At 43.5% G+C, this 143,528-nt stretch overlaps 1 protein-coding gene across 8 annotated transcripts; it reads left to right on the forward strand.

The window, feature by feature from the left end:
* The first annotated feature begins 11,179 nt into the window (after nucleotides 1–11,179).
* PRR5 (proline rich 5) lies at nucleotides 11,180–105,996 on the forward strand. 8 transcript variants are annotated; one of them, XM_054834498.1, is made up of 11 exons: nucleotides 11,180–11,334; nucleotides 11,842–11,939; nucleotides 34,626–34,763; nucleotides 49,486–49,757; nucleotides 60,387–60,467; nucleotides 67,056–67,104; nucleotides 67,777–67,834; nucleotides 71,931–72,022; nucleotides 77,001–77,141; nucleotides 101,706–101,844; nucleotides 104,635–105,996. In XM_054834498.1, the coding sequence occupies exons 4-11, from the start codon at nucleotides 49,627–49,629 to the stop codon at nucleotides 105,183–105,185; spliced, it is 1,242 nt and encodes a 413-aa protein (XP_054690473.1). In that variant the 5' UTR covers nucleotides 11,180–11,334; nucleotides 11,842–11,939; nucleotides 34,626–34,763; nucleotides 49,486–49,626; the 3' UTR covers nucleotides 105,186–105,996. The 8 variants fall into 8 exon arrangements, with proteins under 8 accessions (XP_054690473.1, XP_054690456.1, XP_054690486.1 ...); XM_054834481.1 differs by having other exon boundaries at nucleotides 11,842–11,920; XM_054834511.1 differs by having other exon boundaries at nucleotides 11,842–11,920; nucleotides 49,644–49,757.
* The last annotated feature ends 37,532 nt before the right edge of the window (nucleotides 105,997–143,528 follow it).

Below are 143,528 nucleotides of genomic sequence, written 5' to 3' on the forward strand. Positions count from 1 at the left end.
TCCTTTGATAGCTTCAATCAGATCTGACAAGGAGTCTGTTCCCGACAGATATTTGTTGGGGCTTCTTGGCTAAAGCATCTTCCCAATCTTTTGACAAATTCAGTGTCTCAACACTGTGAATCTTACACCCACCACCCCAAAAATACTGTCAGAGCAAGTGGCTTTCTTTAGAAATGTCCTCTTTCCAAGTTTTGCATGCTGAAAGTTCCTCTTCAGATTTACAGAAGTCTAGCTTGTGGGAGGATCTGATGACGTCTTCTCTTTTTATCTTTATCTGCAGCATATCAGTTGTTCCTGCCCTGCAGACTTGACGGCTGATCCTTCACCACACACAACCCTCTAGCCTACCTGTGTGTACTAACGAGGCTCGAAAGCGAGTTTCTCTGTGCCAGTCCTGTGAGCAAGACCTTGCGCCGGGGTGCCTGTGTCACTACCACAAGCAAAGGCTGGGAAGTCGTGTCACAGTTCAGAGAGTAACAAATATTAATTGCCATCTGCTGACTAACAGTGATGGCTGCCCGTGACAGACAGCTCTCACTTTGCAGATTATCTCCCTGTAAGAACTAAAGTAGCTGGGTGAAGAGGTCTCTGGAAGGAGAAGGGATGCTCCTTCCCTTAGGGAGCAATTGAATCTGCCCAGGGAAGAGAGACATCTGGATTACGGGGTGGATCAGAGGAAGCAGCAGCAAGGCTTTAGCAAGGCAGCAATTTGCAGCACAGCGAGGAAGCGAGAGACCGCTGAGAGAAGCAGCGAGCATGCTTTAAGCTCTGTGCTGATGTAAGAGAAAACTACTTAAAGAGCCGAGGGGACTCTGCAGATAGTTGCAACCCACTAAAAAACTCCAAAATACAGCTTAAGAGCAATGGCCTGCCTTTCTAGGATACAATGGGCAGGGGGAGATTTGTTTATAAGCCTTTTCAACTAGTCTTTTGTCTAACCTACTGTCTTACCTAGTCACTTGGCTTCTTCTGATCTAAAAAGTCAACAAGTCAGGTTTTTGGTCTAAGACTTTTTTTTTTTTTTTTTTAATTTGAACACCTAGGTTGTCTTTGAGGAGCTCCATGTGAAAGAAAAGGTCTTGACAGATTCGTATCAAAGCTTGGGCTAGTCTGGGATGCCACTGCACAGTCTGGCGGTTTTCATAAGATGAGTTAGCAATCTGACCTCATTTGAATTGAATCATCATAGTAGTAAATGACACTTTGTTCTCATGTTACCAGACTTAACAGAAAATCCTGAGACTGAATCATCAGATCACCATGACGATAAGGTACTTTTCCATCCTCTGTGCCTGGTCGCTGCAGATATGCTCTGAGGTGCGTGGTTGAGCTGGGTGGAAGGACTTTGTCTTTGCAGAGCAGCGGGCAGTTCAGTTATCTTCATCATTAGGCTATTGTACATCTCTGACACTGAGAAACAGCTTCCCCTAAATACATTTTCAAGTTTTGCAATGTTTTGGGAGTAGGCTATGCTTTCCTCTGTCCCGGGGACGAGAGGGCACTGGCAGGGGCCTGGACTGGTGGTCAGATGAAGTGTGTGATGGAAAGAATAACACATCCTTGTGTGGCTTCTTTTCCTGCCCGTCTCTGTTCAGCTGGCACCCCTTGGGGCAGGAACTGTCTTGCACTGTGATTGTATGATGCACATTGATGGTCTTGCTCTGGGTTGAGGCTGCTGAAAGATGCTCTGAAGGGGAGAGAGGAGCATTTCTTTTATTTGACCCTGGCAGATCAGGCGTACTGCTGTTGTGCTGCCCCGGGGAGGCCAGGCAGACGCATTAGCCGTGTTTCCTCTCACAGGTGCCTACCACTAAATCAAATCCCATGAGGCAGGAGTGCGTGTTGAACCTCTCCAAAGGCTGGTTCGGTAGCTCTGTTCTCACTTGCGTTCTCCACAGCTCCACATGGACTGAACCTGCCCTGAGCCCAGGCCAGAGGCACATCCTCCACTGCTTCTTCAGGAGCCAGCAGAGCTGCAAGACTTGCTTCTGGTGCTCCAGACCCTCCATCTCCCTCTCTGGGTTTAGACTTATCACTGGCTTTAAGCTTTCCAAAGGCAGAGGAAAACTTCTTGGGTAGGAGGAGGAAGCAGCTCTTTTTTGCCAAGTATTCACAAACATGCTGGTGTATATTAAGTCCATACTGTCCATGTGAGAAAGAAGCACAGTAAAAGGAAAATAGGTATGTCCCGCAGAAAAAAACCCAAAAACCATCAGTGTGCAGCTGAACTTGAAAAAGTTATACAGTATCACTCTGAAATACTTTGGTGGGTTTGTAGCTGGTCTAACCAGTCTTTTACATCATGGAATCTTCCCCTACACATTGTTCAATAAACAAAGGTACTTATTAAAGCAGAAACTGTAGCACATGGCATAGATAACATCTCTAGTGCAGGGGGGGGAAAAAAGCTCTAACCGCTCTTTGGAACACACTTTCTTTTGTGTGGATGGCAGGTAATGTTCCTTCAGTGGCAGGGATGATATATTCCTGAGGAGTAGACAGAGGTTTTCCGCTGTCGGAGCAGTTAGGAGCCAGCAAACACCCTAATGCTGCTTTCTCCCTCCTCATTCATGCATGACTGTTGCTCTTGGTATGTTTTTCTACCTTGTTTTTCTGCATCTTCCATGCAGTGGGCTTCCAGCTGCTGCTGAGGGGCAGCCTTTTAAATCAGTGCCTCTCTTTTTTTTTTTTTGGTGGGCTCCTGAGTGTTTCTGATTTTAAGGGGTCCACCCAAAGCTACAAACAAAACAAAGCCATCCTGCTGGCAAGTGGGCTTGCGTTTGGCACGTAGGAGGCTGTAGAGTCACTTGGAAGGCTTTACAATTGCACACCTAAAAGGAGATTGAAACCCCCAGTTTAGATAAAAGCAGAAAGGATTATTATACTTGTACCCGTATATGTTTTGGCTGCCTGATAACGGCCGTATCAGAGCAAAGGCATTCTCCAAAGGACTTGAATTACATAAGCAGTGTTTACCAATATGGGAAGATGAACAACCTATGCAAATAGCTGGAAGAAAGGCTTGCGTGCCACCAGAATGGTAATTTTTTTCTTTTAAATTTCCTTGAACTGTCTCTCTTCAAGGTATCAACAAGAAAAACTGCTGAATTATTGTACCTTGCTCCATGATCAAGGATATTTCTCTTCCACATAGCTAGTCTTTGGAAATATAACAATGTTTTGATCAGGGAGCTGAGTTGCTCATGATAGAAAAGCTGTTCTTTAAGCAGGAACACTACATACCTATGTATGTACCTATCTACATGGATATGCCACTTGACCTTTTGAAAACATAAAACTTGCAGACTTTGGATCTTGACTGAGTAGTAAACTACCTACTGACATTTTGTACACCTCCCAAAGTCTTCAGCCATTCCCAAGAAGAGATAATGCTCAAGAATAGTTGGCATTTTCTCAGCTAACCTCTGTTTCTCCTCTCCCCCAAAGCGAGCTGTATGAAGGTGTCTGTAATGATGTCCTGCTACCTTATGTAGCCAGTAGAGGCCAGCAGTTTAAACTCAAGAGACTCCTGACCCACAAATCATAAGATTTGGGTTAATTTGTATCTGCTGTTGGAGAAAGATCAGCTATGGGTGCTGCTGCAAACAAGTGTTAGCCAAAGTATAAAAGAAATGGAGTGGATCTAAACAGTCCTGGGCAGCCAGTCATTATGCAAGCAATGTATCTGGATACATCAAGCGAGATCTAATATTTTTTTTTTATTTGGCAACAGCAGTGGCTGTGCACAGACAAATAGGATATGTTGTTGGAATCTGACAGAAAATTCAGATCTTTTTATGGTAATGGTAACATTTTTGAAAGAACAGTTGCAACAGTTGGTATAAGGGAGCAAATGTGTAGGAATTATAACTTTATTGCTTTTAATAGAATCATAGAATGGTTTGGGTTGGAAGGGACCTCAGAGATAATCTAGTTCCAACCCCCCTGCTGTGGGCAGGGACACCCTCCACTAGACCAGGTTGCCCATCTAGCATCAGATTTGTAATGTTGTTTATGAAGTCATTTTGGTATATGGATTTTAAAGAAGATATTATTACTCCCTACAGCATTACCAGTGTGCTGCTATTAATATTTAAAATCTGTTACATAGCACTACTGTGAGTTTGATCTTCAGGGTAATTAAAAACAGTACTTAAAAAAGAAAACAGACTCTTTTAAGAGCCTCAGCAGTGTAATAAGCAAATTGTTTAAAAAATATCAGAAAATACAAAGTGAAAATATTAAAATGAAAATATTTTTGTAAGAACTCGAAATCATTGTAAATAATATATGTGGGTTTGTCAGCCAAATATTTTTCCTTAAAGTCTCTGTGTCATTTTACACTTGCTTCTGAGTGTCTCATTGTTCTGGGAAATTTAATCATGACAATTATGTACCATCTCCTCTTTGCTAAGTGCCGAGGGTCTTTGTCAAACTTTCAATGATATTATATGGTGTGAGAATCACTTTTGCAATTGGGGAAAGGCAGCCAGCAGTGGTACAGAGTGTGGCAACCACTTACTAGCAAGGGAGATGCGCTGCATGGCATCACAGCCATGGAAGGAATAGTTGAATCAGATCCAGTGGTGAAATAAACAGTGATCCAAACTTATTTGCCACCTAAAATCTTAGAAAGGATGGTCAGAGAAGTCCTGTAACCTTGTTCCCTAGACCAAAGCGAGTTACTGATTCAGAAGGGCAAGAGTGTGACATCAAGAAACCACCTGGATCACTCCCTGCAGTACCTACAGCAGAGTGGTGCAGAAACAGTTTTTACTTCCTGCAACAGCTTTCAAGATTCAAAATATTAGCTTTTTTTTTTTCTGGTTAGAGCTGCCTGCTTTGAGGCAGTCATCGGGTACTCCACGTGGCTGGGAGAGTCCCCGTACCTGCCGACCGGTGAGAGGCAGGGGCAGTCCAGACCTACGTGGAGAGCGAGGGAGGCTTGAGAAATGGAGGGACAGAGGGGACAGCAGTGTCTGCAGCCCTGTTACACAGTAAGAGGGAGTCAGCACCTCCACAGCCCTTGCCAACAGGGGTGCAAATAGGGTGAGAGGGCAGCAACAGCCTTTTTTGATAGATTCCTTTTGCTGGCAGATGTTGTGTGCTAGGGGTGGAGGCACTCCCACGATCACGTCATTGCCCTCTGGTTCCCCGATGTCCAACAGGAAGGTCCCTGGGCAAGAGCCTGTTTCTTTGCCCAGTTCACACCACATTGAAGAGTTCCAAAGAGACGACAGAGACAGATCCTCCCTAGAGCAGCCAAAGCCACAGTCACAGTTTTGCTCCTACAGGAGCTGTGGGAGACCCGCAGGCAAATTCAGCGTTTGAATCAAAACAGGAACCTGGGTCCCTAGCATCCTGGACAAGTGTTTTCAGTCCTCAGGTGCATTGTGTATTCTCAGGGCAGCCTCACTGATTTGGATCAAAAGTTTGAATTTGATACTCTCTTCCTAATGAAAGCTTCCTTTGAAAATTACCCCATCCTGGTTAGTTTATGAGATGAAATGAAAACAGGAGGAAGGATAGTCTGTCTTTCTCCCCTGGGTGGTTGATAAGTCTCTCATCTCTGAGATGGTGGGTTCAGGACTGTGGGCTCCTGCCAGACTTCACCTGAGTGTGTTTAAGCAATACTAAGTGCAAAAAGAGCAGAGATCCCAGCTGGCATCTCTGCAGAGTACTGCAGTATTGCTACCAGTAATTGCGCTCAGGGCTGACATTGCACTGAATTGCATCATCAAAGATGCTGGTTTTTGAAAAGTCAACTGCAAAGTTCCTTTTCTTTCTCTGCTGTCAAGTTGAAACCTCTGGTTTATTTCATATATGCTCGAGTGTTGGCCAAAACAACTCCAAACTAAAAAATGCTTCTGTTTGTGTATGCTGAATGCTTGGTGTCAGCCATCTTCATGTAAAGAGTCACTGCTGTACTTACATTTAACTTACCAGAACACTTGGGGATGCCTTGAGGTTGGAAAGTTCCTGGACCACCAAAAAGTGATATGAGATGGGATACGGGATGCCATGTATCAGTGGTATATCTCTGATATGCTACATGTCTTCAGCAACTCATACCTGCTTTTACATCTATTTCGGTGTTTTACTTATTGCAGCTATTTTGTAAAATAGCTATCAGTGTCTCAACTGGATGCTTTGAGAGAGCTAATTAATTAATGTTAGTGAAGCATTTGGTGTTCTTGGATAAAAGACACTACAGAAAAATTATTATTCCTTATGTTGTAAATCAGATTCTACTTCATTCCTAAATACTTGCTTTATCTAAGGCTGATAGCAAAAACCAGCAAGCTCATAAAATAAAAGTAAGATACAGTTGCCTGGGGGTAAACTGAGAAGATCTTTCCTTTTCAGATGAAAAAGACATCTACAGCAAACAATTTCACTAGCCAAGAAGCAATAAAGAAAAGGTTTCTCATGCTAAGTTAAATAAGTGGTAATTACTTTGCAGCTAGAGAAGGGGTGTGGGAAGAAGGCTGAGCCAAGCATGCTACTTCTGAGCCACTTAAGCTATGAAGGAAGCCAAAGTTCTATGGTGCCATTAAGAATCAGAAGCTAGAGGTCTTTATCCCAGCTGTCTCATAGCTGAGAAAGTTATTTAATCATCTACTCGTGCCTTGGTTGCCTAGGTAGGTTTCCTTTTCCACTGTCTGCAACCGTACCTTGTCACTGCAAGCCCTATTTAAAATTTTGTGATCATGGTTCATCTTCGCTTCCCTGGAGCTTCCCATCCTCAGCTCCTCTGACAGCAATCCCTTGTGTAATTTGAGGAGATGCAACAGCAGTGACATGTAAAACAAGTGCACGCACAAACCCCGTAACTGTGTGCAATAAAGTTAATCCAGCCTTATACTAATTTTAACCAGCTGGTGAAAACTGAGCTTTCTTTGTGCTCTTCATTGTTTAGAAAAATGACTGGCTGGCGAGGTATTCTTGCAGATGGAGGGAAATTTCTGCTTTCAGTAATATCTGCGGAATGAAGTTGCTTTGAGTGGGCATGCTATGGCTTAACTGAGGACGCTCTCTGGCAGACATACTCTTTGAAAGCGTGAGCTGGGTAGTTTTCCATAGCCTTTACTCAGTATCAGGACATCAACCTTTTTCCATTAACTCATCCTTTCTGCAGCTCTGTGGTTTCCTGTGCTTGTTCTAGTGCAAATTTCCTTCCATCCACAACTTTGTTCTGCAGCTTTTACTTCAGGAGGCAAGAGGTTTGCCCTTGGTGTGATAATTGTGAACTGCTGAGGGCACAAAAAAAAAAAAAAGTGCTAACAGCTAACACCCTACATTTCTAAAAGCCATACATATTCTTTCTGCTGCCGTAGCTGAGACATCTAAAAACCGTGCTGCATCAGTGTACTAGGCACCGGGAAACGCTGGCTTAAAATTAACTTTACCAATCTCCTGTTTCTTTGGCAGCCTGAAAATATGAGCACAAGAGTCTCCAACAACATGTGGATGACTGTTTCTTGCAGAGTTGTCTCGGAGTTTGTCAGCTCGGCCCAGCACAGCTTATGCAGATGCTTTCGGTACTCATTTCAGCCTTTGCTGCTGCTGCTCCAGCTGCCCTGGTGATTGATGTTGCTGGTGGTGGCCTTGCTCCTTGCAAATATTCCAGGTGATTTTTGCCATCTAATCAAGTCTCTTTGGTGACATCATCCATGGGAATGAGAGGAGCTCATAAACCTGGTGATCTAACTCAAGAGTTGCTGCTGTCTCTATCCACACCTCAGGCTATTTGCGTGTGATGCTGCTGCTCCCTTTGGTCACCTGGTGCAGGAAAGTGAAGCGAGATGGAAGTTAGGTGAGGGTCCCGTCAGTAGGATAGCCCCCCAAGACCTGGCCCCTCCTGTGAGGCATAATTACCTTGCTGCTTAGCACAGCCCCTCTGCTAGGCAAGCTCCCTCAGGTGGAGAAACCTCCTTCTCCAGCCATACAAACTTCTGCTTCCCTCGACAGCCGACCAAGAGTGTACCTGCATGCGCAAGGCAGCAGCTCAGGCTTTTGCGGTATGAGGGTGGCCTGCCAGCTCTTGCACGCAGCCTGCTAGCAAAGCCATCTTTGTGAGGAGGTGAAGAGCAGTGAGGGGAACCTCCTGCACCACCACCCCAGCTGGCTGGCTCCATGTACCTCCTTTTTTGCTGGAAGCACGTTTTTGGACGGGAATCTAAAACTGGCTCTGGGAAGGGAGGAACTGAATGGGGCAGGGCGCCTGTTGATTTGGCTTCTGCCGCCTTCCTGGGCGTGCTTTGGTTGATCGTTTCCAGTTTTGTGCAGGTATGGAAGAGGGCTTGCTTCTTCTCTGGCTGTGTCCTTTAAGACAGGGAAAAAAATATCGATTGGTTCCTATGTCCAGATAATTTTACACCAGGCTGTTTTGCTGCCCTGGGCACCTGGGCTGACTACAGTTACAATACTCCTACTCTGCTTTTGGATGCACTCATATCGGTATTGACCTGACAGGGAGCAATAAAATCAGTTGACACTTTCTCTGAACTGTTGCTGTCTCCATGGTAGAGCTGTTACCAGTGTACCTATCCTGTACTAAACTCTGCCCATCATTTCTTGTACTTACACTAGTAAAAAGCGTAAGTATACAGATTAAACCTTAGCAGGAAGATGTTGCTAGTTAGTGATGTATTTTGGTTTTTTGGGTTTGGGTTTTTTTTTGAATCAACTGGATGTATTTGGCTGTTAGCAAAGGATTTGAGTGTATTCTGACTGATGTTATTCCATTTGGCACCGAGATTAATTGGAGTCCTTTGGTATTTTTTTCCTGTTGTGAAAACTAAGCATAACTAAATATTTCTCACACCAAGATACGATATCGGGGTGGTATTTCACCTACCCGGACTAATCACAAATTAATACTGCAAAATGGGGCTCTGCTCCCATAAGAGGTTCCTAACAGAAGGGGTTTTTGTGGCCATGCTAGTTTTGATGGAAGTCAACTGGGCTGTGGAGGGGTGCAGAGAGGTTCCTCATTTGGCTGTAGCTGTGATCCTGGTAGTCGTCATTAAAATCAATTCTAAGTACCAATTCTCTCATTTTTATGGTTGCTGTGGAGTATGTGGTTTTTAAAGCAAAGCTTTAGGAAAACTTCCAGAGAGAATGTAACGTGTATGTTTTTTCTTTGTTAAATAAACAAATGAATGTATTTGAGGCTTCTGATGACATTCAGATACCAGCTCCTACCAAAAAAAGCATCATTTAATAGTGATTCTGTAACGCTTACAGATCAAAGACCCAGCTCAGGTTCCTTTGCATGTTAATTAATTGTGTTTTAATAATTCAGTTTAGATTTTCTAAAATGGACAGAACTTAAAAGAAAACAGACAGTGATGAAAATGCCTCTTCCAAGGGCTTTAAGTTGTCCTTGAGACCTACTGTTTGAAAAAATGCCAGATCTGGAGAAGAAACTGCTCCCTGATCCTCAGATTAACTCTTCTTTGCATTCTAGGACAAGGGCAATCAGAGACATTCCTTTCATTCCTCCACCGCAGGTTTAGAAGGGCAAAGTTGTCTTCCCCAGATTTCTGGGTCAGTTAAGCTGATGAGAAATCATGGCTTGCTTCTATGCAGGAGTATAGTTTTAGAGGTTACATGACTCTCAGACTACTTAGTCATGAACTTGATTGTTTCCCCATTTAATCGCGAAAGCCACCGTGAATTCTGCAGGTATAAATACCCAACGATACCTCATGCACTGCTGCTGTTGTCTTTGCGGTCAGAAAATAGGCAATGGTGTACTTTAAAAGCAATTAATAAAGTGTAACGATTTGCCCTGAACACTGCAAAGGACTCCTTGGTATGATCCTTACTTCTCCTCTGTTGGATTCCTTCATCTGGCGTTACCATTCAAAGCAATTACAGTCTGAGCACAAACTGGATCAAATCAATATAGCAAGTCACTGATGTCCAGCTTCCATTGAAATGGGAAGAAAGTGAAGCATGAGCAGCCCCTTCTGAGATCAGAAGACCACGTATTTTGAAGCCTGTGGTACTGTTGTGGCACTTACACCCAAACACAGCCAACATTTGAGTCCGCTTCTTGGCACTGCCATTCCCTCAGGCGGGACAGCTGAAGCAGATAGGAAACCAAAGCAATGCGCCTGCCAGATACTCCAAACAAGCTACAATTTGATGTGGCTGAAACTCGTGGTGGAATTGATTTGTATAAAACTTCCTTTGGTTTAAATCCCTGCAGGGTATGCTTTAAATCCCATAACTCAGATCAAAACTACCAACTACAGACCAGGCGAAACCACAAGTTTTGATTGATACACAGCCATAAAGCAAACTTCAGCCAGCCGGCGTTATGCTGTCCTCGCACAGAATTTCACGCTCCAGTGAAACCCTGGCCCGGGACCTCTGCGCACACGAGTCCTTGTGCCGATGGACGCCTGGCACAAGGCGTGATGCTTCCCAGTGGGCTTCCGGCTCCTCCGGCACTGAAGTGCCTGCAGCAGCATCGGCTCTCCACCAGAAATGACACCTTTGCTCGACACCTGTGGACAAACTCATTTGTCCTCCTGCCTCTACCAAATTCCTGCCTCAATCTCCACCCTTCTCGTAAGAATTAAATGTTCGATTTGCTGCCTGTGTACTATTCCCTTTCCTTCCCCCTCAGCAGCCGCAATCCAGGGGCTCGCTGGAGCAGAGAGGGGGCTCAGCAGCCAGGCTTCGCCCCGGCGGTTTTTCCGCGAAACAGCTCGGGAGGCTGCAGGAACAACCTCGGCGCTGAGCTGCCCCAAACCGGCCACCGCTCAGCTATCACCCGCCAAGCCCCGCTCCCCGGCGGCGGGGACCGGAGGGACCCTGCCCAGCAGCGGGCGGAGAGGGAAAGGGCTGCCGATAAATACACTGGCCCCCCGCCGGGGTGCGGCTTGGCGAGAGTCTGGGGGGGCCGAGCCCGCCCCGGCGCCCAGGGACACCCCCGGCCCCCGCAGAAGGAGCCCGGTTCGGCCACCCACCCCCGGGCGGTGCCGGGGACAGGGACGGAGGGGCGGAGCCGCAGCGGGGAGGAAGGCTCGGGGCTGGGGTGGGGCTTGGTGCATGTGGGGATTTTGAGGGTTTGCTTTCGCCTTGGCTCCCTCCCGGCGGCGAGGCGAGCGCCGCCCTCCCCCCGGCTCCCTCCGCCCCGCTCCGCCCCCGCCCTGCCGGCGCGGCTCCCGCGGCCGCGCATTGTGCATCGCGCCGCTGACCCGGGCGGTAGCATCGGTACCGGCTCCTCTCTGCTGCGGAGCCGCCGGACCCCCCTCCGCCCTCCCGGGCTGGGCCTACGGCTCCCGCCCCCGGTGGCGCCGGCCGGGGTCGCGCACGGTGAGTGGGAGGCGGCGGGGCCGGCACCTGCGGGCGGCGGGGCCGCGCACCCTTGGCGGCGCGGTTTGGGGGGACCGGGCGCTGCCGGGTCTGTGCCTAGCGTGGGGCTCGCCCCGGAAAATTGGGGAGGGGAAAGCGGTCTGTCCGGGTCTTTCCCAGCGGACACGGTGCCTGCGGGGGGGCGGGGGGCGCGTCGTGTCCCCTGGCAGCTGGGGGCTTGGCGAGCGGCTCCGGGGACCCAGTTGGCCCCCAGGAGCCGTGCGGCCGCGGGCAGGCGGGGTCTGTGGTGAGCTAGGTCAGCCTGCAGCGGAACGGTCTCCGTGGTCTGAGGGGGGCTCCCGGCTTTGTTCCTGTGAAGTGCGATAAAATACAGCCCTGCTAGCCCTTTAGATGATTTTTTGCCAATTCCAGACCTGGGGCTCGCAGTTTTTGCACACTACGTGAATGTTAAATTAGTGTTAGTGCAGACACTCATCTCTTTTTTTTTTTTTTTTTTTTTTTTTTCAGTCTGAAATAGCTCAGGTAACTGGAGTTGCCTCTAAATGTGATTCCTGTGGGTTGACTGCTGTAAGCCTTATTCACGCAAGTAAGATCTATATGCATGAGTAAGATTATTTAATATTTTTTTTAGAATGATTTTGCATGTTTCCACCCTGAAGTGTATAATCTCTGATAGCTTTTGCAGAAGATGGGCTTATGCGTTTCAATTTGTGTGTGTGTGCGCGCAGTTGCTGTTAATTTTGGCAGCTCCTAAGTGATCCTTGGTAAAGGTCCGGTGTCTTCATTTTCTTCAGGAATACATTAAGTTGGATGTATGCCAGTGGTTTGGTACTGTAGAAGCAACAAGAGAGACAGCCTTAGAAAAAGGATCGAGGAAATGATTTAGCTTTTCTAATGTTCATCGTTTCCAGCCAGTGTACTTTTAAGCATTTCATTTTAAATTACAGGAAACAATCAGTTTTTGCGTTTACCAGCATATTGATGAGTAATGGAAAGATTGGTCTTAAACTAAATTTTGATGCTTCATTTAAAAGAAATGCTTTTCATTTCTTCTGTCTCAAACATGTATTCACCTTTAGGAAAGAGAGGAATAGCAGGTGATGACTGTGTAGCTTTCTTGCAATTTGAATAAAAGAAATAGTTCAGCATAGACTGGCTATAGGAATAGTGGACACACCTGGCATCTAGCGTGCAGTTGGATGTGGAGCTGTGGTGCTGCCTAGCAAAACTCTTCTTTGTTCCTAACTTCTCCTGTAGCCAAAGAATAGCTTATCTCAAACTTAGTTCTGGGAGTCGGATGAATACTGCATGTAACTCTAGTTTCTCTACGGTAGTCTATTAATACGTGACTTACTGTGAAACAGGTATTGACAGGGATTTCGTATTTATAATATACACCGTTGACTGAATGACTTAATGCTGCATCTTTCTTTTTCTCATTAATAATCTAATTAGGGGAAGACTCTGGAAGGAATATGGAATTAAGACACGTTCCCAGTGGATATGCAGTAAAAAAGACACTGCGAGGCAGATGGCGTAAGAGCAATTTCCAAAAGTAGTCATCACCCAAGCTAGAGCCAGATTTTGAACACTCCTAGGCTTGCGTTTAGGCTCCAGAGTAAACTTCTAGATTCTCAGTTCGTTCTTGTTAGTTCTCAAACTTCTGTATCCAAAGTTCTTTGGGGAAAATGTATCACTGTAAGCCGAGCTCCAAGTGTTTCAACACTTAAGAAAATCAAGCCCTGAGCACTTAAAAAAAATCTGATCTTTGGGTTACAGTCATACTTCCCTTCATTTCCATTCTAGAGATGTTTCCATTTAATTTTTATGGCAGATAGAATTATAGTTGTAAAATGTAGCCACAATAAAGCAAGCCAGTAAAATTAGTTCAATTTTTTTTTCTTATGTAGAAGCTAGCAGGATTAATGAGCAGCTCCATAAATACACATGATAAAATGCAAGATTGGTACTAGAACTGTACGTGGTACTTAATCTTTGAACAAAAATAATAGGTAATGGCTAAAAATAGTATTTCCCGTCTCAACAATAGAGTTAAATATTGTAATGGATATTAACTGCAACAAGGTAGATTGGTCTGGAGCTGGAGGCTCTGACCATTCTTACCGGCTGACTTTCTGGCCTACTTCTTTGTTTTCCTTTGAAGTATCACTCTTGCATGGGTGTGTGATAATAAACCACAAATGCAAACCAAAAAGCTGTTCTTTAAATAGAAAGTTTGAGCTTTTTTATTTTTTTTTGCTGCACTGTAATTTCTGGAACGTATTCTGATCCCGTGTAGCTCAGTGCAAACTGCTGAGCTTCATTCAGGTTGCGTCTAGATTTACACAAGTGGTTGGTCCCACGTATGGGCGAGAGCATCCTTGCGCCAGAAAGAAAGCGCTTAGGTCTGGTTCTGATCGTTTAACAGTGTTTGAAGTGGTCAACATCACTGCCTTCGTATTAAGGTCAATGAAAAATTTGCCTCTGCAAAAGCACCGGCCGCAGCCTCTCAAGGAACTGTCGAATTATGAGAGCTGGTAATTATCTGCCTACATCTGTGGCCCGGGACTCACTGACACTGAGCACAAAGAAGAGAGGAAAATGACGAATTCTCATCCAGAAGCATGTCCTGTCGGTGGCATTTGCTTTTCCCCTGCTTGCTTAGGATAAGGCTGGTGAGTTTGGTGTGGGGAGAAAACAGTGATTAATTAGCTACTGTGTATCTAGCCCTTGGAAAATGAGAAATACTGTGTGGAGATGATTCAAATTAAGTACTGTTATTCCCTGTTATTAAAGAAATTACTTGCTTGCTCTACGTCTCGAGTTGGAGTCGTAGGCGATTTTAAAGCATTGTTTAAACTGTGGGTTAGGTCTGTTGATGCAGAAAGGCCAGGGAAAATCTTTCAATAGGAAAAATAATAGGTAAAGAATTTTGTTTAAGCCTTTTTCTTAGTAGCTACAAAATCTGTCTATGGCAGGGAGGAAAAGGGAGTTGAATGGAGCCGAGCGAGGAGCTGTGGTGTGAGGTAAAATTCCGATATTGTTCTCTCATACCACCCCGCAAATACATTTGCATTTAAAATTTCCAGGCAAGCCAAACTGTAGGACTGGTGCAGAATGCTAAACAAAACCTGACAGCTAACTTGGAAAATGCCACATGACGATGCTGGGCATTCCCTCGCTCAGACAGTTGAGTTGAAGATTGTTTCTTGTAATGATTATGGATCCGAAACAAAGACAAGTGCAGGAAAAAAAATGGGACATCAGTTTTATTCCGAGCTATTTTCACTTGAACAATGTTTACTTTCTGTCACATTAGCCTGTGACTGCTGGAAGGTTCAGAGGAACTGTAAACCCCAAATCCCTTCCTGGCCATCAGTTGGCCACAATATACGCCTTTGTGTCGCTCAGGCTGAAATTCATTCTGCTTGGGATGCTGAAGAGCATCCAGGGCGCAGTTGTGATCTGAAAGGTACTGGGTATCACCAGGGAGGTACCCTTTATGCCACTTCTGTGAGCACACAAAGCAGCAGCTCTTTTGGGGAACTTGGTGATGCATCTCCTGTACAAGAATAAAATGTATTTATGCTCAGCGGTGGTGTGATGTAGAAGCCAGGAGGATGACAACCAAGGAAAGAACATGAAAGGCGTCAGAAGAGCTCAGTGCGTTTTATCTTTTCACGTGTAAAACCTGGGTGTCTGCAGTTATTGGCAATGAACTCTCCCTCTGCAGACAGACTGACGGTGCAGAACAATCCGAGGAGACTTGAGGGATGGAAACGGGAAAATAAAATGAATGGTAGGTTAACGTGTGTATTGGGTGTGAAAGAGCACACGCAAAGTCACGGGGCTGGAACAAATCAAGGGCCTGTGGTCAGGCATGGCCGCTGCAGTGAAGCGGTGATACAAGGTAGCTCAGTTTTCCGTGATATCCCGGTTATGAACGGAAGAATAGCAGGCTTTACGTGTGCAGTGTGGGTGCATCTGGCTCCCTGGCTTAAAAATAGGACACCTGCCCTTTGAAAGTTTGAGAGGAAAGGGAAGGAGCTGATTAGCAGAGCAAAGGGACTGATTTCTGAGGGATGATTAAAAATGCTTAATATAGATTATCTAAGAAGCAAAGATACCAACAGTTTTAGGTGTGAGTACTCAAGAGATAATCACTTAGCCTTTGCAAGAGAGTGCAACTGAATGTGCTGCAAAAGAGACGGTAACTTGAACATCGAGAAGAGCTTCTTGATGGAATGAAGCTAAATAATCTTCCATGTCAAATGCTGGTAGAGTTGTTGGTTGGGGTTTTGTAAAGTTCAGAGCGCCCTGGAAAATGTTCTGCAGGGCTGGCAGCTCACAGGGTTGCATCTCCCCTGGCTGAACTGTGCCTGGGGATTAGGGTGGAGGTTTTAGAAACAAGGCTCTTCAGTTAGCAGGCCAGCTCCTCTGCTGGGAGTTGACTTCTGAGCTCCCCTGTGTGGTCTGCTGGAAGGGATGGAGCTAGCTTGGATTAGGTGCTGATAGGGAGGGAGATGGACTGGGTGAATTAATAGATCTTATTCCATCTTTAGCTCATAGGAGCCTGTGATCCAGGAAATATATGAATCCTTATCTTGCTGGCAGCTGAAATGCATGCCGTTACTCTGTAGAACAAGTGCTATAGTGTCTCATACGCCTTTCTGGTCATGCAGTGAGGGAGGATGGGAGGAGAGATGTGATGAAAGACACTTTCCTGTGGTGAGCGCAGCAGGCCAGGCTAGGTACATTGCTCGGTTTACATTGACTCTGCTGTTTTGTGTCCTTGGACCCATGTTGAATTCTCCTCTTGAGGAAAAGCTAGAAAGCAACGGACTTGAGGTGTTTTCCTGCTTTAAGTTCCAGCTGTTACTGGGGGGGGGAGATATTTTTGGACAGTAGTTACATCTTCCTTTGCTGAGTCCTATTATAGACACATTTTGTACTTGCTGAAATGTGAAGAGCAACTTGAAAGGGGTGTGCAGCTCTGCTGAAGTTGTAGGTGATGCACAAGCAGATTAGAAGGGCCAAGGTACTTGATTCAAAACACACGGCAGTCAGGGGAGAGACTGCTGCTTTGGGTCAGCTCCAGCAGTTCTTCAGTCCAAGATCTTACGTTTGCTTATGTTTGGATTTAATCAATTTCTTTGGGCTCAAGGTATTTTTTAGAATGTGGTTCCAAGAATATAAAGAGGTTGCAATTTTGAACTTAATTAGTTTTATGGTGTTGCTGTACTAATGATAGTGCCCTGTTCCTCTCTGCAGATATGAGATGGGTCAGCTTGTTAAAAGTCTGATTAAAAAGACCACTGAATAGTGTGTTGTATGATAGTATGATAATGCACCTCTCCTGGGTGATTTGATGTTTTAACATATAATCTTTCCTCCATTGGATTTCTTGCTGTATCCAGAATAAACCAGAGTTTATATAAATTAGACATGTTCTTCCTGCAGAACAGGTGGAGTTATAAGTGCTCCAAGATGGTATGTTGTTGCTAGATAGGGAGGAATATTTTTATTCTGATTCATAGTAACTGCTTTAAAAATTTGAGACAGTTTGGCTGTCTTCGGCATGAATGGTTTATTGGAGAGCCGGCAGGGAAAACATTGTCAAACATTTACAGCACTGGCTGAAGGATGACTCTCCTTTAATTAAGTGTAACTTGAGTCCCAAAATTTCTTCATCTGGTGACTTGGTACCAGGTTTTTATTTCCTGCATTGTCCATTTGAAGCGGAAAGTCAGAAGAAACTAAACTATGACGTTTAGTAGTCTTGATTGCAAAGGAAATTGGAAAGCTGAGAGAGGTTAAACAGTCTTCCAGAAAGTGCATTAACCCAGCTTGGATGTGCTCATCCACCCCTCCATAAGCCAGTACTGCTGGTTTTCTTTTCACCACTATATTAATTTTTCTTTCTGTAAAATACTCTTTCAGGGCTCTCTCCAGGAAGAATGGAGGGGCACTTCTCTTCCTTTGATTAACTATTTGTATCTCGATCCAGAGAAATACCTGTAAACTGATTGAATTGGTGATTTTCATTGATTCCACTGAATAAATTAATTTCACATCCAATTGTCCCTGTAAGAGGAACACCTACTGCTGTCTGCATTAGTTTATAGGTGTGACTTGGATTTATAGTATCAGTTACGTCTTCACGTACGGGCACTAATGATTACATTCAGAGAGTCTTGATTCACTGCTGTCTGCTCCACTGGTGGTTACTATGACTTTCTAGTCATGGTTTTGCTTGTTTGTTTTGCCATGTTTTGTGGTGGGGTTTTTTGTTTTGGTGGGTTTTGTGCGGCTTTTTTTTTTTAAATTTTTAAAATTTTTGCTCTGGAGGACTAGGCGAGGACCACTGTCAGCAGGTTGTTAGACTAAACAGATGATTGGGTTGGCATAACAAAACCTCTACTCCTAAATAAAGCATCGTTTCTGGTATAAATTATCCTGTAGTGTATCCTATCAGTGAGGTCTGAATCAGTGCAATTCAAAGTGCCAGGAAAAAGACATTCCTGTGGTAATTCTGGCATCCCTGAAGATAGAAAGTATTGGAAATTTTGAGAGAGAGCTTGTTCTCATAAAATATCCAAGCCAGTTTTGTATAACTGAGAAGCAGCTTGGAAAGTTCAGATAAGAAGTCGATGTTGTCCAAAACTTGAGATTTGTTTGCATGGATCAAATTTGACATTACAGCGTGCTTACCAAATTAATTCTATAGTGTATAGTTCCAGCATGAGTTGATTTTCCATTTTATTCTGCATGACTTTTATTCATTTATCATTATTAAACAATTTCCTGGGAATACTTGGGCTTAAGTATGTGTTTGTATGACTACCAGAATTGTCTGTGATTATACAGACAGGACAGAAAACTCTAATGGAGGTTAGAAGATAAATTTTTCCCATCTACATCACTGTATATACCTTGTTACAGTCATCAAGGGTTTCTCAAAGTTTACTAGAAGATTTAATTTGAAGAATGGTCCCACCCAGGAACAAGATGCAAGATTTATCCTTAGCATACTCATGTACAGTAAATTCCTCTTTCTTTTACTGTTTTGAAGGTCAAGTTTTTAGCAATGATAATACACTCCTGGCATCCATCCCTTTTTACTTTTTTGCTGGGAAGAGAGTAACCAAAAGAATATTTATTAGCTGATTTAAATAAACTTCATTTCCCTTTCATGCGGTTTTTACCAATGTTTAATGAATTGCAGAGCTATTATCTCCCCCTGAATACATCGGGGTCTTTCTTGAATTCCCATGAGGGTTTCTTGATCACTCACACTGTAATCCTGGCCCTCATAATTATTTTGTAGCATACGGAAAGTCCTGTAGATGCTAATTCTGGTGGCCTTAATCATGCTTATTTAACAAATAGTTCCAGTCCCCCATTTATCTGCCTTAGTATCTATTGTTTGTTGGTGATTTCATGGTGGGTTTTTTCCTGCCTTTAAACCCTTGGGTTGAGGAACTAAGACCACCCTGTGCTAGGCAGAATACAAGCACAAAACAAAGTGCAGTCCTTGCCCTGTGCATTAGCACTTTCTTTTTATGACTGAGGGAGATTCCTCTTCACTGATCTGTACTCAGATCTCTCCAGACTCTCAGTTGCCACTTTAGCAGCATTTAGATATCCTAGAAAGTAAATCTCCAGCTTAGGGAAAACAGTGCAAAACTGAGCACCACTCTTGGAAAAACAAACCTTGTACTTGTTGGAATCTCTAAAGAATTTAAGTTTATAAAACCTACCTTTCATCCATGTGCTTAGGCAAAAATGTGATGCTCTTCCCTCTCTTTGCCTTGCTTTTCCTCTCATTCAAGCAAATGGGCTGATGGATGCTTAGGCGAAATGTGCCCCTTCTATTGTCTGTCTTGTTTGCTTGCCTTCTTTCAACGGCTTCTCTATTCAGTGTTAAACAACAGGAGAAGAAAACCATTACTAAAAATGAAGGTATTCTATTACCACATTATCCTGTGAAGAAGGATGTTCTGCCTCTCCCACAAATGGTCCAACTAGAGACGTTCCTTGCAGGTCCTAAAATCTGTGATGGCAAGAAGAAGCTTAAAAGCACATTGAAATTACAAATCATTGCATTGCTGAGATGCGGAGCACTCTGTACTCTTTGAAGACTACAGCCTGGAGTGTGATTTTTCTTTTTTTTTTTTTTTTTTGTAGGCAGCAGAGCTTCAGAGGCAGAGCCTGGGGATGTCAGAGGGCAGTTAACGGAACTAGGCTCTTTTCCAAGCATTCCTTTGTTTTCCTTTGGTTTTCCATACAGTACAGCTTATATGTACACAGACATACATAGATACACATGCAGACGCACGACGTTTAACAGACTGAGTGTGAAGGCTGACCCCCTGCTCTTAACACAGAAGCCACTGCTCTGCACGTTTTGCAATGTGTCGTCCCTAGTGCCCTGTGTAACCTTGTAGAGGCGTTACGTGGAATGTGACTCCTGGAAAGATTTGCCGGGTGGCTAGATGTGGTGGAAAAAGTGTATGGGGTTTGCCATTCTTCTGATCCAGGAGAAGGTATGTCCAGGCAGACTCCGGACGGCTTCTGTGCAGTGATCCATCACCAGCAGGTGTTTGGAAGGATGGACGCGGCTTTACACTGCTAAGATATGCCCTTTAAGGCTCCTTGCTTCATGCTCTTATAGGGAACGTGAGGAATGCAGCTGACACATCTGTTGGGATTCCTGCTCTTTCAACCTGAGCTTTCCAAAGCCTGGTGAGATAGATCTCGCAGAGTCCTGCAGAGCTCAGAATGGCTTTTTATCCACAAGTCCTACTGAGCAATATTTACATAATATGGGGCAGGATCCCATGTGGTTTGATCTTTGGGTATGACCCAACTCTTTACCACTGTAATGATCCCATATAAAGTCTAGAGGCGTGTTGTGGTTTGGGATGGCCACAGTGATTAGGAGAACTCCTCCTGGAAGGGCATGGGGAGCTTAGGCAACCGTTGCTACTGTTTTGGCTGGCCCCAGCACTTCTGTGCATACATTCAGAGATCCCAGATATAAGCAAATAAAAGCCATTTGCTTAGATTACACACACACACACTGCCTTTTTGTTCTTTTTCAAACTCCTGCATCTGCTGCGTTGCAGTCTCCTGCCTGCCCCTACAAATGAGACAGTAATTGAACAGATTTATTAAACTGATAGGTTAAAGAAAAGGAAATAACAGTGGACTTAGTGACATTTGAAGACAGTTCTGACCTCTGAGGAACACAGCATGGTGTGTTGGAATAAAGCTGAAAGACAGTGGTGCCCTTGGTCAGGGTATCCAAAGTCATGGGGAATTGAAGAAAGATTCACTTTGCTTATGTTTCAAAAACCCTGTTGTTTTGCTGACTCCACAGCAAAGCCCCTATCTCGAAAACAAAGTACAAAACCTTCAGCGTGCTAGTAATGCAGGTCCCTCTTAGACCAGCACTCAGTTTAGTTCTTAATTTATTACATTTTTTGCTTACTGAGAGGAAGTCAAATGGATTGTGACACTTTGGGTGGTGGCAGGAGGTGTCTGGGAATGGATAATCCGATGCTGTTGTAAGCAAATCTCGGTGCTTGTGGCTTTCTTTGTAGCTGCTGAACGGGGTGTGATGGGCCAAGGCTTATGCTGTCATGATACGGAGTTGGGCAAATTCTGGGAGAGCACTCGAATATAAAAATCTAAGTGCAGGGTTTATGTGAACAAGCGTGGAGAAGTCAAGTAATGCCCATGCATTTAAAGTAGCTAATTGTAGTAGGTATTGATTCATTTTGCATTGAGTTTTTAGGTGTGACTCCAGTCCATAAGCAGCACCACATGCCCTTCTCCTTGGGGCTTTTCCATGTAAACAGGACTATGTCATGCTGTAGCTGATGCCTCCAGCACTGACAGCCAAGTCTTGTGTGCTGTCCTATTTCCCATCCCTCCTTCTTCCCCACCCTGTTTGATTACTTTTCAGTTTCCTCTATTTAAGAACTGTAAATTACTACAGTAAACCTGTTACTCTCTGGGGTTATGTTTATCTGTTGCTGATTTTACTGAACGGAGCTGTGCAACAATCTAAAAGATAAGACCATGTGAATTAGGATACTAGGTCTCGTTGAGGGCTTTCAGTTTCTATTAAGTGGAGGAGCACATATTGCAAACTTGAAGAAATAGAAGGGAAAAATTTACCGCAGCCTCTATGCATGGAGTAACTTCAGGGGAGGATGCAGATTTGCCAGCCCTGCTGTACCTCAGTAAAAGCAAGTGAAATGCAGTGCAGGTCCCTGGTACATAAGTGGAAGATGGACGTCTGGCACAGCACTGTTTGATGCAGCTATGACCTTGTGCCTTATCCCAGCAAGGTTGTGCGGTGGGGGACAGTGGCAGCAGGGAATGAGGACAGAAGTGAAATGACCTTCCAGTTTTCTCTCCTCCCTCCCAGGAAAACCTGGGCCACGTGAAGTCACCCTGAAGCTAAAGCAGTTTAAAAACTCACCGAGTCAAGCCACCACCCTTGCCGGAGAGCAGTAATGTGGTCTTCATTTCAGTTAATTCTGGTTCAGCCACCAAAACCCCTTTGTATTTGGCCCTTGGGGCAATATTCCGGGTGTTCATTTTAAAGAGCCAGTCTAGCTAACTCCTCCTTGGGGGAAGAGCCTTCCTCTTACAGGGGATACCAAGCCCAGAGAGTCCTTTGGTTCCACAGAGGACATTTATATTCAAATAGAAACAAGCAGAGCTTTTTCCTGAATTGAAAATCCCCATCTTCGGTGCGTTCGCTGGCTGACTGCTGCAGCGTTCTATTTGCTGTGCTCTCTGCTGTCGTGTTTCATTGTATGTTTTCTGTTAACACAAAGGCATCTGTGTTAATCTCTCATTTTCCAGGCGATTCAGCATTCTCTTCCAGCCTCTGGCCACCTCCTTTTTCTCACCTTTTTCCCAAGGTGGAAGTCAAATTTGGTAAAAGTATGTATAAGGGGGGATTGACCCAAGTTTTCAAGACATTAAAATTACTGCGAAAGGAAACCAAATGGGCTTGTGCCTTTCTTTATTGTTGTTTGATTTTTTTTTTTTTTTTTTTAATAATAGTCAGATCCAGCGCAGCCTGTAAGTCTCCGGGACCATTGTAAGTCAGGCAAGGCAAAACAGGCTCTTGCATTTCTTTCTTTAGCAAAACCCGTAGCCTTCTGGCCAAATCCCACAACCTTAGAAAGGCAACAGAGTATTTCAGCTCTTGAAGGCCTGCCTGCAGACTGCTCCATCATGGAAGAAAATGCACTTGGGGAGCTGTGGCGAAGGGAGCATTCCCTTGTCTTTGGTTTTGGTTTTCACTTTTTAGGGTTATTTTTGTTCATGTATTTTTTTTTTTCACTATCAGATCAGAAACTAACTTTTTAGAGTATTTTTCTTCTCCTGCCTTTTAATTAATAGATGAGAGCTACTAAACATCATCCCTCAAATATTTTGGCAAAACCAAGACATTCCTGGTGTAAATAAGGTAAACGGAAGGAAAAAACCTAGGATTTTGTAGCAGTCATATAATATTGATAATAGGCTTTCAACTTCTTCTGAGGCTTCAGAACTAATTTTGAGAAAGGAAAGTAATTTTTTTAATTACCTTTAAATAGAGCACTGAGGAGTAAAAAAAAAGCTGTGTTGACTCTGCATGGGGAATGGAGCAGCAGTGACCCAGACCATCTTTCCTTGGGGACTGCTCGGTGAGGTCTTCGGTATTCAGAGTCATATACCAACTCCATGTGAAACAAATGGAGTCCAACAGTCTTTTGTGGCATCTTGTAAAAGCCTTTTTCTCCCTCATCGTTTGAAAATGAGGGAGAAATAGGGAGGAATTTTTTGAGTCGTCTGGCTTGCTGCTATGAGATTATGTGGAAACGCTTTCGCTACTCTTTAGTTATCCATGAATGATTGTGCCTAGAACATATCCTGAGAGAACATATGCTTCTGGTTTTGCTTATGCTTAATTATGTTTTTTGTGCTGTCTTCCCACAGCATCTACTTCAGTCAGATTTTGGTCTGTAAGCCTATGACTGAGGCTTGGTTGGTTTGAGAATAATGCAAAAACCCCCAACAAATAATAATTCAAAATCCTTAAATACAACTATTTTTATGCTATTTTGTAGATGGATCCTGCTTGATAAAGCTTGGAGGAAAAATTGTCTGACTTCTAGCTAATTTTTATTGAGGTGTGATTGCTCTTGAAGCTCAGAGAGAGTTTTCCCTGAATAAAAAGTCTTAGAAACAGTGCTTAGGCTTGTGCAGTCTCCCAAGCAGCTTCCGAGTTTGGTTCTTGGGGGTTTCCCCCTCTTGGTTCTCTTTGTGTCTGAACCCTTGGCAGCTTTCCAGCATTGTTCTCCGACCTGCTGTGAAGAAGTGGAGGAGCGGTGCTCTCTCACTGCTAATTCAGCAGAGATCGAGCGATAGCGTTTGGTAAAGGTTAAAGATGCCGGCTGAGGATAGGCTCAGAGTCACCCACCCGGCCACGTGCCTCAGCTTGCGGTTCCTCCCCATTGTACGTGCCTGTTTCTTGCTTGGTGAAGGTAAGAGCTACGAAAGCTGGCCATTGCTCTTCAGGATCTCTCTTCTGATTTGCCTTTTTTTTTTTTAAACATATTTTTTTCTCTTTTGTTTCATAAATGGAATAACTGATGCTTCAGTGTAAATACTGTGGCCCTGGCAAAAGCCTCTCCTCTCTTTCTTCCTCATAAGTGCTATGCACATGCTTGTATCTCTGTATAATGCAGAACAGTGGCAAACAAGACTTAAGGTAAATTCACCATCAAAACAATGACCAGCCAGTATTGTCCACCAGCTCAGATTTGACAAGCTCCACACCATGCCTTGATACCCGCATTCTTTCTTCTCTTTGGTTATCACCTAACTTTCGCTATTAGAATGCAGAGTTTTCATAAGATTTCTCAAAGTTTGTTTTCACATGTGGCAAGATTTTCTGTTTGGGTTGTGCTGTTGGATCTGAAATCTAAATCATGTTGCCCTTCAACTACTTGTGATACTGGATCTCCAGTGTTTCCCTTGTTTTTCTGTGTAAGCTTAAATTCTCCAACTATATCATCTTTTGTTGAAGAAGCAGTTTTGGTCAAGTTTTAAGTGACGACTCCTGCTTACATGGGGTTGTCACCTGCTTACAAAAGGGTTGTGGAAATAGCATCAAAAAAGTTTGTAGGTTTGCGTTCTCCTTGCACCAGCAGAAGGTTTTTTTTTCTGAGGTTTTTGCTGAATGACTCGGTAAGGCACAGCAAAGATGCTGCACTGCCACCTACTTTGCAAACTGCTGTTTCCAGTTAAAATGTGGAGAGGTCCCTGTCGCCCCAGTTGCTTGCTACTGCCCCTACCCCTCTGCCAGCAGTTAGTCTTGCATGTGCTTGCTTTGCAGAATAGACTACGTGAGTGCTCCCTAACCCGCTTTAGGCAAAATCAGGAGGCTCAGGTTAAACTTCAAATGGGAGATGTTTAAATGAGGATGGCTGTCTTAGTGCTGGTGTGGCTGCTCCTCCTTCTGCCCCAGGAGGGGTGGCTGGACCTGGGGACTGCTTTAACCCTGCTCTTTGCATCCGCAAAAGGATCTGTTTGCACAGTGTGACAGTATCTAAGCCGAAGCTTAGACTGGTTTAAATAAATCCATTTAAGACTAGTGCAGCAATTGTGACTTGGCAGAACTGGAACATTCCTCTGAGCCTGGTTAATGTGTTAGTTTGCAAAATGTTCATCTTTAAATTGCCCAGTATTGTTTTTCTAGCAGCTGTTTTCCTCTCCTCTACCTGGTGGGAGGCTAGCATTTGGGGCTTTTGTTTATGAGTGGGTATTTTGTCCATGTGTCTTGATAAATGCTCCCAAAGCTCACAGAGTGCCGTGCAGGTAGCAGGCTGCATGTGATCTGTCAGCTGGCAATAGCTCATCTGTTCACATGTAAAAAATCTCAACAGTTATGGAAATTTTGGTAGGAACGAAGACATGACAAAGTTTCTCAGGACAACCTGGCAAATTAAAATGGGGAAGAGAAAGACTCCACCACCTAGACTGAAAAGGATCTTATTTTAAAAGGCTTAAAGTTGTGTAGAACTTAAGCCAAGTTGGGAACCAGTTAGGTAGTCCAGGATAACTCATTGCTTATACCAAGTGGAGGAGGATGGCAAAGAAGTTTTAGGTTTTTCTTTTTATTGATGAATCAGGGTTCCTTTTTTTCTTCTTCTTTTTGTAGTAAGGATGTTTCTTTTCAGTTCAGATGATACCAGTTTAGCCCTCAAGATGGTGTTGAGGCTTTCATGTTTGTACGCTTACAGCAGTGGCAGGTTGGGACAAAGCAGTGCCGTGACGGTTGGCTATGTGACATTGTATTCTGGCTGTAGAATGACTGAAGGGAGACTCTTAGTGATATTGTTGCATGATTTGATCATGATTGTACTTAAGCAACTTATTATTATTGTATTAGACTTTACATAATTACATGGAAACAGGCACTTAAAATGCATATATATACACACGTATATATGTATACACATTCTAAGTTAATAACAAATAAGAGAATTGCTTGGAGTGAGAAGAGACCTAGATCCAGCACCAGTGAGGAGGCTACACCCTCCTTCAGTCCTCTGATAAATCCCCAGTGCCAACTGGCATGGTCTTAAGTCTTAATGGACAAGTATGTATTAGATTTTTCTCTGATTAAGCCACCAGCCCTCCTGCAGGAATGCTTCCAAACCACGCTCTCCTCAGCCGATCGGCTGGGCTTTCTTCCTTAATTTCCTTGCAGCTGGTGAGCCAAACCAGCTTTGCACCTGCCTGCCATTCATCCGCTGGCTTTGCCCCGTGCCAGACCAGCTGTGCAGCAGCAGTTGCCATCTGTCTGGGGTGAGGACAGATTGCTAGTACAGAGACTCAGGAAGTAATTAAAAGGCGAATTTAATCTTGCTCTTCAAGCACGTTTAGGTCCAAGTAGCTCTCCCTCCCCCTGCTGAAAGAATTGGGGTGGGGGGAGAGGAAAGAAAATTGTAGGAGGGAAATACAGGGAGGAAAGAATTGAGATGCGTCCTCACCATCTGTCCACCGCGACTTGCGCAGCTGCTCTGCCATTGACAGGTTGCCGTCCCTCCACCCAGCGCAGACAGCCAAATGGTGTGCATCATGAACAGAAACCACTGAAGATTAATGCTAGTAAATAGCCTGGTCAGAATAAACTGTACCTGGAGACAGAGCCTCTAGCTGCTCAAAAACCTTAAGTATCCTCCTTCCTTCTTCTCTTGTTTCTCCCTTCTCTCCACCCAAGATTTTCCCAGAATTTGGGAGCCAAATACAATTTCAGTACGCATGCTTTTTCTGGATCAAATCCCATACCTCTGAACGCAGCATGATCAATTTTGGTACATTAAAGGGTTATTTAGAAGCAAAGGGCAATGGCTAGTTAGAGCTACAGTGGGACTAACTACTTCTGTGCTTAAAATTAGTTAAGGATGTGCTTAAATACTACATTAGCTCAGGGCCTTCATCTGCTACCTGGGGCTGCACAGTTTCCAGCAGTCCCAGCTCCAGGGGCATGCAGAAGATGCCTTCCTTTCATTTGTGAGGAATATGTATTTTGCATCTATTGCTGCGGAAACATGGCAAACAGGCGAACACAGACTTGAAAGTAACAAATACTAGAAACTAAACAAAAATACCAAGGTCATAGTGTGCTTTTGTGCATGGCTTTAGATATCTTTCTTGAAATCTTAGTTGGGCGCTCAGGAGGTGTCTGAGGGGTTCCCCCAGAGCAAGGTATGTGTGGAAGTCCACCTCTCCTCTTTGGGAGGGGGTCTCATAACAACTTGGGTCCTGATCCAGTATCTGTTGACATCAATAGAAAAATAGAAAGTACTCAATATAAAAAATTCCAAGCAGAACACTATTTTTTATTTACCTCTCCTGGTATTACTAATGATCATTGAGATTTTCTAGAGATTAGTTGCTGGCAAGTGTCCCTTCCTGAGCCTGAAGGACTGTTCAGGCAGTTGTTAATCCCTAAGAATAGCTCTGAACTTCAGTCATTACTGAAAAATTGGGTCTTGTTTAGAGACTCAATGTGTCTCTCCTAACTGTTTAGAGAGGTGATGATGGGGTGACATTAAAGCCTCCCTAATGTTTGCGCTGTAGGACTTTAAATTATTGATGGCAGGAGCACAAAATGATAGCTGAGTTGAATCCAGGTGCTTTTTGTGATAGTCCTGTAACTGCTGCTACTTCTATTTACCTCTTCTTTTTTGAAGTCTGTTTCCCACAAAACCCTTCCCTATGTGCTGCCTCCAGTACATGGAGTCCTGACATTGCTGCACAGTTTATCTAGCCTCTGGCTGATTTCAGTGACTGAGGATTGATGGAGCCGTGAAATTGCCAGTTTCTGTCTAAGTCCAAGACCAACGTTCACATCTCCCCAAACTTTGGCAACTGAGAGATTAGAGACCCTGTCTGTCTTCTCCCAACAGTAGTTTATCCTCTGCTATCTAGTCATATCATCCTTACTAGAGATGAGTCAAAAACTTGCTTTATATCCTTTTCTCCTTTTATTCTGAAGGGGTTCAGGCAGCTGTACCTGCTTTGAGAATGGCAGCAGATGCAGGCTGTGGAGCTGTATTCTTGTGTTATTGGGTTTCCTTGGGAAGCTTTTGACTAAGCAGCTGCCGTCTCATGTAGTCAGAAGCTGAGTCTGAGAGTGTAGTGGAAACGTCAGATGAAATATAAGAAGTCGCTGCCTCCAGCTATTTGCTACCTTTCTTCGAAATCTGCAAGGCTGGTAGAGCAGAAAGTATCTCGGTATTGCATCTGGCAGCTTCACCAGGACCTCACCTTCCTTGGCAGTGGAGCTGGCACCACTGGATTTTGCAGAGAGTGTATCACATCTCTGCCAACTTTGTTTTAGTAGAGCAGGGGAAGAGGCAGAAGCAGTGGTAGTGTTGTCATTTCTTAAATTTCTCTTTACTGACTTGGAAAACTTCTGTAATGAGTTTAGGATGAACTGCCTATTTATTCTTTTCTTTCTTTCTTTCTTTTTTCTTTCCCCTTCCCCTCACATTATTAAATGCAACTGGCAATTACTTCTGCTTTCAGGATGCATGACTGTAGAGTACTACCCATACAAGGATAGGGCTCTCTTTTTTTTTTGTCTTCATCCACCCCGCAGTCATGTAGTGATCCTGGAAATGGAGAATTACAATGTTTCACATGCCTTTACCCCAATCCATGCCACCCAACCAAAGCTTTCTTTTGCAGTCAGGGCCTTGTGAGCATCGCCTGTAAAACTCTGCTACAGGTCCTGCACACGTCTCTAATCTGGTGCCAATGCTGGCGTTGTTAGGCTTGGTTATCCCTGCTGTGGCCATCAGCAACACCAGCTCTGCTCTAAATATAGAGAAATGTGAGTTTGAGTGGAGATGTCCATGTTGATGTTGGTGAGCCTTAGAGCACGTCCAGCAAAGTCTACAGATTGGTGAAAAGAGACAAATAAAGTTGTCAAGGGGGTTTGTGGGTCGTGACCTTGTAATTCCTTTTAGCCATGCAGACTTTAAATTCTTGCTGCATTGGAAGTCACGTCTGGCCCCGCTCTGCTGGCAGATGCTTCTCCCTCCCCTGTTGCTTCTTCCAAAGCTCGATTATCGCTGGCTGTGCCAGGAGCGATGGATCGGCTGAGAAGGGTGTGATTTGCTTCTCTAAGCTGGTTATGAGTCTCAGTTGCCCAGGATCCATCAGTCTCTTAATCCTTCCATAGAGGGTTGCTGCTGTTCTTAATAGGAAGCTGCTGTTCATGGCGGATGTTTTTCACATAGGCTTCAGAAGCAGCTGCCTTAAATGTGGTCTGGCGCCTCTGCAGACAGAGGCTGAGCACTGGGCTTGGTGAGGGGCCGGGGTGAGGATGGCTGTGGGCAGCACCTCCCTGTTGTGCAGGAATTGCTTATAAATAGGAAGACAAATTGAAATGTTCCCTTTTTGGTTTTCCACCTCCCGCAGTTTTTGGGAATGAGGAAGAAGGCCAATAAGAAATGTTGGTGTTTTAGTCAAAAGCAAAGGCAGCTGAAGGGGAATGCTTTTTTTTTTTTTGGTAGATGTTGCTGCAGAGATAGCGCCAGGATGCTGTGCAAAAAATCCTGCCTAGATTTGCTCAGTTTTCAGATATGGGGGTAGGGCAGTTGACAGTCCCTGTCCGTGAGATTGCCAAAAGTGACTGAGCCAGCAAAGGAGACCCAGCCGGTGCTCAAGTGAAATTCTTCCAAAATGCCTTCATTTACACTCACTGCATCCTTTCCCAGTAAAACCCTTCAAATGCTGCTTCAAAAATTGTGTTTGAGTGCTTTAATGGAAGCAAAGGAGAGACCTTTCCCTTTCGTCCTGATAAAGCGCATAGAAAGTTCAAAGGGAACTTTTAGTGTTTAGTTATGCTGCGTTCACCCTGAGTTACCTGAAGCTTTAATGTTTTATTGAAATTGCTGGGGAATGTTGACTTTCATGTGAGACCTGTAAATGGGCAGCCTATAAAACCAAGGCACTAATATATCAAATATGAATTTAGCTTAAAATGATGCACATGATGAATAGGATTTTCCAGTCTTTTTCTCCTGAGATTGTTGAAGATTTTTTTGTAATTTTCATTGAAGCAGAGCCAGAGCAACGCAGGAAGATTTAAAAATCTCAGTCTATAAAGACATTTATGAATTCAAATCACTGCCATCAGGAATTTTTTTGACTTTTGTTAAGTGGTAGTCACCCCTTGAAAAATGCGTTACTGTTTTACCTCCACAATTAAATTAACAGCCTGCTTGCAGCGTGAAAACTCTGGCAGTGATGCAGTTGCATTTGCAAGCTTTGCTTGTGAGCTGTTTTCACTTACCTGAATACAAATTAAACTTGAGGTGCTGCGAAATGCAGTTCACGAGGTGCCCTCTATGAACTGGAGCGTCACCACCTACATCCGTGCAAGCACACTTGCGGTAATCTGTGCACCGCTTGTCTGTGACATCAGTCAGTCCTTACATTTAAAACTTGGTCTGTGGGAAATGAACGAGACAGGTTTTAAATATGAATTATTGGAGTTTCGAGTGTTGAGCAAGTCATAATCTAAGATAAGAGGGATCTTTTGGTGCTTTTAGACTCAGTTAATCCTGCTATTAGTCCCTTAAAGTTTCATTCTTGGTTTCGGTATGTGTGCTAGCTTTTTCTTTGTCTCCATGGAGTAAAATTTGACACATTTTAGTTCACGGCTTTCTATGACTTTTCCATCCTACTTCTAAGGGTAACATCAAGGATTTTCAGTAGAAATTATTGCCTTTAGGTTTCCATCTTCGTAAGTTTATGTCCTCAGAGAGATAAAAGCAGATTAAGTGTCGCTGTTGCAGCAGAAAAGAAACTCCAGCAATACACGCAACAGAAACAGACTGTCAGCAAAAAAAAATTCAGCTAGGAGAAGTCAGCATTAAAAATAATCTTATTATTTGTGTGAGGTACAATGTTGCCCCAGGGAAAGTCAGCGGGGGGTTTCCTATCCATTTCTGTAGCCAAAATTCACCAGAATTCATCCTTTAGTTATAATTTGAATTTATAGTATGGGTTTTAATTCCATTGAAGTGAAATATATTTTAAAGGATAAAGATCAGGGAAATAAAGCCCAGAAGACTGTCTCTTTCTCTCTGGGGGGCATGGGGGGAAAATAATATTTTATACCTGCAAGTCTTTCACAAGTCTGAAAGAAGAGTGAATGAAGGTGCTCGGGAAGCGAGGTATAGCATAAGCTGAACCCCATGATTTTGCTTGTTGGGACCAGTTGCAGACTAGCTCGTTAAATGGCCAGAGAGGGGAAGGCCAAGAGCATAAAAGGCCACTTGCTTCATAGACTGAAATAAGGCTTAGCCAGCCCACAGGAAAATCTACGCACATCTAACTTGAGGAATAAAGCCAAGAGTACAGATGGTAGATTTTATATCAATGTCTTTTCACTTCATTCTTCCCATGCACTTTTTTCCACACTTCTAGTTGATTAGCTGAGCTTGCAAAACTCTGAAAGTAGTGAGCAAGCCTTTGCAATTTCCAGCCATCAATATGCTTCCTGGTCTTTGCAGCCCCAAATTAAAATCTTCCAGTAGAAGAAGGTCCATAATGTTGCTGCTGTGGGTATTCACCCGACAGCCTTTGACGTCAGCCTGCCAGGCTGATTGTAGTTTAATTGCAATCACCATTTCCAGCCAACGTGTTGATTCTTGGCTTGTGCCTTTGTAGACTGCAGTCACTGAAATGATAGAGCTTATTTGCCGGCCACTCACGGCTGAACTGAAAGATATACGCAGTAATACCCGAAATTAGAGTCCGCGTGACTGATTTCTCTGGCCGTAGCTGGCTGAGCAGTAGGTGTAAGTGGGCACCTGTGTTGGCTCTACTGAAATACTGATTTACAGCAGCTCTCGTTGTCTGTCCTGAGGAAGAACTGACAGTCCCTTCACTGAGCGAGTTCATGCTGTGTGAAAAATTAATTTCACCCACACTCACAAATAAGTTGATTTTAAAGCACTGTCATTTAGAAAAGGAGGGGCAGTTCTAATTATGTTTTATAATGTACCTGTGATGCGTGATTGTGTATTTTACCCTATTTTTTTGAATACTCACTAGTATTTGAGCAGCTAGCCTCTCTGCCAGAAGTAGCATTTTGAATTTGAGCAAATTCCAAAATATCTGTTCCTTCAAGCAGCATCACCAGCCATGCTATACCTTTTCCTCCTCTGCCTCGAGCACAGAATATAGCTGGAAATTACATTGCCCTGTGGCTCAGAGCAGTTTGAGCTGAATCTGGGTTTGTGGCAGCTTTGGGATCCAAAAACCGCTGGAGTCGTGCTTCTTTCCATGCTGGTCAGGAGGTCTCTAAAACTACAACATGATGGTTATGTCTGCAAAAGTATTTTGGGCTGTTCACTGTGGTTCCCCTCGGAGACTTGTATTGCTGCTTTCCCTATAGTGAGGTGGAGGGATGGGTAAGTCTTGTTTCTGAGAAAACTGTAAAGCAGTTCTGAAATTCTGCCTCTGGGAAATGCCTGGTTTAAGGCATGGTATCAATACTTGGTATCAAAAGGCTATATGAATTCTTGATTTGCTTTACCTGCCAAAATAACATACTGATTGCTCAGCTGGTATGGGGAACATGCTTAATTAGTCGCTCGCAACTTCTGTACAACAGCATCACGGTTCGGTGTTTTTCAGGCATTCTCTTTTTTTCTTTCCCCTGAAACTATAAATAGTTTAACATATACAGGATATCAGATGAAAGCAAGATAAATGTAATTCACAAGTTTTCAAAAAAAAAAATTTATACTTCAGGCATGCATTGATGGAATAGCTGAGCTTTGATCATCAAAGTTAGGTCAATTTAAATAAAAAAGACAGTGGAGTTTTATTCTGAAATAACCCCCTCAAATCCTGAAGAATAGCACTATGATGTTGGTTTATTATCCTGGCTAATCAAATTATCACAGGTTGTAGGCAAAATGGAGGATTTTTTTTAATCTGCTATCACGAGAATGTCAAGCAGCATCTCCAAGGAAAACACTATCTTCATACCATAACTATCTAATCTTTTGAGAACCCAATAGCTGCTATTACACTTTCTGCTATCCCACTTTCTAAAATCAGTGGGATTTCTCATATACTTCAAATTAGAAGATTAAGAATCTTCTTCAATTTGCCTTTTAAGCAGGGAGGGAGAAAAAAAGCCAAAATTCATGACAAGGCCTATTATTTTAGATACGTACTTTGATAGTATCCGCTTCCAGCTGAGATCAGTTGGTCATAGCTTTTGGAAGACCTTAACGGCCTGACCACTCTAGCAGTTTTGGCAGACGCTCCTAGTATAAACCCAGCTGTATCAAGAAAGCTCTACTCTGATAGAGTTTGTTTTGCTTAGAGTGGTTTTTCATATACTATTACAACATCTAGCTGTGTGCACAGGAGTTTTTGTTGGTATAGCATGTTCATATCCAGTGTACTATCCTCATATCTTGGTTTTTTTGCTGTACGTCCCTCACTTCAAATTTGTTTATCTGTCATCTCCCAGATGCACATGTGTCGTTGAAAAGGTTACTTTCCCTACCTTGCCCCCAGGTACTAAAAATGTCAGTTCCTGGCTCTGTAGCCTACAGGCTGCAGATAATTTCTCCCAATGCATTGCAGTCAAAATGCATCGACTTCGCGTAACACTTATTTAAACTAACACCTCTGATTTTGACTAAAATAAGTGGTAACAGAATGCAGCTTGCACCCGTAGAGCAGACAAAAGATGGGAGTGTAAGGGGATTACTTAGTTCTCTCAAATGCAGGAAAGATTAACCTTAACATATGTATTTTTAAACACATGCAGTTATTTACATCCTTGCAAAGTGTGTATGAAATGCTGCAAAACAAAAGCAAGGGCGGTTTGTACTCAGGATAAACTAAGCCAGAAAGGACATCTATATATTCCTAGTTAAATTTAGCAGTGTGTTAGAGCTGGTACTAATGACTATGCAAAGTGCAAGGCATGAAGAGCCGTACTTGGAATATGGATGCAGATGTGCGTGAATACCTCTGTGTGTGTGTATGTATGTATGTCTGTTTGTGTATAGAAGTATTTAAAAAAAATCCTAATAGTGTTTTATATTTATTACCAGTGATTTAAAAAAAAAAATATTTAAATTATGACGATGTTCTTATTTTAAATGACTTAATTATAAATTCTGTGTTGCACAAAGATAGCCAGTCTGGCATTGTTTATTGTGTTAATAGTCATCTTGGAGAGGCACTTCAAGACCAGCTCAGGACAGGTGGTGATATTATGACCATCATTTGAAGCCCTAAAGAAAGCATTTCCAGAATTTCTAAATTATGCATTTAAGACTTTTCTGGGCCTTATAGGACAGCGGCTCTCCAAAGGCGATTGCCACAGCTCACACAGTATATTTGAAACCTTTTTCTGTCACCTCTTTAGTGCTAGAACACAGAACTACTTGTGTTCTGTGTGCTCATGGAAACTCTCTTATCCTCTTTAGTGATAGGTGTAGCTCTTGGCGTTGGTATCAATGAATCACTGTACCTGAAGAAAACAAAACAGAAAAGGGAAAAATGCAAGAAGAAATGTTTATTTCTATCAGTGATGAGACAGAACAGCACTTGTTTCACTTCTGTGTGTGTCATATATGAGCTTAGTAGTAGGCTCTTGAGAAACAATTCCTAGAATAGCAATATGTGCAATACTACTTTTTGTTCATCTTTTGTTGCAGAGCTGCCTTTTTTGCAAGGGGCTGACTTTTTTCAACCAAATTGTATCGCCTGCCAAGAATTTTCATGTGACTCTCGGAAACCTGCTGCAGAGTCTTCCCTATTTGCTATTCAGTCCTGTTTTCTTCTCCCTTTAGCAGGTAAGCGCATGTTTCTGCAATACTATTTGCAAGTGGAAAATGTTTCCAATTTCAGACACCTGGAGAGTTCGTTTTGTTGGACTCACTAGGGTTAACATCTCTCTTCCAAAATTTCCCACAGAACCAACTGTATTTTCTGCCATAGAAAAATATCTGACTAGCAATGCAGCACTTTGGGATTTTTAACATCAGCTCGTGTCAGTCTTCATCCCTCTAACTTCAGTGCAGCTTAAAAAATGGTATCCATGGTCTTTCAGCTGTGAATCTATTTACAGCTGAATCAGGGTTGTGAGCAAGCAATATAGAAAATTGCTTGAATTTTTGCTGAGAGAAGCCTCTGAATAACTTTGTCCTTGGAGGGGGGGGGGGGGAAAGCCCTGAAAGTAGAGAGCCAGAGTGGGTGATGCAAAAGCTCAGGTGTTATCCACCATGGCAACCTCGAGCTGAATGAGAGGGTTCAGATACTGTTCACCAAGATCATAGTCAGACAACCATTGCAGAAGCAGATTAAGCTGCCCCGGCTGACTGTGCACTGAAGCATATGAGGAATTCTCAAATGACCTATATATGATTGATGTATATATGGGTGTGGCAAGAAGTGGCACCGAACAGCTGAGTGGTAGTAATATCTTACACAGCTGCAGCTATTTCTGCAGAGGTGCTTGGCACAACCCGCTAAAGTTGCTTAATATTCATTGCTAGAATTGGGATCTGCGTTTGAGATTCAAGGTTTTTAGGAAGGAGGAAATTTTACAGATTTCTTGAAATCACTTTCAGTAAATGCTAGTCGTTAATGGAGAGTGTGTATGGGGGTGTGTGTGCATTTACGTGAAAGGAAAGTAAATGTGCTTAATCTGTCTTTGTTGTTCTGTTTTTCTTTTAACATTATTGTCACATGTAATAGCTCTTATTTTTTCAGAGCAACTTGGAAATTCTCTCAGAAAACAATTACCGGTTTCCTCTTCCAAAAGAATTTTCTTTCTGAACGTATTAAGAGACTTATTTTCTCTTAAAGATTAATTTACTTTATCACTAAGCTGCAGAATCTAACCTCTGCCATGGCTTCAGCTTCTTTTTCTGTGTTTTTTAAGCAAAGTGGCCTTTTCCAAAGGGTTCACTCTTGAAAACTTCTGGTTTGATTTACTTGGCAGTAATGCATGCTTTCTTTCCAATTTGTATCAGGCAGTAAATGATGGGAGTGCCTGTTCCGTGCTACTTCATTGCAGTAGTAGCTGGATTTTGCTACAGTGGTTACCGGGTCTCATCTCAAGCTGCAGAGGGGAATGGCCCCCTGTAATCTGCAGCTCCCACTGGGGCCGTGCACCATAATCCAGTGCAAGGCTGTGACCTACAGTAGAATTTAGCTTGGTCTTCAAACTGGGCACAGATGTTTAAAAGTGAGAGAAATCATTTTTGTTTGCGTGGCACTTTTTTCCGCCCAAGGATTTTCAGGGTGCTGTTACCTACTGCCAGTCTGGATTCTCTGAGAGGCAAGTTAGCAGCACCGGTAGCAGAGAGGGGATATTTGACATCTATGCATTGTACAACAGGAACTTGATAGTCTTAGGTCATGAAAAGTATGGGTATGAGCATTGCTCTGCTCCTTACAAGTAATTCCTCTGGAAAAGTTGAGGGAAGAATCTAAGTATAACTCAGTCAGGAAATCCTTGCTACCTCTGCCCACATTATTTCAAGCATACCCAGAAAAGTTCTGCTCCTGAACTTCCCAACCTTCTTTAAAATAAATACGCGCGCCTGCTGTTACCTAAGTTAGCAGTCTACCAACGGATCTGTTACCAAATATGAGTTCTGTCAGCAGCAACTCCAGATACTGCTGTTCAGAGGATTCAGCCATTGCCAGCAGGACTAAAAGCTGCTCTAATGCTTCACTGAAATATTTCGAAAAGTTCACTGTGAACACTTCATCTTTGTTTTGTTTGTTGTTAAACTTTTTATTCTTGGTATTATAAAGAACTGCCCCTCAGAGTAAACAGGGAGACATGTGCATGCCTTCTGGTTTTAGTGGAGCATTTGCAAACTATCCCACTGTAAACTCTTTACAGATGACTCTGTAATCTGTAACCTTACTATGATGGACAGTCAGATCAGAGTTCCCACCGTGTCAGGAGGCGTTATTAGACGTTATTGCCTTGAGCAACTTATCACCACCCTGACAGAGTGTTTGCTGACTGGAAATATGAATGCCTTATGAAAAAAACCACTGCCTGCCTGCTGAAACCCAGCATTTTATAACCATTTGGGGTTTTTTCATTGCAAAAGCCATAACTTCTCACTTGCTGGCGATACAATAAACTTTAAGTGATGCCTATGATTTTAAGTGCAGCATTGTATTCAAATTTTATATTCCAACAGTGTGCATATTTTCACAATTACATTTATTATGTGCTCTTTGTTGTGGCATGATATAATTTAAAGGTCTTAGGAGTCTGGTCGTATTGTAACAGGGACCATAGAAAACATGTGTGGAAGGTTTCAGGCCCCCATTAGTTTACATCTGTGGGCCATGGCCTTTGCAAATGGTTGTACATAGGTTTTACTTTCTGGATGTGTAGAGTCCCATGTTATTCCATGAAAGTGTCAAAGGTTTCAAATCCAGCACATACAGAAGCCTTGGCGTGGCAGGGGCCTGATCAGAAACAGCGAAGTAACATTTGCTGTGCTCACAAGGAGACAGAAGTCAGTAGGAGATTGTTGAGATATTAAAGGAGGTTAGCAATGTTTACTGTGTCATAGCTGAAAAGCACTCAATCTTTTCCTAATCAGGATTATGAGAAGTTCCTGGCAAAGTTCTCTCTTTGTTCACTCCCTTTTTTCTCCTCCTCCAATACAAAGAGGAGAACCTGACGGTATCTTTATTGTTTAATTCTCCTTGTCTGCTGCTGGAGTGCGTGTTACTGTCAGCCCAACTCTTCCCTAAAGTCTCAACTGATTCCCCAGCCAGAAGGTGCTATAACCAGCAGATCCCATTTGCCTTTCTATTGAGGCTGTCCCACGAAGGCTGCAAACTTTGCCCTTTCCTCTCAAACCCGCAATGCCTTTGGTCAGCAGCAGACTCTCCTAGAAATACTCCTAATTTACTGTCTCCCTACCTGAAATACCAACTGAGCTTGTAAACTAAAGACATCTCCCAAAGGTCTCTTCATCTGGGGTCAGAGCATGTATGTGAGAAAGTGAAATATTCATTAGTTGGATGCCAGATTATTTACATTTGTATCATGATCAACCAGGCAATAAGAGACTGGGGATGACATTCATCTCATCTAATTTTAGGTATTTACAGCTTGGAATACCATATCCACGTCTGAACTACTCATGTTGCGTTCTCTTTATAGTTGGTGGAGAGAATAAGCATATCCTGAGCATCATTTACCTGATCAGATCTAAATATCCTTTTTTAGGATGCAATGAAGTGCACCCTGGATGTGCCTGGTTTTCTCCAGCAACTATAGAATAAGGCCTGGATTTTCCTGTACATCTCTATTTGTACACATCTCACACATCCCACTCCCCATGTTCATTACCCCATTTTCTAGGAGCTAGTGCTGAATGAGCTTAAAAAATGGAGAGGTCAAGCTATAGAGTGACTGAACTTCTGAGAGCATCTTAATTTCACCTTCCGGTTCTGACCTCCCAGGTCGCTATGCTGCTGTCACTGCCATCATGAGTGTCTCCTCTCTCTTCACAGCAATTACAGAGAATTTAATCAAAAGGAAGGAATTGTTCACATGTTGTTCCCAGTTTTCTTCCTGTTACTTATTTCCCATCTCAGTAAAATACAGGCAATAGTAAAGTGTATATAAAAGCATAAATATTCTGTCTATTGATCTGCCTGTCCAACTGTGTAAAATAACTATCAACTATATAACAGCTGAACTCTTACCTTTGTTACATTTAATTTTGCTATAAGTAAAGGAAGGTGAAAAAAGTATCTTTCATTCCTCTTTTTTTCCCCAACTCCGCACAAATGTAACCCAAACAGCTTTCATAGAGCCGAGCAAAGGAGGACAGGTCACCTCACTGAGGCTTGTGTAATCTTCCACAGATTAAATCGTGAGGGTTACCAAAATATAGGCCTTAAAAATCATTACCAGGCACAAAAAATCATGATGTAGGCTTGAAAATGGATTATTTTTTATTTCTTTAGAACTTATGTTCTGCTTTTGAACTGAAATGGGACTATTTCAGCACCTGATGTGGAAGACTAGATAGCATTACTTGATAAAGTAGTAAGAAAAGTATGTAGATAAATGAAAGTGGGTCCTGGTCACATTTTCATTACACCTCTTAACTAGGACTTAACAAATTATCTAATAATTTTGAATGCCTTTGGTTTTGGTCCTCTCATAAGGGAAAATTGTTACATAGTATTAAGGATTCAGTCTTTAAAAATTAAGGCTTCTGTATTTTTTAACACTACTGGGTACCAACAGTGGAGTGGGAAAACCTTTTGCCTTTAAAAAAAAAAATACTTCAAAACATTTGAACTAAGAAGATTTTCTGTTGAAAGCATAGGTAGGAAGCAATGCACTACAGTAAATGAACAGTGAAAATTTCTATTTTGTTCCAACAGAATAAGTTTGGATGCATTTGTTTCAGATGACATGCTAAATTCTTGTACTAAACCCAAGGAAACCCAAATGGAATCAATGAACCAAAACCCTGGATTTAAAAAGCTGTTTATGCCATTCTGAGTCAAAAGTTCAATTCTGGCTGCTCTCCTTCCTCGGTGCATTCGAATCTGGATCCAAAAGTTTGTTGGAGCCAATCTCTAGACCAAATGACTAATAAAACTAACATCATGACACGCATGTATATATACACACATATCTCCTCTTTAACATGCGGAGTAGTAGCTGTGGACCAGGATTGCTTTAGATTTATTTTATGTACAAAGTGATTCAACTCTGTCTTCCCTGTCCTCCTCCCTTCTCCCAGTCTGGCCAAATCCTTGTGCTGCCTCCTACTGCTGCATCGCCAAATATTGCACAAAGGAAGATGGCATTATTGTTGTTATTAACCAAAAAGGTAAAAGGTTTTTACTTTTTCTCCCTGTGTCCATCAATCAAATTAAAAAGACAGTTTAAAAATTGATGCAAGCAAATGGCCTACAGAGTGCCCTTGTGCATTTTATAATTGCACCCAGCTGTGATTACAGTACCACAGAATATATTTTTGCTTTTTCTTTTCTTTTGGTACACTTCACTGGTGATTCACTCCCTAGAAGGGATTCACCCCTTTTAGGGGAGAGCGAGTTTACTGGTTTCATGACCTTTTATTTCTGCAGTAGAAATGGGTGAACTCACTTGGAATAAATATGAACCAAGCCAAAACATTACACAGGAAAAAATTAATTCCAAATCTGACCTTTCTTGAGTCTTGGGGGGGGGGGGGGAAGGTTGCTTTTCTCTCTGTCTTTTGACCGGTGTCTTACAGTTTGCAAGCACCAAAATACCACAGCAGGGACAGAATCACAGTGGCGCGGTCTCAGTGGGTGGCCCTGGCTGCCATTTTGTACCGCCTACCCTGAGGGCCACCTGAGGCTGGCATGGTGGTGGCCTGTGCTCTGCCCTGCCGGTGCCTGGTGTCAGGGCAAGGAGCAGGGCAGGGCCTGCGGGGGGTGACGATCGATCGATCGATCAATCGTTTCTGGTGAGCGGTAATGAAACCGCTTCCTTGGCGGCATCTCCTCAGGTCGGGCAGTGGTCATGTGCATCCTGCCCAAAGGAGGCCATAACAAGTCACACGGGGTTCTGTCATAAAGCTAAATTCTGCTTAAAAGCAACATGCCTGGAAGCACACCTTCTCAGACATTATGATGCCTTTTAATTTTTTTTCGTGTGTTTTATATGGCTGTTTTCAGGGCTTTCTCCCCATGCACTCCATGGATGGGGGTGCTCGACGCTGCCACAGCAGCCCCTGTGCTGCTGAGGGGGACACGCAAGCCCAGCCTGGCCTGGCCACCCTCCAGGCATCCTCGTCACCTCAGGTCTTCAGCCCTTCAGGTATCATCAAGCTGAAACCTGGCATGTGGCTCAGGTGGGCTTGGGGAAGAAAAACAAGTAGGCTGATACAAACAGGTTTGTCAGATTTTATGAGTCAGGGTGAGCAGCGGCTGTAGTTTCTCCGTGAGGCTGAGCTTTGTCCTGTGATCTTCCCTTCAGCGATCACTCTGTCTCACTGTGAACATGTCAACTTGGTGAAGTTTGGTACCAACCTATTTATAAAGCCCAAAGTATCTTAAAAGGACTTGAGATAGAGATTTCAGCATGGAGCTCACCACTGTCTGGGCTTCCCTGCTCATTAGAGGTTTTAAATTTATTTGTTTTTTCCAATGACATTCCCAAACTAGAGTATGCTCCACAGGAAGCGATTCAAGTAAGTGCTGGCTGCAAGCTGGGAACTACCTGCCTACAGCTTTCTGTATGAAGGAGCTGTGCATCCTAGAAACGTGGCCCAGGGCCTGCAGTAGCAGATCCCAGTGGTTCATCAGAGCATCTGGAAGCCTTGCTCTAGATAAGTCCTTCAACTTTTCTGCTTCAGAGTGGGGGAGCTCTGTCTGCGTGGGCTTTCAAACTGCTGGCCCTAGAGCAGCAAGCTCTAAAGACTCTGGATGGCTTATAGTTCCTGATGCTATGAAGCCTAAAACCTTTGTGGTCCCAGCAATTTTCTGAGAGAAAAAAAAAGAGAAAAAAATGTTAGTTTTCCATATGCTTAGAGAACTTGAACTGTTTTGCAATGAAAAGTTAACATAGCCTGAATTTGGAGAACAGATCATTTGAAATGACTAAAGAAAGCCTGGTGAACAAGAAAGCTAGCTGGTGCAGCAGGACTCATCAGGAAAGATACCACAAAGCTGCTGAAGGTGCACAAACTTGAATGACACCTCTGTTCTTCCACTGCATCCCTCAGTAGCTTGAGGTGGCTGGTGTTTATGCTGACTTTAGGGAGTGAGGAGTACCTCGACTAGTTGTTACTACCTGGTGGGGAAAAAAAAAAATATTTGCCTTACCTCCTCGATAACAAGGTGTTCCTTCCAGGTGATAACTCAGTTATGTCATGTTGATGTCTGATTGAAGATTGAGACTGGCTAATGAGCTGGAGTGAGAATGACAGGAGTTTTTCCTAACCTTGCCATGGAGTCTAAAAAATTCCAGTACTCTGCCCTTTGAGATAAGTTATTTCCCAGAGTATCCTGAGAAAACACTGATGTGACACATACTGGGAGATCATAGCACTGGGCCTGCTGACCTGGTGAAATGAAGATTTAAAGGTACAAGTGTAAAATAATTTGTGTAATGAAGGCCTTTTTTACCCTTGCTGTTTCCACTGCCCAGTATCTCAGTCTACAGGGACTGTCTCGGCACATGTCTATGAAAAGATAGCAAAAGGTACCCATTTTTAAGTTCCTAATGAAGGCTCTACCATACTGAATGCTACAGAGTCCAACTACACAGCTAGGTGTTGCAATTTTGGATTATCTTTATAATCTCTGGTGTTTTTTCCATTCGGAAAAATATCCTTGTGATGCCAAGGGAGAATGATAAATTTTCTGAAAAAATCCATTTGTATTGAAGGCTGGGCTTTTGTGACTTTTACAGGGCTACAAGATTTGTTCCAGAGAGCTATAGTACCATTTGAGTAACAGCAGCATAGTACCACCAGAGTCAAAGATCCCCCAAATTTGCAGAGTTGTCTCTTGCATTCCACAGTACTGAAGTGACCTCCCTGACTTATGCACAGGAGGTGGCAGTAATCTCAAGGTATGGTTCATGTTTCCAGCCGTGCTCACATTCTCATAAAGAATATCACACAATCGATATCCTGGCTTTGAGAGCAAAGCCAGGATATCACTCGTAACTAACAGCTGGCCACCACTGGAGTTTATTAGAAACTCAGCTAGTTACTGAAGTGGATTCTTTATCTTGGTGACCTTCCAAGGCAATCAGAGCCTTCTTGGAAGACCTTGAATCAGAAATGTTTGCATATAAGAAAAATAGCACTGCGCAGCACACAATTCTGATCTCCCAGGGTTCACAGATTTGGAAGGCGCTGTACCATATATAACTGGAGAAGACAGCACAGAGATACTGTAGCTGCTACATCAAGGTCATGGTGTTCTGGGATCCAATTAAAATTATGCAAGATAGGCAATTTAGGAAAGAATTCACATAGAGCTCAGGAAGGAAAAAAGTTGTACACGTTAGGAGCCCAGTTACTTTGTAAGATTAATTTTCCACTATCTCATGATCTTGTAATAAAAGCACAAAGTATTTTAAACGTTTGATTTGCTTACTGATTAGAACCCTTGAGACCTTACTTTCTAAATCACCATTAGAGGTTTGACTTCCATTTAACAGCAAAGTTGCAGGCTTGCCTTGGAGTATACACTGGTTGCAGTGGGTTGTGAATTCGGTGCATGGGCAGCAGTGAAACCTGGAATGGGCATGTCTGAAACCCACCTCTTTCCCTGGAGGTGATGTGAAAAGAAAAGGTGGTAATGCCGCAGGTCCTTTGATCCAGACCATTGATCTCACCTCCTCCAGCATAACCATCATGCTCATCGAGATCGCTGCGCTATCTTTAATTCCGAGAACCTGTGAAGAGATAACGAGGAATTATACTGCGAGCTCGGGGAATTGCCATTTGATGGAAAGCTTGATATTTTGGATAGGGGTGTAACAGGCCTGTTCCTATCCTAGTTCTCTCCCAGTTCCTATGTCCTGAAGGACAAGGATAAGAGATTTAGCTGTCTACTGTATTCTAAGAACCGTTTATATTGTTATGCTCTGTAAACCAAAAACTGCTGTTGGCAAAGGGGATGGAATTTCATAGATGCTTTAAGCAAAGGTTTCCTTACAGGTATTGCTAGATTCATGACCTGTGTTAGATTAGGTTGGTGACTGGGGACTTATTCTGAGCTCAGGGCCTTGTTTTACTAGTTTGAGTACAAGCACTGAGTGAAAAGGGTAAAGAGCAGCTCACAGTCCAAACAGGCAAGATGAAGACTTGATTCCCTTAAAACCAGCCAAAGAGTAGTTTGCAAACACTGTGTTAGCACCAGCATTTTGGTCTCCTTTTTCTTGTCCTTTCCCTTTCCTTTATATTTAAAAACTTTGCCTGAGGAAGAATTAGCTAACTAAGAAAGACAAGAAAGGAAGAGGGAGCACAAGAGCAAAGGGTGATGGAGAAGCAGGAAGGGAGCGAGGTGGGGAGACCGAGAGGCTCAGTTGGTGAACAGATAAGAAATGTCGTCCAGCAGAAAAATGTGGAAAGAAAGTCGACATGGATGGCTGCTTGAGTCCAGATGGCCCTTTGCTCAGATGCCGGTTGGTCTCTGCTGAGAAAGTTTCCTAGGCACATTCATGCTGCTCTGTTTCACACAGAGCAAAACTGGGAAGGGAAGGTCCCAGAAATTGGTCTTGATCCTCTGCAGGTTGCAGTGACTACGGGTGTCCTTGTTTGATGCAAGCCAGTGTATCTCCAGGGAAGGCAGTGGAACTGCAGCAGCCATGGCTGCCTGCCAATTGGGCCTGAAGCTTTGTAGGAATGACTGTGCTTGCAGGTGTTGCTGCAGAAATGGTGAGGGGGGGCACAGCATCCCTTTCTAATGGTAGTCAAAGGACTTATTTTTGGGGTCGCCTTCTGCTTGCTTAGCAAGGAGATACTGTCTTGAGCGTTTCTTCTTTTTCACAGTGTAAAAGATAAAGAAACCCTGTGAGTCCTACATGCAGTTGAAGGAGAGAAACCTCAACTCTGTCTGAAGGGAGGCAACTGTGATCATGTAGGCATTATTGGCCACAGGATGCATAAGTACAGGAGTACACAGGAGGTGTTTCAGAGGTTGAGGAGATGGCTCAGTAAGCCCAGCTGCCCTCCTATAAATCAGAGCTTGGCTGTGGTGAGAGCAGAAATAAAGGACTAGCAAAACCAAGCCTGTCCTGTGACCAGCCCCAGCAAACAACAGGCAGAAACTGCCCTTGAGAGTGCCTTTATCTCCAGAAGTTGCAGAGAGTCAGTGGGATGGAGGAGGAAGGGTGTTTGGTTTCATACTTTCTTTATTCTCTTTATTCTTTGTTTTCTGATGATAAAGGAGCTTTATGTGAATATTGTAGCAAAGGAATTGATGAGTCATTAAGGTTTGCAACTTCATTTCCCCTCCGCTCCTTTTATTTTTTTTTTTCTGATACTTGCGTCTCCTTCTTCCTGCCCGCCTTGCCCCTCCTCTGCTGGCGCAGCAGGACGTGCTGTGCCTTTAAGAAGTGTGGGTTTTTCAGAAGACTAATTCCTGAGCTTTGGCATGTGTTGAGGCATGTCCTAAGTTTTGTGGTGTGGTTTATGAAAAACTAAAGTGCATTTGTATAGGGAGGTTTTTAACTCCTTTCTGCCATAGATACGCTTTACCTCTTTGTTCTTCACTTGCAGAGCGTACACCATTCAGCATTTCCATAAGGATTTCTGCTCTCTTCTCCAAAAAAGGAGGGGAGATTAAGTGAAGTAGCAGGCTTTTTTAAAATTTTTTTTTCAATTAAAATGCATATTTATTGAGTTGTTTTTTGTATAGCAAAGCTCTGGTGAATAAAGCTGAGATAGCAAATTCTCCTGCTGATTGTATCCTCCCACTGGCACCAATATCGCTGCAGTGTTAACCTGTCATTGCAGTAGCAGAACAGAGTAGCTGAAGACATGTTGACCCACAGCAGTCACAGCATTGGCAGCTTCATTATGAATTTCATATATTGTGAATTTCTTACTGTTCCCATTCACCAACATTACTTTTTGCTTCCTTTCCCCTCTCATCACAGTCAAAAAGAAAAAACTTGTAAGTACAATTGTACTGTAAAAATTAGTATAGCATTATGTAAATAAAATGTAGGGCTTTTTCTCCTTTTCTCCTTTTTTTTTTTTGTTTTAGCAAATCTCATTCTTTTGAAAGCAAGTGTATGCTTCGGGAGGTCTGCCTGGGTTTTTTTAAACATTTTCTAGGGGCAGCAGTGTGATCTTTAAACCACAGCTCCCAGCGAGAATGTTGCAGGCGTTACAGGCATACCAGCAGGTTAACTACAGAGTTACCCTTGGTGATTATTGTATAAGTCCTGGATCTGCATGCTAACGTTGTCTTGTAATAACAGCATAAAACCTCTTGGGCTGTCAGCCTATATTCATGTAGCTGTACGTTGTTTTAAGCCTCAAGATAGCAAGCAAGTCCAGGTAAGCAGAATTCCCCTACATCTCCAGCACCATGGCGGCTCTGGGACTTGCCATGCAGTCACCCGCAGGATGTGGGCCCCACAGATGAAAGAACGGTTTCTAGTAGACACAGGCCTGTTTTTATGAGCAGAGATGTTGGAGGGGAAGGGAAGGAGCAGGAGCTAGGGCTGGATGTGCCTTCCACACTGAGGTGGTTGCGTGGCTTTGATTAAATCACTTAACCTTTGAGCTGCAGGTTTCTTGTGAGTGAAATAGTGGTATTAGCACCGTGTACGGCATGCTGGGATTAAATGAATTAAGTAACAGTACTTTACAGTCTCAGCTCTGTAAATGTGCTGAGTGCAGTTGTTCTATTTAAGAAGCTTGTAGTGCTGGTTATTGAGCCTACGGGAGGGCCCCTGCCAATCCCCTGTCCTCCCCTCCCTCCCAATTAGTCTGGTCAGTGCTCTTATCCCTCTCCATGACCAATAGCGAGCAACCTCTGCTGCTTAGTCTCTCTATCTTGAAGCAGTGCTGTATTGCGACAACTCTTTTCAGAAGTGGCTATAGAGGAACGGCCGCATTGCAAGCCCTGGCGAGGAGCTCTGTCGTATACATCACCCTCTGGCCGCCTGGGCTCAGGGAGTCCTTGGCTGCTGAGTCCCTGCAGCATCCCCTCAGTAGTGTGCTGGAATGGGAGGTGGAGGTCCTGCGATCTCTTGACATCTCTGCCACCTGCTCATGGGTGGCCTGGGCAAGTCACATCACCTTTCTCTTCTCCACTGTTCATGCTGAAGCGCGGATCATTATCTTTTACCTTCATACCCAAGAGCTGCTCAGGGCTGAATTAATGAATGCAGTGAAGTCAAGGATGTCTATGGATGCACAGCACAATGTAAATGTGAAGTATTACTCGGTAATTATGGGTGGAGGTAACCCTTGTTGAAAAGAATTAATTTTATCATAAATCAACATTTGATCAGGTGGAATTGTAGGAAGAAGTGTAGAGAAAGCCTGCCCTCTCTTACCTCAATCTGAAATTTTTCAGGAGACTGGAATGCTGCTTCTCCCATGTGCTTTGTGCATGCGTCGACTCTGAATCTAGTACTGGTTACTGAGATTGATGGGGTGGCATAAAAATAGTCTGACTTCTATAGGCGTAATATTTCAACATACGGAGGGAAAGAGGTCTTTTTTTTTCTTCCTTCTCTTGGGATTCAGCATTTTATGAGGAAGCCAAGTACTGCTTTTTGCAGTGTTGTCTGGCGTATCCCAAGGTTGACACAGCAGCTCCTTGGGTTCAGTTTAGCAAGTTGAGGATTTTAAGAAAAAAAAATCAGATGAAATGTTACTATGTAACTGCTGACATACTGGCATCATCAGGGTACCCTTTATAAAGTCTCTGGTGCTGCCGAAGTATCAAAGAGTTAAACATTCCAAAGGTTTAATCCAGTATAATAACATTTTGCAAGGCCTATCAAATTCACAGCAAGTGAGAAGCAGAAAAGCAGCTGAGCTAGGTGGAAAATGAAATTAGATGGAATTACATTGCCACAGGTTTATCTAACTAGTTGTTTCACTTAACAGGGTAGACGCATGTTTATCTGAGCCCTCAGCAGAAGCTCAGACTGAGTTGTGCTCCCTTGCTCTCCTGGGCTGTATTATCCACAGAAATGGAGTGCCCTTCATCCGATTTGAACAAAGCAGTGTTCTGCTGTATCTATTTTTGGTCACTGATTTGTATGCTGTAGAAGCCATCTCATTCCTTAGAATACAGCCATATATTGTTGTGTTTGTTTTCCTTTCGCTGCTGTGTACATAGTGGATTGTTGTTCGTTTGTTTGGAGGATTTAAACATCTGGAAGAGACTGGGGATAGCAGTGTCTTTGTACGGAGGTTAGATGTGGAGCTGCAGGTCCCTTCCGAAGTGAAATGTTACATGCCATCTACTGTGATGCTCATTTTGTATACCTGAGGGCTTTGGTGTGGGAAGGACAATCAATATAAATAACGCTAATCTACGCAGCTGGCTAGAACTACTGCTGCTAAAACTAGCACAAGGTAAAAATGGATTTATTTCCCGAGGTAGTTCTGCAACTGGTTCTCACGGAGGTAATACCAAATATAAATTTTGGAAGTAAGTATTTATATGCAGTAAGCTTAGCTGAGTTTGGGTGAGTAGTGAGAGGAATCAGTTTTTACTAAGGTATGTCAGTATAATGATGCACATAGGGCAGATCTCGCTGTGAGAAATTCAGTTTTCCTGTAATGGAAGCTTTGCCATATTATTTGGACAAAACAAATCCAATTATAGCCCAAATCTAGACAATAGGTTATCACAGCTGAAAAGAGTAAGTAGAAAGTGGGGAAGAAAAGATAAGGTAAGTTCTTCTGTATTGCAGCCCCCTTCCAGTGAGTGGAAGGTTACTCTGCAAGGAGCCCTTCTGGCTTTTACCAGACTATTTGCAGCCCAATGCCGTAGGAACAGAAGAGCAGCTCTTATGCTCTGGCTGAGTCCACTGCAAACGGTTTCTTTTCTGAGAAAGCTAATCGCTGTTTTGTTGCATTACTTCTCAGCAGATGAGCTGGGCACTCCTGAATTTAAAACAGAAGTGTGAGTGAGTGACAGCGAGCTAAGCACGGCGGGCTGGAGTCTTGTAGCAGCATATCCTTCAGCTCCAGTGCTGCAGTCAGAGAGAGAAAGAAGATTTTTCCTTTGAAGATAAGACACCTGGGGCTTTTGTAGAAACTAAGTATGCCCCGAGTTGTGCAGCTGTTATCTCAATATAAAAAAAAAAAAGCAGAGAAAGACAAAGCGTCTGGCTCTTCTGTGTACCACCAAAAATTCCTCAAAATGCTAAAACCCAAACTAGCACTTTTCATTCTGCAGTCATGTTGCTTGCGAGTACATTCTGTCTTGTGGCTTATGTGACACTTTCAGCTGAAGCAGCCTCTGAGGTGAGCCGTGAGGCTGTGCTGTGTGTGTACGGGAGTGTGCGTATGTATATGTATGAGCGAGGGAGCGAGAGCGCGTGTGTGCAGTGTCGTAACGTGGCAGGGCACAGGCAGTTATGAAACTTTCCAATAAAGTCTCAGTGCGTCAGTATTGGTTGCTTGGGTGTTGTTTTTTTTTTTTTTCCTGTCCGTTGCCCTCCAGTTTCATTTCCATTTGTGAGTGCAGAGAGAGAGGGTGAGGTTGAGAAATGCTAACAGACCCCCCCAAGCCGCTGGAGGAGCCGAGCAGTTCCCACGACAGGTGGAGCACGCCGCCGCGGCGCTGAGCAAGATTCCCGGGTCGTGGTGCCCGGGGACAGGGGGAGGGGAAGCCCTCGCAAAGGGCCCCTTCAAAGGGCTGCAGCAGCAGCCAGAAGTTCGACTTTTATTTTTTGAAAGGACTGGTGAAATTATTAACCACAGTTGATGACGTCAGAGTTGATCTGATTAAAGGTTTGTTTTCTTGCTGGCAGAGGTGTGCTCCGTAGAGACTGGTTCTCTCTTCTTTTTTTTTTTTAAGTTTCTTTTTTGAACAGCAAACGGAGGGAACTGCTCGCATTGCTGCTGCTGCTGCTGCCGCTGCTGCTGCTCCAGCTGCGTGTGTGTGTGTGTAAACAGGATGGTGTATCTGTAGCTGCCACGCGCAAACACACATTTGACCATGAGGACTCTTCGCAGGTTGAAGTTCATGAGTTCGCCCAGCCTCAGTGATCTGGGCAAGAGAGAGCAGGCAGCCTTGGATGAGCGGGGGACCCAGCAGCGACGGGCCTGCTCCAACGCTACCTGGAACAGGTAAGGTCTCGCTCAATGTGCCAACTCCCCTGCAGCCTCCTCGGGCTTCCGCGGCTGTGATTAACGTGTGGGTAGCCGCTCTGTCGGCTTGAAGGCTAGGCTGCCTTGCTCCCAGCTCGGCAAGGTTACAGTACGTCAGGCTTCTGCGTTAGTGCGTTACACGTACCGGAGTTCGCGTTCAAGTAAAAGACGGGAGCGGCTTTTTTCCCTGTTGCTGTTAACCTTTCTCTGAAGGCTGATAGGAAAGAGCCTTTCCTGCAGATGGCTCAGCCTGCTCTTCCTTGTCACGGACAAGGACTTATTTCACAAGGTCCAGCTACAAATATGTCTTTGTGTCTATCTAGATATTCAAGGTTGATTTGGTTTATTTTGGTTAAAAAAAATTTACATGTACACAACTATTAAAATACATTATTTTTATCTGCATAACTATATATATTGCTGGTTATTGATACAGATATGACAAAGTCTACTCAATATGCTCACATTAATACAAATATCTGTGTGTGTGTGTATGCGTGCGCACGCAAGTACACGCACTTTGCACGGGGAAAAATAAGCACTGATTGTTTTCTTTATTGTGTTTATACATCTGAATTTTATTACCATTTGACAAAAAAAAAACCCCACACGCAAACATTTTGTTGAGAATGTGTCACTTAGCACAGATATTCAGAAAGCATCTTCATGACCATTTTGGTGACACTCTTAAAGATGAGTCTAAGTCTCTTAAGTTGTTAGGAATTATATTATGTCCTTTTTGAAAATGAAATGTCATCTCCTGGGTCAGAGCTCGGAAGGCGTAATTTGTAATGTTTTATAATTGTATAGTGGTACAGCTGTAGGAAGAAAAATACCAGTGAACTATAGACACATTTGTTAAAAGTATTTGAGTTCTAAGCCAAAAAAATAATTATGAAATTTCACATCTTCTGTCCCTCTCACCACTTGATTTGTGGTTTCATGCTGGCATTATGAATTAGTTGTTTAATGCCAGCAGCACACCAAGCACTGAAACTATACTGGTCACAAAAGAGACCAAGTTTCTGCTCAAAATCCATGCTATTTGTATGACCTGGAGTTGCCCCCAAGGTCTGGATGGTGGTGGTAATTAAAGCCTAGATTGAGCCACCTTGACTTATGCCAGTTGGGGTTTCACTAGGCCAGTTGCCCAATAGGAAGCAGCAGGGAGTAAGATACTCCTTGGTGTGAACCAAGGTGACAGAATACAGTCCCCAAAGCCTTTTTGTGATGGTGTGCTGACAACTTTTGTTGGCAGGGATTAGCGTTCCCAGGTCTTGCTTGCAGGGAGAGAGCCGTGGAGGCGGATGCGAATAGAGAGCAGGTCAGGCACCAGGCTTTCTGGAAGGGGGAGAGCTCCAGGCTTAGGGGCTGTTGATACTCACACCAGAGAGTTTTCCTAAGTGAGCTGGAGCAAGAGTTTGTTATCTGTAATTCAGACAAGACAGGTATAGCTCAGGCCAGAAGGGGTTGCCTGTCAGCAAGCTAGACTTCTGCGTGTTTCATCAAACGATTAGACAACTGTCCCATCGCCTGTTCCTGGAATAAGTCTCCAGAAGTAATCCTGTTGCTGCTTTGCGTGAACTCAGGCCTAACTTCCTTTCCTGCCATGGGCTGCCTTTTCCCTGTGCAGGGATCCCTGCTGTTCGGTGGCACGTGCCTCTGAAACTCCTTGGGAGTGTTGGCAGAGCTGCTGTCGCGCAGCGGCAGGCTGTTGCTACCTGCAGTGGCGAGTCAAGTGGGCACCACGTGCCTGCGCTGACAGCTGCCTAAAGCTATGGCAAGTAATGCAGATTACGAGCCAGCTGCACTGCATGGGCAAAGGGAAGGCCCTTTATTTCTTGTTTAATAGTGCAAGGCTTTCTCTGGAATGGAAGAGAGAGTGACGGTAATTCTTCTTTCAGGCGCAATAAGACTTGTATCCTCTCTGGAGTTTATCCTCAGGAAAGCCAGGGCTTAAGTGAGGTTGGATTAGTTGTATTAGTAAATTAGCCACTGTAGCTTCTGCCTATCACCACTGCGTTCCCACGTTGGCATGCGTAACAGGGTCTGGTCTTGAGGCAGTTGGTGTTCGGCTCTCCTGGGGAGACGGTAACATCGATGTGGCAAACTGGGCATCTAAACTTTGCCTCGCCAGAAATCTTGTGTGGGTTTTGAAAATCTTGGGCTGTGGAAGGTTTTTTTATTTTTCCCCTGCAAAATTAAAACACCCCAACAGAAGACTAGCATACCATACTTTGGTTTATGGGAATATTTGTTCTTCCAAACGAAAGGATTGCCTTTGCTGTTTCATTCTGTGCAATATCGAGCGTAAGAGCTTACTGATCAAGGAAGTCGAGGTGCACCAGCAGAGCTCTTCCCTCTCACCAAGCCTGGCACTTCTGTATTTAAATGTCTGCTGGTTTCTTGCCTAATGTTAGCAGCTGTGCCTGGGTGTGGCACGTGTGTATCTGCTTCTGAAAGAGGCTTTGAACCAAGTTCATCAAAACTCACGTGGGGAGAGGCGAAGCACAACCCCACAGCAGGCCCTGCCCCACATGAGACTGCTGAAGATGCTGCCTCGGCCCTGCCAGAGACCACGCTGAAATGCTGCGAAGCCGGAGTTTTGCTGGTAGGGTCTTCTGCAAGGTAGCAGCTCCGTCACTGTGGGCTTTTTCTGAGGAGGATGTGCGGCTCCCCTTCTGCAATCAGCTTGTGTGTGTGGCTGGTTTGGCTGCCCAGCGACGTCCCCTCCACCACCTCGGCTCTGTTCACACAGGTCTCAGCCCTCAGCCTGTTTATACCAGAGGATGCCTGCTGCTCTCTGACACCAAGGGAGGGCAAACTGCAGAAGCTTAATCGCAGGGTTCAGTGTGCAGGGGACACATAGCACTCACTCAGTGCTAGCAAGGAAGGTCTCTTCCTTCCTGATGACTTTCCTTCACCTCCAAACAAAAATACTGTAAAACTTCTCGATACTGTTAGATCAAAGGGAAATTGGTGCTGAGCTGCCCTCTGCTACTATGCAAATTAGACTTTATATCATGGCTTTTTTGAGCTTGCTTTCCCGTGAACCCCAAAAGATCTGTACAGCAACATACCGGCAGTGCACGTTAACTAGCAACCAACAGCAACATAGTGGAACAATATAGTTTCATTACAGCTCACAGAATTTGCATGGGATTAAAATAGCTTAGATTTTTTCACTAACATTATCTTCAATTTCTCTTCTCCCCCCTTTTTCTGCTTCAGGCAAAAAATGAGGGCTGAATGCTGACTAAACCAATTGGACTGAGAAACCCAGGGATTTTAGTCTTGAGCTTGCAAGACAGGGGGGGCCCTCTCAGGGCAAATAAAATCCATTGCGAGGTCTTCATTCTGACTGAGCTAGCACAGACTGCCTAATCTGGATCTGATTGTGTCCAAGTTGTGCTGTGGGAAAGCCTCTAGTCAAAGCCACTTAGGTCCTCTTTGGTGTAAGAAAATGGGGAAAATTCATGGAAATGTGCAGGCGTAGGAGACAGCAAAAAAGCGAAAACAGATGAGATGCCTGTGACATCAGTGAGATCAGCAGTAAATCCAAGGAGACATACAGAATCAGAAAGAGTTTTATGGTTTGGGCTAATTTTTACAGGCTTGTAATAAGCACAATAACTTGCTGTAATTTTTACAGTCGTGGGAACCATATTTCATCTTCTAATTAAAAATGAATGTTTTTTCAGATCACAGAGAGGCTTTTTCAGTGGAGAAACAGAAAACATTCCAGACCAGCATATTTATCTACTACTTCTACTTGGAAATTTTCTTTCTTCCAATATTTAGTGTTTATTTAGAAATATTTAGAAATATTTCTGCCTGTTTGAGGATCACCTTCTTTTTCCTGACCCTTTATTTGGAGCCTTCTTTGGAGCAGTGGGCCATGTGTGTGCATGGGGCGCAGACAGAGCCGAATTACGGGATGGGGAGGAGGGATGGGGGGGTGAAGGGAACTTCCCAGCTGGCCAATAGTGCATGCGCCAGCCTCGACTACAGTAATAGAAAGTGGTGGTGGTGGAGAATTGCTGTTCCCCATAGCCCTACAAACATGCTTGCTTGAATGCAGGTACAATTGGAAGCCAAAATCTCCCTAGTCCTACACTCTGTAGAGGTATTAACTCTTAGTAACACTTCAGGGAAGTCCCTGTCTGTCTCAGCTTCTTCGTATGTAAGACTAGTGTTTGTAGTTGGTGAAGCTAGTGAACTAATGCCTCGAAAACTCTTTGAAGATGGAGTTTTGCAGACCAGCTTATTTTCACCTGTATGATCCAGTGCGTAATTGCAGCCTATCCCTCTTTGCAGCTTGCTTTACCTTGGGTAGAAATTTCAGAAACATAAGTGGACTAGCAGCTGCAGGCTTATTTTGAAAGGGTCAAGGCCTCATGGAAAACCTGTGGAGTTGTAGGTGGACTGAAGCTGTGCTGAAAATGGGCTCTTCCTGATTGTATTAAGCTACTTCAGGAAAATGAGGTTTTATTCTGGAGTGAGGGTGTCTTCAAGGAGGTTTTGATGCCAGTGTATGAGGTTAATTATTGTTAATTATCTATTTCCTTAACTGCCCAGAGAGGTTGTGGCTGCCCCCTCCCTGGAAGTGTTCAAGGCCAGGTTGGATGGGGCTTTGGGCAATGTGGTCTAGTGGAGGGTGTCCCTGCCCATGGCAGGGGGGTTGGAACTAGATTATCTTTAAGGTCCCTTCCAACCCCAAACTATTCTGCCATTCTCTGAAATGAGCCCTAAGTCTTTTAGTCACTTTTGAAAATGAAAATGTTGCCCATAACTACCCGGTACTTGCAGGGTGTGATTATTCACACAGCATTGTTTTCACTCATGGACTTCACCTGGAGCATTTCAAACACTCAATAAAAACCGTGGTGATATTTTCACTCATGCTGTTTGCATGCGAAGGTAGTGACTGCTTTAGAGAACCAAAATTACCTGTGTGCTGTGCACAAATGAAAACGTGGGCCACTCCACCTGCTTTGCCGAGAAGCGCCGAGCTGGGAGGGCCATGGCAACAGTCGGAGGAAACAGGACGTCAGGATTCAGACAGACTTGTGAGCCCAACTTTGCAGTTGTCCCTCAACTCCATCGTCAAACTGATTCTGACCTGGCAGAAACCAGTGGTTTAATCACAATAGTTTTTCCTTCTTGGAAAAGGCAGGAACGGGGTGGGGGGCGGGGAGCCAGCCTCCCACCCACCAAAGGCAGTGGTGTCTGGGTGGACAACTAGCGACTCAAGGGAAATGTATGTTTTGGTGGTATTGAGCTACTTAGGCAGTGGCTTTCTATTATGCAAAAATCAGAATAATAAACCCCACCCTCCTTGTCTTGACACTCAGGCTGTTAGGCTGGTTGGGAGTGCCATCAGCAAGCATCCAACTCTGTACTCTGGGGATTTACACCTTCCAGATCCCTTCATTTTAAAGCCAACGGTGGGGAAGGTCTGTGCTGGGTGTGCTGGAGCTGTCATTCCCTATGTTTTGGGCAGCCAAATAGTCCTGGAGCTACTGCCTCCTCGGGAGGATCAGACAAATCTAGAATGAGTAGTCTGTCCAAAGAGGTGAAGTTTCTTAGGCCGCTGGGTTGATTTTTGTTGCTGTGAGTGCCGCCTTGGTTGTAGGTAGTTTTCTTTTGGCAATCTGTGGCCACTGTGGGATAGGTAAGTACAATACATTGCTGGAGCCATCTGAGATTTTGTCTTAATTCTAAAGGCACCCCCCCCAAAAAAAAAAAAAAACCCAAATCAACCACAAACAAACTGGTCTCTGCAGTTTTCTGATCCTGATTTCTGCTCCTACAGCCATCCTGCTCTAGCCATGCTTCTGTCTTCCCCGCCCACCACTGACCTGTGGGAAGCCTACTCCTGGGCTTCTTTCTGCCTTCCTGCTGGTCTCTCAAAATGTCTTCTAGCCACAGCCTTCAGACCAAGAGTGACCCATGGTGTGTTTTTATGGAAAGGTGCCAGCAAAACGTATCATAGTGTTCGGACTCAGGTAAAATAATACTGCCACAGCAATTTACCCCAATTCATACCATTTGAGGAGCTGGCTAATGAATTGTTGTTGTGCTTTCAAGAAATGTCATAATCCCATAACTCAGAGATTTGCCTTTTCTCACAGTGTGAGAGTGGCTGTAGTTTGTTTCAGAGGTGCACTGCTGAGGTGCACAGAGCTTCCAGGTCCCCCTTGCTCCAGCAGAAGATACTGGTGGGGAAGTGTTAGAAATTACTCATTTCCTTAAGCGGGAGAAAGTGCAGTGCTGCAGGAGTAGGAGGTTACATCTGAACTTCTGTGGAAAATGGATCTGTTGGTACCATATAGCAAACTAGAAGCATTTATAACCCTGGATATACAGTATGTGGTCTGGTCTTGATTGGAGACTGGAAGCTTATTCAGTACTGAGCATGGGCAATTCAGGAGGTGACCTTTTTTTGGTCTCTTTTGGGCTCTTTTTTTTGTCTCCTCTGCGGCACTGGGTTCTTGTGCACACATTTATACACACAGCAACTACAGGGAAGGTGTTTAGAGTAATATCAGTGCATGAGTGCACCCATTATTAACTTTCATGTTGTAAAAGAGTTACGGAAGGGAGTTTACAAGGGATTTCCAATTCAGGTTAACTATTAAAATGTAAGTTTAATTACATACATTATTCACTTAAGCTTCAGTGTAGGCTGGTCGCAGGCACAAGTAAAGGTGATCCACCCTCCTCAAGCATCTTGCAGGACTTCTGTGTGTAAGCAGCAGCTCAGATTTTCTTTACACCAAAAGTTTGTACCATTCTGACTAAACCCTTTTAAACAATCACTCATTATAGAAACCATAGCATTACTTTGATTTAAACAAGGGTTGGGTTTGTTTTTTTCATTAGCTTAAGGTAACTAAGAAGATTTAAGATAGCTTTTTATGATCCTGACACCAACTTATACCACTGATAGTATCCTGGTTATTCCAACTCCTCTTTTTTGCCTCTTGAGCAAGCATGGAGGGTCAGATCTCAGTGGCATTCCCACGTCGCCTGCAGCCTGGGACTGCCTGCCTGCACCCTGCAGGCAAGCACTGCTGTCTGCGATAGGAAGGAAAGGCAGCTGGTCAACGCAGCAGGGCCAAAACTTGTTTTCCGGAGAAGGCAGTTGTCCCTCACTACAAGGAAGATCCCAGCCAGGTTAAAAGATCACCACTAGGATGTTTTACGTAGGTGCAGTTCTACTACATGGGCAATAGCTTAAATGCTCACAACCTGTCCCCCTAAGCTTTTGTTAAAAAAGCTTGCTCTCTCTTATGTCTTTGAGGAATAATCATGGACCTGTTAAGCTGGAAAGAGAAAATCTCCCCCTCATTTAGAAAGGAGTGCCAGAGAGAAGGAGAGAGAGCACGCTGGCTTCTAGGAGAGATATTTAGTCATTCTTCTCTGAGAAGGCTGGCAGGGAACATTGCAAAGTTCATTTCCGAATCAGAAGAGCGTGTAAAGACTGCTTGTTTTATTCACTACATTAATTGTACTTCACATATTACTCATAATATTAAAATACCCAAGTCGCTTCACTGTATACCAGCGACATTTAGCTGCCAATTTTCAAATAATCGTAAATTGAGTGTATCTGTTTGAGCCAGCCAAAATAAGCTGGGTTAGATCATGAGTGTATGTCTGTGCACGTGGGTGTAGGGGGGAAAGAGGGACCAACGTGATGGGGGGGAGTGCTTCACGCTTTGGAGGCGTCCTCAAAGGAGCAAAAGAGAGAAAAGGATAATGATTCCTGTTTTGATCTGCTTGTATCTTTCTCCACAGCAGGTCACGTCCTTCACCTGCCACTTTTAATTTCCTCTTCCCACAGATGAATGCGGCTGAGCTTTTCTAGCAGCGCATATCTTTGCTGTTCAGCGTTGTTGTGTGCCTGCGTTTCAGTGACTGGCGGCAGGTTTACCTTCCAGCCCAGTCCTCTGCTCCCAGCAAGCATTGAAAGGGCTTGTCTTACCAGGGACCTGGGGAGGTTTAACGTGAGCACGTGAGGTCCCTGCACACACTCCACTGCCGCCTGGCATAGTGCTTGCAGTGACATCCCCTTGCAGTGGGAGCAGCCCTTTGTGGCTGGATCCGGCCCCGAGCCAACCGAGCTTGCCCACTAGTAGGAATCAGGCTTTTTCCCGCTGGAGACCTTATGAACAGATACCACCTTTAGCTCTTCTTCACAATACAGGGCAACCCAAATTCTGGTATATCTAGGTTTGGCAAATCTGGTCCTGGTTTTGCTTTCCAGAGCTCTGAAGCTGGTTGCTGCTCCATTGCACCAGACTCCAGCGCAGTGCAAGCAGGGGGAGGTCAGCTGCAAAGCTCTGAAAAATGATGTTGCAGAGTCACTGTAAAACCAGATCCCCAGGAGGGATCTGCAAGCTGCAGCTTCTGATCCTCAGAACATCTTTTCTGTACTTGTTCTAGGGGTGTGATTTAAGTCAGTGACCCTCAAATACACCTCCTGAGCACCTCCATGGCTCACTGTTACTATTCCTTGCTCCTGCTGAGTACAGGCTTGGAGGCGGTATGCAGAATGAGAGCCAGCCAGGGAGACAGTGCAGAGCAGGACAACTTCTGCCCTGCGGTGGTTTTTTTTTTTAATAAGCCTTAAGATGTCATCTCCCCTTCTCAGGTGCAACATTGAATGGGAAGAGGCACACACCAAAGTCGGTATTTTCCCTTTGTGATCAGGAGGATTGTGAGGGATGAAGAAAAAAGCAGTGACAATGATGCCATGTAATACTGCTATTGATAATTACGCTCATTGCTTTTGTTATGATTTTCATAAATGTATCTTAAAACACTGTTTAATGGTCACTGTCATCATCTTTATTTTACACATGGGGCAACTGAAGCAGACAGAAGTGAAATAACTTGCAGTCACTGCCAATGGTGGGAAAGGTAATTTCAGTAAAAGCAGTTGTAGTAGAAACTGAGTAGCAGTACTATGAGCAGTGGAGCCGATAAAGGTTGCTTTCTTGTGCATCAGGAAGCTAAAGCATCTGCGTGCATGTTGAATAAAGGCTGAGCTCACCCTGCAGTATGTTCTTGATCACTAAAATATGCTCCTTCTATCTCAACTGAATCCTAAAAGACCTTAATGTTTTGGGGACTTCCATTCCATAGTTAAAGGTAGTAGAAATTGCGAAGTGGTTCCAAGAGTGGAGAAGTGGGGATGAGCTGGCAGACAGAGGGAGCGTATGAGTCTTCCTTCCTTTTGAAGTCAAAGCCATGAGGCTATAAAAGGTGGCACTGGGTTAGGGAAGGGGAAGGAGACTTCTACTAATACTGGAACAGGTTTGGTCTCACCTCTCACTGGCATTTCTTTACCTTTGTGCTCAGAACTAAGCTCAGTGATTTAGGCTGATGTGTCATCATGCTAATTGTGTCAGGTGTATTTCAGGACTTCATCTTGAAGCACATACTCATTTCAGTAACCCTTTCAGGTGCAGTCTTGTTAAGTTCGTGGGACTAGTAAGCATCCCTGCTAAGCATGTGGATTGCCAGGTGCCTGCAGTACCTGGCAAGTTTTTGCCATTCAGTGTCCTAGAATTTGTGAGGCTGGTGGCCATGCACCCCAGGGACAGATAGCATTGGGTATGTGACTTTCTGTTGAGCTAGAGAATTTTGTGGTCTCAATCCTGTCTTTCTTTGTGTCTGATTGCAGCAGAAAGTCGCCGCCTGTAAGCAACATCTGTTTGCAGAACAGTTACAAATGGCATTGAAAATGAAAAGGGAGCGTTTTTGTAGGACACATGGTTTGCCTATGCCTAGCGCATTGCTACCTCTCTCACTGTTTGCCTTAGAAACTCTAGACTTTTTGTTCTTTCAGCGCAGCTTTGGTTTTCCTTTAGCTGGAGCAAAAGTGTAAATCTTTGAGAAATGAGTACGTGGTAATAGGAAACAGTCTTTGTAACCAATTGCCCCTTTTGTTTCATTTTTGAAAATGAATGAGAGATTGGTTAAATTGACCTAAAATTCATAATTGTCCAGTGGTTTTTTGTTTGTTTTTTTTTTGAAGAACTAACCATTCTTGACATTCCATTCAGTAAAGGAATGCAATATTTGTAGGTTAAACTTCAGGTGTAGTGTCCAGCCTGGATAAATGCTGACTTGTTGATAAAGAAATCAAGTAACCATAGCTCAGACAAACATATTCCAACAATGCCGGGAATATCATAATTTATCTCATAGTAAAGCTGTTAATTGTCTCTGTGGTGAGCCACAGAGACAAAAATATACTTAAAAATACTTCAAATATACTTAATATATAAATATATTGAAAGTTATACTTAATACACATAAAAGACATAAGCCTAAGTTTTCTGAAATTACTGATTTGAGATGTGCAACTGTTGAAGTTACTGAGTTGGAACAAATCAGAAAGAACTGGTTTTCAAAGACGTCATCTATTTTCTAGGCAATAATTCCCTTTAAGGCGTCTGGGATGGGGTACCAGATGTCATCTATGACTTTTAAAAAGGTTCTTCAGTGTCTAGACAGAGATGTTTGGCTTATTGTGGAAGTGATACCCTTATAAAATGTGATTGGATGCTAATGACTCCTAATGTGCTCTTTCAGTATCCACAATGGAGTAATAGCGGTGTTCCAGCGTAAGGGTCTCCCGGACCATGAACTTTACAACCTCAATGAAGGAGTCAGGTAAGAGACTCAACGCAAGGTGTTATTAGCCAGCGTCCACAGTACTGTTTGCTAGCACTCGCGCTTGAAAGCTTCTACAGCAGTATTGCAGGTGGTTTTTTTCCCAGTGGTAGTTTCAACCAGTACCCTCAATTTGGCCTCAGTGAATAACTGTTGCTGATGTGTGTCAACACCTTGTTGTGTAGGGAAAGCTGGGTTCCTCTTTCTGCAGAGGAGATACTTAGCTGTGAGAAGGATGGATTATTTCAGAGTCTGTCTTGACGTACTGGATTGAAACTAAGGAAGGGAATACCTGGAGCCCTCTAGTAATGCAGCCCTATACCACTGCAATGATGCTGCCCTTTCCGTAGGTGCCAGGCCTAGCTCTGAGGTGCTTCCCCTGCATCCGTGGAGGACGCAAAGCCTCCAAGCCCTCAGTGTGACACGGCAAGGCAAGATGTCCTGGCTGCTCCTTCTGCACAGGCTGAATATGCCGTAGTTGTTACAAAGCTATCTTGTCAGCACAATGACCTGAGTAACGCAGTTTAAGGTTCCTATTTCTTTCTCTTACTGTGATGATACTGTTCACAACAGGCTAAATATAGACCAGTGAGATGTATAATGGGAACTTTTTTCCTAAAAAAAAAAAAAAAAGACAAAGTGAAAATCCTACCATTAGAGTTATTCAAGTTACAGTTGCAAAGGAAAGTTTACCAAGAGATAAGCTGATGTGTGGATGTACAGCACTTTTTACTACTTTTTCTAGCACTTACTATTACTTACTAAACCCCTCTCTCACTGACAAGGGCAAGGTAGCGGATTTCCTTTTAGAAATTTGTCCCAACGCTTTGAAGAAGAAACAGTGGAAAAGAAGCTGCACTTACAAAAGACAGACAGCTTATTACATTCCCTGGCTGTCTTCAGATAAGAGCCTTAGTAATTCCTTTCCCTTACTGTTTATTCCCACTCTATCCGGTCACTGGAGTCTGACAAAATCCACAGAATATCCAGATATTCTGGTATTATCTGTCCCTGTCTGGTTCCCAGTCTGGGATAGCTGGCCCAGTCTGGTTCCTTTAATTGTGGAAGTATCTTCAGAGAAGTCCAGGTGAATGACATTTGGCCTGTGATCTCTCTTTTTCCCTCTCTCTCTCTCTGTCTTTTTGAAATGAAAAGAATTCTCCAGTTATTTCTTACTTCTCTGGGGAGAAAATGACATATAAAGAATAGCTTTTCTAGGATGGTTGTCAGTTAGCATGATCCATCAATCATTTTGAGTTAGTTATTGCAATAATAGTTGATCATTGTTACTGTAAGTGCAGTTAGGATTCTTCAGCTTTATCTGAATGACAAAAAATGGTATTTCTGGGCTGAGATTTCCTGGCCCAATGCATTTGCCTCAGGATGCTCATCTGCTGGTGATGGACAGAAGAGGAAAAATTATCTGCTGATATGACAAACAGAATCTTGTATGAACCAACAAATAGAAGATGGATGGATGGATGGATGGATGGATGGATGGATGTTATTTGAGGAATCGTGCCCAGATTTTACTTTGATTTACCTGGGTATAAACCCTACACCATAATGATGCTTGCTAATATAGTTGTGTTGAATTTATTGCAACGTCCCAGGCAGCTGAACAGGCAAGCTGACTACAAATATACTGATTTTTTTTTACTTTCCATTTTATGATGGGCTTTACTGCCCATTTCTTTTTGTTAGGGTAAGCATAACGCTGCTTTCTTGTTATCTCAGCTGATCGCTCAGTTTTCCTCTGCTTCAGGGAGGCCAACGCTTGGTGACTCATACCTGAGCTGATGGACAAATATTGTGAAATCTAGACTGAGCTAGAAAGTTGCTGTCGTAAGTGAGGCATCAGCAGCGTAACTCTCGTGGGATGAGTGAGCATTTGGTGAGATGCAGCGTGGCTTTCGAGTCTGGTTCTTGTCTACTTCTGCTTTGAGGTTGTTCCCTCTTGCCTCTGACTTGGCCTGAACAGCCTTCTAATTTAGTGCTAAAAGCTGTCCATCCTCTTGGTAATCACTCTGAGTTTTTGTGAAGCTTCTCGTGTGTGTCCTGCTTGCTTCACTCATAGAAAAAGCCAAGATAAGAAAAATGCGAGGGAGTGAGGAGGATACAACAGCTGAAAGATCTATCTCCAGAGGAGAGCACGGTAGTGGTAGTTTTTTAACATGCCTATTCACATGTCCAGCCACGGCCTTTTTCCAGAAGCAACTGCACTCCTGCTGTGCACTTCATTTTACTGCTGCCCACAGTCAATAATGTTTTAGGGCCGCCTGATTATTTGCAACCAAAGCCCTTTTGCCTTAAATTGAGCTCAAAACCTAACTAAGAAATTACTGATTTGACACATACCAAAAATACCGGGCTTACTATGAGTGTTATTTAATTCAAAATAACTTTCTTTGGGTTAATGTTATTACTGAATGCAAAAATATCTGATTCATAAACATGATGTCAGAGGTGGAACGAGTGTGTATTTCTCGTACGATTATTTTAGATGCATTTGCACCACAAGTACATAAATATAAAGAAACTAATAGCCATTTTTTTCCACTGGGCAGAATTTGAGTGTGGAAATGTTCAGGTAAATGGCTAGTATCAGTGACTTTTTTTCAACAGTTATAGGACAGTAAAAGAAGTTATTTTATCACTTTAGAGCAGATTCCAGGATACTTTTCATAATTAAACCTTGAATATCCAAGTTGACTAACAGACCAAGTGTACATATTTGAACAGTTACGTTACGCCCACAATATTTGCGCACCATCATTTTGACTCAGGAATATCACGTATTTTCAACTACTGTATGTCACATACGTGCAAATAAATACGTATAACTTCCTTTTCTGAAGACACCTCTCAAGGCTTTGAATGCTTATTATGTATGCACTGATTATTTAAGAAAATATCAGTGAGTACAAATTTGCACAGTACCATTTACTTTTCTTCTAAGGTTTGACTCATAAAAGCTGCCACTCCTTTACACCAATGCCATTTGACACCATTCTTGCAATCCTCTGGCACTAGAGAATGGCCTTAAATACGGAGTTACATAGCACTCAGAAGCCCTACTACTACTAAAATCAGTGTGTGACTTCAGTCTCTTTTATATTGCTTTAACTTGTGAATAACTCTGCTGAAACTAATGAAGTAAGGTGGTGAGAGGATACTCTAGTAACTGGGAGTATCACACGTGTATGTGCTGTACATTACTTCTTCTGAGCCCTTACTAGGTGATTTAATAGGGGATTGACTCAAAAGTCAGGTAATAAAAATCTATATGCGTATACTTACTGTTTAGTATTTCTCTTGATGTATGCGTGTGATACTAGTGATCATATGGTGCTTTTTTTCCTTTTTCACTTCATGCACCGTATGTCATTTCAAAGTGTTTATTTACACCACTTGTAAATCAAGGAAGAAAAAAAAGGAAAGGGAAACACAGTGGAAGCAGGATGTCCTGTATTAAAGCTAATACATATTTATAGCTGCCTCTTTTCTGAGTTTCAGGATACTGATTTGATGCAAACAAAGCACATTTTAGTGGTATTTCCTCTTTTGTAGCAAGAGTTCAAATCCAGTAAAGTCACTTGTTTCATTTAACTTTATTTAACAGATATTAGACAGTGTTAGACTTTCCATTCTCTGTAATGTTGCAAGAGTTAATTTCAAAATGAACCAAAGAAGTGGCAGCAGGAGGATACAAAAAAAGTCAGGAGCTATTTTAGCATATTTTATGTGAATTTATATCATCATCCTTATTTATGAAGTCATTAAACAGGCAATGATATCAATGATATACAAGCTTCATAAGAGTGCAAAATGACTGGATTCAAAATCAGATGCACTTGAAATGAGGTCTGCTATCTGATCAGGAGTATCTTTTAGATTTAATCAGATTTTTACCCAGATTCCACCATGATGTGCATGTATCTAGATAAGGTTATTCAGTAATCTGAATTATCCAGGATCTGACAGGTGACAACCTAACTGATTTTTGTTAAAGGAAATTAAGCAAGGATGAAAAAAAAAAATTGGAAGCAATGTCTTGGATCCAGTTTTGTTGTAGATCTCCCTTAAATGAACATGGGTACAGAGAACATCAAACACCAGTGTTCTGATGTGGCCTGAGGGCCTCACTGTTTCACAAGAAATTAATTAAGCAGTGTGAAGTATCTGTATTATTAGGGATTCAAAGAGCAAGATGCATTAATTGTGCTGTCAGTTCTTCTTCCACCCTGTAAACAGGGATGCTAATGTAGCCATAGTGCTGCTTGGTGTGATGCAGTTCAGTGCATATAATTAACTACAGGCTGGTTGTCTAGTTCATTCACAGCTGAAAAAATGGAAATGTGGTGGGATTTTGTTTTATCAGAGGGTTAATTATTGCATAAGCAGAGCATCATTTTGTATTTCCTGCCCTAAATGCCAGGAATTATCAGTAAAACCTAAAATATGAAAAAAGAAGGTATTTGCAAATCACCTGTTCAAGACTATGAGGAACCCAGGACTAGACTTCAAAGGGCTGCTAGCTTGAGGAGAGGGTAGAAAATCAAGCATAACCTGTCAGCATAAAGTATCAGTATTTTTTTGAAACAGTGGCACTAAGAGATATCTGGGAATAAATTGTTTCTATCACAGGAGGATTCAAATCTGCAACTTTCTTGTAATTTTAACCTAAAAATGGTGTATCTATCCATGGTCAAAGTAAGAAAAACCTTGAGAGCCATCACTTGCGATCCAGAAAAAATCACACCACTTGGATAGTAAATTCCCACTTTGAGTGAGCATGGCATGATTTGGCTATAGCATCCTCGTACTCGTTGACATACTCTTAAGGCTTCAAATCCACCTCCTCCAAAGACTGTTAAATCCCTGCTAAGGGCTTGGTATTCAGTGGGTACCATTGAGGATGGAGTCTCAGGGCACTGCAAGGGTTTTGCTCTCCCATATGTTGCAACAGCATGCCAAGGGGGCTAGCCATACCATGGCCATTCATGGCAGTGAAACACCTATGGCTAAAGCCCGAGCTGGCTTTGAAAATTTTTGTCCGTAGATAGTTTGCCTGAGTTAATCAGGTTTCTAGCAGAAAAGGATTCTGATGCTGAGGAGCATCTGAAAAAACCCTTCCTTTTGTTTATTTTCTTCTTCATTTATGCCTAGAGTGTTTCCACAGGGTGCTATGAAGTCAGTGTGGACATGTGCTTAAGGATAAATAAATAAGAGACTGTATTTCGGCCTCCTAAAGGTTGACCTCCTCCCCCTCCTCTCCCTGAACTTTCTGAAGCTCTCAAGAGGCTGTGCTGAAGCATGTGGTGTTAAAAACATGAGATCCAAATCCTGCAGAGTTCTTCATGGAGCTCAGGGATATGCTGGACTTCTTAAACCAGACGTGTATTTGTTTACTAGTTAAATAATTTGATTAATTAGTTACTCGTTAGTTAAAAACATAACCCAAATGGATAGATGATAACATGCTACTGAATATATAATTTACCTAAGTACCCTAGTTGAGGTGGATGTTTAGATTTTAAGTCAAATTTGACCTAGTTTTTTCATGGGACCTGAGGTGGTCACACAGAGACAGGTTTTCGAAAGAGTTCCAGGCCAGATTTGCATGTGTTCAGAAAGCCCAGCTGGGGCTACATTTTTATAAGGTCTGAGCTCTCATTTATGCATCTAAACAGCAACCTACGTGCAGAGAATTATACCTAGCATCCAATGTGTGACACTGCAATGACTTACAGCTTTTTAGCAATGTATGGTGAGTTTTACCTGGATACAAATGTTCGGCTTGCGGATCAGGTTCAATTCTTTTTCTGAATTTGAGGGTTGTTCCTGGGAGTTTTTTTTGCAGTGAGTTTGGTTTGCTCTCTGAGATTACTTTGTAGGTTTTAGTGTAGAGGAATCATGAAAGGCAGAGCTAAACCATTAAATTCCTACCTGCTTTTTTACTGAAACCGTATGAAACTTCAGCTGTCGTGAGTCTCCTGAGTGGAAGATCATGAGACCCTTTCAATGAAAACTGGCCAAGTTTCACACCTGCAATGAAACCCCACAGAATATCATCCTGCTTCAGGTTTCTCTCTGAACATTTTGTCACAGCTCTTTTTTTCAACCTTACGCAGGACAGGGATGCTTTGGCTCTGAACACGTCAGCCAAGTCACGTGCTTGTTTTTTGGCTCAGACCCATGGATGGGCAGAGGGTGCTGGGAGTTCTCCCACATCTGCAACGCCAGGTGCCAGTGAAGCCCTGCCACAGCAGGAGAACAACTCAAGCATTTTTAAAAGGGTTAGATGTAGGATGGAAAGCATCCTCTTTCTGTCTTTTTTCCTTTCATATGTATTCATGCAACTGAGCCATCTAAAAGCACAGCAGATATTTTTCAACACACAGAAATGCTGGTTGGGAGTCTTAGTATTGTTGACCTTCTTTGTTCTATTTGTAGTTAGGCATTATTGACAGGCAGTGTTCTCATATGAAAATAATTTGCTATTAGTGACTTCCTCTTTTCCATGCGGTGCACAGCTAATACAATTTGCTGATTACACAGATCCTTTTCTTATTCTTTTTAATACAGGCAATTATTGAAAACAGAACTGGGATCTTTTTTCACTGAATATCTACAGGTAGGCATGTGTTTTCTTTCATTTAAATCAGATTTTGTTATACACTACTGAGCAAAATCACTTCACCTACTCTAAATGCTGATCTGGAGCCCCTGGAAACCAGAGATGTCCACTGACTTCTTTGTGTTCTGTCATTTATGAGATTTGGATTTTATATCTATATAGTTAGTTAGTGAAAGCCCAAGCCATGGAATAGATTTGTGCAATCCCTGTGTTTCTGTATGACATTGCTATCTTTCGGTAGACTTCAGACATTCTCTTTTAACTTAAAATTTAAGTTCCTGAGTAAACCAGTTAAGTTCATTGTAGTATAGTTAATAGGAACGACATTTAGCAGTAAGTACACACTGTCTATTGAAGCAGTATTCCTTCTGCTTCTCTGAGAGAGAGTACATGCTTTGTGGGTCAGACTTTGGAAGTTTGAGAAGCACTTTGTATTGCACAGAATATGTGCTGTATCCTGAAAGCACAGGATACAGGTGCTTATATCATCATTTGACAAATGCCCCAAGGGATATAAGAAAGATGGACACAGGAGGAGTCCTTTGATGATTGATCATTAAAATAAACGACCCCCTTCATTGTCAAAAGTTAAGAATGAACAAAATGTGAAATACGATGGCTGTAGGGAAGTACAGAATTAAATAAAGTTAGTCTATATTTTATTTACAGAATCAGCTGCTCACAAAAGGCATGGTGATCCTAAGGGACAAGATCCGGTTTTATGAAGGTAACTTGGATTTTAGCATGGTTATCTATGTCTGTCACAGGAGTTTTGGCAAATGCAGTCTGGAGGTGGTGTGATGCTTTTCACTCTCTTCCTGGGACTGTGGATTAGCTTGTATCGATTCATTCCTGCAGTCTGTTGTGTCCTGCCTTGGTGTTCCCATTGGCTTTCATCAAGGAGAGGTGATTGGCAAGAGCAGCAGCGAGGGAGTAAAGGAAGGATTACCTCCAGCATGGACGCTTCCTTCTCCTTCCATTATAGCCTGCTCAATGTTAAGGAAAAGTGGAAAAATAGAGTGAGATATATTCATAAACAAAAACCTAAGCACTAAGATCCCAGTTAGTTGAAGTGGCTGGCTAAGTCCAAAATAATGCTGTAGGTTGTTTTAAGCATTATTCTGGATTCATGCTTACATAAATGAGGTCAGACACTGTCTCTTTTTTTACAGTCAAGGCTCCATTTGTCTGTCTTCACCTTCTGGAGGTGTCACCTTATGGAAGTAAACATCAAGGATAACCTCCACCTGATATGTCATTTTACAGTCACCTTCATTTTGTGTCCTATGCTACTGTGTGGCATTTCGATGTGCTGTTAAATATGCTGCTTTGTCCTAGATGCAGGCATATGCCATCAGAGGGTGAAATGGTTTCAGAATATCTTCCAAAATTATTGCCCATGTAAACAGTCTGAAGATCTTTGGGGAATCTTGAGGCAGTTTTAAAGAAAAGCATCTCTCCTTTTCCAAAGCTGCAGTCATAATACCACTTAGTCAAAACATACTGTTTAAGCAGTAGCCTGGAGACAACCATTTTCATTAGTTTCAGCTATCTAGAAATCCTAAATGTGACCTTTGATTACTGACAGTACAGCTGATCAGATTAGTTGGTGCTATGGGACCCAGCTTTTCTGATCCAAAGATAGTAGCCCTGAACAGCTCAAAAAGAACAAATTTCACATTAAAAAAATACCCCCCGAAAGTACCCAAACTCTTCTAAACTGAACACAGAATTCCTCACTTACGTAAAATAACAGCTTGGAGAGCACAAGGGGAACTGTAAGGATCTTGAGGCCTTCATAGCTGTTTGTAAATCACAATGGACGTTGTTTTTTTTAAGTATCAAATCGGCAAATTAGATGCAGAGACCTACCAAAGTCCAACCCCTTTTTCTTCTGCTTTTACTAGCTTGAAAATCAAAAATACTATCTCTGATGTTTGAGATCAAAGCTGAGAAGAAGAATTGAAATGTGAGACCATTAAGTGGCTTTCAAATGTAGGATCATGTTTAGCAAATACAAAATTTCAGCAAGCTGTTAAGTTTATTTTGGTTTTGAATTTGGTGTATCATTTTGTGGTTGCCCCTTAAAATATGGTCAGAAATGCTGGTAAGGTGAGGATTAAATCAGTCATGTTTTTTCCAAGTCTGTCCTTGGAAATGTCAGCTCACTAAAACTGGCAAGTTATGGGAGGGTAGCTGTAATTTAGGAATCTCATTCAGATGCAGAGGTCTTTCTGATAGACAGCTTTCTGTTAGCTTGCCTGGGAAGCTGCTGATGGATGTGAGTTTCCAAGGCTGGAATTTGGGTTTCCTGGCAGCAGCCCCCCAGAGTCCATCCTGTAGTCAGTGACCCCATGGCTCCCAAAACACCCGAGACAAAGTTGGGAGCACGGAAATCTTGGGAGCTCCCATTCTGAGCAGGGCTTCCTTCCTGGGTCTGCAGTGGCAGCAGTCCTGCCCCTCAAATCTCAGGTTGTCCCTCATCCCAGGCTTTGAGTTTCCCTATCCAGTTGGTGTTGAAGTTGTCAAAAGAGGAAAAAAGATCACTTCAGAACACACTTTGGAGGGATTTTGTCCTGCAGGGGGTTTTGAAAATTTTAGCTTTTGTTTTGAAATGATGATATTCTTATATTTATTTCAGGAGTTTCAATTAGCTTTTAGAAGCACTGTGAAAAGTACTACATGCATTTTTATGTCATACAAAATTGACTACATTGTGCTTCATTAAAATGAGCACTTAGAGTAACCCAGCTTCCTGGAATCTGGCAAATGCTTATGATAAATGTAGAGATCTTTGCCTGATAGTAAACCAAACATATTCTTGAAAGGACACAGAAGTCATGTTCTTCCGTGTGAAAGATCCTTGTGATCAACACACCGTAGGAGTTCTTCCGCAGCCCCCAGTAAAAGGCCTCCCTGGCAAAAGGCAGTTAAGTCTGCAGCTTTCCTGAGCTGCTGTACAGAAATTCATCACAAGCTGCCCACAAGATGAAAGGAGTGTGTGACAGTAAAGGCATGTTTATCTCAACAGGGCAGTTTGACTTCATGCAATTCTAGCAGCAAGTTTTCAAAAGGACCAATGTTCAGCACCCACATTTGGAGCCAAATTTGTAAGGGCTTGGTTTCCACTTAACCTCAACTTGTGGGCAGCTAATGTATTTAACTCTTTAAAACTCTGCCTTCAAGGCTGAGAGTGGTTACACTTCTCCTTCATGATCAGATTTATATCTTTGAAACACTAGTGTTTCAGACACTAGTATATGGAGGTTATAATGCAATGGTATTTATTATTATTACTGCTATAGCTGCTAGGAAATTTTGGACCTGGTTCTCTGCTGTATTTCACTAGAACTAATGCAAGACAAATTTTTGAAAAATTGAAACTGAGAACACCCTTTTAAGTCTTGTACATGAGTGTGTAGTACAGAGAGAACTCCTGCCTGGTGCTGCAGGAACAAAGACCTTGGCGTGGTTCACAAGGCAGCAGCTGCAGTATAGCACCGTGGTCTACATTTGTCACTGAAAGCACTTAAAGTCATCAACCCAGGAATAATGCAGGAGTTGCAGATGGGCCAGACCTGGTGCTATTTGTCATGTGCTTAAAAATGCAGGGAGAACAAGTACCCTATGATAAAGATTGGCACTTGGCTGACTCAGGGTGTAGATGCTCTCATACAGAGTTTCTTTGTGATGTGTGTGCAATTCTGGGCAAAATGTTCCCTGGCTGAGGCCCTAAGTAATGCTGTATTACAAAAATTAAGAATAGTATCTGATTCTGACACCAGTAGTAATATCGATTGATTGCTATTGAATTTACTTCTTGATAAGTGCTATTGTCTTGTCTGAATGCCTCATAATCATTGATGTATTTATCTCCATAATACTTGCTGGTGGACATGGCATTGCTCTCCTTTCACAATTGGCTTAGGGGTACAGGGATGCTTGAAGGCTTGCCCAAGGTCACCCAGGCTGCTGTGGGGAACGGGGATTTCAAACCAGCATCCAGCTATCGAGCCAGACTTCCTCTCGTGTAGATCTCAGCTCCTGCATTTGCCTGTGGTTTACAAAATGTTCTGTGGTGAACTCCATGTCCAACTTGGTTGTAGGACCTGGCCAGAACTTCTCTGATCTCCACTGTGGAGGCTTTCAGGTGGCTGCAGCTGGGGAGGGGAGAGGGAGGTGGCCGCACTGTGAGGACCATGGGGAACTCACATCATAGCAGATTTTGACTGCATCCTTTGAAAGTTACAGGAAAAAGTAGAACCGCAACACCATTCTCTTTTTCCATAGATCTTGCATGAGATTTTCTATGTAAGTGGAGATGCAGGGAAGCTAAGGGATCAATCTGAGCAGATGCTTTGTGAAGGATCTCCACAGAGCACAGTTTGCTTATGGCTTAGAGGGAAGAGGGGAGCATGGGGCAGGAGGGGGATTCCTCTGCAGGAATGTTTCCACGTTTAACCTTCTGTGTCCTCCTCCTACTGTTCTCCTCTGCAGTCTTGTCCAGTATGTATTACTGCAAGAAGAGGAGGAGGTAACCTGAGCTATTATTCTTTATTCTTTGAGGGGTTTTTCTGAGTAAGCTTTAACCTCAAAGTCTCTGAGTTTACTAAGAACGTTAGATGTCTCATCTGAAAAGACACAAATACTGAATGATCCCATACAGTGAAAGGAATACTAATTCCATACTGCTAATAGTAGCTGTTACATGATTCATCTATGTGTATAATAGCAGATCCACATTGTTTCCTGTATGTTTTAGTCTTTGCAGTTAGCTAATTACAACCTAAACGGTTCACTAGTTTGTTGTGTGTTTTTTGCAGGGCAGAAACTACTGGATACCTTAGCTGAAACCTGGGATTTTTTCTTCAGTGATGTCCTGCCCATGCTTCAGGCTATTTTCTATCCTGTGCAGGTGAAAAATTACTCTGTTACTATAGAATCTTGAAAAACCGGAAAAAGCAACTTTACTGGTTCATCAACAGATTGATGCAATCCTTAACTCTCTCTCCTTGGGCCAACCTCCCAGTGCAGCTATTCTGTATAGTCATGTCATGCAAATAAGTTACTTATGCAAACAGGGGTTTGAAGTGCTTCGGTGGAAAAGATGAAGGGGAACTGTGAAAAAAGGAGTGGAGTGCAGGGAGGATAGTTAGTCCTAATGACAACTCACACTAAAAGTCGAAAAAAGGTTATGAACAATAAACTGAAGTATGCACACAGTGAAATAAGTGGAGCTGCGTTGACTTCAATATGTACATTTCCTTCTCTGTGATGTGAATTGCTCTCTGAAGTATCTCCACTTTTGAAAAGGAATTCTATTTCCGAGGTCAAATTCTATGCTACTATAAATGAACAGCAATAGTCAGTGGAGTTAGACCAGTTTACATGAGCACAGAATTTGACTCCAGTAATTTTAAATCCACAATAGGTACTTGATCTGATTTGGATGAGGCTCACACTTCTTAGTGATGGCCACAGAGTGTTGTTTATCACTTAAGTCCCAAGGAAATCTGTACCAGAGAGGTGTAAGTGACCTTGGAGTTGCTCTTAGATGCCTACAGATTTCATTGGGAGTTTGGTGCCTAAACATATTCGGTGATACTTTGGAAACTTTCTCCCATTTTTCCAAGTGGACTTCATGCTTAAAATGATTGTCCAAATGTTACGCATATTTCCATTTGCATCTGCAGCTAATTGCAGGCATGAAATCTGAATTCAGCTGAAAAGCTGCAACTTTACACAGAATTTGATTCTGAAAGAGAAGAGCTCTAAAAACATCCAGGGCTACTTCACCCGTTGACTTGTGTCTTACCAGTAGAAACTTTAAAATGATAGACATAATATGGTATTAAAACCCTATTAGAACACGATGGGAGATTTTTCTAAGTGCCACATAATTTAAATCCAAGGCATTTGGGAACCTAGAGATATAGGTAAGCTCTCAACCTGGTTTCCCATGCTGACCTTACTAAATTAGAACTCATTCAGCTGTTTTTGAAAGTTGCATGCAATACCCCTTTTCACTGTTATGTTCCCGAGGCCTTTGAAAATAATTCAGCACCGCAAGTCTCCTCACCTTTCAGATGGAAGTGATTGCTTGAATTTTCAAAGGAACCTAGAGGGGGTAAGAACCCCAGGTCCCATGTAATTTCAAATAGATCTAGGTGCCTGATGTTTTGAGGTTACTTCCAAAAGCCCAGCTGGTCCTTATGTGCTCTTGTAAATTCTGTTTATTAGCAATTGAAGCAGATTTGGGGCCTTCTTTACTTCAGTATGAATAATTAACAAAGTGAAAAGGAATGGGTGGGGTGGGGTTGGGTCAGGCTTCTTTATTCCAAACTAAGATAAGTCAATACCAGCTCAATACCAGACCTTCCAGAAACGTTAATTTTTGGCTGGCAGCACTTGTAACTGCAGGCAAGATTATTATGTACAGCCATATATACCCAAGGAAAAAGCCCTGATGCTAGAAACGGAAACAGTTTTACAACTCCTCATAAGGCAAGCAGTGTTAAACTCTGCAGGCAGAGCTAGCATTGTATTCATAGAATCATAGAATGGTTTGGGTTGGAAGGGACCTTAAAGATCATCTAGTTCCACCCCCCTGCCATGGGCAGGGACACCCTCCACTAGACCACATTGCCCAAAGCCTCATCCAACCTGGCCTTAAACACTTCCAGGGATGGGGCCTCCACAACCTCCCTGGGCAACCTGTTCCAGTGCCTCACCACCCTCACAGTAAAGAATTTCTTCCTAGTATCTAATCTAAATCGACCCTCCTTCAGCTTCAACCCATTACCCCTTGTCCTATCACTCCATGCCCTTGTAAACAGTCCCTCTCCAGATTTCCTGTAGGCCCCCTTCAGGTACTGGTAAGCCACAATTAGATGTCCCCAGAGCCGCCTTTTCTCCAGGCTGAACAACCCCAACTCTCTCAGCCTGTCCTCATAGGAGAAGTGCTCCAGCCCTCTGATCAGCTTCGTGGCCCTCCTCTGGACTCGCTCCAACAGCTCCATGTCTTTCCTGTACTGGGGCCCCCAGAGCTGGACACAGTACTCCAGGTGGGGTCTCACCAGAGCAGAGTAGAGGGGCAGGATCACCTCCCTCGACCTGCTGGTCACGCCTCTTTTGATGCAGCCCAGGACACGGTTGGCTTTCTGGGCTGCAGGCGCACACTGCTGGCTCATGTTGAGCTTCTCATCAATCAAAACCCCCAAGTCCTTCTCCTCGGGGCTGCTTTCAATCGATTCCTCACCCAGCCTATAGTCGTGCTTGGGATTGTGACGACCCACGTGCAGGACCTTGCACTTGGCCTTGTTGAACTTCATGCGGTTTGCATGGGCCCACCTCTCCAGCCTGTCAAGGTCCCTCTGAATGGCATCCCTTCCCTCCAGCGTGTTGACCACACCACACAGCTTGGTGTCATCAGCAAACTTGCTGAGGGTTCACTCGATCCCACTGTCCATGCCGCCGACAAAGATGTTGAACAGTGCCGGTCCCAGTACCAACCCCTGAGGAACACCACTCGTCACCATTCTCCACTTGGACACTGAGCCGTTGACCACAACTCTTTGAGTGCGACCATCCAGCCAATTCCTTATCCACTGAGCGGTCCATCTGTTGAATCCATGTCTCTCCAATCTAGAGACAAGGATGTCGTGCAGGACAGTGTCAAATGCCTTGCACAAGTCCAGGTAGATGACATCAGCTGCCCTTCCCTTATCCACGGATGCTGTAACCCCATCATAGAAGGCCACCAAGTTTGTCAGGCACAATTTGCCCTTAGTGAAGCCGTGTTGGCTGTCACCAGTCACCTCCTTATTTTCCATGTGCCTGAGCATAGTCTCCAGGAGGGTCTGCTCCATAATCTTGCCAGGCACAGAGGTGAGATTGACCAGCCTGTAGTTCCCTGGGTTTCCCTTCTTAAAAATGGGGGTTATGCTCCCCCTTTTCCAGTCAGTGGGAACTTCGCTGGACTGCCAGGACTTCTCAAATATGATGGCGAGTGGCCTGGCCACTTCATCCGCCAGTTCCCTCAAGACCCGCGGATGCAACTCCTCAGGTCCCATGGACTTGTGCACCTTCAGGTTCCTTAGATATTCTCGAACCTGATCTTCTCCTACAGTGGGCGGTTCTGCATTCTCCCAGTCCCTGCCTTCTGCGACCTGGCCAGTGTGGGTCAAGCATTTGCCAGTGAAGACTGAGGCAAAGAAGTCGTTGAGTACCTCAGCCTTCTCCATATCCTGGGTAACCAGGTCACCCATTTCATTCTGGAGGGGACCCACATTTTCCCTTTCCTCCTTTTATCACTAACATACCTATAGAAGCTTTTCCTTGTCCTTGACATCCCTGGCCAGACTAATTTCTGTCAGGGCTTTGGCTTTCCTAACCTGATCCCTGGCTGCTCGGACAGTTTCTCTGTATTCCTCCCAGGCTACCTGCCCTTGCTTCCACCCTCTGTAGGCTTCCTTTTATTGTTTGACTTTGCCCAGGAGCTCCTTGTTCATCCATGGAGGCCTCTTGGTGTTTTTGCTTGACTTCCTCTTTGTTGGGATGCCTCGCTCCTGAGCTTGGAGGAGATGATGCTTGAATATAAGCCAGCTATCTTGTGCCCCTCTTCCTTCCAGGGCTTTGTCCCCTGGTATTCTACCAAGCAGATCCCTGAAGAGGCTAAAGTCTGCTCTCCTGAAGTCCAGGGTAGTGAGCTTGCTGTGTGCCCTCCTCACTGCCCTGAGGATGTTGAACTCCACTATTCCATGGTCACTGCAGCCAAGGCTGCCCTTGAGCTTGACATCCCCTACCAGGCCCTCCTTATTGGTGAGAATAAGGTCCAGCATGGCACCTCTCCTCATGGGCTCCTCTGTCACTTGGAGGAAAAAGTTGTCATCAACACATTCCAGGAACTTCCTGGATTGCTTGTGCTCTGCTGCGTTGTCCCTCCAACAGATACCAGGGTGGTTGAAGTCCCCCATAAGGGCCAGGGCTTGTGAACGTGAGGCTGTTCCTATCTGCCTATAGAGGGCTTCATCTGCTCGGTCCCCCTGGTGAGGTGGCCTGCAGCAGACCCCCGTTATGATGTCCCCTGCCCCCTTTAATCCTGACCCATAGGCTCTTGGTCGGCTCCTCATCCATCCCCAGGTGGAGCTCCATGCATTCCAGCATGAGGGCAACACCCCCTCCTCGCCTGCCCTGCCAGTCCTTCCTAAAGAGCCTGTACCCTTCCATCCCAACACTCCAGTCATAGGAGCTATCCCACCATGTCTCTGTAATGCCAATAAGGTCATAGCCTTGCAGGCGCACACACGTCTCCAGCTCCTCTTCAGATGAGATCTTCTTCAATGAGAAGGCATTCTTGAACTGCAAAAAGATGTCTTTGAAAATGCAATATGAAACTTCACCTCTGCTCCTGCCTTATAGTGAAGTCTCCCAAACTGTAAAGAAAAGGAGGATCCACAGGTGTGCTGAGTCAGGATTCCCACCATAATTTAAAGACAGTACCCAGACAGTACTTGAAATCTTGAGAAATAATGGAAACCTTTTCTCAACCCTGTTTTTTTTTTAAAACATATGATACATTTCATTACTGTTAAAGTACAAAATATTCTTATATATCCTGCGCTTAGGTTTGATCCCTCACACCCCACCCCAAACCCTCATCATCTTCATACACAGTCAAACTATCATTGTCTGCAGCATTCATTACTGCCAAATCACATTCACTGTGCAGACTTGTAGGCTGCTCTGTGCCCTTTGTTACGTTTCCTTTGCTTTTCCTTCAGGTTTACCATTCTTGTAATCCCTCAGAAGTAGAGGAAGGAATTTTGACAGAGGATTTTGAAACTCATTTTCACACTGCTCATAATCCATCTTGTTTTGTTTCTGTTTCTAAGGGGAAGGAGCCCTCGGTTCGGCAGCTGGCTCTTCTGCACTTTAGGAATATAATTACCCTCAACATTAAACTGGAAGATGCATTATCACGTTCCAGAGCCAGAGTTCCACCTTCTATTATTCAGATGCTGTTAATACTCCAGGTAAATTGGTTATTTTTCTCAGACTGTTTTCTTTATCTGTCTTCTTGTACTGTATTGTTGAAGTCTTCTTAAGCAGTCTCTGATTTTGCTCATTCAATGAAAATTTCTTACCCAGAATGCCAGAGCTTTTGTGCAACTAACCATGGTCCCAATATCTAAAAGTAGAGACTGTAGAGGTTCAGATTGCATGCCTTAAGATCCAGAGGGTCTGAAAGTAAAGACTCGTTTTGAAACTGTGGGCCTTGAAATACGAAGTTTTGCAAGCAGACCAGTGTATGTCATAATAACATGTCTTCCATTAAATGCTGTGTGTTTCTGCATTAGCAGTTCTGGATATGAAGCTTCACATCTGGAGTAGGCAACAAAGTGAATATCCAATTTATGGTTGAATCATGGTCATATTTGGTCACTGGAACCAAATTCTGTCAAAGCTGTTGATACAAAAACATTAAGATCGGGTACTGGTATTTGCCTTCAGTGTTAGATTTATTTTTTTTTTAGTAGTAGTAGTGAGGGGAAACAAAAAGAGGAACTCCAGGCAAAAGGCAAGTTAAAGATTTTTTTTTGCTTAATTAAAGAAAAGCATGAGTTTGTGTTGATGAGAAGGGGGATGAGGCAGAAGAGAGGGAGAGAGCTAGGAGTGGATTCTTCGGGGATGAGGAAGTTGGGGTTTTCCTGGCTGGTAATTTTTTTAATAAACAAATAGATTTAAAGCAAATGAAAGGATACAGTTTCTTGCACTTAAAATGTTTCTTTGCTCTTCATCACTGTATGAATTAGTTCTGTGTCTGAAATTGTTTTAAAGAGCAGGATAATCTAAAGGCCAGTGATGAAAATGGAACAAGGACTAAGATTCTCTCTGCTGGGTCAAGACATGGTATTTCACCCCTGCTATTGCCATGTGCATTTGTTGAGTGTGTGATAGTGTGTTTAACCTAGTGTTCTCAGAAAAAGACACTTATGTGATTGGACTGCCTGCTTGCCCCTTGTCTCCCTTCTCTCCAGCCTCCATCTTGCCAAATGCTCCCTGAAACTGCTGGCTGATTGTGGCACAATGACAGCAATATCAGAGATATTAAGATTCCTAGGAGTTTCATGGAAATTAGTGTCTGGAGAGAGGAGAGGAGCCTCAGGGAAAAACCAGAGCATGGGCTTAACTGCATAATGAGACATCAAAGAATTCATGTAATTGAACTGTGAACCCAGCTGCGTTAACAGACACCAGAGACTCCACATGAGAGTGTACCATTGCAAAAACCTTAATCACAGGGAAGTTGTCTATCAGGCCTCATCCCTTCTTAGACATGAGGTAAACTGTCCATTGTAAACCAGGCTTCGGCAGTGTTGTTGCTAACAGATCTGCTAGATTTTTTGTGGGTTCTTCTTTAGAGAATCTGTGTTGGCTGTGGGCCGGATCTGGCTTCAAATGACTTCAGTGGTGAGCTGGGAACTGAATAACATCCTGATTTAGAAAGTTCACAGGAGGTGATGTGGAGTCATTTGCCAGGATCAGTGCTACAAGAAACAGTTTCTTTGCAAGTCCTTCTTCAACAACCAGAGGTGTTAACAAGATGGATGCTTGCTTAGGGTAAAAGGCCAAATCCATTCTCATTGCAAAGCTGTTGATGGAAATCAATAATAAAGTGAGAGGGAGTTTGCCCCTGGCTGTTTATTTCTGCATATGTTACCTACGGTAGTGTGGTGGGGATGGTGAAAGTCCTTTCCTGGCTCTGCCAAACTTGTGGATTCAAATCTAATGGAAATTACAGGGAAAGGTCAGAAGAGGATCTGGGAATGAGCTATTTACATGTTTAGCAGTGTTAGTCAATAATTAGATTTCAGAGCAAAGTTTTTTTTTCCCCAACTCAAATGTAATGTTAAACAAAACCAAATTTTACACATTTATGGCATAATAATAGAATTTCCTTGACTTAGATTTACGCAACACGTGGCTAGGGCTGAAACACAGATAGCAATTCAGCCATCCAAAGAGCACATGACGGTCTTGTGTGCATGGATTTCCTAGACTGAGAAACAATGTCTTGGTGTCGACATTGTCTAATCCCTATTTCTGTCTACCGTGGATATCTCTTTGTAACAAATGCAGTGACACTGCAGCAGACTCCCATGGCTAGAAGATTAGTCACGTTGACCCTGGACCAAGTGTTGAACCTGGAACTAAGTTTCCCCATTTCTGTCCTTGACAGCCTTGTGCAGCTGTGATACGCAATTAAAGAGTAGGTCATGTTCTTCAAGGCATTAGCTGTAATGTCACCTGAAGGTCACATGTTGACAAAGACCCATGCTAACATGCACCAGTCTGTCCTGTTAGACTGGATTAAAGCGGGAGAGATTTGGTAACTAATGCAGAATGCATCTGGTATTGCTCATGTATTGGCTTGTCACGGTGTAGAGGAAGAGCTCTGTCAGTTTGTCAGCAGAAGACACTTTCCATATGGAGGGGAAGGGAAGCTTTTTAAAGAGGAAATGGAAGCTGCAGCAATCCTTGGGCTTTATTAAGGAGGTAGATACTGATTCAGCAAAGGTCAGTAAGCACACATTTTACTTGAGCATGGGTTGGCTTCGTTGGCTTCAGCATGCGAGCGATTTCATTGACCTCTGTGAAGTTACTGACCTATTGCAAGTTGCACACATTCCTTGCTTGCTCAGCTGGCCGTGCTCCTGGCAAGGAGAATAAAACAGTCGCTGCCAAAGACCTCCTGATTAAAAGGGGTTGAAGTGGAGCCCCTTACTTCACTGTTTGGGTGATTGATTTTCCTTCTTTGCATCAAATCTTTCATCCTGTCCACAGTAAAACTATTTGCTGGAAGTATGCCTACCAGCCATGCATTTAATAGCCTAGCACGTGATACTGCACCCACACCAGTCCTCTGGCATACAGTGACATGATAAGAGGGTATGGATGGGGACAGAAGGGATCACCAACCTGACACATACCTCAGAATTTGCCCAGAGAGCCAGATACCTCCATTTCTTTGCATCTAAGACATCAAAGATTTTAAAATAAAAGGGGGAGAGGGGCAGGAAAATCTCATACCTTCTCTATGCAGTCCCTCTTTGAAGGAAAGAAGAACCTCCATTTCTGGGATAAAGCTGTTACAAGTGTTTTAATAACAGATTGTATATCTGAAGCTTTGTTGTAAGATACCCCCCATTTAAAGGGTCAGCAGTTATTCCTCAGGTTAAGTATTAGACTTGGGTTCTCCAATCCAGTGGAGCCACTTCTACATCTCACCAGAGCTATAACCTGGACTAATTACAAGCAAGTAATTTATTGGGAAAGAAGCAGTCCCCCAGGACTGGGGAAGGAATGATATTCCCACGCTGTTGAAGTCAGTGGGAGTTTTACCATGACATGGAAGAAGGATGTAGCCTGACCCAGTTTCAAAGCACAAACTGAAGTGTTCCTTTCTGGTGGCTTATAGGCAACATAAGCTAAAGTGCCTCCAGGATGCTCTTGTTTAACTTTTAGGGCCTTCAAGAGTAGAGTCATGACTGAGGGAAGTAAAAGAACAACAAAACCTGCTTTTGAGCAGAGAGATGCACAGGAGCTCAGGTAACTACACTGAGTTGTCAGTCTCACCTCAATGACCTTTCTCTTTGGGTGGAATTAGGAAGCTGGAAGGAGAGGGATAAAATAAAGGAGAGATTAGAAAAGAATTTTCTCCCTTATGCTCTGTGAACCAAAGAGAGCAAAACTACCACTAGAGGATAAACAATCTGATTTATTTCCCAAAACCTGTTCTTAAAGATGACCTTTGACACTGAAACTGGAACGTCTTATCTCCAGGTATCTCTCGTGAGGTCTGAGAAAGTTGGAAGAGAAGAATTAAAGAGTGTTTATCTGCATCTTGCAGTTAACATTAGGATTATTTGAGTTCACAGAATCTCTCTGGATGACCCGAGGTATTTAAAAACCCTAGAAAAGCATAGCACAGTATCTTTCATGCTGAGGGATGAGGCCTCACTAAACATAAGCTCTGAAGAGAAAAATAAAACCTGCGGTTTCCTTTTTGGCTTCTCTGAGCTTCATTTGAACTCCCTTGCCTGTTGTCTTTCTGTGTAAAAGACAACAAAATAAATACATAAAACTGCCCAGTGGGACCCATTTGTTATCTCTGGAAAGTTCCTAAATGTGGGTTCAGCCCCTTGCACTTCACTGGGGTGGAGAATCATGTTGCAAGAGCTGAAAGCAAGTGCAAAGAGTTCTGTTTTTCCATCTCAGCAGCCACACAGCAAACCAAAGACAATGTAGTGGTTAAAACCAAAATACCCTTTGCTATCGGAAAATTGCAGGGTCCTGCCTGTGGAACAACAGGTTTGCTGTAACACTGCAATATGTGTGAATTGGGGTCAATTCTTTCTGTCTATAGGATTTCAAATTTGGTGGTTGCTTTTGAGAGGTTGTCTTACTAAGTCCCTTAGATCTTAAACACAGGTTGAACAAAGTGGTGTGAGCGTGAGGTTTCAACATGCTTATAATTTCTCTTTACCTTTTTCCGAATTCCTGTTTTTTAAAACACAAAAAATAGAAAATAACAAATAAATGTATTGTAGACCCTATTTAAATATAAATCACCGTATCAAAAACCTGTGCTTCATGCGGGTTGTGCATAAATGTGTTTTGTTCCTTCCTGGTGAAAGGGTGGTATGTCTGTGCCGTTTGCATCAGTCCCATAGGCACGTAAGGAGTCAGGTAGGAAATCTTACACCCAGGACACTGCCTGACACAAACGGAAGAGTCCTCCATTGCTTTGTATTGACATATGTGAAACTGAGAATCTGGCCCTCAAAATTTACACCTCAGAGTATCCTGTAGAAACAACACTTGCTTCTAAGCAATATCCTCTGTCTTATTCTGTCTTACTGTTCCTATCAGCAAGTGCAGTTTGCAATGGTTAAATTGACACAGGTTTGTTATCCTGGAATAAATCTGTATTGCCGTGATTTTTAACAAGACATAGCATTCATTTGTTGTAGGAAAACGATCCTTTTGAGAGAAAATCTTGACTTTTTTGCTAGTGAGGAGTACTTGTCATATTTGATTTTTAATTTCTTCATATGATTTTTATTATCATGCTAGTTTTCTGGTGCTGGGAATCTTTTCTGCATGGAAGCAGCAAAAATGCTAGAATTATTTCATCTACATCTTGGGGTATCACCTTAAAGCAGGTTGGGATGTGCTGTGCTAGTGAGACAAGAAGCTGGGAGCTGACTGGAGAGTTCAAAAAAGTAACAGCATCAGTAGCCTGAGTGCAACACAGGGGAACCAGAAAGGTCTAAATGTATGTTCGAGCAGTGCTGACACTTTGGTCGGCCCAAGGGTGCCAGGCAGGAGTGCTAAATACACTATTTGGACTAACCAAAGTACCACCTTCACTTGCTTGCACGTCAGTCGAGAGCAGTTCCTCTGACATAGCTGGGACATTGGTGTCTGTGGTAAGGACGTGAGTCAGTGACAGACAGCGGCTATCAGTTTTCCATTTACAAGCTGTGGGCTTATAGTTAAGGAGGGAAACCACATCAGAGGCATTTACTCTCTATAATGTTTTTAGCTCTGTTTCTGCCTGGCACTTATTTCACAGCTCACCACAAGTATGTTTTCTCTGGGGGCAGAGTTAGGGAGAGCGAGCCTGGTTGCTATTAACCATTCCGTAAGCCCGACTGACAGGGGGCTTTCCAATCGATAGTAACTCCAGTGCAGCCAGTGTTTCTGCACCACAGACCTTGAAAGATCTGTGCTTATGTGGACCCTCTTTGTAACTAAGGCCAATGGAAGTCTGTTGCCATATGAAAAGAACAGATTTCATTTTGAAATGGAGTACTTTCCAAAACTAACTCTCAGCGTATTTGACAACACTGCAGATCACTTCTGTAACCTTAAGCAGCAGAAAAACAGGAAAGCAACATAAAATGTTGTAGTTGTTTTGCTTTGTTATATATGAACCTCTGTCAGGAACACCATGGTGTAGTAATTCAAATGTGCATCATGTCCCTTCTAACAGACAAGGGAACGTGACCACAACCTTGTCCATACCAATTAAACACAATTGTTTTAGAAGGCAGTTTCCATTTGCAGACTCCCTTTGGGCGTACGCTCGTAGTGCGTTTTAAAAGTACCTCGCATTAAGTAAAACGTCACTTCTGTGAAGTCTACCAGTTAGTTAACCAAAGGTATGGCTTCAGATGGAGTTGGTCAAACACCGCAGCAGTTGTCTAGACTGCCTGGAGTTAAGCTGTTTCGTGCATCAGGTCCTCTGCAGTTACTGCCCGCTTGCTGTCTTGCACTGTGGTAGGTGAGAAGTGCTTACTTGTCCTTCTTCAAATTACCCAACGCTTGCCTTGGGGCTAGAGTGGACGTGCGTGGAGTTACTGTGTAGCTGCTCCATGTGGCACCTGAGACTATCTTAGCCACAATAATTTACTTGTGCAACCTAAGCGTGAGTTGTTTCAGCTCAAGTCAGTGAGGTACATGTTTAACCTCAACTAAACCAGGTTGTCTATACTAAAATATGTGTCTGTCTCCTGGAGTTTGCCTCCATTAATGAAACTGGCCTATTAAAACCAGTACAAGTTCATTGGTACGCAAATCCTTAATCCTTAACAAAATAGAGTTAAATCAGTAAAATCATTCTTAACTTGAATTAGAATGTCCCTGCAGACCCTATAATTTTATCAAGTAAGAGGGAGAAGGTTTTAACTAATTGCATTAGTTCATACAAATGTCTTTTGTGGACCCATTTGGGCCAGTAGACTAAAACTGGCATAAAAGATAGTATAGAAATTTTGACTATTGAAAAACTCTGATCATGAAACGTTCCCATGCTGCAAGAATCCTTTGAGGCAGGGTGCTTTAATACTGTAATTCATGGGTTGTCTACGGGGGAACATAAGAAAGTTAATCTAACCTACCTTTTAAAGAAGATTAATTAAACCTCATTAAAGCTCTGTATGGACACTCATTCTGAGAATTAAAGCGCTAGGAAGGGAGGTGAGTTAAATTAATGACACTTCAATTCCACATCAGAGGCCTAAGCACAATTTTTCTAAACAGCTTTCTGTTCTTGATTTAGTGACAATTATTTCATTTTCCTGGATGTCCCCAGGTAGACAAAGCCACTGGGGTGTTGCGGCTGTTGAATTGCCCAGGGCTTTACGGGGGGGGGCGGTCCCCAAGAGGTGGCAATCACTTCTCGGCTGCTATGGCCGACCACAGACCTGGGAGCCATCCCAGGTGCCACCAGCACCGTGGGTGGTATCTGCCAGCGATGGCAGTGGTGGCACCCAGTACAAAGGGGGAGGACCATTTGCTTGCTGTGACTGAGCTGTTTCCGTGTGGGCAGCAAGGTCAGCCGATGCTGTGGTTGGGGTCGCTGGTCGCTGGCCCTGCTCACGAGAAGAATGGCAAAAGCCACATTTCCAGCAGAAAGACTGTGCAGGGTTGTTTTGTAGCATTGCATATGTGGGCTTCCCTCTGGGTTTTGGAGAGGAGTCCCCATTAGTTTCCAGTCAGATGTGTCCTCAGCTGCAGCTGGGTGCGGAGCGGCTTGGGGTAGTCCCCTGTGCAGGTAGCACCATGCCCCTGCCTTCTCGCTGCCTAAAGCTTTCTGGCTGGGCACAGGGCTAGCAGAGTAGCTTTCTGCCAGGAGATTTCAGAGGTAGCCCATGTGCCCCTTCACCTGATCCTTGAGCCATTCCTGCCACAGACATGGGGCTGCATGATGCTGCAGTGTGCTGGATTTTGACCACTGGTACTTGCTAGTAGCAGAGGTTCTTCTCCCATTATCTTGCTGGCTGCTTCATCACCTTTTACCTTCCCATATGTTGCCTCCTAACTCTTTTCCTCCCCCAACCCCATCTTACTTTCCCACAGGGCAAAAGGGAGGAAGGCAGAGAAGGAAGTAGCTGGCAGCGTGGTGGTCAGATGGAGGACAGCTGAAAGCTCGTCCTTGCAGGCAGCTCTTTCTCTGATCTCAGTTTCCCCCTCCTGTCTTCGATTATGCCTGTAAACCAGGTCGACACCCAGTACCAGCCGGTTGCAGAGCGCCAGGACGCACAACCGGGGGAGCTGCCTGTACCATGGGCATGGCTGCCGAGCATCTCTCAGCAATGCCCGAACTGCTGAGTCCTCCCGCAGGCAGCAGCAGCAATGTGAGTGAGTTACGGGGAGCCGTGCTGCAGCTGGTGGCAATGCAGATGCTGTGAAGCTCTGCTCGCTGTGTTGGCAGCGGGACCTGGAGCTGGCTGCGGTCGCTGGCAGGCAGCCAGCTGCCCCTTTGGTTTTGGGCCAGACGGGGGCACAGCCAGCACTCCTTGCCCTAGAAGGGGGGTGTCCCCCAGCAGCAGGCGCGGAGCGGTTTACTCATGCTGATGTGAATGGCAAGTTTGTGGAAAAGTCCCCTATAATTAGAGAGGAGCGAAATGAATCGTTTCCTGTATGAATTGTTTGGAAGCAACTCTGGCAACTCTTTGCTCTCTATCAGGAGTGTTTTGGTGGTTGCCTGTTTCTCTGTCTATGCTCTAGAATTTTATTATTATGGGAAGACATGTTTCCACTGAAGCCAACAGGGTGACTAAAACAAATTATATAAAATGTCCTAGCCTCCGCCCTCTCCCCAGAAGGTGCTCTGAGAAGGGAAAGAGTTGTGAAAGGTATGGAAGCTCCTGCTCTGCAATGCCACCTGACCCTTGTCCTGAAGCCTCTCCTCTCCTGCTCTGTAGTTGCTTGCACCAGAGCCAGCAGCCTGTGGGGACAGCGTGTACCAGGCTGGTGGCACTGGGACTTGTGCAGAGGATAAATGCTGTGTGGTGTATTTCTTTAAAAAAAAAAAAGAGAAAAGAAAAGAAAAGAGAAAAGGAAAGAGAGAAAAAAGAAAAGAAAAATAAGGCTGTGCATTGCAATCTGCAAAAGATTGGGAAGGATTGACCGAATCTCTTTGAGTCATCCTATCTCCCATGGTGAGTGGACAGGGTTAATTGTCTTCTATCAGTAATTTCGCAGTCTTACCCTTAGCTCTGCTGCAGCTGCAGAATAAACAACTACACGGCATGGTGGTATGCGACACGTTCGAGAAATTCATTAACTTGCCACTACCCAATTATTAGAGGCAATTAAAAGGTAAACAGTTAATCATGTGACAGAGCAGGATTCAGATTACATTCTTTGATTTAAACCATTATCTGTTGGGAGCCTCTGGTTGTTTCCAGTTTCCTAGAGGTGGTTGCAGCAAAACTTCTACAGCACAAAGTGACAACGATGTGACAGGCTGCGCCTGCGAGTCAGGCCTGTGGGCAGTTGCACCGAGCATCCCCAGCATGTTATGGCTTTGCTGCATGCAAACCGGCTGGCCGCGGTGGCACGGTTTTGCTGAGAAGCAACCATCCATCAGAGAGTGGGAGCTGTGGTGCAGCAAGCCAGGGGCGTGAGGAGGGGAGGGAACTCCCCACTCCTGACTCGTGTGTTCTTCAAAACAGATCCAGAGGCCTCCGGTTTGAAGTGATTAGACAGGGGGTTGCTCTTTAGTGCTCTTTGATCCAAATGCAAAGCAAAAAGCACACGTGCTGCAATCAAGCAGATGCTGGCAAGAGGAAAAACCACCGTTTAGCCTGGCTGAAATCTGTCAGAAAGACATTTTGCAAAATACAGCTGTTGCACTCAGAGTGGCTCTCACATAAACCCAGTTAAATTTCTTCTTGAGCAGCTAAGAGCTGTCAGCTGCTTGTATTACCAGCTGTCGTGTATCTCCAAGCCTCCTCCTTTGCTTGCGTGGATAGACAAGAGCCTTCATGCACTGGGCACTGTACCGACACAATGAAAATATGGTCTCTGCACTAAAGATCATGCAGCCTAATGCAAGAGATGGTAGATGTATCTGGACAGACAAATGGAAAACACAAGGAGACAAACACACTAGAAGTGATTTTATGACAAATAATGTTGGCCTTAGTGGTTGAAATGTCCTCTAGAGACTATGGTGAATGTGGGCCTTTGTCCTCTGGTTGTAGGTTGCCTGTTGGACTCCAAGAAAAAAAAAATAAATCCCTCATTCCTCCTGTATTACTCACAAGCCTTTCTTGCGGTTTCCTTGTTTAGTCGAAGAGAACAAAACCTTGGAAGAAGCAGTAGGGTATTTCCACTGTTTCTCAAAATGTCTGAATCGCATGAGGACAGATGAAGCTAATGCAGCTCTGCTAAAGCCTCTGAATAGTTGAGGAGGAATATGGCAGTAGTTTTGTCTGAAGAGCTCTAGAATCTGTTTATATATGTAGCAGTGTTGTTAACTTTTAAAACAGAAGCAAGGAGAAGGCTTGCTCCATGGAGGCGGCTGTGTGATATTATGCAAATGAAGTTAAAGCATCAGCCAGCTTTGAGGGGGGGGGGAAAATAACAACTTTCGTTTCAAGAGGTAGGTCAAGTCATCTGTTGGTTTCAACCACACAAGTTTCCATTACACGTAGATCTACCACGGTTGTTGGAAGAATTGCTGAATACTGCTGAATTTTGCCAGAGCGTGGAGTTGCCCGTGTGCCTCTCCCTGATGGGTGATGGGGATGAAGGAGGGAAGGTCAGCCCTTTAGAGCCACTCCTGCGATCACACCCCTAATCTGCCTACTGTTCGCATTTGGGGAGTATACTGCTCACTGCTCTCTGGCTGTAAACTCAGATTTTGAATGCTTGTATTTCTTTGTTTCCTTTTACCCTCTACACACTGGGTTGCTGAAAGACGGTTTCCACTCTAGATCCAGTCAGTTACTTCCTAAGTATTTTGAATTGGCAAAGACTATTGAAATGGAATTGTTCTGTAGAAATGTGTTGCTTTCAGCAAAGCTTTTATTGCAGCCAGGAGGGCTCCTGCAGGCTGGGCACCTGGGCTCCCAAAACTTCTGTGTTCTGGAAGCTCGATCTCCTTGTGCAAGAGAATAACCACAAAGTGCTCACTCAGGAGTGCTCACTCAGTTCCCAGTTGTCCTCGTGGGTTGCTCCCTGCCTGCACAGGCAGCAGGCTGAGGGCAAGCAGCTGTCCTGAGTGGCTGGTTGCCTGAGCAGACAGCTGCCTGCGGGTGGTATCTGAACCACGCACCTTCTTAAGCCATGATAGATGGGTGATCTGCTGCTTTCTGGCTCACAGGGACGTGGTGGTGGTGGTGAAAATTGTGTCACTACCAGAAATAGCAAAAATTTTAAAAATCCAGAAGGCACAGCTGACATGTCTGCTCAGTCTATTCAAGAGTATTTCAGAAAAGAAGAAAATTCATGGACTAGATTCAGTCACTGGCAAAGGATGAAGCAGCATGGAGGATGCTGAGGGATGAATGTTCATTTATGATTTAAAAGGGGAGTGTGGCTCTGAAAAGACAGTATCAGAAATCCTCACAAGTAGGTAACAGCAGTCAAGTTAATGTTTGCAGCTCTTCAAAAGCATTTCTTGAATGTTTCTTCAAAAGAGCCTGGATGCGCTGAGGGAGGGATCTGCCATCCTTTTCTCTGTAATAAATGTTAAATGAGAAAACACTCAGAGCCAAGACCAGGTAAAAGACTTGAACGCTCAGAGTTAAAAGTCGTCAATTGCCCGGCAAGGTTAGATGAGCATAATGTGTATAGATCAGCAAGAACTTCTGGAGGGAGCCTAAAAAGAAATGAGAAGCTTTATTCTCTTGGACATTAAACATCACATCTAATTACTTGGTAACTGGCAGGGTGATCTCTGCATGGGGCTGCACATGCGCTTCCGTGCACGTGTGTGTTTGTAATGTGTAACGTGGCAGTGCCAAAGCATTTGTAAATGCAGATAAACTAACTCCAGCTCAAATTTATTCCATAAACAGCTCTTCAGAGACACTCACCTCTGCATAGATTCATTTGGTGGGTTGTTTCCAAGTCACATTAGCTTATTTGACTGAGATGATTGCAGCTCTTGTCTGTGCCCAGGGGAGTCACTTAGCCAGGCATCAGACAACCTCTAGCCCCAAAACTATGAAAGGCAGAAATGCATACTATTATTTTTGGTGGATCTTTATTAGCAAACTGGCTGTTCAGCTTCTGACAGGATCCTAAGCACTGTATTTAAAGCCTCAAAGTAACTTTCTTGCTTCTAATCTTTTCATATCTTTTACTTATCCTCAGTCTTTATCTTCTGCTTTGTCTTTTGCAGTCTCACATAAAATGTTTGATAACAGCTTAAAGAAAAAGAATACATTGAATTTCTGTGGGTCAGGGAAGACTGTTCTTAATGTTCGATCCTTTCTGGAAAGAAAAATCTTATTGCTGTCTTTCTGCAGCTGAGCTATTTGAAAAACTCTCGTCAGCTGAAGACAAGCCATGTCTGGGTGTTTTGTCTTCCTTATCTTTTGTCTGTGTTTCAATGCCACCAATGAAAGGAAGAGAGAGGCAGAGCAGCTTCTCACGCTGGCAGTGACATAACTTGGCACTTGCTGGAGATTAAAGTGAATATGACAAGATCTTTACTTCTGAGGCAGTCACAGGGATCTGAAGTGCTGACTTGTGTCAATATGACACTGGCAAGCCTCTCTGCCTCTCCCTCCTGTGAATGCTGTTGCTATGAGAAAAGCGAGAGGCAGAGATGAGACAAGGCATGATTTAACCCTTCAAATATTCTAGGCTTTACCAGTATGCCAGTGGCTTAGCATATAATGAAGGGAGGGGAAAAATAACATCAGGGAACACTGCTGGGGGCTCATAGCGATGCAAACGTGAATTGTGTGGCTGCATCTGTCCAACACATGCAGAAAGGGTACCAGTGCCTAGGAATGGGCATGTAATGCATAGGGCATGGCCTCCCATGGTTGCATATCAGTATAAAATTATTAACTGAACAGGTTATTCTGACTTAAAGCAATTGAGAATTTGATGTACAAGTTCTCCTTTTTGCATTTCCTCCCACCATGAGATACACCTGTTTGCAAACACTTATAGTATAGTCTTAGAGGTTTACTGAAAATGAGTCAGTTATGAATTTTTAGCCCCCTCCACCGAGCTGAGATAGCCCTCCCAGAGGGGAAACTGCTTTCTTCCAGCTTGTTGCAGTCTGCAAAGGTGTGGCCTCCATTTCCCCCCAGCCCAGGCACATTTTCTTGTTCTGCCTTCAGACTGCTGCAGAGAAACCCCCCGGGTAAGAGGGCACACATAGTTTAAGTGGATCAGGTTCAGCTTTGTCAACACAGGCTTGGACAAAGCAAAATTTAGTCCCTACTTGAAGCAGTTTTGATCCTGTTTTGAGTCTGTTTCCTAAAGACTAAAAAATGTCTGCGTTGTCTGGTTGGGATGAAAGTGGCATGAATCATCAGGGAAGCCCTGATGAAGTACCAGGGAAGTACCTGAAATTTTCTATCCTGGCAAACACAGACAAGTGGGCTAGAAGCAGGAAGATTAAACTTCCAGTCCTTGACCCTTTTCTGCTCCCAATTAGTTTGATGAAGGGCTTTTTTTTTTTTTAACCCACATGTCTCTTCAAAATGGATCAGTTGACCTTGTAGTCCCTCTCAGTGAGGTCCCAGAGTTTACTCAACATTTTTATGGGACTTGAAGCTCTCGAATGGAGAGTCCTCCAGAAATACTGATCCCCATTGAAGCTAGTAGAAGAACACAAGCCGGCAATGTGCCCTCGCTGCAAAGAAGGCTAATGGTATCCTGGGCTCCATTGCACAAAATATTGTCAGCAGGTCAAGGGAGATGATCTTTCCCCTCTACTCGGCACTGGTGAGGCCACACCTGGAGTGCTGTGTCCAGTTCTGGGATTCTTGGTACAAGAGAGACATGGACATATGGGAGAGAGTCCAACAAAGGGCTATGGAGATAATAAAGGGGTAGGAGCATCTCTCATGGGAGGAAAGGCTGAGAGAGCTGGGAGTGTTCAGCCTGGAGAAGAGAAGGCTCAGGGGGATCTTATCAATTATTATAAATACCTGAAGGGGGGATGTAAAGAAGATGAAGCCAAACTCTTCTCAGTGGTGTTTATTGGCAGGACCAAAGGCAATGGGCACAAAGTGAAACACAGGAGGGTCTGTCCAAACTTCAGGAAATGCTGTCTTAATATGAGGGTGACTGAGCACTGGCACAAGTTGCCCAGAAAGGTGGTGGAGACATTCAAAAGCTATCTGGACATGGTCCTGGGCAACTGGCTGTAGGTGGCTCTGCTTCAGCACGGGGTTGGACCAGATGACTCCAGAGGTCCCTTCCAACCTCAGCCATTCTGTGACTCTGTGAATATCAGGATTTCATCAACATAAGTGGAAAATTTCATCACTCTCACCATGTCTTATCTGGTTTTACCCCGTTGCCACCCTTGCTGGTTTGGGCTGGACCACCAGCTGATGTCAGTCAGCATAGTGCCATTTAACTGCAATTAATATTTGGAGTTTAGCTGAATAATTATTGCTAACAGTCCGGTCCTTCTCTGTCAGACAGCAGAAGGGTTCAGCGTTGCACTTGCTCGCCTCCTAAATAGGAAAGCAGCAACTACACAAGAAAAGCACTTAGCGAAAGTACCGAAGAGATCCATGTTCTTCCCTGTTCAGAGGACTTGGTAGTTAGGCTGGCTCGCTATTTCTGGAAACTCATTATTCTATCAATTATTGACCATCTTCATCTTGTTGGTTAAATAATTTCTAGCACAGATTGTTTATGCTTAAGGGCCACTGCAAAGTCCCATGCAGCAAGTTTTTACATCGCTATTTGCTAGAGGCACCAACGTGTTCTACAAGAAAGCCCGCACTGAACGTGCCCTATTTCCTTTTTTTGCCTGTGCACTTCTCCTGCTATCGCTGTTAGCAAGAATGTGTTGAATTTAGTTAACTTCTGGTCTGACACCGCATGATTGATTCTATACATTGTGTTGCCCTTGGTGTCAAGATTGCAAAGACTGAGAAGAATCTGTTATCACATCTGATACCTCCATGAGTTTACTCATGAGTTTGCATTTACTCTATGTGTAAATGGAGGCCAGATGCTGCTCCACAAATGTAATTCTATTTGCATAATACCAGGGGATTCGCTCTGCAGGGCTGACTCTTACAGAGCAAGTTGGAGGTGAGGGAGCCCAGTATCTCCACCTACTGGGCTTCCTGATTTTGTGTTGGAGCCCAGGGAGTTCCTGCAGGGAGTATGAGAGTGAGAATTTTGAATTTTTCAGTAGAGTGTTGTGCACGTCAGCTGGAATAAATGTGAGCGAGAGACTCCCACGATGATGCTCTGCGGCGCAGTAAGAGCAGCAGCCCTGAACAGCTGTGCACAGGACAACTTCAGCTGTTTGGGCAACAGTTGCTGCTCTGAGAGCCACTGTGGTCTCCTCCAAAGCATGCGGCTGGGTGAGCTTGGTCAATGAAAGTGCCACAGTGCTGTAGGTAAAACAAAAATTCTGCACACCTGGGGACCACTCCTGAAGCCTCTTCTTAACCAAGTAAACTGCAATGTAACTTTGCTGCCATAGGTTTGCCAAGATGAGTAAAAAATAGATGATTAGCTATTAGATTATATTAAGTATGTGCATGTGTCTATTCAAAAGAAGGTAGAGGGATGCAGACCTCAATCCAGAATGTGACCCATAGCATAACTGGGAGCACATGCTGTGCCACCAGTGGTGCACATGGCAGGGACTGGTGGCCCATTTGTCTCCAATTCCTCCTGACAGTGATTTCATGTCTGCCCTGAGACCGGGTTGCTCTGTGTTGCTCAAGTTTTAGAAGGCCAGGTATGATGCAATGAAAACACGCGCCAAAGTGGGTAACAAGTAGTCATGGCCTGTAAGGGCAGTGGTTTCCAAATCTCTTACAAGCAAGGCTTCTGCCAGCTCTTTGACTAAAATAAGAAGCAGATCTTGCCGTTTATGTGGTCACCAGGGCGTGCACTGCAGTCTGCACACCCTTATCAATTCTCCACCCGCAGTGTTGGCTGAGTAATGTGTGTTTTCACTATAGATATTATTCTGTGTCTGCCTTGTGGTATGTCTTGTGACTTTTAATTTGAGTTTTCCCAGGGAGTAGTTGGGCAACTGTTATCCAGTATTTGTCAGATTATCACCGCTGCGTGTGTGTTTCTTTCAGTCATATTGATCTGATCCATTGCCAGTTAAAGAAAGAAATGTGGTTCTTAATGCGTTTTTCTTTCCTCCAAGGAATCTGCTGCTTTTAAGCAGAAAATAGTTACATTTCTTAGCCGTTTTCCTGTGCGGTTAAGACAGGGCAGTACACGAGGCCAGGATCTCACTTTGAGTTTGGGCCTGACCCTGTAGACGCTTCCGGCAGCATGTTTCCTTTCATGTAGCATCAGGTCAGGACTGCTTCAGCAGGCGGTAGGTCACAGCTTTTTGTTGGCAGACCAGGGTGGAGGCCAGCCATCAAGGATGCCCCAGCAGACCCCGGCTGAGGACACCCCAGCAGACAGAGGTGCAGGGTGTGTTATTTGGCCATGAGCTGAGCCGTACACAGCCACTTCCTGTCTTATGGGCAGGGGACTTTGCTCCATGGGCCATTAAGTCACCAAGAGTAATGATTGCTGAAATGACTTCATTAAATAATCCAGAAGTCTGTCTTTTACTCCTTTCTTTCCCGAGTCCAGAAGTCAGTAACCCAGAATCTAGCTCACAGCTGTTCCTGCTTGGTGTCCCCTGTAGTAGAGCTGCTCCCACATCAAGCACCAAGACATGCTGTGCCTCCTTTGATGCCGTGTCCGCTCCTGGCAGGGTTGGGCTTGGGTCCAGAAGGCCTGCTTGCTTTGCCCACCCTGACCTGGGGGGAAGACAGATTTTATTTATGTTTTATTTTATTCTGTTTTATTTTTCATTTAAAAGCTATCCAGCAGTTTGTCAGTTGAAATAGAAGGCAGTCTTCTGCACCTGTACTTACTCATGTAAACATGCTGATCAGCTGAAGCATTAAAGCTAAAGTTTGAGTGCTACATCATTTAATCAATGACCAGTGTATACTTCAGCACATCTGCAGTTGCAGGTGGGCATGATAGTTCCCACCATTACATACAGTTGTTAGGTTACACTTAGATATTGGAGATACATTTAATGTATAATTTATAAGGTAAATAATACCTAATACCTATATGGTTCTATAATACTCCGTGCTAAAGAGGGAAGTGAAAAGCAGCAACTGAGTGATACCAGCATGTCTAGATGTTACTAGTGGTGGGTGCTATTTAGTCAGAACTGCGAACTGCAGAGGACCTATGACCTTTTATAAGTGCTCAGCAAAACACTAAGTTACTGTTGGATAGTTAAAGGCAGTTTGGTGTTTAATAGTGGGTTTTGATTATTTTCAGACACGGATGAGTGAGGAGTTACCTGGGGCGACTTGCAGTTGTCCAGCCAGAACTGAAGCAGCCTGCAGTAAAGATGAATACAGGGAGGCTCATATAGCAGAGGAGCTCAGCAGATGACAAGAGGCTTGCCCAGGGTCTGAAAGAGGAGCTCAGGATGGGTGTGGGTATGTCAAGGGGACCAACCAAAAGGTTAAAATGAAAGAAGTCAGGCATGAGAGAGTGATGACCACATGGAGATCCAGCTAAGACACTGACATGGAGGAATGTGAGCCAAACATCAAGGAAAAGGAGCCAGGTAGCAAAAAGAATAGCCAGCAGCTAGGTTTATTTCTAGCCTCTTGGCTTGCATGAGACATCCCCTTGAGGTGTGCCTGACAGCCAGAGGACATGACAGCTTTAGCTGTAGCTCTTTTGTTTCCAACTGTTGTGATTTATGTGCTCAGTTCTCTGGTCTGGTGCCTCTCCTGCCATTAAGAGGGTGATGCATTGCAGGATTTTTAGGGTAAATCATTTTTTCAGTCACTGTAACCCATCAATTCCCAAGCTTTCAGGACGATTGGATGAAGTGGTGAATATACCTTTTTTTCTGCTGGTGGCTTCTCTACCCACCAGGACTACTTGAGAAGAAAATTTCATCTTTGTTCTACTCAGTGCTGTGCTAACAAGCACTTGTGAGTGGGCTGTAATTCACAGAGCAGTCTCTGCTCCTAGGGTGTATTTCATTATTGGTCTCCTTGGGCAGGCTATTAACAGTGGGGATTTGCCACCAGTTTTTGCCACCGAAACAGTGAGGTTTTGCCACCTCTTTGCTCCCCAATACAGGTAAAAAGACGTGCAGCTTTGCATCCAGTTTTTGGGGTGAGAAGCGAGAGGCATAAGCAGCAAACGATACGCAAAACCAGCTCCCTTTCTGCCAAATGCCAGGGTTTCACGAGCCAGGTCTTTTCCATAAGATTTCCTACGTCTGCTTGCAGGAGCATGGGAAGCCTAAAACTCGGCGTCCTAATTTAGCTGGGCTGTCTAATGAGACATACTGGACCATCAGCAGCCTAAATAGTTTTTCAGGGCTGTGACTGTCTTCGGGGATTACTTCATGTCTGGGTTTTTTACCAGAGCCTGAGGAAGTGAAGTAGCCAACACCAGGTGAAAAGCGGTAGAAGGCAGATGATTAATTTCTGGGCTCCTTTGCAACTCACAGCTTGAATGCGTTCCCCATGGGCTGGGCTTCATGTAGCCGGGTTTGTGGTCATTTCAGAGTATTTGTTTGGAAGTGCTGATATTATCTGGTTATATTTTAGGTGTCTTTTTTTTACCAAAGATTAAAGGATTTCAGTTATGGCGATGAATAAAAAGATGGAGCTGGAACCTCAGGGGGCATGCAGCAGTGACCACCTAGTTGCAGAGGGGCAAAGGCTGCAGGCGGGGCTTGCATCTTACACCGAGTTGGATCGATGGCAGGTCTGCGTGCTACTATCACTGTTCACTGCCTATGAAGAGAAGAGCAGGGGTTTAAAAATTAGTATAATAGAATATAGAAATAGGGAGTTGTGATTATGGTTATTTCATTGCCATGGTAAAATAAAGCAAGGACATTTGATACTTTTATTGGTAAGAAAAATTGTGGCAAATGTTACTGAAGTAGAGATTAGGTTTCCGGCAATTTTGCAAGTCACATAGCCTACACTTAGATACAAAGTTTATAATGGCTGAATAGTATTTTTTGATAAAATATATGTTCATTAAAAAAAATCTTCAAAGCAATCCATCTTTGTTGTACGGCATGCAAAAGGTTAAATCTATAAACCTCAGCCTTAGGCAGGTTTTAAGGCTGTGTTTGAGGAGGACTCTTCAAGTCCTTAAATGCCTGCCTGCAGTGGCGTCCACTTTAGGACCACTTTGAGGCTTCAAGTAGTCCTATATATTGAAAAAGGAGGCTGTGGCCTTATGTGGGGCTACTAAACCCCCCCGCTATTCTTCCGAATGTATCTGTTTATTAGCAATGCCAAATATTTATTCTTTCCCCCTATGCTTTCATGTAAAGCCCTTGTGCCCTTTAAAAATTCAGTAGGAGTTTGTGGTTAACTTACTAAATTAACAGGGATGATAGAAACCTGAGCAGTTCAGTGTGTCTGTTCTCACTGGAATGACTTCTGGTTTTGACTCACCGGGTTTTATTCCCAAACACAAGAAATGTTTTGTTCCAGTAACGCACTTGAGTGCAGCAACAGGGGGCACGCACGTGGCCGGTGCCATGGTTCAGCAGATGGGACAGTAACTTCGTAAAGTAGCTACCACAATAACCTGTAGTCTTTAGGGTGTATGGCCCTTCTGGGAGCACTTACAGGTTTACATATCAAAAACAGTAGTGCATAGAGTCCTTGAAATACTTTTGAACTGGTATATACAATTCTTGGTTTCTAAATGATATAATTACAGTTTAATGAAGTCAGGCATTTGTGTCCTGTGTTACGTGCAGAAATACCTGTCTCTGTTCTTGATGCTGAGTATAGACCTTTTCCATTTGCAATGGTATTCACATATTCAGGACTCATATCCACATTATTCATACCTTGAGAGTAGGGCAGATTCTTGTCATAATATTACATTATAATCTTTCCAAAGATAATGAGATGGCTCTTGTTGCATTTCAAAACAGTGTGACCAAGATGAGGATTTGATCCAGCAGCTACACTGTTCTAGAAGTACTAAGGTACTTGCAGCTATTTGATATTGAGCTACTTTGGCCCTCAATTGAGAAATAAATAGGTCAGGCAAGGCCTTTGAAAGGAATTTAATAGATACATCTCACACTTGCAGAGAAGCATGAAACTCTCCTGCTAAAATGATACTGGGTTCATGAAAGGTCACGGTTATCTTTTAAAGTAAGTTTTTGCATGTCTGCAGAGCAAATATTGCATGAAAGATAAGGGTAGAGTCTCTGTTTTACTGATAATGCTGCAAGGTTTCTTTTTTCCGCCAAATTACAATATAGCTTTCTGCAAGCTAAGCAGCCAGCCTGCTAGATATGACTTTTGCTTTATTCCTATATAGCGTCATACCAAACTAGTAAGGCATCAAGCAGTAAGTTCAAGAAGAACCCTGAGTTGCCAAAATAACGGGAAAATACTTTTATTATTATTACTATTATTATTACTTTATTGGTATCTTTTAAGTCCTGCTGTCAGTTTTTCAGAAACTATTGTGACACAGATAACAATCCCAAGTTGGCTTTACTCTAAAGCTAATTTTGCCATTGTAAGCGCAATCACAAATTTGGGAAAGGGTCTAAAAAGGACTTTGTACATCTTTAAGTATATATAGGTATCCATGTAGATAGGTGTATAGATGTCTATACAGGTCTGTCTATCTATCTACATTTACATATAGGTATAGGAAGCCTTTATAACCATACTTTGCTCCATCCTAAACTTCCACCAGAAGTGCCTTCACACTGAATGAGAAGGTGTCACACAAACAAGTGATTTTGCATGTGGCACAACAGATGTGGTGGAAACCTCCAGCAGAGAGAAGAGTTTAAATGCAGCCTTGGGGCTGGCAGCTAAAGCAAACAGAAGCTTCGCCTGGCCTGCTAAAGCTGATTGCTTTAGGAGGTGTCCATCCTTCCCCTTGAAGGTCCTTGCCCCCCTCAGCCCCATATGGTGCCAAATTACAGTACCCTCGGAAGTGAGGTTTGCATGCTGCTGTGGTAACAAGAATTGGCAGGTCAGTCACCATTTCGGACCCCTTCTCTAACCCAGCTATGCTGGGTACCAGTAGCAGTAAGGCAGTAACAGCTGGGACTCTGCAGGTCCCCCCAGGGCCGTGGGACCTGCTGCAGCCCAGTTACTGTGGGCTTGCTGTTCCCTGCTCCCGGCTGGCTCAGAGGCGGCGGTGCCACAGCAAACCCCCTTCTGGCTGCCCGGCAGCTGCACCAGTGCAGCAGCATCCACGCCTGGGGTTCACTGCAGAATCGAAATTGGAAGAATCACAGAATTGGAAAGCCCCACTTTCTCAGATAGGGTTGTGGGGCACCCCTGCCCCTCTTACTACCTTTGGTATATCTCGGCTGTTGAGCTGTTTAACCTGCAACTACCTCCTTCCTGGGCCATGATCTTAAAAGCTCATGAAGAGGAGCAGAGGCTGTCTTACACCCCATGACCCAACCTTTGACAGCCTACAACGCAGATCCCGGGGTCAGGACACTTCCCAGCCGTGTCATGTTGACACAGCTGCAGCAGGGACCAGCTGGCTCTGGGTCAGGGGACATTTGGCTTTGGGAGCAGCACGCAGTGGCTGCAGCACGGTGCCGCTCTGCCCCTGGGCAGGGACTGCAGCCAGGTGGAGGTGGCCCCAGCTTTCTCTGAGGTGGCAGACACTCCTCTGGGCCCTTTGGGCTGGGGTGATTCATAAATAAGTGATGGTGTCATTCAGGTCATATGGAAACTCTTGGTTTGGAAAGCTGAGATAGTCCTTGCTGAATACTGGGATGTAATTGTATTTGGTTAAATAGAGGCCTGGAGGATGTTTGTCATTGAATAACGCAGGAGAAAGAAATGCAGGAAAAACACTCTTTTACAAGTTCAGGACATGGTCTGCAGCCTGTTACACTCCTGCTCTCACAGAAGCTCCACACCAAGAAAATGGTTTGAGGGAACTGCCCCATCAGGCGCCTGCAGGAAGGCCTGGAACAATGGCCAGCGCAGGAAGGATGTTGCAGGTGGATACGGCACGTTTGTGCCAAGCTGCAGAGCAGAAGAGAAGTCACCATGGCTCCAGCGGACGCCAGGAGTTTTATGACTTTTCAGTATGTTTTGAAAAGCATCCCGTGGATGATCGCAGAGCTGAGGACTAAGACCAATGGCAGGTTGTGTTAATACTGGGTAGTTTTACGCTGTAAAGGTGGTATTTTGTGACCGCTTCAAAGGTGGGAACTAAAAGAGGCTGAAGTGAAAAATGGGGGTGGAGGAGAGCAGGAGTGAAGGTTGAGGGCAAGACTGAAGAAGAAGCTGATGCAAGAGGTTAGGGAGTTGGGATTTGGAGAGAAGAGGGTGTTTCTCGGCAGCAGTGAGCTGATGGGCTCTCCAGGCCAGGGCAGCAGTGGTGGGGATGAGGCGAATCGGTGCCCCAGCACAGCTGCCCTGTGATGGAGAGGTGTCGCAGCAGCTGGAGCTTGGGGTTCGAGTCTCCATCCACTCAGCTCACCCCAGGAGCGTACCCGACCCAACAGAGCTGCTGGAAGCCTCCTTGTATCCCTGCCAGAGCAGCAGTCAATGCAGAATACAGCTCGGGCTTTTGAGGTGTTCATCACGGAAGGAGTGTATAGCAGAACAGATAATTCCCAGCCAGGAGGGAAACCAAAAGAACTTTTCAGGCATGTAAGGCTGAGAGGAAATCAGACAGTGTTAAGATGCCACTGGGCAAGGACACTTTTATCACTTGTACAGTGTCACAGTTCTGCTAGTGGTAAGAGTTATTTTGTGGGCAGCATGGTACTAGTGAATTACTGGGTTTCATTCTCCACAGCTGATATTTAGCTACCCTTTTCCGCAAGTATCAAAAATACTTAAATGGCAGAAAAGTAAATAAAACCTTACCACAAAGTCTGGGCATGAGCAATGCTAAATATCACTGCCTTTTGCCACTTGTATTATATATCATGTTTAGGAGACCCGTTCCAGAGGTAATTGGTGTGGGAGCCTGGAGAGCATGGCCTAACGCACAGAGCTTTGCCAGTGCGTTACGAGCTTGATGTGATCATGAATATGTCGTAAGGTAGCAGGCATGTTGCCCTTCTGAGGGCTGAAAAGATCTTGGCTAAAACCCAGCAAGACAGGAGGGGAAACCCCGGAGCTGTTACTTGGGTATTTGCAAGCTTTCAGATTCACTGCATACGCCCCCGTGTTCATATTTGTATTTGTGACTCTCCCGAAGTTTTACAGGACGTTAGCACATCTCCAAAGATTGTTATTCATCATTTAAACCCCGCTGAATTGGAATCCAAGTTCTATCCATTCTCTGTTGCCATTATTTATTTTTCATTCATAAACTTTTATCAAGTAATGCCAGGTGGCATTCAGGCAGCGCAGCAGCCAAGAGGTGAAGTAAGCCATTCACAAAGACGTCGCAGGCTGAGAGTCACCCGTACACGCTGGCTGGTGAATCATACTGAGCAGTGAATACATCCTGAACATCGGGATCCTTTCACATGCTGAAGGAAGTGTTGCAGTTTTACTCATTTGATCTGCATATTGCTCTCTGGAGGCTTTCATACCAACATCTTTCTTTTTTACAATAATTCAGGGACATATTATGAAATCTGGAATTCTGCTAAATCCAAGCAAACTTCTTGCTGAGTATTACAGTTAGGATCTTAATTCTGCACAAGATACATCAAACCTATGGCCACATAGCAGCACACTAAAACATGAATTTACTTCGGGTTGCAAGAGGAATCCTACACAAGTTATGCAGGGCTCTGCTTAGACAGTGCAGGAGTACGCACACTGCAGCTGTAAGTGGAAGGGAAACTACAGCTCCACAGGGTTTTCCTGTCACCTCTGCAGCCTTGTAAGCCCATTCGTGGGTGGAAGTGCAGACTTAACAGCTAAGGGCAAAAGATTTTGCCTATGGGTGAATCTTACCATGCTAGTTATAATGTGACTTTTGCCTGGATAATGGTGAGTGGAGGGGGTGAGGAAAGAGATACAAACCTCTTCACTATAAATATTTCTTGTTGAAATTATCCTGGAAGAAATATTTCCGAGAGTCTCAGTCCCACCTTTTTCTTAACGCTGTTGTTATTGCTTAGATGGCAGTGACACCCTGTGGTACCAGCCGCTGGTGCAGCACTCAGCTGTAGTTCGTTCAGGAGGTCAGTATAAAATTGCAATAACAAAAAAGTCCAGGGATGTTTTTAATTCATCTTCACAGACCGCATCCTCCACATTCTCCATCCTCCCTGAGTGCCTTTGCACTAAGCAGGATGTACCTTTCTGGATTTAAATGTCCTGGAAGTAGCTACTGCCTCTTTCTGAGTATTTGTGCAGTGCCTGCATGGTGAGTCTCTCTGGTTCGACTTGTATCTCTTGGCTTTACAGTAAGAGGAATCAGCTGTATTAACGAACTGGTATCGCATCACGGTGCGCCTGTGTTATATAACTTAGTGAAAGTACTTGCTGCCTCTCTGTTTGGCCTGGTGAGCAAGGAAAGCTTCTGGTTGGAGGGGACAGTGCTCATCTTTGGTGTTTTCAATCTTTCAGGGGGTTCACGAGTCGAAAGGTGTGACTGAAGATTATTTGAAACTGGAATCCCTGATCCAGAAAGTCGTTTCTCCTTACTTGGGCACATATGGTCTGTATTCCAGTGACGGACCCTTCACGCACTCTTCCTGTATCTTGGGTAAGAATAACAGAGGCTCGATTTGACACAGCACAGAGGGCTTCACCAAAACCTTGGTCCACACAGGGCCAGGGCCCACACAAGAGCAAACTGTCAGCGCAGTCAGGCTCCTTTTCTAAGGCCGTGCTCTTTGCAATGTGCAAAGTCACAGTGCAACTTGTCAGAGGCAGAAGATGAAAACAGACCATCATACCAGTGCTCATTAATAAATCTGTGAATCTAGAGTGTCTTTAGCATTTCCATTCTACCTTTTAATGAGAGTGCTTTAACACAGGATGCTTTATGGACAGTGAGAGGAAGAAGCAAGAAGCCATTTCTGGAGTGCTGAGTATTTTCTGTTCATTAGTGCACAAAGATCATACAAGGCTGTTTAAAGCAGGGAAGAGAGCAGGAATTTGTCTTAGAGAAGACTAATCGATAAGTCTTCAAACATGTAAAAGTTTTCTGCAGAGTGGAAGGTAGTAAGCTGTTCTCCATCCCACTGGAGATAAGAAATGTAGCAGGGGAAATTTCCACGTAGCAGGAGAAATTCAGATTACATGGAAGGAAAAATCTCTAATGTCACATAAACCGCCTCTGGAGGCTGTTGAATCTTCGCTTCTAGAGGCGCTATATATGTGTCTTATACATAGGCGTCTGAAAGGAGCAAGATGGATAAACGTGGTCCTGCCTGGTGACAGAGGCTGAGTGACCGACCTTCTTGAGTCCCTTCCAGCTTATTTTCTATGATTGTTTGAGCTCTGAAGCATTCAGTGACTTCTGTAAAGGCAAGATTTGGCCAAGATGAAGGTCTTTTGAATATCCCACATAGTAATTCAATCTGTTGAAAATGCAAGGGGGATACTACCAGCGTAAATCAAAAAGCAAATGTGGTAGTACCTGAGTATTTTCATGTAAATACTGTGATGGCCTGCTTTGAATAGAGAAAACAGAGGGGAAAATAAGTTCAGGTGTGTGGGTTTTATGCAGTCAATTTAATCTGTTTGCTTGTCAGAAATGGTCAGTAAGATAGTCGGTTTTCCCTTGAAGCTGAATGGAAAAATGGTTGTATTGCAGTAGGCATTTAAGAAACAAATCAGTTTTACGTGAATAAATAGAGGCCAGTTGTTTATGGAAAATGGTTCGGGATTACTTTTGTATTCATTGCTTGCCATTAAAAGGCCACAAGCATTTAAAAGGAGCCCCATATGGATGTTTTCTGAATACAAGCTTTTGTATGTCAGGACAGAAAAAATGCACCCAAAGAGAATAAAACTCCAGTGAAATGGATTGTTAGAAAATAAATGTTGGTTTTGGTGGACCAGGCACTTCCCCTTGCTGTGGTCTGGGGTGTAGATCTATAGCAGTACACCTGAGAAGGTCTTACTATAGTCAATGAAGTTTCTGTTTCTTTTAAACTAACACATTTAGTTCTGTCCAACTATTTTGGTAGCATGATTTAAAACTGTGACATACTGTCCTTGGAACTGGTTAGGCAATGAGCTCTTTTCTACCCTGTCTGGCCAGTACAGCCAGCTTTCCCCTCCAGCCAAGCCTTGGTGTGACCAAAAAGCCAGAGTTCCTGTGGCAAGGCAGCCCCAGGGAACCTTTTCTGTTTGCCAGGTCAAACTCCTAACAAAGAAAAACTCCAAAAGTGAACTTGGCTCAGTTGATTTCACTGCTGAGGCAGACACAACTGCAAAATACAGTCTGTAGTACAGAAACTGGCTATTTTAGTAGTACAGCATATGATTGGAATTTGTGTCCAGGTAAGTATGTAATTATACATAAATATAATTTTAGAAGAGACTGGCATTTGTAAAGGAAATTGCATGGTTTGCAGGGGAACACATACCAGCATCCTGATTTAAAGCAGACAAGTCACGTGCAATGGCTGCGGTGCTCTTCCAGAGTGCAACTTGATTCCCTTCTCCAGCCGTGCCTCTTTCATGGGGATGGCAAAGTGAGAGTAGCAGGAAGAAAGCTTCGTCAGACCTACGGTTCACACCGCTTTTTTTCTTTAGCACAAGTGAGTCTGAGCGCTGAGGTCTGCAAAAAGTTTGCACAATGGTCATTTTGATCTAGCTGCCGGAGAGCACTCCAGCTGTAAACCGCTGGTGGAAGATCTCCATGCTGACTTGCTGCCACCTGCTGCTCATTCTCTGGAAAGACCCCACTTGCTTAACAGCAGCATTCGTACAGTCACTGCTGGATGGAGTGCAGGTTTGTTCCCCAAAAAAGTCGCTGTGGGAACTGCCCTCCAGTTAACATTTCCAAACACTCTTGGTGCTCTCTCCTGTGTAGTCTCTGAACGATGCTTTGAATCTAAGTTTTTCCAGAATTATTAGTAAAACTGCCTGTCTTAATCCTTGTGTCCCAAATTTGAAGAGACCTGATTTTTCCAGGGTGGGTGGAAAAGTTAAATTTCAAGTACTAGAAATTAGTGATGACCTTTATAGCCTGAACAAGAAATTAATTACATTTTCTTTCTTGTCTAAAGAGAGTATTTGCTGTTGTGTATGAGGTCTTCCACAATATTTACTGTTTTACTGCAGCTGCTGAAGTTGTATGAATATTAGGTAATCTCAGCTGTTATTTGTAAAGATAGGTTTGAGGTCTTCAATATGCTAAAGAAATCTAGGAAATCTGAAGCCTATGGATCTACAAAACCAACAAAATGTATTCTTTTATTAAAAAAAAAAAATATCATTCAAGAAAAGCTTGTGAATATTCAGGCCTTTTTTTTTTGAACACTCATAATTATTAGTACCAACTTTGTAGATATTACTCTGGATCTCTCTCTATTTACAGAGAAGCGGTTCTTCAGGCGGTCAAAATCGGGTGACATCCTCGCCAAGAACCCCGTGGTGCGATCCAAAAGCTACAACAATCCTCTGCTGACACCAGTGGCCGAGTATGAAACTGAGGGCATAGCTGCCAATGGAACAGGCATCCGAAGGCACTCCGTTTCGGAAATGACCTCCTGCCTGGAGCTCCAGGGGTACTCCAACCTCACCACCATCATGGACAACGGTTCAAAGAGCTCCATGACGACCACAAAAAGCTCGCTGTCAGGAGACCAGGAGAGGCCCAGCACCGGGTCAGTGCAATGTTCTAGCAAACTCAGCACAGTTGAGCAACAGAAAGAACTCTTCCACTCGATGGACGACCCACATGGGTCTTTTGAGCTGGACAGGGACCCTTCCTTGATTCCAGTTCCCTCTTCGAGCCCTGAGAACATAGTGGATCAGATTTTGGAGTCGATCGACTCTGATTCTGAAGGCATTTTTATTGATTTTGGCCGAGGCTGTTCCAATTCATCAGCATACAATGTGGACGTGAACAGACAGAGCATCATGTGAAGGACATTGGAAGACAAACCTTGGGTTTTAATATTATATATGAAAGTTACTAACGCGTTGAGTCGGACTGTGGGCAAGCTATGTATGTCTAGGGCAGAACCTCTGTTGTACGTCATCACAGCTGTACTGAAGTACACAAACACAAGTTTACAGCAGGCAGGAATCTGATGTGAGGGGGAAGAAATCCCAACTACTTGTCCCTGTCGCCGTCACTCTACAGTCGGATTCCCTATTGTCTTTATAAATGTAGGGGTTCACAAGCTGACATGTGTCTGGTAAAATGCTATTAGTGCAGCTGGCAGTGTTCGTTCAGTAAAACAGCCTAGCAAATAGCTGTGTTCACTTTTAATTTTCTCAAGAGATTTCCTGTAGACAGCAGGTTGTTCTCTGAACTCTAACACCTCAGCCAGAGTAAAAACATATCCTCTTAAAAAAACCAAAACAACCCAGAGGCTCTGGGCCTTCATGCCACAGAATACAGTGATAAAGAAATCTCTTTTAATCTTTTTCTTGTACATCTTGTATGCACTCCTTTGCCTAATGGTGAGTTAGAGTTCTTGAAGAAAGGCAAATAAACAGAAATGTGCTATCTGATGTCACGCGATGCCTCGTGTCTCATGTTCTGTTTCACAGCCAATACCTTGTGTCTGTGAGAGAGTTGTCTTCAAACTGGCTTTTAAGGCCGTGTTAATTTGCTCTGAACCTGGCACTTCCAAGAAATCTGTGCACTGTTGACTCCTGGAGCATCCGTTGTATGTTGAGAGATTCCAGCAGAATTCAACTTGTTTCCTAAATAAATAAAAATATGGGCTCTTGGTGGAAATCCTCATTATATATTTATATTCTTAAAGAAATACAGTAATGCATATACTGTCAATTCATGTATTGATATTTGGGGAGTGTGAACCTTGCAGCTCTTCTCATCCTGAGCACTCCCAGCTCTGATTCTCCCTCGCAGTAGCGTGGTGTTGTAAGAGCTATGTCAGTGGTTTTACAGGGGATTGACACACATGATACTAGGGTGAAGTAAAAATCCTGATGCGTGATAGATTTTTGATCAGATGGTTTTACAGCAAAGAAAGAGCTACTTCAGGTCACTCCATTCTAGGCGTGTCCTCTGGAGGAGAGAGTCGCTCAGTAACTCCTGAGCTGCTCAGCAGAGACGGGTTGTCATTTCGGTCTGACAGCTCCTCGCTCTTAGCTCAGATGCTCAGGGACTCTCCAGCTTCACTCTGCACTTGCACTGCTGACCCCAACATTCGCCAAACTCTTCCCCAGGTTTTGATTGCATTTCTAGGCTCGAGGCCCCACTTCTGATACTTAATTTCCTTTGGCCTCGCTACTTGATCTTTTGGAAAGTGTTAGCCCAATCTTTTGCTACCGCCCTGCCTCACTGCTGGAGATGTCAGCTTCCGGATAGATGCGCAGGCTCCCCAGAACCTCAGAAGCCAGCTGAGGAAGGAGCCCCATAAATGAGGCAGGGCATCGGTGTCTATTTTGCTTGTGTTTGGCATGTTCATCTGTGCAGCCTCCCCTACAGGTAAGCACTTAAGTTACGTCATACTTAAAAGTTTTGTTTACACAGAGATGAATAATGGCTTCTGTGTCCCAACAGTCTCAAACCTGACAGCCAGGGAACACGTGGCGTAGGATGCAGGCACCTAACCAGCCCTCTGGATGTGCAACTGAACGTTGCAGATTATCAGGTCACCCATTTGGCCGCTTCCTGGCCACGGCGACCCCTCTGTAATCCCGCAGTGGTGCACCGGGCACAGCCAGCAGTACTTCACTCCTGGCGGGGCTGCGTATGTTGGCAGCTCGCTCACATCTGAGGTTCGTCGGGTTCCTACCAGCTGGTTGGTGCTACCAACGGGTGTTTGCCCACCCTCTCCTATTTGGGGGGGCGCACGATGAGCCCGCAGTCTCAAGGCACAGTTGTTGCCACATTTGGCCCTGTGCAAACCAGAGGAGAGAGAGGAGGTCTCGCTGAACTTGGATGCAATGTATGACAGGATCAGTGGTACAAGCCTGCATGCATGCTGGAGTCCTCAGCCTCCACCCTCGTTCCTTCTGACAAATGCTGTTCTGTTTCCTGAATTATTATTTAGGTTGGAGAAAAAGAGTATCTACAGGCTTGTTCTAAGGACACAGTGCAGGGGAGGAGAAGATAGATTCAAATCCCTACAAGAAAATTTAAAAAATACAGCGGATCAAGGCCTCTGCACACCTTCTTCCCTTAGGGAACATTAAATGTAGTAAGAGTTATAAGCTTACTTAATTACTGGGGAATATTTAAGCACACTTTCAGCTGAGGGAAGAAAGGCTAGGACCCTTCCCACTTGAGCTTTTGCATGTTTGGTGCCCTCCCCTACGACAGGAGACCTTGAGTCCCCTGGTGTGCTGGCAGTGAGCTAACCTCTCCCACCTTGCATTCCTGGAGCTAGAAAAGTAAAATCCCCCTCCAGCTGTTTTAAAAGGTTATTTAAAGATAGGGTTCAAGACAGTGACTGCGTAAGAGGAGTATTCCTAACAGCCACCCTGGTAAACCTCAAAGAGGAGCAGGATTTAGGGAACGGTCTTGTCTTCAGTGTTTCCTGTTGGCCAAGGCAGGCAGCCTGGCGCCTGTTGTAAAAGCCTGTTCTCGGACACTTCACCTTCTCACACGCACTGCGGGGGGAACCAGCTATCCCAGAGCATTGTAGCATCGCAGCCTAGAGCTTTAAATCCGGCCTTTACATTTGTCTTACACTGAAAGTGGACTCTTTAGGCTCAAAACTCTAGCAGCCAAAACAACTTCTGTAGGCTTTCATTAGCAGCATGTAGACTCTTCAACAGGTACATACCAAGGCCCATTCACCAGGACCACACTGGAGAAGGGCAGAAAAGCAAAGCAAAGCAGAGCAAAGCAAAACCCGGCCCGGCCCGGCCCGGCCCGGCCCAACCCAACCCAACCCAACCCAACCCGGCCCGGCCCAGCCCAGCCAGCTGTGATTACCAGCTGTAATGGGATTGAATGAGTATTTAAGGAAGTTGGGTTCAGGCTTGTTGGAATTCATCACTTCTTGTTAGGTTTTTCTGTGGGTGCTGCTGGGCTGAAGTAAAAGGCTGCTTCTTTAGGATGCCGAGGGTCTCAGTTGGCTTCAGTTAAAGTAAGTTAGTGTGGTAATTCTGTAATGGAATGGGCTGAGCTCTGCCATTGCTGTGGTTCAGAGCTTGCTGAACTAAACTTGCCTCTGCTAGCAAATGTGGTATTAAGAAAGCGTTTTGCCTGTTGTGCTAAAGCTCTACTACTGGGGTAATGACTAAAGGAAGGAGCAAGTGCATTCTGACTCTAAGGGTTCAAGCTGCAGTTTCAGGGCTATTTTTTCATTAAAGAAAACATTATAAGCTTAGCAGGCTTTCTATGAAGAACCTGAAAATCTGAAGTCAAGAGTTAAGTTCCCTACTGCAGTGGTGATAGGGTGGTATTTTTGTCTGTCCTTCAAGTTTAATATAAACTTACTAATATATATAATATAGGCAGATATGACTGTAAATTGAAAACCTGGCTGTGGTGGTCTGGCTAATTCCTGTGAAAGCCACCATCTCTGTTATCCTTAGAGATGAGGCTTCTCATCAGCTCATTCCCCAGGAAGTGGCATGACTGGTGGCACTATGTACTCTGTAGGAAGATGTAGGCAGAGCTGTGCCCTAGCTCTGTGCTTTGAGCAGGTCTGGTTTGTACCTGCAAGATCAGGTGTGTGGATCCGCTTTGTTTGTGAGTGCGCAAGGTGTGGAGGGGGTGTGGAGTCAGACACAGCCCTGGGAGGATGGGTCATGCAAATGATGCTGAGCCAGGCAATCAAAGCCCAGTGTTCAGTGATTTTGAATGCTGCACAGATGTGAGACTGTTGTCGCACAAGCAGGGTTCGGTACCTGGTGTGCAATAAGCCAATCTTACACACAGAACAGAGATATTTATTTATTTCATGTCTACGCAGAGGTGGGTGCTAGGTGGAAATTCCACAAAACTAATGCACTACACAAAGGAACTACAACGTATTTATCTTGTTCCACAATTAGAAAAAACTGCCTAAATTTATGCTTATTGGTTAGTAATTACTATATCATCTGCTGCTGGTTAAATGTATTTAAATTAGCACACGTGCTCCTGGAGGACGTAGGGGGGTAATTTGTATAACCCTTTAACTGAGTCAGTGGTCATGATCTCCCCTTGCCGCCTTTACCTTTCCCCCAGTTACTGCAGATTTTTTGTTGATTTCATGCTTCCTTGACAATCATCCAGTTTTTGGCACCTTCTGGGGCAGGATGTTCCCCTTTTATCAGTCTTTTAGTTTCTCTTCAAGGATAGTTGTTAGCAAGACATGCATTGTTGATACAAAGTAATTGAGCTTACAATAAAGCTAATGATTAATGGTCCTCCTTAGAAGACCAATGCAGTATATTGAACCCTAAATTAAAGTGTTGCTATAACCTAAACATATGGTTTTACTTGGTCTACAAGACTACCTTAATTTGTGATCCTCCTACCAGTAACCCCAATGCAGGTGAGTCAGGGACGTGGTGGTCTTAGAGACAAATCATGGAGTCATCGCAAAAAGGAAAAATGTGTATCAAAGAGAATAGTGCAGGTTTTTGCCAAAATATATTTATGAAATGATGGCTTTCAGCTTTCAAATGCTGCTACATGGCAATGTTCCAGTGCACCAGTGGTACTCCAGCTTTGCCCCGAAGGGGGCATTCTTGTTATGCCAGTTATTCCTCTCCACTCTTCCTTTGTTAGGATAAACTGTGGCATTTTATATCCTAATCCAAAACTCAAAAGCTTTTTCCCTGGTTGGGACAGGTTCCAAAACCCTCTGAGGGAGCTAGATGGAGCAACAGATAGCACTTAAAGCTCCTGTCATCTGGTGCTGCAGGGTGAACGTTATGCTGGCAAAAGGAACTGGGAGACTAACCTAATGAACAGCTGCTGAGCTCTGGGGAGAAGCAATACAGCTCCCTGGAGCACAACTGGAAATAGCAGAATAATTGGCTGCAAATAATGCTGCCCAAATAGAAGCTTTTTTTTTTTTTGTAGAAAGGGGGAAAATGACTTTCCATGATTCAATTAGCTCCTGACAAGCTGGTTTTGATAGTGCTTTTGACTAAAACAAATGTGCCTGCTGATACCATCTGAACCACTAAGCTGTGGTGACAGAAGATCTATGGGCCACCTTCCTTCTTCTGGGGCCACCATACAGACGTGTGAGTCTATCTCTAGAGTTCTGGTTAGAGATGTATGGATTGCCCCTTTATTAGGATAATATGCTGTAAGAGCATCTTGGAAATAAAGATGTCTGAAAGCCCTTAGTGTTATTTTTGAGCTCTGGTCTGCAGAGGTGTGACTGTCATTCCAGAACTTCTCTAAAAGTACCAAAATTTGGAGGGGGGAGCAGAAACAGATACCAATTGAGCTGGCAGTGCCACAAATAACATATGCATCCATTTTTAATAATACATGAATCCTTGCCACCATTGTTCTCCAAGAGAATAAAATGCTTGGTTTACAATTGAAGTCTTGTTTGCACCTTTCCTCAAAGGAACAAATACACTGCTAAAAGGGGAATAAATATTTTTGCCTCAAAGAGCCTTCTAACATCTCTTTCCTCTTCATGTGGTATTAGCTTAGAGCTGCTTCAGGCAGTTTATTTTTCTTAACTGGCAGCAGGCTTCAGAAAACCACAGACCACCTGATGCTTGTTGGGCTGCTATGGATCCACCACCAGCCCACCCTGCCCAGGAAGGTGACGTGGAGAAGAGCTGCCAGGGAATAGCTGCTGGAGGCATCTGAGGCGGCTCCTGGTCACTCCATATAGCCTGAAGGGTCTTGGGCTCCTACCTGTTTTCTGATGTTACTGATGGATTAGGGATCTCTGAGGGACGGAAATCATACCAAGTGATCGAACTCCCTGAGCTATTGAGAGATGTGTCGGAAAGTGGTTTGAGTATTTTGTGTGGTCCCAGGATACCACAAACAAGTGGACACCAGCTCTCCCAGGTGCTCTGTGTTGGCCTCATTGCTCCATCAAAACCGATGGTTAAACTTGCCTGGTTTCATCAGACTCAGAATTAGGGTAATACGTTGTCTCTGAAATCACCCACCTGGCTTAAAGCTGCTGCTTACTCCTCTGCATCGCCCTCAGAAGCCACATTTTTAGGGAGATCTACAGAAAGGATTTAGCTTTGCCCTGCTATCTCAATGTCATAATTATGTTGGTATTTTAATATTCTTCAGGCAGGTAACTTGACTAGTAATTAAATAATAAAAATAGCCTCCTCTTTCACAAACGGTGCACCCCTCAGGTCTTGTAGTGCATAATTGGATTAGTAAGTTGGCTGCTGGCCTGCCGGCAGCAGGATTGCCTCCCTGAGGGGTGAACCGCCAGGATGCTCTGCCAAAGCCAGAGGAGAGGGAAGGGAAGATGGGGGTGGGGGGTGGTGAACAGCTGTGGAACCGCTGGGCTAATAAACCTGCCAGAAGCTTATTGTTAGTTGCCTTTGTAAAATGAGGTAGCAGGGCCTAAGTTTATATTTCTATTACTGAGGGTCTGCATCAGCATTTTCACCTTAAGATTCGCTCTTCCAGAACATACCTATTTCCTAATTATTTTAGGATGAAATCCTAACACCACCACCCCCCACCCCCCCCGCTCCTTGAGAAAGCAAATAGTCTTAGGCAGAGTTTTAGCTAGATTTCAAAATGCGTTCCCTTTATAAACCCTAGCCCTCTGAACTCTGGGTTTGGAAATCAGGATTTAAAGGGAATTCTTAGGGCACTGTTGTTGTCTTGGGATCAGATTGCTGAGCTGGAACTCTGAGACTGGGATGGCTTAATTCCATGTTCTCCATGGGCTGTTTGCATAGATTTAAGTTATTTAATAGCTCTATACCTCTTCAGAACATGGTGATAATGTTCTTATCTGTCTTTCTTATGTTTTAAATTGCAGAGTGGATTGTCTGTTGCTTAAAGGCTTCATGATAAAGCATGCACAAGAGGAGACGAGGCAGTGCATTGGAGAATGAATGAAAGTAAATTAGCAATGCAACCCTAACTTTGGTGTATTTAACTTTATTGCCATCATATTCTTTTAATGTAGCTGCACCACCGATTTAAGTCTATAGATGCTAATTAATTCTTATTTACGAACCATTCCCCATCTATCTTCATGCCTTGTTTGGCTTGCTTTCTCAACAGCAATCTTCACTGATGTGTTTACGATCACTCTAGGCTATTTCTTTAGCTGATTTTTACCTCTTTAATAATCTGTGATCTTTGAGCACTTCATTGGTGGGGTTTTTTTCCTTCAGTCCACATGACTTTGTTCTTATCAGCGTCAAGCTTCTTACTGCCTATTACTCTAAATAGTTTAGGTCCCTCTGAAATTCCTCATGTTCTGTTCTGAATATACTCAGAAACCCCCAAAAGCAAGTATCTCTGCTTCATGCTTCATCCATCTCTTCCAATCAAAAAACTGGAAGGCATTAGGCTTGATTTCCAAAGAGGAAAATTTATCTTCCCACTTGCAGTAGTTTTGTGGAAAATTGCGATCACAACATTCTGTTCTTCATGATCACTTGAACTGTTTTTCCCAGATACCGATGTAAAGGTTGCTAGTTTATAAGTGTTTGGATCGTACCCTCAGGCTTATGTTAAAACACAGGTACGGTACTTGTGCTCTCCAGTTCTCCACAATGTCTGTCTCTCACAGCAAATGGAATCTTTTATGAATTATTAAGCCACTTCATTCTTAAACCTCATGGGTATGCCATCATCTGGGATGGTAACACACTGCAGGAAGCTGGAGAAGTTGGTAACCCCTTAGGGTATCCACAGGCAATCTCTTTACATGGTGAGATAAAGTAGTAAAAATAGAAATGGAAATGTTGCACCCAAATAATCAGAAGCAGAACGGCATGTGGGTGCTGGAGCAGACAAAAATGCAGACCGTGTAATGGCAAAACTTAACTCACTTCAGATGTAGCTAAGGTCTCACCCCAAATCTGCGTAAGCAGCTGTGTAATGTCCCTATTCTTAAACCTTGTTCAAGCCTCCCTGGGGGAAGAGGGTGTACAGAAATTATTCTGAAGAAAAAAATTATACAGAGCTCTGAAGAAATTTGTAAGGCTTATGAGGGGAGGAATTTGACAGGGTAAGGGTGGAAAACATTTTCAGTTTCACTGGTTCAATTTAAATCCTGATTTGTCATACAAATGGTCCCAATCTTTGGCAAAATAGGTTTTTAAAATTATTTTTAACTGCTTTTTGTGTCAACCACTCCAGGAGTGAGGAGTGGCAGCAGTTGAGTACGTTGTACCGCTGGCAAACCGGGCAGTACTCGAGTGGATAAAAGCTTTCTGCAGAAAACTCCAGATTTCCAGGGCATGTTGACTGAGAGGAGGAAGAAAGGGCTTTGTTGCAAAAACATTCCTGCAACTCCCCAGCTGCTGCTGTGCACAGCGAGGGGGAAGGCGATCGGCTGTGCTCCCTGGGATATGATGAACGTTGAGAAAAATGGGTTTCAAATGTTAGTTACTTTCTAAATTCACTTCTCCCTTTGTTGGGTCAAACACTAAGGACTCTGTTCATGCACAAAATGACATTTGGATAGCAAGACCCAAGGTGGCATTTGAAGTTTTACTCTGTCAGACGCAGATACAGTCAAACACAGCTGTGGCAGCGCTGGTCCCCCTGCTGCCTCTTTCTTCTACCTCCTATAAACAAGTAACTGCTGATTATTGACAAACAGCTCTAATATTTTGAAATTGGTCTTCATGGGTCAAGCCCTGGAAGGTACTACAGATGCATCCACAGTGAATGGATTTATCCAGATACTTCCACTAAGCTCATCTGTGGAGCATCAGAGAGCCTTCTGCAGCCGGGGACTGCAAGCATCCGGCACAGCCTGGAATTAGCAAACGATAAAGAAACGGAGGAAAACTGATGCCACATTTAGCAGGGAAAGAAACTGCACATTGATGGCTCCAGTTGGCACGTGCAGTCTGGAAGGACCAGGCACATAGTTACTGCGTGGATTCAAGTGAATCCAACTTTCTGTCAGCAAGAGTTGCTCAATGATTTGCTCACACCGCAGAACTAATTTGATATTCTACTTTGTGCATCTTCCAAAAGTTATTCCTTAAATGTTATGTGTGGGCGGGGGTTGCTGGCTGGTGATGCTGCAGTTTAAATCTTTCATCTTAAAAGCTCACGGCGGATGTATCAGTCTTGGTTCAGGTTGTAGGAGTATTCAGATATAGCACCAAGTCACTGCTAAACAGTCTCATACATATAAAGAGATTATTTTTCTTTATTCTTGAAACTGTCATATATTTTCCACTTACTAGTTAAGTAGAGTTCAGGAATTTGTGTGTGGTGGGTGGGGATTTTTACTTGTTTGTCCCTTCCCAGAGGGTGCTTTAAATCAAACCTGAAGTCCTGCTTTTCTGCTCTTGGCACATGCTGGGACTACCTCTCTGTCTTTTCTAATACAGATGACAATACTGTTGTTATTTCTTCTTTTGTACAGTAATCCTGCCAGCTAGCTCATTGGGACAGTCTGTGACGAAAGCTGACCGCTGGCTTCATGCTCCCTCAGTGGGGTGCCAGCGGCCGTGCTGCGTGTTTAAGAGGGGACGTATAACTGTAAACAAGACTGACTCAAAATGCTTGCTCTTTCCTCTGAAATATCTCTTTTCCCTCGTTAATCAAGCTGCTGTTGCCTTTCTGACCAATCTTGTTGACTCTACAAGGTACAAAGAAAGGCACCACAACAATCTTGTTGGGGTTCAGGATCTGTTTCTTGGGCTCCTTTTTGCATGGCCGAGAAGCCGGCTGATAAGGGCGGTGGGTGAAGATGGCAAGGAGATGCACCCAGAGCTGAGCCTCTCCTTGGAGGTACTCCTGTTGCAGCCTGGCTCGCAGAAGGCAATTTCTCCTCTTACGTGGTCAAAAGTGGTGAACAGCTTCCTTCAGTAACACCTCCTCCTGGCTGGAGCATGTGAAAGCTACACAGAGTAAGGAGTCTGTTCCGCATAAATGCTTCCCCTTCCAGCAGAGGCTTTTCAGGAGGGCTACGCTGTGCAAGGTTTACTCAAGTCGCTGCCACAAGCCGATGTTTTCCCAGTGTAGGAGTCCGAAGGCAGCTCTTGGAGGGGAGATCTTTCCTCACAACTGGCTGGGTGGCAGTCAGTCTTTAGACTAAGATTTTTCTACAGTCTATTTCTGCAGGATTTCTATGGCCTCACACCTGTGATTCCTTAGGTGAGCAGCAATATCAAGCCTACACCATTTCCTCTTGGGATGAAAGGGTCCTGCAGGTCCACTTCTTTGCCTTTCTCCATGTGCTCTCCAGGCTAAAATACCTAGTGTATAGCAACAGATCATATAAATCCACATTCCTGCCTCCAGATGCTGGCCTGAGCCGCCCCACTTACGATTCCAACAGCTCAGTCCTGAGCCTCTCCTATCAAGAAACATGGATGCTCCGTGCATCTCTTCAGATCACTCGCTGATAGCTACCACTGCTTCTCTGCATGCTCAGTGGTATTGCAGCTCTGTTTAGGTGCTTCCTGGTTTTGCAGTGCATTAGTGCTTATACAATATTACTGTGTTACTATCCAAACTGGCCACTGGATTGCACCATTGCTCCAAATAAATGCATCTGAAAGCAATGCGGCATCTGAGAGCGGAGGAGCCAGTTCTGTATATAAATGGCCTTTTGTGTTCTCACTTTCCAAAGTCCCTCTGAGAGAACAGCAGCAACATGCTGAGCTTGCTACAAGGAAGTGAGTCTCTGATCAAACTTGTGTCTTCATTTGTGGGCTGACAGGGACTGAGAAACACAACCACCTTAGCACCCTTTGATTTCCTCGGGCCCTGGTTCCTGTGGCATGCTCAGCCACACACGCTCTGGTGATGAGCTGGGCAAGAGCTGCTGTGTGGTGTTTCAGAAGAACGCCCCTTCTGTGGTCTCTCTTCTCGTGGTGAAGGTGAGAAGATTGAGCAACTTGGAGAACTAATTGCTCTTTTGAAAGACCGTGGTGAGAGGAAGAAACAGCAGAGGGGCAGCACAGAAAGGTAGAGTCCAGGCTGCCGAGCACAGCTGTCACAGCAGGGCCATCTCCTGGGATGTGGGAAGGTCCTTTTAATGATCTGGAGCAAATAGCTCTTGCAATAGCTGTCTTGCTTCCGTCCTGCACGTCACTTCTCTAACCTCATGCATGGCTGGAGATGCTGATGACTTCCCTATGCTCCAGCCCAGGAGCCAGCAGCCTGAGAGACGGGCACTGCTGCAGGGCCGCTGAAGCTCGGTAACTAAAAGATCTATTTCTGCAAAGAGACCAGATGACTCTACTACAGATTTGGACCAGGGTCCCCACATGTAGCTCCTCTGCCTCAGGCACCCCACAAGACAGGGGCTCTTCTCTACCATTGGTGTTCAGATCCACCAATGGATCCGCTCTGGTGTCTTTGGAGGAGCTTCTGCAAACCTGACCTACCGCAGCTTGTGCTTATATTGGTGGTCTCTGGCCATCCAGTCAGTTAGATCCTTCTTTGTCTTGCCTTGGTGCTATTTGGTTGTCATAAGTCTCCAGTGGAGCATGACTCTGTGACTTTCAATTGGCTGCTTTGCAGCTGTAGTTCATGTCATATCCTGCCCATGACCTAAAACCCACAGTTTAGGCGTTTCTCTGGCACGTGCAAGGTGTCCAGGGAAGGCCCCACAAGCTCCTCCACAGGTACCAAGCTGAGCAAACGGGCAGGTTAGAGAGGCACAGAGGGGCTGGCATGGGGTGCAGAGCTGAGGGCCAGGGTGTCCCCAGCAAAGCAGTCTCATTCCTTCTTACGCATGAGGTTTTCATGATGCAAAATACTGCTAGTGTTTGCTCACGGGCACCTTGCCTCTGAGAGGCAGCCTCCCCTGGTCTCCCTGGGTTCAAATGGCACGCTTTTCCTCTAAGTGGTGAAGGAAAAAGGTAGGTTTGGCTTTCAGCCATGAGGCGGTTGACTTCTCTGCTTCACAGCATCTTTACTCGAAACGCATAGTTCTGTATCTGCTAATTGTGTACGTGAGACTAGTGGTCTTTATTGTGCTTTCTGCCTGGCACAGTGTTTCAGCCAAGTGCTTAGTCCTTGTTCTGTGTAGCTGTGCCCTCTGTGCTTCTGGCTGTCTAGGCTTGGCTTTTTCTACCTTTCAATCTCATCTGTGCCCTGCTTATAACCCACAGCTCAGCACAGAATATTATCTATTCTCCTCCGGTGACACTGCTCCTGTCATGAATATTAACTTGATTGCTTGTGTCTGAAATCTGTAATATTAACTCCATGAACCTTTTTGACAGTGAGATCACCATCAAAGATGTTGTTATGCTGAGCAAAACCTTAATGATGAGGAAAACCTTAGCCTTGAGGAGGAGGGTGTAAGGCTGCTTGCCCAGAATCAGTACAGCTGTGGGAGAAGAGGTGGCACTAAAACCATGAGAAGATTTTTGCTTTGCTTCAGGTGGTGCAATGGGCCAACACTGCTAAGGCACACCCATTCCCAGAGCACGTAAGAAAGGCAGTGATTATCATTGGAGCTGGTTGGTCAGCTCACGTATAGCTGGTCTTAAGGCAAGGCAAATTTCAAAACAAGTTCAGATCAAGGTGCTTAACTCATGTCTAGCAAGACATATTCATTGCTCTATCACTGTGCTCCAAGACCTCGACTAAATTAAAAAAACTTCACTCCAATGAAAATCAGTGGTATACTTGTACGTACAGAGAATCCAAGAACAGTTATCTGTACAATATACTCCAGCACTGTTATTTTAAGAAATAAGGGTAGAATGTGTATTTATTTCACTGAAAACCAGATATATTGCTCAAACGTGGAAGTTAAGCTTTGCAGTCATTGTTGAGTTGTAATTTAAGATGCCCTTAGGAAATGCTGAGTTCAAAAAGAATCTGTATTTTAAAAATATATCCTCAGCATAGGTAGGTACTAACCTAGCTCTACAAGTTGCCAAGTATCTGTGACTGTTTGAGACTATTTGATATAAATGTTCAGTCATTTTCAGGGATGCTTTGGATGATTCAATTAGGCTTGCAAGAAGGTTTAACAGTTTGTTGATAAAAGCTCTATGCTGTAATTCCTGGCTAATGATACAAAGAAAGGTCTACAATTTTTGTCTGATGAATGACTGAATTTAATATGTGTCTTAGAGCATGAGATATAGGTTTTGTGCTTTTATTTATATGCCATTTGTGTGGTAATATAGTAAAGTGTGTAGTAGCTGTTTTGTTTTGCATGCCTAGCTTAAGCAAAACTACAGTTAACTTGCTGATGTTGTTGGATCAACGTATTTTATATACTATGAAGGTGAACATTGTGCTCAGTTTTTTAAGTCTTTAGGCATGAGGGGAAGGAAGGTATAGGTAAAGACAAGGGCAGGTGTAGATCTCTGCCATGTTACAATATCTAGAGGTAACCTGGGACAGCATTCTTGTAGCCCAGGCACACTGTAACATTAATCGTGTCCTTTGGGAGTTTCTATTATTCCTCTTAAGTAACCAGCAGAAATGATCCAGAAGTTCATGGGCTTGTCCAAGACTATAAAAAACCTATCTAAATTCATGACTGAACAGATCGTTTCATAGCCCAGTGAACACACAGTCCTCCAGGCTCAGGCATGAAACAGAGCTGGGCGACACAAACGAGACCCTGCAAAGTGAAAGCCTGAGGACACTTGTAAGGGAACTGCAAGGAGCTCCCATCAGTGGAGCGAGCCTAATTCCCAGAAAACCAGATCCTCATCCTCTACCCTTTTGGAAGTCCTTCCTTTTTCTAGCTGTGCTGGAGGCTCACATCAAAGTAGCACAAGGCAGCTGCATCAGACAGTGCCAGAAGATGCTTCTGCCACCTCCACATGTTTGCAGTGCCTGGGCACCTTGGCCAAGAGAGCCTACATTAAGCATTGCTTGCACAGTTTCTGCTCTTAGTGCCAAGCAAAATTATTCAAACCTGAAGTGGCACATTCACTTTGCAGACAGCCTTTTCAGGCTCTTTTCTGTGCTATGCCATGTGAGGACAACTAGGAAGAGCACAAGATGAAGCCTTTCACAAATGGCTTTCACCAGGCTGGAGTAACAGTGTTGAACATTGTTCTGAGTTCAAGTGGTGACATCATACTTCTTCCCAATGAAGGCCTCCTTCTTTCAGCAGGGCAGATAAACCTCCCACAACCAGAAGCGAGAATGCCCCAAGATATCTCAGGGCAAGGTTTCCTCTCTCTTTGGAGGAGACAGAGGTGGCTCTGGGTGCAAAGGCAGTACTGGGCACAGAAGGGTGGCAACAGGGTCAGTGTCCTGGCAGGAAGACAGGGCTTTGCAAACACCAAACCAAAAAAGTGGCAAGGGGGTTCCTGCAGGGGTGCAAGAACAAGTCAGGACTTAAGAACTGATTGATTCTCCAGTATATCATCAGTTTGGGGCTTGTAGTTATAAGGAAGAGCTCTTCAGCACTTCTTATTAGGCATAAATGGGAGTGTCTGGTCAATAGGTTTCTCTTTGGGAAACTATTGGGTTTGTGTGGCAAGGTTGGGGGGGAGGGCGGCTACAGGGGTGGCTTCTGCGAGAAGCTGCTGGAAGCTTCCCCCATATCCAGCAGAGTTGATGCCAGCCAGCTCCAAGATGGACCCACCGCTGGCCAAGGCCGAGCCCATCAGCGACTTTCCACATCATAACTTTCCACTTTTGTATCTGTCTTGTCTCAAGCCCAGCACTGCAACCAAGCTGGGCAGGAGGAATCCACCAGAAGAGGAAGTTCACTGTGCCTGCACCATCGCACCGGGTCAGTTACTGACAGTGTCAGAGATAGGCATGGGGCAGCCTCCTGTGTGAGCAAAAATAATTGTACATGAGAAAGCTGTAAGGTCCTTTCTAAGGTAATGGCCATTTCTTGTTGCCCAATAACTTATACTCTTCTTGTTTTGCATGAATTTGTTCTTTACATTTTTATCGCATTTTTCCCATGTTTGCACAGACACATATGCTAGAACATTTTCTGTTGGGTTCCCCACCCCCTAGGTTTGCCACTGTATGGCAGTTTAATGCATTGCCATGTCCTGCTCTCCTCCTTACCTCTCTGCTGGTCTCGGAACACTCCAAGGTATCCAGCAAAGCCAATACTGGTGTCTCCTGTTCTTTTTGGGGCTGTAGTCAATGCTATAAAGGAACATATGCTTTTGCTGTAGTCAGTTCAGAGCTTGTTGTTTTAAACTAAATAAGCTCAAGCAACTGACATGTGAATATATTTCCAGCTAAAACTGCATGGGCATGAGGAGAATGAGGTGGAAGGGGAGAAACAGACAGCTCTTCTAAAAACTTCCTGAAATAATCGTAGCAGGATTTATCAGGCTTGCTTGATCAGTTTTCAACCCTCTGTGGTTCAGCCGTGCAGCATATCCAGCTCTGAGGTTTGTAGGGCCAGATTAAAACTACCACAGCCACGGGGCGCAAAGTGCTAAACTAACATAAGCTCACTCTACTGGTCCCATTTGTTTTAAAAGTAATTATAAACTAACTGGACAATAGCAAGGTGGAGTAGGGGTCGTTGGTCCTTTTACACCTAGCAAAAGCTCTGCATCGTGTGCTGGTAAACTTGATAGAAATGTGATCAATGCTTGCCAGAGACTGTATTTTTGTGGTTAAGTGGTGTGGTCGTACGAAGGTCTGGCATTAGGCTGTGTTGAATCGTGCCATCCCACAAAAGCCGCTTTTTGCTTTGTACTTCCAAGGGAATTTGCAACTGGGTTTTTCTAGAAAGTGCTTAGAAATACTTCTAATCACAAGCACTTGCTGTAGGCTGGACTAATTAACAGCACGAGTGATGTGATGGAACTTCTTTAACCTTGTGAACTAGAGAAAAGGGCTTGTAACAAACAAGGACAGCGGTGTTTAATCCATGGCCTTACAAGGAAAGCATAGCAGGAGCATCAAATTGCTCTCCCTTTGATAGACTGTGTGCAGCCAAACATCAGAAATGCAAAAAGGGGCAGAATATCAAGTTGGAAGTAAGGTGCCCTGAAGCCTTGGAAGCTTCCCGCTGTGAACTCAAAGCTATGCACATAAGATCAGACTTTAAGTTGAGATTTTCAAAGAGACCGGAAAAGAGCAGAATGGCGGTATTGCTTGTTTTTCAGCTGGAGCAGAGCAAGTAACTCTCAGGTGGGATTCTTCTAAGGTTTCTAATCCACAGGGGTTTGGTCTCATCTCTCTACTTCCATTGAGCATTAATGGAGAGGAGACATGCGTGGGTACAGCCAGCAGAATGTTTTATTTTCTCTTTACAAGTGTGAAGACTGTTTTGAGGCAGGAACTGGTCAGAGTCTGATGGTTGAATATGGGGAAGGAACGAGATGTGGAACTTGAGTTCTCATTTCGTTTGTCGTCAGAGCCTTCTGAAATGTTGTGTGCTCCAATGAGGATCTTGGCTCCGTTTCCCTCTCTAGGAATCTGACTAACAAATCACTTGGGTTCTCAGCAGTACTGAGTCAAAGTTCTTCAAACTCATTATCCGGTCCTTAAGTCAGAGAAGGAAATGCTTTTGTATTGTGGTCTCAGTGTGTGTCATATCTGGCAGGGGCTGGATAGTACCATGAAAAGCTTTGTAAAAACAAAACCAGCTGTTAATTGGGAGAAGCATTTATGACTGTCTGCATTTCGTTCAAGGCAGGAACACCAGCTGCAGACAGATGTGGATTCTGGGAAGCACTTGTAACACTTGCGAAGTGGCACTGCGGTGTGAGGACGTGCAAGGTGATCTACAGATGGTGAAATAATGGAGCAAGTCACTGAGTTCTCCACCCTTCCACAGGGACTAGCAGCAACAAGTGAAACAGAAATGAGTGCTGCAGGTCACAAACATTCTCCCAGCTAAACAGAAAATTTGAAATGAAGTTTCTTTAAAGAAAAAAGAGTTCCTCTTCATCCCATGAATCTAAGAGCTAATGAGCAAAGATGTCAGTACCTTGTTAATTAGTAACACCAAATAAAATTCTATGGCCTGGACGTGTTCCTAACCCAACTCAAAGTCAGTGGATTAATTCTACTTTCTTCCCCCCCATTTTAAGTCATATTTTAAGGTGTAACAATTTTAGGAGAGGGAAAGGAAGAGATACATTTTTAGTTGTATGGTTAGTTGTATGCAGACAAATGAGGTAAAACCATGGTGAAAGGTCACTAGCTAACACCAGTTAATAAATGAAGATCAAGGCCATAGAGACCATGATACTTAGGAACTACTTATTTGAGGTATGAATCTAGTCTTCTACTCATATTGGTTACACTCTACTTACACATAGTAAAGCCCCTTTATTATTTTTAATTTTTTTTAAAGCAAACCTATGGTGAGGCAGAAGCTCATACAGTATCTCAAAAGCATGGAAGTTAGGTGCTTGTTCTCCACAGATGGTTTGGATGCTCAGTGGTAAAGAAGGAGCAATTCAGAGCCACAGCCTAACTTAGGTGGATCCCAGTGAGACCACCACAATCTCGTGGGGTGCCTGTTGCCCCCCTTTCCCTTGCTGTTCCACTGCAGAAAGCTTATCCTTCAAGAATGACCTTGAAAAACCTTAGACTGTTTCTGGCACCATCCCTGTCACGTGAAAGTGCAGACTCAGCCTGAGACTTTCCCAGCAGTTCCACGCCAACAAGTCAGATAAGGCTGAAAATGAGAATCTACTGGTGCATTTGTCTAGTAGGATTGCCCTCAGGTCTGCAAGCTATTTCTCACCCCTGCCATATGCGTGCTTTCTCTCACAAAGCTATCGTGCTCAGATCACTCGCTTTTTAAGCGCATTGGTCAAGCTGTCTGCATTACTCCAGCTTGGTGCTAACTCCGCTCTCTAGAGTTAATCCACCCTTAACTGGAAACTTTGCACCAAGTACTTCTCACATGGCATTAAAAAAAATGATACCACTAAGATAATTTGAAGGAAGCCAGGAAAGACTTTAAAAGAAAAAACCTAACATAAACCAGTAGTAGTTGTACACAGTCTCACTTCTGCTGTGTATGGGAAATAAATCAAGCAAGAGAATTTACTTGGAAAGAGAGGGGCAAATTCAGGGCCATTTTCGGACTAGCTGTCCACAAAGACCTGATGTAGTTAGGCCCTTCTGAAGTGCGTGGGATGTCTTCAGTCATTCAAATGCAGCCCTACGCATCTAAAGGACAGAAGACACAACCTCCCCGCCCCGGCCCTGCTTTCTGTGTGCCCTTGTAAATGGCAATCAGAAAGTACACACTACCTGTAAGTACTCACCTGCCCTGGTCCAGACATCTCCTAGAAAAAAATGTCACCTGCTAGCATGGACAAGGGAGCATTGGGTTGCTGGCAATAAGATGGAGTTATATTTTATTTTAACTTTGCAATCCTTGAGATCATTATGCTGGAAGAGATTTGGTGGCCTAAGAAGTTTGGGGACAACTGAGGCAAGTATTGCCATGGTGTCAAAATGCTGCGCTGTGCTTCAAGTGGTTGATATGTAGTAGTACATGCCACAGCCTCATCCCAAATGCTGCTTCCACTTTGAGCCTCTTTGCAGTCACCTGTGCGTGGTGTCCTTGAGCAATATCAGGATGACCTTGAGAACCATGATTTCTTCTTGGCGTTCCTCCATAGAGCCACACATCGCTCCTCCCAATCTTTCTACGTGACCCACTTTATTGCAAAAATATCTCTAAGAAATCAGCAAGCCAAAATGAGGTATAATTACTGAGAGCAGATGTTTCCTAAAAAGCCACGTGAAGACCAAAACTGAAATCACCTTTGGGACAAGCGAGTTACACGGCAGCTACCCTCCAAGATCACCTTACTTTATTTCCTTCCGTTGTTCTTCTTTTTGTCATTTCTTCCTTTTACCCTCTTGTTCGCAATCTAATTTGAGATGTTTTAGGGCAGAGTATGCCTGTGTGTGATGGCTACTGCATGTAGCGCATTTCTGCTCACAGCCTCCCCCATACCATCCTCTTCTTCCCTTCTCTTGCAAGGGCTCTTTTTCCCCTCTTCCAAGCTTTCTAGCAGATTGTAATTGCCCTTCACTCTCCTTTTAACTCCTTGGGTTTGGGATTTTTAAACCCCCTCGCTACAAAAATCATTAGGGTTTCGCCAAAAGGGTAGGTGCTAGAAGCATCACCTGATGCTTCAGAGTGGAGAGGATACGGCACTCGATAGCGGCCACGTTAAGCAAAGAAGCGTTGCTCATTCGAGTGTTATGCCTCATGCTATACTTGGCCGAGCAATCTTAAGCGCGCGTCCACGCGTACCACGCTCTCGGGAGAGCTTCCCCCTTATTCTCGGGCTCTGGCTGCGTTGGTAAGGGGTGGCGAAGAGCTGCAGCGTGTCACAGCGCAGGCACGGCTTTGAGATGTGCGGGGCCACGCAGCTCGGTGCTGGCTCACCGACTTCCAGCCCCAGAGCAGCGCCGCGGCATTTCTAACTGTTAAATGATGGTGCCGGGTGCCCTGAACTCGCCGGTGCTTGCCTCTGGGCACTCATCTCTACAAAACAAAAAGCACTCTATAAAGATAAAAATAACACTGTCAAGAAGGGACAGCGTTGCAGACAGACTGCAGGGAGAGAGAGATATTATCAAAGTTTGATTCCCTTTTGGATTCTCTCCTGTTATGTGCTACACAGCCCTTCGTCCTGCCCTTTAAAATGTTTGGCAGCAAAGTATCATGTGTTGGGATTAGACTTCTGTAAGGCCATCTCTTGTGTACAGACTTTTTTGAATTGGTAGAAGACCCATAAAAATGGTTTAGTGGCTTTTGACAATGACTGGGAAGGGGGAATTATTTTCTGTCGGTATTACATTATACGTCAAGTAACAACCACAAAGAACTTGCTGACAATTCATCACTTGGAGGATTTGGTGGGGTTTGGGGTTGTGGTTTTTTTTTTTTTCCTCTGTGTGAATTCTGTCCTTTGAGAAGAAGCAGCAAACTAAAATTTCTATCCAAAGAGCAGCAGCAGAGTGGCAATCTCATTTCCATTGCCCCAGCTGTATCGGTCTAACCTGGAGCAAGAGGCCCGTTCTTCCTTTGGTCCCCCTGCTGAGGTGGCTCCAGCACCTGTTGGTTGTGGGTCTTCTGGTATGGACCACAGCCTTCTAGAACTGGATTGGTACCAAAACAGATTATATGGAACGTGTTTTAATTTTCCAGTTGATATCATGGTACTGATTACTTACATAGCGTGTGAGAACTTTGGCTCATGGACTATGGCCGACTTGACTTTCGGAGGTGAGGCAAGTGACTATTGTGTATGGAAACAATAAATTGATTTATGGGCCAACAGAGCTTTCTATCAAGAGCTGCTAGGCTCCTCCAGATGGTCAGATGAATTATTAGAAATACAGAAAACAGGGCATTCGTGGGCTAAGGTTAGCCTTTGGGAAAGCATAAGCAGAAACAGAAATGGGGTCAAACCATAAATTTCATTGGTGTTGGGCTATGTTGCTCTGTTAAGAATAAAAAGTAAATTGACATGCTAAGCTGGGAGGAATTTTCACAAAAATTTCTGACAAACTACAGAATTAAGTCCTTGACATGACTTTAAATGGACAGTACACTCCCTATGAGAACAAAGAATACTTTATGCATTTCCTCAGTCATGAACCAGGGCATATAATGGTGGAAGTCTCAAAAAGATTTGGTTTTCATCCTGTGCTGATTCTCTTGAAACCGGTAAGATTTAAGTGGCTACTACGCAGAACAAGAAAATCCCGTTCTTTGATGTCTGTGCAAAGAAACATGCAAGAAACCCAGGCCAGGGATGAAATTTGGAAAACTTTGTCCCTTACTCCATTAAGTAATTCCGCAAAAGTAGCAATAACACCACGCTAGCGCTCACATGAGCATACAAGAACCCGCTCAAAGGATGAGGCTCCAGTGCTCCCTGCCTGCATGGACCCGTTCCTGTTATTTTCTAAATGGCAGGCCTGGTTTTGATCTCTACATCGAAGCACAGCAATGTTTTGGGTTGTGGGTTTTTTATAAAGAAATATTTATCTCTTCTAATACGCTTCTTCCTCTCCAAAAAACTTCTTAAGCTCTATCTCCCTTTCATCACCAAAGCAGGAAAGATGCTTTCATCTTCCATCTCTAGTTATACTTCTCTCACTTCATCTTTAAAAAAGAAAAAAAAAAAATCCCCTTTTAGTAGCAATGCTGTTCAGAACTTCATTGGGCAATTCTTTGCCGTTGGTAATCTCTCCGTCTCCTGAAAGGAAATGGGTAAACCCTCTAATCTGAAATGGATGTGATAAAATATCTGTTCTCAGCTCGTGGGAAGCACAAAGATAAATACATACTCTGCAATACTGGCCTACTCCACCTAACCACTGCAGAACAGAGGATGCAAACCGCAAAGCAAGGAATCTCTCAAGATATAAAAGTAGCAAAGATTCTCTTCACAACTTTGGTATTCATTTTGTTTTACCCCCCGAGAGAGAAAGAAAGAAACCAACCCCACAAAACTGTTGGGGAACCTGAAAGCACCTTCGCAGCACTGAGGCAAAAGAATAATTTCAAAAAATTTAAAGCACATGCAGATGTTCAGCTTCTCTGACCTAAATGATGTATTTCAGTAAGGTCACAAACTATTTCTGTGTTTGCGTTATTGTGGAGCTTCTCCTCCAGGGTACCGAAGGCTTTGCCAGTGGTAGGCAAAGAACGTGCCCCGGTTCCCTAATCGCTGTGAAGCGCTAAGGGCACCTCAAAGAGGCTGCGGCACTGAAAATATTAGCAAAAGGAACCGCCTCTTGCTGTGAGTGCAGCTTGCTTTACCTTCAAGAGAGACACCGTGTTTCTGATTGCTTATCCGCCTCTAAACGGCCTTTCCACAGGTTGTTTTTTTTCTCTTTGCTGTTGTTTATCCTATATCCCGTATAAAAGGAATAGCTATACAAATAACACAGATCCAGCTATTTTCTTAATACCTTTTAATTAAGGTCTTCTAGACCAGAAGAAAATTTTACTGGTTTGAAGCATGCACTCTTTTCCAACACTTAGAATTCTAATTTTGGTTGTACTTTATTATTTTAGTTTATGCCAGACCGGGGCGAACTGCGCAAAACTGTCGCTTACTCTTATCAGCTGAACCAAAATAAACTTGATTTCAACCAAAAGAGGCAGCCTTTTGCACAGGTTTGACCGAATCTGTTTAAAACCATACATCTTGGTAGACCTCGTTTAAATGAGATACTTAAGGGTGAAAGGCCTGAGCCTAAGGTGGGCCCTGGATTTCATTGCAGGATCGGGGCCTGAGTACAGACAGGAAAGCTAAAAATGCAACAGCAAAAAATGGGAAGAAAATTAAGGCAGAAGGATCCGGTTTATATATTTATAAACTATGTAGTTAGTAGTAGTTTAATTTAAATGATTTTTTTTTCCTACTAGTGAGTGTTTTCTGTATATTCTTGTCCTGCAACTAAACGGTGCTTCCTTCCCACTCCTGCAAGTTTTTTTCCTCCTCTGAAGCTACAGAGCCTGTGACCTTGTAGTCAGGAAATACCAGCTGAGCCTTTTTTAGCCTCCGTGTAAACAGCTGCATTCAGTGCTGTTAATTTTTTTTTCAGCTTTGTTTTACAAGGTTTATAGACATCGAAACGTTACGGGGCATTTAAACACTGAGATCAGTTCAATTCTCCTTATCTTTTTGATTAATAAATACACAGTGTTAATTCTGCTTTGTCAGGTTGGGGTATGTGAATGCACGTGCGTGAGAGGAAATTCAATGAGCTGCAGCGCTGAGAGCAGCAGATTATTTTTTGCTCTTCTCAAAGCAAATGGCTGTGATTACAGTTCATGCACATACAGACCTCTAAAAAAAAGTACAGGCTCTTAATGTGTGTCAGACTCTGGATTTCCAGCTTGCTGCTGTGACACCTGACACGGACAGAACCGTGTGGTATTTTTAAATTCGTATGTTGGACTTTGAGCGACGTTCACAGCCACAGCGATGCTCTCCTCTGCGCAGGCTGCTGGTTAGCAGCTCAGTATAATAACGTTGCATTCACCTAGTGCATCTTGCACAATCAGGGGCAGATTTACCTAAGATAAAAATCCGTCTCAAAATGCTGAAGCTAAATTTTATGCATTGAAATAATCTCAGACCAGACATAATTTGATAGTTATATGAACTGACAGAAAGAATCTTCAATTAATGTGCAAGTTTTGATTCTGAAATCGATAATAATGACAGGAAACAAACTGCATTTTTGAGGTATAAAAAAACTATCAGAATTTTAGAATTCTAGATGGTGAATTTTAGATCTTGAGATGTAAGGTACAGTACGGATGTTGTTATTACTTCTTTATTTTTTATTAATGCTATATGGTTTTATGGGAAATGTAGTTAGAAAATTGAGATCTGGTTGAATTCCAGGTTTTACCTGGAATTGCAGGACTATTCAGTAAACCCTTTATTCCCATTCCTGGAAATGCATGCATTAGCTTCCTAATTCAGTTTTGAAGATTGCTTCCTCATATATTACCTTAACAGCTGATTGACACTTTTGTTTTTACTGGCCCTATTGCAGCCCGAGCTGCGTGCAGTCTGTTTTATTGGATTACCCCAGAGGCCAAGATCTGCTTGACTTCTACTTTCATCTGGCTTTGTTTGGTATAAAGCAAAATTGAGCTCGGTCCAGCAATATGCTGAGCCATCCCCCACCAGCGAAGGCTATTTAATTTTGAGCGATGCTTTCTACCTTGCAGTACTGAGGCCGCCCGCCACATGCTAAAATGAGACGCGGTCTGGACGATAGGAGGGTACTCGGGATTTTTACTGCAACGTTAGGGCGAGACTTCAGCAGCATCACAGCAGCCCCTCTGTTCCTGTCTTCTGCAGCCGCTCTAAAAGAAGTGGGGCGAGCACGGCACCAGGGGTGCCACCTCTCTCCATCCGGCAGTGGGGAAAGGGGGTTCCCTTGCAGCCATCAGCGGCAATTTGGGTACAGCAGTCTCTCCTTCAGCTGTGTGGTGGTGGTGAAATACTAGAGGGAAGAGCCAGAAAAGCACCAGGAGTCAACAGAGGGAACAGGTCTCACTCAGTTTTCTCTCTTCTCGTGCTGCCTTGCTCAACCTCTCTTGTATCCTCTTCACCTCAGCTTGTCTCCACACTTATTTCTCCGTGTTCCCTTTCTTTTTTGCCTTGATTTCCGTATACCACTTCACCTCCAGAATAAACCCATGAGAGGAAAAAGTAATAACTGCAGAGTCGATGCTTGCGATCACCTTGTCTGTTTAGCCTGTGGGGTTGTAAATGCGTTCTGCAGAGTACTTTGCAAGGCAAGGATCTGTCCCTGAGTGCTTGTTAGGTGCTGCTTCCCTAGCGTTCATTAAAAACTTTATGCCAGCTGAGGATGTTATTATTGGCACTAATTGGTGTAACTCAGCTTACTTCACTTGACATGAGGGCAATCGACAGTCTCCAGTGTTTGAGTCGCTCTATTTGTAACAACGCTTCATGCAGCATCTTTGTACAACCTCTCACACCTGCCAGAGGTGTTTGCAACGTCATCGAAAAGCCGCCTCTAATTTTGGATTACGATAATGATGCGGTATGAGTTGCAGCAAAGAACTTTGCTTTGCTTAAGGAGGTTTCAGAATAATGCTACCTTTCATGGTACTCACTTTCCTATTTTTAAAGATTAATTTGCAAAGCAAATATCCCCGGAACAGAGATTAATGTTTTACATCCTGGGACAAGTCATTTCAACTATGCCTGTGTCTTACCGAAATACGACAAAGCTAAATGAAATTGATAGTATGAAAATGATAGTACTCCTCTTCTCTTGCCAGATTCTCATTTCTAGCCCTGTGCACCCTCTCCTACAAGCTATGGAGTCCTCAGGAAATCGCATTTCGTCTTAAACATGAAAAAAGAGATTCAGAGACATGGAGTCTTGTCCTTTTAAAGCATTAATGAGAGACCAAGTGTTAACATAAATGAATGGGACAAACCCGGTATTTCACTAGGAACTCTGTAACATATGAAGGATGGATGCACTTCAGCTTTGAATAATTACAGACCGCTTTCTGGTCATAGTTACTTATATTACTTGAAAGATGGGTGAACTCACTACAGGGGGTTTTGTCTAAATATAATTGATGATGAGCTCCTTAAATAGGCTTTTGGTCTGTTCTTCAACTTTCAGTGCTTTTCTCAAGGTGACCGATCATAATTTACAGCAATGGATAGCAGCAATTCCTAGAAAGCCGGCAGCGCCATTGATTTTGACCTAAGCTTTCAACTGGCGAGCTACCAATTACTTCTGTAAAGGTTTCAGCTGCTCTGCGTGGAAGCACGTGCGGCACTGGCTCTTTGGCAATTTGAGGTGGCAAGATAGCCAATGTATCAATTCTCTTCTACTGATAAAGCTCCTGGGCAGTAGCTGCTGTAGTGCTGCTTCTAGATCTGGAGATTTTTGATCATCTCAGATTTAATGACTTTCCCATGCAGAGGACTTAACGTGCATATATTATTTAGCAGTAATACCCAACTGGCAACAGGCACAATAGATACCAATTGATGGGCTTACAGAGAAACATACAAAGTACACACTGCGCCCAAAATTCCCCTCTCTTTTTGGCAAGGATGGATCAAATGTAAAGTAGCACAAGGAAAAATATCGAGGCATACTAGGCTAACGTTGAATGAAAATCTAATTGAAATTCACCATAAAATGCTTGATTATCTGTATAGGCTTAGAGATTTTAGTACAAAGTGAAAGGTTTATTTGCACAAGTCTGGAGTCTTGCTTTTTGTTTTGGCTTTTTTCCCTAGGTACCGAGGAATTTATCTAGCTTACAGCTTCTAAAGACACTGTATAAGGTGCTCTAAAACTACCAGTAATCGCAGTAAGCAAATTTGCAAAATCCTTTTTCTTCTGTACAAAGATCTTCATCAGATGTACTACTCAACTACCAGGAAAGCTATTTGTTGTTATCTGCTATCACTGGAAACTCCACCTATCTTTACTGCTAGAATCAAGCTTAAAAAAAAAAAAAAAAAAAAGAATAAACTGCTATCATACACTAAATTTCAGGTGCACGTACAGGATAAGGAATATTAGTATGATACACAGATGAGCCTTCTTTTAGGCCAAAAGGGTGGTTTTTTAAGTTACCTGATCATAATTGTATTGGTTTGGAGATTTTTGGTAGGATGAGCTAAAAGATAGTACTTGGCCTGTGCTCTCTGGAAGACCTTCTAGTAAGATAGCCTAACTCATTGCTGCCTCTGCCTTGCTGCTTGATTTCTGCATGTTTCTTAAATTACAAGTTCTTGGGAGCCTGGTTCCCTTCTGTTCTGCATTTGTGAAGATCCTAGCACAGAGAAGCCCAAGGCTTGAGTTCCTCCAATGCATATAAAGAAATAAAAGGCTATAGCCCAGAGGTTGAGTACTACCATCTAGAGAATATGCAGAATTTCCCTTGTAGTTTTGGGACTTTCTGAATAAAGTTTCTGTGTCAGTACAGAGACTTTCAAAGAATTTCTAAGCACTACACACCTTCCTTTTGATTGTTCCTGCTTTATTTCCAATGCCTTTTTGGCGTTTTCATGTGCAGTGGTTGTTCATAGTAATAACCCCTAAGAGAAAAGGCAGTGTAATGCTTCTGAAAATACAACAGATGCTTGTAATATCATTGCCCTCTCTACAGGGACTTCTGTAAACGGATTCCTTGCTACACTCAGCATGTTAACATCCAGGAGCAGAATATTGTTTGTGGAATTTATAATGGGACCAGGGATTCCAAAAATTGATCCACAGGGTCCTATAAGTACAGGAGCTCCAAACTATACGTTATCAAGCTGCCCCGACTTTGCTGATTTTCAAACACAACTCAGTTTGCATTTACAGCCTATCCTGAATAATCTTCTCTTGGTACATCCTTACTCGGAGACTGTCAAGGAGAATGATTATCTGCCAAGTACTGATGTGGTTGGGAATATTCAGCACAAGCTTTGGTGTGTTATTTAAATGAATGACTTCTTTTGTCACCCTTGAAATATGCATTGTCACTCTGGCAACCTCTGTATCCTGGAAGGTGTGCAGCGCAATGAGACGTATAAACGAGCAAGAGGCAGGCAGAACGGCATACATGATGAATGAGAAAAATATGTCATTAGGAAAGCCTGGGGTAAAAACAGAGTGGGCAAAAAAAACTCTCGCACAGGGGTGAGGTGGGAAAATGGGGTTGATTTCATTTTCTTCTCTCTTGGCAGATTTCTGGGAGTGCATGCAAGGGCTTAGAGTGAAAATATGTAGGAAAAATGCAAAAGTCCATGAAAAGACATAAACTCCTTGTTTGCAATGTTCAGTTGTTTTATGGCATTATTTTGTCTTCTCTGACCCCCTGTCATTTTCCACTGATTTCTCAAACCTTCCTACGAAGAAACTGTAACACACCCCTCCGCCGCTTTGTAGCTGCAATAATTTTTCTGGTCCAGAAGCCCCTTCCTCCCCATGAGCTCTTTGGTTATAAACAATTATTTTCACCCATAGCAAACTTTGCGGGTGCCCACAATCTCTGTCGCTATATTCCTGCCGCCTCCTCGCCCCTCCTGCAGACACTGATGAACCTTCGCCATCAGCAGACTTATTTCCAGCACGTCGGCTCTAACATCCAACTCAGCTCTAAGCTCCAACATTGTCTTTGCATACGGCCTCTACCTGTTTGATGGGGTATATAACAAACGTATTTCCCTCAGGAATGTCAAGGGAGGAAGGCTTGCATCTCTTCAGCTAGCACTTCCTATTTTTCCTGATCAAAAATTTTATTAGTTCAGTAAGCAAAATGTACTCATATTTTTTTTCCTCCTGCATTTGGGTTTTCCTTAGTCTTTTTTCCACAGTGATACCTTTGGATCATGATTAAATGGATGAAATGAAATGCTTTTCATATTATTTTTCTATTAAAAACTCTGGTATTGGAAAAGGGGATATTTCTGTAATAGTGTGCAACTTGCAATTAATGTTTTCAAGAATAATGCATAATGTTAATTTGGTTTTCAATGATTTATGATTTTAAAATTTACATATTATAAACTTTTACAGTCCTGTAATTTGGGAGATTTCAAATCATAGCGCAAATCTGGGCAACATTTTTTTTCTTTCTTTTTTTTTTTTTTTTAAACTCAGCTTATACCTGAACTTTCTCCTGTTAATACATGTGACTACCAATAGGGTTCTTGAATATGTACAGGGACAGTACATGAATAGAATAGACTATATCAGTTGGAAGGGACCTACAACAATCATCTAGTCCAACTCCGTCCTTGGTGCAGAATCTGGCATTTCGACTTGTTAAATTTCATCCCATTAATCATAGCCCAATGCTCCAATCTATCCAGATCCCTCTGCAAGACCTCGTGTCCCTCAAGAGAGCCAACAGCACCTCCTCGTTTGGTATCATCAGCAAACTTGCTAATGGTGCGTTCAACTCCTGCATCCAGATCATTGATGAATACATTGATCAGAACTGGCCCTGGAATTGAGCCCTGAGGGGCACCACTGGTGACCGGTTGCCAGCCAGATGTAGCCCCATTCACTACAACTCTTTGAGCTCTGCCCTTCAGCCAGTTCTTCACCCAGTGCACCACAAACCCGCTCATCCCCCAGTTGGACAACTGGTCCAGAAGGATGCTGTGAGGGACAGTATCAAAAGCCTTCCTAAAATCCGGAAAAACTACATCCACCAGCTTCCCTTCATCCACCAGGTGGGTGACCCTATCATAGGAGGATATCAAATTAGTTAAACAGGACTTTCCTTTTGTGAACCCATGTTGCCTGTCCCTGATGACTGCATTATTCTTTAAATGCCTTTCAGTAGTACCCAGTATAATCTTCTCCATAATTTTTCCAGGAACTGAGGTCAGATTGGCAGGTCTGTAGTTCCCTGGGTCTTCTGTCATGCCTTTTTGTACATTGGAATAACACTGGCTAGCTTCCAGTCAGCAGGGACCTCCTGGATTCCCAAGACCTTGGATAGATGATAAAGAGGGGTCCTGCCATAACATCCGCTAGTTCCTTCAGAACTTTGGGATGAATCCCATGACGCCCCATGGACTTGTGAACATAATGAATCTGATCTAAGCTTTTGTTTTACCATGTGGGGTTTTTTGACAGCCCTAAATTCTTTTGTGGAAATCCTGGTCTTTGATTAAAATGGTAGTGCATGGGCAGAACACCTTATTCGTATTTGTATCAGCATCCATTTCTTTAGGTAGTTGTCCTGCAATAGGTGTATCGATACAGCTAAAGCAGTACAACTTTTTTGTGTTGGTAACATGTTATGTGTCATTTTCGTGGGGTCCATTTTTGCCAATAAGGTATATAAAAAGTATCAAATGCCGTAAGACTTTGAACTTAGCTGTGGCATGTACTTGCTGTTGTTAATAAAAAGAACAGTAGTAGTACCACCATCTTCTATAAGCACTTGTTAATTGGCTGCTTAACTCATCTGCATGCAAAGTCCTAACTCCATTCATCATGCGTTCAGCTAAGACCAGAGTTCTTTAACCACTCCAGATGCTTTAAATCAACCTGCACCTCCTCATCCTACAAAACCACAGCATCCAGCATAGTTTTTTCTTGATCATTTTTTGGTTCACTGATGGATTATAGATATCACCCATGTTAGTCTAGCTGCTTCTCAGTCACACTCTCAAGTTCCTCATCATCTCAGTTGCACGGTTACAAGATCATTTAACTGTCTAGCGTTGCTTTGGCCAACTCATGTTATTTAGCTTTAAGTACATCTATTCCATTGGCTTACGAATGCTTCTTGTCTTCTGAATCCCCTTACTCTTTTTTAAATAAAAAATGTATATGTTTTAGGGCACTGCAGGTAGGATACAAATTTGAGAACTTATATGACAGTATTGCCATATTTTGTAAATACCGCATTATTTTTCATGTGTACCAGAAAAGGAGAACTGCCAAAATACCCAATTCATTCCCAAATCTAAAATCTTCTCCAGATTACATTTGCAGAAAAATGTTCCATGGCCAAAATGTGTGATAGGATAAAGGCATCATACAGATTTAGTGCAAATTTATTTGGGAAGATCCCATTCAGGACTACAGAGTCTGTGTTTAGGGACTGGCCTTGTGCCAAGTGTTTATGCAATTCATCTTCCATGCTCATACTCTGACGTGTCCTTGTCATGGGATGCTGGAAACTTGTCCAGAGCAGAGGGGTGTTGGACAGCCTGTTGTGATGGGTGCACTCTACCCCTTAACCCAACTAGCAGTCATTTGGAACAGGCTCCAAAGGAGGTAAAGGCATGAGCTGTAGCTCCTGTTCTCCGAAAACCCACAAAGGACCAGCGTGGCACAGTGAACATCAATGCATGTGAGCTTGGAACACCAATCATGCAACTAACACATGAATAGCGGGTGGCTTTTCCAAGACTCATTTATCAAGGAACAAAGTTGTGGGTGCAAGGAGTCTCATGCAAACCTTTCCCATTGCACATAATTTGACTACGAGCCAACCACTTTATTCCGTAAGTATGACGGCCTAAGTAAGCCACCTTTGAGCTCTCCCTGCTAGGCAGCGTGGCTGCGTGGCGGTGATCTCCCCTTGAGCTGGGACACCTCTCAGGCTTGCTCCTTGAGGCAGAGAGACCTTTTACCATCGGCAGATCTTTGGTAAGTGACTGATACCATGCTGAATTAACACTAATGAAACATTACTAATTCATGTAGTTACTCAATATTAATTGCTACAAACTTTGCATATATAATCCTTCAGACATAAACTGTTGACCAAGCCTGAAACTAAGTTTAGACCTAACCATACCTAGGCTCCTGTCTGAGAAGGAGTTCAGAAAGCAAGGGCGTCCACTTTGAACCTCGTGACTCAACGGGAGGGTCCTCCTTACCCTTTGCGTCCCCGGTCTCTCTGTGAATCATTCTAACTTGAATGTAACTCAATTTTCCTTTGTATGTTTTTCCATGCAGTAATTAATAGAGTGAACCTTGCCATTGAACGTTGTTAATTTGCACTTTTACAACATCATACTAAATCCATTTTGCTAACACCTTTGACAGTGGTTCTTTAAGCGATCTAAATCACCCATTTGCGACAAATTGTCGTAGTCAGCAGGATCCTAAATCAGGATTTGGGACAAATTGCCATAGTCAGCAGGATCCTAAAATCAGGATTCATGACACCTGTGAGTCTGAGCTTTGTCTTTTTGTATTATCTTTGTTATCTAGACATGCTAATTTGAGATTTAGACGATTCGCCTTCTAGATATTTCTGACGAGTGGTTCACATTTTCTCTGCAACAACCTCTTCAAACCCCTTTCTAAATGATGGTTTTGACCTCTGTAATCCCTGATAGTACCTAGGTATTTATCTTTCTGCACCTCAACTTGCCCCTTTTTGGGCTGGGGCCGCAGAAGTAGGAAAACCAGTGCCATGTGTGTAAGCACGTTCAGCAAAAAATGCTAATAATCCCACACCACTGGATAGCGATCTGTCTTTTTGGTTTCTTTTTGGTGAGGCCTTGGGGAATTTGCATAAATTGAGAGACAGGTAGGCATAAACCGGTGACGAATGGCTCCCTTGGCTTGAATGCTAAGCGGCAGCTCCAGCTTGGGTAACGAACCCGGGGTATTAAAACAATACTTATACAAAGTAAGATATGTTTTCTCAGGGTGCTTCTTCAGCACTGAGAATTATCTCTGTTACGACGCGTTTGCAGAGGAGCTTGCTGGACTTCTTGGACCCAGCTCAGCCCAACCACAGCACCACCAGTGTGAGTGGAACTCTGCCCATCTAAATGAAGCCAGAGTTTTTTGCACCCTGATTTACAGCATGTGCTGCTTGGACAAAAGAGAATTGCAGTTGTACACTGGCTTTTAAAAATATTTTCACTCTTGAAAGAAGCCTGATTGACAAAGAATATGAGCCATCGAATTATAACGCGCCAGATTTTACTAAGAACATTCTAAATATGCAAATTTATGGGAGGGGAAGCAATATTCTTACTCCTATTTAGGATGGGTTTGATAGACAGAAATAATTCTCTTGTCACTTGTTACAGAGAAGAATTATTAATTTTGCTTTGTCTGTAGAAAGGCAAAAGCCAGCAATCATGTTACAAAGTAGGTTGCATAAATTGGTTGACTTTCAATGCCTCTTTCCCCATCACATCTTAGGAAGAAGAAAAGATTTCTTAATGGTGCCAGGTTCCATTAGAAGAGTAGCGCAACATAGTTTTAATTGACGCATACCATGTCTTAGGAAAATAACAGGCAAACTCCCTGACCATTCAATTACCATATAAATAAGAATGCGCATATCTCCCCACATATCAGCATCTTGCTTTTTTTGTTGTTGACAAAAATATGTTAATGGATAAAAGCAGCTTTTCATTTGAATAATGACTTAATGCTTCTGTGAATTTCAGATGGTGGATTAAGCCCTTTCTTTAAAAGTTTCCAATTTCCCTATAGTTCACCAGCTGCCTTTGCTCAAGGAAAAGAAAAAAAAAAAAGGCAAATGGGAGACTTCAAACCTCGGCACCTGCTAGGGTGCTGCTGCGATTTATAAATCTGTTTAGGGAAATGAAGCATGCAAGTCCTCTGCTGCCTTTTGTTCAGAAGACTGTCATTGACGGGAGAGAGGAAAAAGCCCAGTGGTGCGTGTTTTATGGTGGAGACCAGTTTTCTTTTTCATGCCTTGCCAGGTGGAGGTGATCCTTTGCAGGTACACACTTCAGGTTTACAAGATCACTGAGGAAACAAGCAGCACTACCTTCTTTTGACTTGACCATAGGAGAGGCACCAGATCTGAGTCAAAATTAATTACGTGCAGGGCACTAGCGTTAATTGTTCAAGCAGGTAATTATTTATGGGTATAGCTGTGGTAGTTGCATGTTATGCCTCCTTCATTCTGCACTGCGGGCCATACTTGCTGCCATAAGTTTTGTTGTCTCACTTCATTTTTCAGCAGTAGGAGGATGGAAAACCCGTTTGCTTGATACTCAGTGGATTCCCAAACAGCAGCTGCCCCATTTTCACTTACTCTCTCCCATACGTTGTACACCAGACATCAAACTGGCTTTGATCCAGCTAAAAAATCAGTAACGCTCCAGTCAGAATGACAAAAACAGTGGGCAATAGCACTTAAACCAACCATGAGACATGTGTCTGGTAGCGTATAAAGATGTGGTTCAGCAGCCAGCCTCTAGGCCCTTCTCAATTTCTGAAAGAAAGCTCCAAGTTCAAACAAGTATTTCAGTTCAAATCACTTCCCTATTTTAGGAAGAAAAATAAAGGCAATACCATGCTCCCCACACCTAATTTCTGAAATAATTTAGACTTGAACACTGACTGCTTAATAGGAGTTTTGAGCATGCCAGGGAAGGTGAGGAAGTGGCGTGAGGCTGAACCGTGTATCAGTGGCGCATCTCATTCTGTAGTTATATGCTGTGATTGATATACAGAAGCACAGGGCTCTGCGAGTGGTGGTTGGTAGATGGAACTTGCTGTTAAAATTGCAGACAGTTCTGAATCAGCTGTTAAAAAAAAGCTTCCACTAGATGGAAGGCTCTTCCTTCTGCTTTCTCCTCATCTCTTCCTCCTACTCACCAAGCCTCGGACCTGAAAGCCACTGTGCCTTGATTGTACGCCCATGTCACTTGGAAAAAGCACTTACATTGGCAATTCGCTCTGCAAGGGCCGTCTTCTATATCTGATTTTCAAAAGGTGTACTTAGCACATCTGTCTGAAAAATCCAATCTGTTAATTATTAGCTCCAAATGATACATATGTTCAGGCTGAAAGCAGGAAAAGCATCAGGCTTTTCACAATAGTGATTTGTTACTCCCAAGTGAATTCCTCAAAGTATCTACGTCTTTCTATTCCTTTCACTGTGGAATAAGATTCTACGTCCATTTGTCTTGCTAGAGAGGAAAATAATCTACGTTGTGCTATACACTTGGAATGGTGCAGATAAAGGAATGTGTAAATAAATACCTTTGCTTGTATTTGCTGCCAGCAGCCTTTGTGTTTCTCTCCAAAGGTTCAATATTGCAATAGTTGTGCTATAACAAAAGGACCTGTTTCATTAGTGTAGAAGGGGGTCTCCTGGTAGTGCAGTAAGATTTAACTTAGCCATTTTCATCAAAGAAAAAAAATTAAGTAGGGTTCAAGCAAACATGACACTGATATAGAAAAAAATCATGTTAAAAAAAAATCAGTTAAAGTTCTCTTTACACTCTTTACATACCTTCTGTATTTTTGGGCCATTGAAAGTACACTTGGATTCCTAATTTCATACATCCATTCTGAAAAGCAAAACACGATACTCCATAATAGTGTACAGAGAAGTTTCAGCATAACAGATAGGAGTCAAAAGAAGCCATATGGAAGATGAATAGGATTGTCTTGCTTTGTTGCCCATTATCGTCTTGGTCTAGTTCCATATGGTGATTGAGCTCTGTTTACATGACTTTGATGTGTAGGCATCTATGTTATTGGAGCTGTTAACCAATTAATAAAAATCTACTGCCATATGTGCTGATTCTACAGTTCGCTGTTTTATTTGCATTGGAAACTGATCTGGGAAGAACTCTGTTCTCAATTCTGTTCTGATGATGATAATGTCCTTTTATACAGAAACTGTGCTCACAGTCACACTTCTAAGTTGTGCTTATTGGGAGGGAGCTCTAGATGTGAACTGATGCAAAGCTTTGGTAGAAATTCAAAATGAAGCAGTTCGTGACCTGAAACAAGCTGATTCTTCTCGGTCCATAACTTGGGGACAAATTCTGATTAACAAACTCTTGTCAGAAAGCAAAGTTTAAGTCATCACCTTACGTGTAATTCAGGTAGGTGCTAAAGATGAGGTAGAAAGAAACTCATTAACAGGTTTCTGGACAAGGGCTGGTGAAAATGATAAGAACTTGATTTTGAGATTGTTCATTAGTTGTTAAAAAATTTAGAAAGGGACATAAGTTTCACGCTTTGGTTGAAGACCAGATCTTTTATGGATTCCATTAAAATCTTCAGGAGGGACAGGTTTTGTAATGTCTTCCTTCTAGAAAGTGTGCCACTTTTTTGGCACATCTGGGACACATTGAGAGGCGGGGCCTCGGTTGGGTGGACTGCTGCTTGGGGCCAACGGGCTTCTTTCTGAAGTCTGTGGTTGTGGAAGGTATTTCTCTGAAAAATCCATATCTGTAATCTTTCTCCGTTGATCCTTACTCACCTCTGCCCTCCAGGAATTACCGGCCAGGCTCACTTTGCTTTTTGTTCACATCATCTACTAAAGCAACAAATGTATTTGTACAGCAGTGCTTCAGTAGTACTTCTGGGTCAGACCACGCTACTCTTGTAGTTACTCCATGCCACATAATGAGCTTGTCTGAAACGAGAGTATGGATGATTTGCCAGAGCAAATTGTTTTTCTGCTGAATTCAGTGACACTAACCCAGCAAATGAGGATTTGGCCCATATTAGCGTTGATTTCCTTTAAAAGGGAATTACTTTAAAAAGAGCCTGTGGATTCACGGGACTGCTATTACCACAGCTTGCTAATGATAATTACCGTGGAATTTCCTGTTTGAGGAAATCCAACTGTGAGTTCATGAACATGTGTGAAAGCAAACGGAGAGGAAAAACCAAATTCAAACAACTCTTCAGTCCCTTAAATCTTGCTTTCGATTCACAGCTTGCTTTCAGCGTTCAATTCTATTTTGTAGCAATGAAAGGCTCCGACAAGTTGCCTGGATGGGGGAAGTATTAAAGAAATAAAACCAGGAACCAAGCAATTCTTTTTTATTGACGTATATTATTTTTTACCCTAAGTGGTGTAACAGGAATTTCTTCTCGCCTTCTAAATTAATGTTTTTGTTTTATTATCCATACAGTAATACTGCACTGCCATTTTAGAAATTACAGATGCATTGAAAGAATACCGGAGGTTCCACTGAATCTATGTATTTATGTTGCATTCATCGTGGTAACATACATTATACATCATAAATAAAAAGACACAGCACCCCATATTAAGTCATTTTGCGTTAGAGGGCTCTCATTTGCAACTTTCTCTAAAGCAAATTTTAATAATAGTGAATTATGTTCCTTAAGTGAACCTGTATATAAATTACAGATTTAGAAATGACAAATAGCATACATTTGGTTCTTGTTCATATGAAATGAAAGGCTAGAATATATACACATGGTAGAGTCAAATTGAGTTCACTTTCCTATATAGTACTCTTATTTTGAACAAAAAAAAAAGGTTGCATGACTTATTAAGCTTAGCCTGGTGAGATGTCACAGCAGCCTTACTCAAAAACATAACTTGCTGTTTCTGTTGAGCTTTCCTCCAGTTTGCATGAGGTCAGCTGGCCTCAGTGTTGACTCTTATCTTAAAGACCCACCATGCAAACCTACTGCATCTTGACAGGTGATATTTTACCAAGTAAAAATCTGCAGCCTGATGTTACTCTACTATTTTATCAGCAAAACTTACTTTCTGTGACCAAAGTCTAGTCTATACGTAGCTTCAGATCCTGCCTACAGAATATTGATCGTCTACCAGCCCAGTTAAAATAACACGAGAAGTATACACCTTGCACAGGCCTTCTGCCAACCGGAGGTGATGAACAGCTGAGTTAGCACCGAAGTCTTCCAGCGATGATCCTACAGTTCTTACAGTCATCACTGCTCTCATTTCAATTTTGCTGCTCAGAAGATCTCAGTGACTGGAAGCTCCTCTCTTCAAAATTTCTAGACAGCCTCCATCTGCAAACTGAGCTCAGTGCTGTAGGCTGGGGTCCATGTAAAGCTGTCTCTAAATAATCTGTTTATTCGGATGTGCAGAAGGACATGGAGGGTACAGGAGGGGAGAGTTTCATGCCTGGTGAAGGACATGGAAGTACAGTGGTCCAGCCAAAAATCTGGACTTGCCTGCCTCCCCTCCCATTTGTGCTACTCTTCTGAAGAATTACATGTCACTCTCAGTGAGGACCTCATCGTGGTCTTCACCATCTGGAAGAAAGCAGCCTGGAGTCTCATATCAGTTGTGAGCTAATTAAGAAAGTGGCAAAGCCCATGGAAAGAGATCTCTTTTAAGACCAAACTAACACTAAGCTCTCTCTAGCTTCTGTAGGACAAACTCAACATTTCATTTACCAATGAGCTTCACTTCTATATCTCATTTTGAGTTGACAGTTGGCTGCAATTGGAGAAGAGCAAAATGATTTTGTTTTAAATAATAAGATTTATTCTAAATCCATTGACTGGACGTGTTCATAAAAAAGAAAGTAGAAGCAGTGTTCTCTAACTGTTCTTTTTGGGTTGCAGACAAACTGTTAATACAATAAAAATACGAACAGAAAGAATGCATTTGAAATGGAAGAGAGGTATGTGCCAGAGCATTCATGTTGCGTACATAAAATCTCAAAGGCATGACTGGAAGTAAATCCACGAACTAGGCAATTTGAATGCATGGTTTTGCAGAAGAAACCTGTGAGGCAGACTTTGAAGTAAAAAAAATATAACATTTGGCTTTTCCAGCCTGGGGGTTTAGGCTAAAATCAATCACAGGCATGCTGTGCCTTAATTTCAGGTCAGACCCAGTGGCCACAGCATCCCAGGAAAGACATTGAAAAGTCTGGAGACTTTTGTGTGGGACTTGCACTTGGTGAGAAAATGGATTGATCCAAGCAACTACAGGCTCTTTTCTCTGACCTCATTAGTACACAAAGCTTTAGAACAAATGCTGAAGGAAAAACTAATTAAAGATGTGGAGGTATATGAAAAACTAGTTAAAATGCAGCAGGACTTCACCAAAGATAGAACATGCCAGACTAAGCCAGTATCTTTGTCTGATAAATCATTTTCTTGAACAATGAAAATACGGTAGATCAAATCTATCTGGACTTCAATAAAACATTTGAGAGGATGCCATGCGAGAAAATATTAATTAAGATGGAGAGATGTGAATGAATGTAAGAAATGAAAAGTAAGGACAATAGTGTGTGCTGAAAGGGAAACTCTAGATGGAAGGAGGTTACTAATGCAGTTCCACAGGGACTCATCTCAAAACTAATCTTAGTTAAAATTTTATTAGTGACCTTGGCACAAAAAACATGAGTATGCTAATGAAACTTGCTGATGACATAAAACCAAGACCTGCTGTTATAACAGAAAAGGATTGGAATACCCTATGGAAAGACTTGGATGAGCCTGTGGACAGGAGAAAGAGAAATGACATGCAATTT

Source organism: Grus americana, chromosome 1 (genome assembly GCF_028858705.1).
Source record: "Grus americana isolate bGruAme1 chromosome 1, bGruAme1.mat, whole genome shotgun sequence".
Lineage (NCBI taxonomy): Eukaryota > Metazoa > Chordata > Aves > Gruiformes > Gruidae > Grus > Grus americana.

Coding starts and splice junctions, on each gene's coding strand:
- PRR5 (XM_054834498.1), top strand. CDS start 49,627: ATGAGGACTCTTCGCAGGTTGAAGTTCATGAGTTCGCCCAGCCTCAGT. Junction 49,758..60,386: donor TCCAACGCTACCTGGAACAG/GTAAGGTCTCGC, acceptor GTGCTCTTTCAG/TATCCACAATGGAGTAATAG. Junction 101,845..104,634: donor GCACTCTTCCTGTATCTTGG/GTAAGAATAACA, acceptor CTCTATTTACAG/AGAAGCGGTTCTTCAGGCGG.